Consider the following 144,179-nt stretch of genomic DNA (forward strand, 5'->3'; position numbering starts at 1 on the left):
CACTAGACCAATTACAAATTTAGGATTGTAATTACTGAGTTGTACTCTTGACCTTCATCTTCACTTCAATTTGGCCCTACGTATGCTGACACGTAATTTGAAGGTCAACACACACGCTCTGTCAAGTCATCAGGGAAAAGTCTTCTTAAGAGAGAAGGCTTCAACTATAAGTGTTTTCTTTCCACTTAACTCCAGAGTTACACCTAGGAAATATGCCTCAGTTAGATTTCAGCGGTACCCAAGACTGGCCATATGAGTAGGCGGCAAGATCTAAGAAATGCCAAAAGGCTCCACCTGCCAAATAAATCTTCCCTTAGGGACATTCCTGGAATTCTTATCATTAGAGACAAAACAAAAAGATCTTTTAAAAAAATGCACAGAAGTGTTAGCATATTATGAATTCATTTGATAGTGTGACTAGAACATGATTTAAAATAGCTTTCAGGGCCTCCCCTGGTGGCGCAGTGGTTGAGTGCTGGGCTGTGCCCGCAGCCTCTGCAGCGCTGGTTCGTTCCCCAGCTGCCGGCGAGGGTCCCCCCCAAAAAAAAAAAAAAAAAAAAAAAAAAAAAGCTTTCAAAATGAAAAAGTGACATTTTGGTTCTGGAAAAAAAAAAATGTTTTTCTTAACCTGACAAACATCAATCTGGCTAAATTAGCCTATTTACTTACCTGAAATCAGATAGTAGTACACTATTTTCTATTGTTGTATTACCTAATTACTTACTACCTACTCCTTACATTGCTAGGCGGCCATATTTGGTTTCTACAATAAATTTTTGAGCACTTTCGTCATTTTCCTAGGAAACAATGATGGAGATTGGGGGCTCCTTGTTTTTATCAGTTACAGAAGCATAGAGCACAGATTTTAATCTAAAAATTTGGATACAAATTACAAAGTTATCAAATCAATTGAAAATGAAACATAAAATGTTTTTCTAAAGTCTAATAATATCTAAATTTTTGCACTTTTAAAAAATGGCATTATATCAAATTTCAGGAGAATTAGTATTTTACTGATATGATTATAAAAAGAACTATTTCATTTTTTTCTATTTTTTGGAATAGATATGGAGAGATATTTAAGTTCTTGCCCCAACACACACACAGTATACAGAATACAGTGAACCTTCTATTTTATGTTTCTTAAATTTCTGCATTTATTTAAATAAAAATGTTACCAAGCCAAGTAAAATACCAGTTTGGTAAAGCTGAGTCCAGCAAAAGAACCAGTTCTACCTGCACAAATGAAAGGGGACTGGTAGAGTCTATGCCTTATTTTTCTACTTCTATCTACCAATTAGGAGCAGTGGCAGTAAAACAAAACTTAAAACTCTACAGTGGAAAATTAATTAAAATTTCAACTCTATTCTTCTAGCAATAAATATGCTCAAATCAACTTACTTGGGAATTAACAACCATAAAGGGTCTGATCTGCAGACTGACCCAATTAAATATATTTGCAGATATGGACTTTACACTGTTCACTTAATGGTAATATGTTATAATACTAAATAGAACATAATCTCTCTTTTTAGATTATAATCCATTGGAGGGCAAAGACCTCTTAAACTTGCTGGCACTCACAATCTGCATATACATAATAACCAAAAATGGCAATGAAGGTCTCTTTTTCTTACTAGATGCAGTCATCCTCTAAATGGTCCTTGTACTCAAAATGACCTAATCAAATGTCTAGGGGAAAACTACTCCCTCTTTCCTTCCAAAGAACAATTTGACTAGAGGCTACTCATGTGGCTTTCACATGGGAAAAAAAAAAAAAATCACAATAACAAAGACTATATGCTGTCATAGAGAGACTGAGGATATCATTCTTCCTGTCATCAACAGTTCTACTTTCTCTACACTCATTGTCATGCCCAAAAAGAATAAGAAAGCAATTTGTAAATGCATTGAACATTTAAAAGTATTTTACAATTGTTAATTATCAAGAACAGCAAGACAGAAGGAGAAGTCAGTACAAAAACTAGCACTGATGATCGAAGAGACTTAGGGCCCTTCTAAGTGCAAATTTCACGCGAATATTTTCACCTGAGTTTCTCTCTCTGAACATTTTTATTTTTTAATATATTTTTTACATCATTCTTTATTTTTTTACAATGTATGCTTTATCATCTCAGTTATAGTCCCCATGGAATTCCCACCACCAATTCACCCGTGTACCATCACCATAATCCCTTGTGCTCTTCCCACCCGTTTTGATCCTACTCCCTTCTCCCCTGCCCTGCAAAATGTCTCTGGTTTATAGTTACTTGTTGATGTTGATTTTCACTTTATTATAATAACATTTTTCCCCCCATCCCTTATTTGGATCCTCTATGAATATTTTTAACAGTGTCCAAACCCATTATAGAGTCCCTGCTAATTATATATTTAATATTAACAAATAAATTTATTGTCACTTATGAAATGAAGGCACTGAAACAATGTAAATTCACATTTGTGTTTACATTTACATAGATTTACATCATTTGTTCTTCCCAAAGAAATAAATTTGCCATTATTTGTAGAGAAGCAGTACGATGTCGCATAGTACATGAAAGAACCAATGGACTGGTTAATGGGAGATTTTGGAAGCTGAATTACACTTTCGTTGTAATTCCTACATAGCTTATATTATAGATCTCTTTACATAGTGAAAGTAGAATGTATACTTATGAAAACAAATGCTGGGTTATAACTCCTGTTTCTACCATTCACCAGAATTTCTGTATCTCAGTTCCTTCATAATTTCTGTAAAATTCAGAAAATAATTAGTATAAATTTCATAGATTATGAGAATTAAATGCACACATGCACATACACAATTACATATATATGTGTATATATATATATATACACACACACACATCTAAGTATATACACACACAAGCAAATACACACAGCTGAGCATGTGTATGTATATATCATAAACACACATATATGCATATATTACATAACATACGACACATCATTACTACTAATATATATTAGCAGCTTATATGTATTTATGCCAATGTTTATTTAAAAGTGCATATATATATATGTTCATATTCACTAATACTGTTTTAATACTAATATTTAGTATTTACTAATATTTTGTTTTCAATTTTCATAGGTCTTAAAACGGAGACAAAAATGTTCCATTTTAACTTGTCAAAAAATATGGCTAAATAAAACTTTCCAACTTAAAAAAAATTCCTAAAAAACAAAAACCTCCTTTAATAAAATAGCTTGAGTTCTTAATTTCCCCTAAGAGAGTGGACATGATTATATTTAACAATAAATCTTACATATATATTGCACTTAGGGTTTAAAATATATTCATTATATTATTATATATAATATACATTATTTTATTTGAAGCAAATGCTATTTTACATAGTATTATTTCATTTTTTCATGAGAAGCCAAAATTAACAAACATGAAACTGATTTAAATGACCAATAAAGAAGGTGATAGAGCTAAGAATAAATTGCTACAGGAAGTTCTTATCCAGTGATCTTACAATAGTGGACACTGCTCCTTAACTCAGGTGAGGAAGCACAGCATTTTGTGCACGTTTCATCAGAAACATAACTCTGTTGAACACAAGACCTGTAGGACAGTTAAAATCACAACTGTTTTATCCAATTACTCTTTTAAAATATATTTAATATGCACAATCAATACTACCCTAAATGGAAAATTAGTTAGGTGTCATTACTTTCCAGTTTATTCTTAGGTAATAAGCAGTCCTATTATTTTTCAAGTTCAAAGATACTGTCTCAATTCAAAAATTATAATAGGTATAATCCAGATTATTAATTAATATTTCAATAGCTATTTAAATTAAGACTTATTTTTCCCAAGGTGAAGGCCTATAGTCATCTGTTTTAATAAAATGACAAAAGTTAGTTGATTGTCTTTTGCCGTCTTTCTCACATGCCTCCTTCCTTCCTCACTGGGTAAGAGCTTAATAAAATTATTTCTTCTTGACTGGTTGTGCCATTGTCTTTGTGTCTGACATGTGGTCAAAGTTCATTCACTCTTTTATGAGATGATTTCATGGATTGGATACTTAGGAGATTTCCATAGCTGTGGTATTTCATTCTCTGGGTCGGATAGTCTTCAAGTAGCCCCCAATTTCCCTGGGAAACAACCTCACACAATTGAAGTCCCTTCAACAATCCCCTGAGAGGGTCCTTAAATGGGTTCTGCCCGGCTCTTTCCTGCATGTTCCATATCTACTCTCTCACATCCTTTGCCACAACAAGCTCTAGAACAGGCCAGTCTCAAAACAGCAGCCACACTCTCCTGCCTCTTCCCCAAGAAATTAGTCACCCCCTTTTCTATACCCTAGATATAATAGTTGAGTGTCTAGCTCCAGTTTGTAAGGTCCATTAATAATCTGGAAACACAATAAGCTCTCTGAGTGGTGTTATTGAAACCCACTTTTTCTAAGACCACACTACTCTTTCAAAAAGAGGTTATAAAGTTTATAATACTCTTTTCTTTAAAGAAGTTCTCATCAAAGCATTTACTCTTTTCCATACTCTGACAGTTTTCTGAATTTTCTGAATTTTCTTTGTCTATTCAGCAAAAGGGCAAATAATGTGGTCTGTCTTATATTTATTTCATGGCTATTATTACTTCAGTAAAGAAATTAGATAAGTCCTATCTCAACAATCTGTTTTAAATGTATTAATTTTTTCTCTGTATTACACATATTTGTGCACACATTATATATGATATATGCCCTCTACTAAATTGTATTCTCCTTATAAGCAGGCACTGTGATATACTTATTTGTATAATCTTTATGACATACATATTAGTCCCATAGTTGATTACTGAACTTCACAGAGACTAGCAGGGGAAACTGACCAAGGGCTAGACTTAGGAGTTGATGGGATATTCCAAAGTCTAATTGCCAGGTATAATTCCTATCTGACAATCAATTATACCTCAATAAAAGTGGAAAAACTAAAACATGGGGAAAAGAGAAGCAGACATAGATTTAAATTCACATTCCACCAATTACCAACAAGGACTTGAGGTTTAAACCTGGACTTGAGGTTTAAACATTCTAAGAGTTGGATTCTTTACCTGAAAAATGTAGAAAATAAAGTTATCCTGATAAGAGTGCAGTGAAAAATTACATAAAATCTCAACTACACTATTACTATTGCTTAAATTATTACTACATCTATAATTATCCATATTTCTAGAAGAATAATAGACCTTGGGCCTCCCCGGTGGCGCAGCCGTTGAGCACTAGGTTGCGAAGCTGCCTGTGGCCTCTGCAGCACAGGTTCGATCCCCGGCTGCTCCCCGGCCACAGGAGGAGGGTCCCATATGGCGCTGCAGACCTCTCCTGCCACCCACTGCTCCCCTCAGCAGTGTACTTCGGTCCTTCTGCCTGCTCTGCTCTCCGCTCTGGCTCTGGTGAATTCTCTCACCCTCCCGTGCTTCTGACTGTGCCCAGTGCTTGTATAAATAAATAAATAAATCTTAAAAAAAAAAAAAAAGATCTTGCCCAAACTAGGAATAAACTAGTATTTCTTTCATAAGCTCATAATTAAATAAGACAAATCAGTAATCATCTGGACAACTTGGTTATTGATAAGCAATTTTACTTGCATTATCTGAATTATGAGGTTACTTACTTTATATTTGTTCTTTATACACTTGTGATGAGGGAGGAAGTAAAGGCAGAGAGGAAAGCAGGGAGGGAGAGAGCAAAGTAGGGAAGGGATGAGGAGGGCAGGGATGAGAAAGAATGAAATTGAATGAAGAACACTATGGATCAATATATTTTTACTGACATTATTATATTGCTTTAAGTTGAGAATATAGTAAATTACCTACATGAGGGGACAAGAAGAAGACATTATGGAAGTCATGTTTTCTTTTAACATAATTAATTATGGAAAATGTGATAAAATGTGTACTTCTTTATATATATATATATATATATATATACATATATATATATTCTAGAGCAGTAAGTTGGCCTATGTCCTCCAGGGGTAGTTTCTTACCTCTTAATCCAAGTCACTGGAGGAAGGATTTGTCTATCTTTACTTCTAATTAACACCAGAAATTTTTTAATGAGGTTAATTTAACTTGGCTTTCCATTGATGACAGATAAGTGGATTAAGTAAAAGATATAGGCATTCCCTTCTCTACCTTTGTCTTATGCAAAGATTCTTATAATCTGCAAATCTTGTACCCTTTACCCTTACAAATGGTGCCCTAGGCTTTGTTTTAAAATGTGCCTGTATATAGCCAGTGATTATAGAAGACTGTGAATCATCTGACTTACTAGAGAATTAAAATATTGTTCATTTGCCTCCAATAAATCATAATGCAAGATATTGTCAGCCACATGGGGCAGAAAGTTGGAACCCCTCATCCAACAGAACAAGGTTGGGAGAGTTTAGACTGTTTATGCACAGATATCTACATGTAGCATAATTTGTATTTTCTTGGTGACTTGACAACAAAATTGTAGGTTAACGATATTCCTTACCTAATTCTAATAATTGGTAGCCACATATATTTACCATAAATAACCTACTATATATGCATTAACACACTGGATTAGGTTAGTTTACATCCAAAAATATCAATATACAATAGAAGTTGCTAAAAAAGTAATAATAAAGCTAGGTATTTTTACTCAATAGGGAATCATAGTTGAGAAATAGTCATGAAAATGATGTTTAAAGGATAATGTTCATAATATTATGGATGGCTTACTATTGGTCAGGAGAGGACTATAAAAAAAGATTAATTACATCCTTAGTATCCTTAGTAATGTAGGGATAAAGAGTACAAGATGGATGAAGCATAATGGGTCTATTCTAAGAGCTGTTTTTACTAGTGAGTCCTTGCAAAGTACTTAGAATATCCATTTCTTCTTTTTTCCTTTTTTTTTTTTTTCTTTCCTTTTCCATTGCTCATGCTGAATCAGAAGTACAGGATATTTACTCTAACATCACCAGTCAAAATAGTTCGGATTTAGGTATGGGCGAGACCGTAATTACAGAAGACTTACAAACTTAAGTACCTAAATTGGTCAAATTCACAGCAAACTCCAAAGACATCTTAAGAAATGTGAGCAAGCAGAATCAAGACAGTAGCTAGCAACAAACCATAAAACTTCTAACACTCAGAGTACTACTAGATGACTGGATGTCTTAAGTACAAATGAGGTTGTAGGACAGTGAAGTGAAATAAAGCATTGAAATTAACTTAGGTAAACTGACAGAGATCACAGACCTTGAATACTGCTCTTCCATAACACATGATAAAAATGTTTTAGTTGTTCTTTAGTCTTCTCTTAGGAAAATCTAGAAAAAGATTTGCAATGTGAGTCAACGACAGAACACTGAAATTGATTCATATTTCACACAGATCTGCAGAACCGTGGGTCTAGATTGCAACTCTTAGCCACTAGCTAGCTTTGCCTGTATTTCCATGATAGGCTCTGTCTTCACTTTTTAAAATACTAACAGGCTTCTTGTGGGTGGGATCAAATGACTGCCCCTCTCCCTTCACCTGTGAAATTTCAGAGCCTATCTGAAAAGGGCCATTGTTTCCCAGGAATGCCAGGCCTAGTCCAGGAAAGAAAGTCTTCATTTCAACAGGAATTTGGAGCCTGCCTGAGGAAGGCCAGCCAGTTATTTGGTGAAAACTGGCAATTCATTCAAGTTCTGAACAGTTACTATCCCAGCCTTACTCTCAACTCCTGAGCTTTATGACAAATGTTTTTATTCCTCAAATCATAGGGATGCAGGCATAAGAGTGTGTGTGTGTATCTGTATGTATGTGTGTATGAGAGAGAACATCTGTGTGTGTGTGTGTGTGTGTGTGTGTGTGACAGCAGAAAGAAGGATGTATGTAGTACAGTGTGTACCCAGGCAGCGAGCTGATGAAGGAAACCTCTCTCCTCAAACAGTGTGCTGCAGCCATGAGTATGAGACATAGGTTCCTCTGTTTCAACTTCTGCCCCTACATTTACAGCACTTGAGTGCATTCATGTGAATAAGCTCATATGTTTAACAAGCATTTTGAAATAGGTTCCCAATAAAATATATTTGTACAAGAATACAAAACAAAGATACAGTACGTGCATTCAAGGCTTAGACAGAAAGCTCTTGTCTGAAGCACATTAGAAATAATTTCTAAAGCAAAATGAGGACTAGAGGCCAAAAGAATACATTGCTCTAAAAAGTATTAAAAAAAAAAAAAAACTTTCTTACAGAAGTACAGAGTCAAATCTTTCTTGTTTGAGGATACAGAGATTTACTATAAGTTTTACTATCTAAAGTTCCTACTCTCACATTTTCTATGAAATGTCTCAAAAAATTTCCAACATTTATTCATTCTACAAAGCTATTTAAGTTCACAATATCCTCACTAGGAAAATCTACCTCTGCTTCTCAAAAATTGCAAAATATTACTCAAGCAATCATATGATAAGAAAAATTTTTAAAAATAATAATGTCAATGAACTTGAATGCAAACATTTGCCCTTATGTGTGTTTATTAGCAGAGAAGTAGCAATGCCAATAGACCTTCAGGGAGGCTCTGGAAAGCTTTTTTTTTTTTTTTTTTTTTCAAGATTAGGATAAGCAGCTATGAATATGGATAGATATAATTTGTTTTACTCAATATTTAAATATTTTGGAAAGCTTTGCTTGATACATCACAGATTTCATCTTTCATTTAACAATGAAGGATCATTAATTTATGGTAAAATTACCACACAATTATTTTCCAAAGAAAATACTCTAAAATTAGAAAATAGAGTGAAGCAGGGACTAATCAAGTCAAAAATGACATATTTTCCTTTGCTTCTCCTTCATCAGATGTTTCCTGTGATCTTGTGGAAAACCTGATGTTGTAACATTATTAGTTTCTGGACTTTAGGAAAGATGGTGCACAAAAGGAAGCTTGTCCTTTTGAGACCTGGTTTTGAATCAGTTACAGACAGAAAAATACTCTTTTGTGGCTGCTAAAGTTCAGGAATGAATTCTGGCAGTCTTACCCAATTCCCTAAAGCAGAGTCCACATTACCAACATCTAATTGGCAGGCTTTGCTTGTAACTCCCACTAGGGCCGGGGTAATGAATGGATTTAGTGAAGGTGTCCTGAGTCATCTGTAGGGTGGCTGGTCTGGGCACTGAGGCTCTTCCTTGTAACCTCCCCAGACATGTCACTCAAGAAAAAGAGAGAGGCCTATGTGCTTGTGAAACAGTGACATACTCAGCAGTTGCATTAAATTGTAGTTCCAAAGAAAACTCTTCATTTGATCAAAAAAAGCAAAGGAGTCAGAAAGAAAGTATAACTCTTGTTATACTGGATCACTTTGTTCCTTAATTTTCATTCCAAAATCTTTTTTATTAGATTTAACTATCCAGCTGACAATAACTGAATGGGACTTACTCCAGGTCTATGCCAGACTATTCTATAGGCAGTCAGGGAAGAAAGTTGGCCCATTTCTGCCTAAAAAGCAAAGACTCAAGTATGAACCAAAGTCAGATTCCTACTCTGACAAAGTGAGGTGTTGAGATTAACTTTATGGCCTTTCTTTCTTATCCCTTAGGGTTGCCATATGAGGATTTATTTTCGTTTACTAAGTAGATTTACTCCCTTGTTTGATAGGGACAATTTGTATATCCCATCTAGTTCAGTGTATCTCAATGGCATTAAATATTTAATATTGAGTCACTTTTGTGTTATAATTCCTTAAATAATTTATGACAAATTCATCCAAAATAATTATATCTGCTTCTGGCAAAGTTTTACCACATCTAGCAACTAAGATTAAACACTGACCACATCAGTGCTGACAACACTAAGATAGGTTAATAACAAAAACAAAAAGACAATCATGGCCTCCCCTGGCGTTTGAGCTCAAACAGCGTTTGAGCGCTGGGCTGCGAAGCTGCCCACAGCCTCGGCAGCACCGGTTCAATTCCCGGGCGCCAGTGAAGGTCCCACATGGTGCAGCAGACCGCTCCTGCTGCGCCTGCTGCTCCCCTCAGCAGTGTATTTTGTCAGTCTGCCTGTTCTGTTCCCTGCTCTGGCTCTGGTGAATTCTCTCACTCTCCTGCGCTTCTGACTGTACCCAGTGCTTGTATAAATAAATAAATAAATCTTAAAAAAAAGACAATCATAACAAAATTAATAAATGATTTATTAGTGTTGGAGAACATAATCTCATTTTACACCAAGAAATTTAGGGTAAAATATCATTTATTTTCTTAGTGAACATTTCCAACACTGATTCCTCTTGAACTAATATTAACAAGGCATTGAAATCTGGAAGTCACACAGAATTATGTCATTAGATCATTTTCATTCTTTTTTTATATTTTTAAACCTCTCCCTTGTTTAAAATCAACAATTAACAAGTATATTATACTCTAATTTTTAGAATGACTACAAAGATAGAGTGACGTGTCAATAACAAAACCCACATTGAAAAGTTAGGTACTTTGAACTTTCTCATCACCTTACCAGGGTTTCCGCATCAGCAGTGTAAAAGACAACTCAGCAAAGTCTGAATGGAACCGAAAACAATGGCTCCTTCACAAGTGGGTCTTTAATTGATTACGGCTGTGTTTATAGAAGCAGAAGAGAATTTACACAAAATGACAGATTCCCTTCATTTCAAGATGGTTTTACTGACATTCATGTGGTTTCTCTGCTGACTAGTTCTGTTGTCTTTCCTCGCATTTACCCACCTGATTAGCATGCAAATGCATAAATATTAAAATGATTGCTTCATATCACTTTTTATTAGAATTATCACCTCAGTCTTTTTTAAAATGGGATCAAACTTATACTTTCGAAAACATAGCTCATGTTTAGAGAATCCAAACAAAGTCCGGTTTCTATCTCTCTTTGCCATATTTTCTTCTATTACATATTAGAAAAAACAGATAGAAAAATTTTTAGAACTGAATTTGACAAGGTTTCTCTTCATTCAATTTGTTTAAGAAACTGCAGAGATGGGAAGTTTTAAATCATATAACTTAGCTACCCTACCCAAATTGCAAAATCTACTTTAGTCTTCTAATTATCTAAAAAAATCTGATTTTAAAGTTGTGTTACATTTTTCTTTTTTTTTATTTTTTATTATTATTGTTTTATTAGATAATAAATTTTATTGTTATATTCCCCATACAATTGCAGCCCCCCATTCTGACCCCAATCCCTCCCCTCCCGCCCCCGCCCCCCTAAAAGTGTCTCTGGTTCATAGTTTTTTGCTGATTTTGATTTTCACTTTCTTATAGTTATTCATTTTCCTGGTCCCTTATTTAAGTTTTCTAGATGTGTTACATTTTTCTAATGTCTTAATACAGTAGTGCTGTGGGCCTTCCTGTGATTTTGGGCAGAGAGAATTTAAGACATAACTATGTTAACCTGTTACTCCAAAAGACTTTTAATTTGTCTGCTAATAGTGACCTCTACAGGTCAAATGTAACAACAACATATCAGTAGTATCCTTGGGTAGTTGTTCTGGAGTCAAATTTCATTCAGTGAAATACAGTAGTATAATTCTTACATTAAGTTAAAAAAAATATTAGAATGTCAATGCCGAGTTATACTATAAGAAGTTAAAACCCGTACAAAGCAACTATTTTTGTAAGTATCTGTGGACTCTAATTTAAAAACAAAGTTATACCTGCCAAAGTCTAAGCTTACTTGTTCAAAGAGAATAAATTTTGATAGCTTAGAAGCAGGAAAACTAAAACATATATTAATGTCAATCTTTTTGCTATGGAAAGTTAATAAGAAACATCATATTATGATTTTTTTTCCTAAAAGTTATGTGAACATAAAGACTTATATAAAAGAATTAATCTATGTTAGTTCAAAGCAGAGAACAGTATATTTTTTCTCATTTACCATGTGCTTCTGTTTAAGACAACAGTGAAAATGTAGCTGTGGAACTTTCTTATTTTATGATCAGGTTGTGCACATTGATTTATTAATAATTCATTGTTATAATTCATTGATTTTTAAATGGAAAAATACTCTGTGAGTGCATAAAAGAGAAAATATCCCTGTTTGTAGTATGATAGCCTATACAAATAAACTTTGAAATGTTTCAACATTGCTTAACTTACATTTACCATTTTGAAATTTAAAGGAAAATCTCCCTCCTGACTTCAGTCAGTCAGAAAAAATTAATCAATCCAAAACAGACTTCCTAGTTTTATTTTCCTCCAGCAGAACTAGATGTTCCAATGAGTGCCTGAAAAGTATAAATGAATACAATGCAACTTTCTGACTCCAACATTTAATCCCTCCATCTGCTTCCACTGTTGTTTATCATACTGGGCCCTCAGGCTTACAGACATCTCTTTCTTTTCCTTATCTATGGTCCAATATTTCAAATATTCTCTTGCCAATGTCCTATATCCCATTACACTAATCAATTTTGTATTACAAGGCTAACAGAACCTGACCACCAAATGATGCCTTCCTATCTGCCATCTGTATGCTTATGCTCAAGCAGAAGAGCTGAGCAATTTAAAAACATGCTTAAGATCTATTAAAAAAAAATCCCCAATAAAAGTCAGGAGTTTATCTTTTTTTTTAAGATTTATTTTATTTATTTATACAAGAACTGGGGTACAGGCTGGATCGCGGGAGGGTGAGAAGATTCACCAGAGACAGAGTGGGGAGCAGAACAGGCAGACTGATGAAATACACTGCTGAGGGGAGCAGCAGGCGCTACAGGAGAGGTCTGCTGCACCATGTGGGACCCTCACCAACCGGTTGGGATAGAACCTGTGCTGCAGAGGCTGAGGACAGCTTCACAGTGCAGCGCTCAACCACCTGTGCCACCAGGGGAGGGCCGGGAGTATATCTTTAAAATAACAAAATACGTTCTGTTGACAAAGAACTGTTATTTTTAAATAATAAACTTGTGAAGTTGGGATTAAAAAAGGAATTGTTAAAAAAAATTCACTCCCAGCCAGAGCAATGGTATAATAAAAAGAAATAAAAGGCAAAAAATTAGAAAGGAAGAAGTAAATGAACTCTATCAATGACTTGGTATTATATATATAAAACCCTAAACACCCCACAAAAAGTGTTAGAACTAACAAATTACTTCAGTAAAGTTGCAGGATACAAAATCAACAAACAAAAACAGCAGCATTTGTATACACTAATGATGAATGATCTAAAAGAGAAATTAAGAAAACAACTCATTTACAATTGCATCAAAAGAATAAAGTACCTAGAAATAAATTCAGCCAAGGTGGTAAAATATCCCTACACTTTGAACTCATATGATACTGATGAAAGAGACTGGGACCTCACCGGTGGCGCAGAAGGTTTAGCACAGCGCTCTGAAGCTGTCCACAGCCTCTGCAGTGCAGGTTCGATTCCCGGTTGGCCAGGGAGATTCCCACATAGCACAGCAGACGTCTCCTGTCTCACCTGCTGCTCCCCTCAGTAGTGTTCTCAGTCAGTCTGTTTCTTCTGCTCCCCACTCTGTCTTTGGTGAATCCTCTCACCCTCCTGTGCCTCTGGCCTGTACCCCAGCTATTGTATAAATAAAAAAATAAATATTAAAAAAAAGGAGAGAGACTAAGGAAGATACAAATAAATGGAGAGATACCATGTTCAAGAATTTGAAGAATTAATATTATTAACATATACTTACTAGCCAAAGGAATTTACTGGTTCAATGCAACATCTGCCAAAATTCCAATAGTGCTTTATACAGAAATAGGATAAACAATAATAAAATTAGTATGGAATCTCAAGAATCCAAATAGCAAAAGCAATTTTTTGAAAGAACAGCTGGCAGTACCCTGCTTTATGATTTTAAACTAAATTGTAAAGCTATAGTAGTCAGAACAGTATGATAATGGCATATGTATCTGTGGAACCGAATAGAGAATTCAGAAATCTATGCATAAATGATTGATTAATTTATGACAAAGGAGTCAAGAATATACAATTGGGAAAAGCTAGTTTCATCAATAATTGATGATGAAAAAAATGGACAGCCACATGCAAAAAAATGAAATTAGGCTATCATCCACATCAAAAATTAATCTAAAATGGATTAAAGACTTGGATGTAAGCTATAAAATCAAAATACAATGAAGGAAAAAATACGTAAAAGAATTCTAAAAATTGGCTTCAATGATCTATGGGGGCCCAACTCCAAAAGTAAAGGAAACAAAAGCAAATACCAGCAAATGAGAGTATATCAAATTAAAAAGCTTCTGCAGAGTGACAAACTATCACTGAAATTGTAACAGGGTGGTCCCCAGGAAAGGGGGAGGTTCCAGGTTCCCTGCCCCACCCAAGGAAGGGTGGAGCTGAGCAGGAAGAGGAGAAGCAGCAGAAGAGAAGGAGGAAGGAGCAGGATGGAGCCAGAAGGAGACCTGGAGGAGGCGCATGGAGCCTAGAGACACGTAAAGAAACTGTGCTTGTCTTTTGGTCATGGACTGGGTGACACAGATGTGGGTAAGACCCGTGGGGAAGTGACAATGACAGCTTTTATCTTGATGTTGATTTTGCTCTTTTCCTTCCGGGCTTGTCCGGTTGTTTGTGACCCTTTTCTGTGGGTCCCCACTGGAAGATGCTTTAGACTTGTAGCAGGCCTTGGGGCCTTGTTCTGGGCCGATCCCATATGGATGGACTTTTACCCACGAGGGGACGGGTAACTTTGGGTGCTTCATTTAGAAACTAGACTCTTTGCCTTACCTGTATTGTTTCCTAGTTTTATTAAAGTTCCTTCCCATTAAAGTCTCCTATGTTTTGTGTTGATGCGGCGGATGGCAGAACCCATTTAGAATAGGCAGGTTTGCGGGGTTTGGGCTGCCCCTCTCCCTGTCCTATAACAGATTTGGCGTCCAACGTGATTTAGGACAGAGCCATCCGTGGTTAGTCAGCCCTCTCCCTGTCCTATAACAAAATGACAAGACATCCTACTGCATGGCAGAAAATGTTTTCACATTTATATCCCACAGTAGGCCAGTATCCAAGAACCCAGAACTCATACAACTCAACAAATAGAGAATAAATAACACAATTTTAAAAATGGGCAGGGGAGTTAAATAAACACTTCTTCAAATAACACATACACATGGCCAACAGGCACATGAACCCATAGATTTCATCCTCTCTTCCTTTGCACACCGAACAGGAATATTTTTAACTTGCCCTAAACTTCCTAGTTGAAAATAGAGATAGCCAGCCTCTTGGCATAGTACTACCAAGGGAAACAATGTCTACCAACTAGCTTGTAAATTGCATTTAATCAAAAGTTAACAGATTCTACTACATATTTGTATTCCAACTCTTCATACAATTTGTACCCCTCACTGCAGTGAATGATCCTATGTTCTTGTTGCCTCTCAGCGTGGCAGCATTGGGAGCGACTGGACAGAGGAAAGATAACTCAAAGTCCAAGTAGTGAGAGCGACCTAGAGGGGATCACATTTCTGGAGATGCAATTCCTCCCCCTCCCACCTTCTGCCTCCAGTCTCATATTTATTTTGCATCAGATTAAGGGAAGGTGGGCAAGTATCTGGAACAATGTGTGTGGTGGGGATGTGTATTGAAGTTGCATAATAGTCTGGCACAAGCTAGGGGTGAGTGAATAGGGGCTGTTATTTGGGGGACTCCACTGTAGCTGCTGATCAAAGCATCCTATCTCTAGTCCCTGTTTACACTTAACTTCTTGTCAAGGTGGTCTAGCTGGTTATGCTAATTTGGCCATAATGTCTGCCTGCTGTTTTCAGCAGATATCCTCATACCAAGACTTTTGTCCTGGTGAGAGGCCCCCTGCCTGTCTCTACATATTAGCTTGACCAGCAGCAACTTTGGGTACCAAACAAACACCTGAGAACAAGGGGAGCTGGGGAATCCACATGTTCTGAAGGAATATGATATACCACAACAATGTGCTAGCTCTTTCTAGATCTATAAGGCAAGTTAGTCTCACAGCAGAGTAAAGCTGTGTATGTTGCAAATTTCAAGAACTACCATCATTTTATCATCAATCTGCTAGGGGGAATGGTGGCAAAAAGTGAAAGGGGGGAATTGCTAGGGGGAAAAGGATGTCCTAAAGCTAATTCCATACAGGCTATGTGGACTCTACCCCTACCCCAGGCCAAAGCCAAAGACACTGGGAACTCCAAATCCCATCACCACCAAAGGGAAGGTGGCTGGGACCTGAGGGTGGGGTTAAACAGCCAGGTTGATATAAAGCCAGACACGTGGGCTTGGGGGGGGGGTTCCCCCATTTTGGCTCTCCGCCAGCTAGCAGCTTCCGGCCAGCTCTGAGAGTGACTTTGGGTTTCCAGGTCGGCAGATCGGGTAGGAAGCATTAAAGACTTTATTTCCCTATTTTCTCCCTGAGTTGTACATTTTCTTTATTTCCTTTTCCCTTGTAAATAAACCTTTTATTAACCTTTTGTATGTGTCTGCAGTGGAGTATTCATAAGTCCCTTTTAAGCTCGCGGGTGAGGACCCACAGCCAGGCAACCCGTTCAATATCGGGATTGCCCTATAACAAAACCTTTGTTCTTTTCTGTCTAAGCTCCTGAAAATATCTAGCAATGTTGAATTAGAATTCAATTGGGGGCCGCTCCGGTGATGCAGCGGGTTGAGCACAGCACCGTGAAGCTGTCCACAGCCTCTGTAGAGCCGGTTCAATTCCTAGCTGGCAAGGGAGATTCCCACATGGCTTGGCAGACCTCTCCTAGCCAGCTGCTCCCCTCAGCAGTGTATTTTAGTCCTTCTGCCTGCTCTGCTCCCTGATATGTCTCTGGTGAATTCTCTCACCCTCCTGTGCCTCTGGCCTGTACCCCAGTGCTTGTATAAATAAATAAATAAATCTTTAAAAAAAAATTAAAAAAAGAATTCAATTGGACTCCTTCACCTCCATTGTAAAGGGAATTAACTATACTTTTCTAGAGAAAGACAAGATCTTGAAATTTATCCATTTTACAAAATAGCCCTTTAATTTTTTCCTCCATTTTAAAAAGTTCAACTTTAATACTACATTTTCAAAATAAGCTGCAAAGATACAGTCAAAACACAATATGATTTTTAAAGTATCTAAACAATTTACAAAAAATTGAGGTTAGAGATTAAAAAGCAAAAAGAATGCTCTGTTAAAACTTTTATCTCAAATTGAAATCTTTAACAATTGGCCTTAACAAACTCAGTAATACTGTTATTAATAAACTGAATGAGGAAACATTCTCCAGGACTTTGGTTTACAACTACACTTTAAGTACAACTTGTTTCAGTGATGCTTTGTTTTATCTAATATACTACTTTTCCAAGTATTTTATAAATCAGAAGAAATATGTAGAGCAAACTCCAGTTCATTTATCTATTGACACATTCAAGTATATTTATATGCACAGTATCATGCTATTAGTTATGAGAAAATAAATATATATATTTAAAATATAAAGAAAAGGCAAAAAGATAAAAATTTAAGTCAAATGATACAAAATGTGATTAAGTATCACTTTAAGGACACGGTATGCCTTTAGAATAAAAAGATCTTATCATCTGCATTGCATTTTACTATTTAAACTAGTTGCAATTAGGTTTGACTTAAATATCAGAGATCCAATTTAGGTGACCTAAGGCAAAAGCACTCCATTTTTTAAACATGTGACTTTCAAGGGCATAATAGAAAATGTCTTCATTCCTTTTAACAAGAAGAACAAGAAGCACAGAGGATCACATGTGGGAGGTTTTAATGGGCCCTACCTGGAAGGCGCACAGATAACCTTCATATTCCACTGGTTAAATTCAGTAGCATGAGCACTTTTAACTGCAAAGGAAACTGGAAATGGTTTATTCTCAGTTGAAAAAGAAGAAGATTAGGAAGAATAATGTAAAATATATATAAAAATTAAATTAAATTAAAAAAGAAAAAGAAGAGGGCATGATTTGGGCAAACACTTAGAAGTTTATCACTTTTTCTCAGAGATTTTTTTTGTGGTCATTAAATTTTTTGTGGAATTAAAATATGGGTACTTCAACAAGCCCTGATTCATGGTAAGAGCTCAATAAATTTCTGCTTTAATTTTCAATTATTTCCCCAAATATAAATTATTGCCCTTTAACTAGGTAAAAATCTTATTAAAAGCATCTTAAATAAATAAAAGTAGTATTTATCCTATTTCCTTATGCCTCCCCTGAATATAGTACTCTAATCTATAGTGGCTAATTGAAAAGATCTTGTGATCTAAATATTAATTTAACTTTGCATGAAATTTCTTCACTGCCATTGAATATATTATCATCCAATTATATGATTAACTACTCTAAACATGAAAAATATCTCATATTGCAGTTACATATACATTTTATGATACAATGGGAATAAACAGATTAAACATTGTATTTTTAACAAACACAACAGGAGTATAATTCATTTTCCACTCTCTGATATTTCTATATCAGAATCTAGAATAAGGGGCCTTCATGGTGGCCTAGGATTTAGGTATCAGCCCTATCACCTATGTGGCCTGAGGTTGATCCCCAGCTAGGGAGCTAACCCACATGGCAAAGCAGACCTCTCCTATTTCGCCCACTACTACCCTCAGCAGTGTATTTCAGTAGATCTGCCTGTTCTGCTCTCCTCTCTGTCTCTGGTGAATCCTCTCACCCACCTCTGGCCTATTCCCCAGTTCTTCAATGCAAAAACAAAATATAAAAAAATGTAAAAAAAAAAAAAAGAATCTAGAAAAAAAAAAGCCAGAACTTTTTGAGTGAGACAAGATTGCGCAAAGGGAATCCATGAGAAATTTTTCCCTATTAAACTGAATTTGCAATTGATAATAGCAAACTTAAAAAGCTCCATTTACTTAAATGTTTATCTTGTTAACTATTACTGTCCTTGGAGCTAGTGATTAAACAATTCTTCCAGGCAGCAGTTCAATATGGAAATTAGTGCAACTAACTATAACTTTTTTATCCTAGTAAAAAGTACACGATTATAAAAGTTTTTACATTGTACTCTGAAATCACAAACCATTAACTGTCTCAGCATGCTACTAAGTGGTGCATTCTAATTCAGAATGTGGCTCTCTAATGAGTTCTTAAATGAACTTAAATAAATTGAATGGCATCTAAGGGTATTTGTTTGGTAAACACAATATCTGAGGGATATTATTAAATATAAAAAAACATGTATAGCAATCACTAAATGAAGAAACAAAAAATGATTTTTTTATATTGAAATATAAGTGACATACAACATTATATCAGTTTCAGGCATACAACATAATGATCTGATATATGCATGGAATGTGAAATGGTCACCACAGTAAGTCTAGTTAACAACCATCACCATATAGTCATCTTTTTTTCTTGTGTTGAGGGTGTTTAATATCTCTCTTTTAGTACCTTTCAAATATGCAACCGAGTATTTTTAAATATAGTCACCATGTTATACATTATATATCCAGGACTCAGTTGTTTTAAAACTGGAAGTTTGTACCTTTTGGCCACCTTCACCCATTTTGTTTACACTGATCCCTGCCTTTTTCAACCACTAATGTGCAGAAATGAATTTTCTGAAGCTATGAAAACACAGCAAGAAATTTGAAATTGTAATGTTAAAGAATCAACCATGACATTTTTAAAAAGTAGTCTCACTATTCAACAAAATGGATAACATTTGATGTTGAGTAAAAGTAAAGAAAATCTGATTAAGATGACAATTTTTATCATCTGTCAATGCCTTTCATTCAAAGACCACCAGTAACACCTACAGTTGAACAAGTTAGGTTTGCTACCTGGTTTGATGAGAGAGAATATATACTATAGAGAAAAATAGGACTTTTTAAGCAATGGGATGTTAGAAAAGATTTAATATAGGACTTGGAATTTGGTTGGATGATTTTAGGGAGGTGCCCTGAATTGAGTTCTGTCAGAAGATAATTTATAACTAGCTGAGCTGGGTGTCTCAAGTTTTATTTATAGGAAATAGGATAGGTAGACTATAAAAGTGACAGTCACTCATATTAACTAGAAGGAGGAAAGTGTTTGCTGTCTTGTGGCTTCTGTAAGTGTTCATGTTTTGCTTGTGTTCAGACATGATTATGTGGGCTTATTTAATCACTGGGTACCCTTATCTGATGTTGGTGATTTGTGAAATTATTCTATGCTCAGCAAGATAACAACAACACTTAGCTGTGAGTGTCAGGTCACACTCACATGATATGGGGACACCAAATCCTGGCTGATAGTATCAGGCCTGCTTCCAAATGTTAGGCACTGCCATTCTTCTCAGTATTCACTTATGAGAACAATTAATTGCTTTTAACATAGTAAACATGCACAGGGTACTTGTTTTTCCTGAATTCGGTACGATGTCATTTGTATTGAAACCAATATTTCACAGAATAAACAATATGCCAGGAGTAGACGCAATATTAATTTTACCATGCTTAACGTTTTATTATAACTAATGATGTGATCTTAAAAAAAAGTGTGCATAACAAAAACAAGGCTGAAGTAAGAACGGATTTTTAAAATTTACTTCAGAGAATCAAGGTTTAGATAAAGTAGAAATTAAAAAAGTAAATAGGGTAGAAATAGTGAATGGCTAACAAGTATCAGCTTACTACAAAGTAGTATTAATTAACATTTTGTGTGCTTACAATGGGTCAAGTAATTGACATGGATTAACTCATTAACCTCTTGTAATAACATGAGATGGGGTCCAGAATTGTCCCTAGTTTACTGATGAGGAAAAAGATTGTATAATTTGCACAAGTCATGCAAGCTAATATATAACAGAAACACATCTATGCTATGGATCCATGTTTGTCTGACTTTGGCAAGCTTAGAGAACATTCCTTTTTGTCCCATCAGATTGAAAGCAGTCATTATTAGTCATATCATCATCATCACCATGACCAATACCATCAACATTTCTTATTTTCCTTAGAGTATTGTAAAAGTATCCCTACCCCCTACAAAAAGGAAATCACAAAAAGGTATTTTAGTGAATTAAAAAAAAAAAAAGAAAAAAAAGACACTTGTTTATTTGAGTAGTGTCTTAACCAAACACCTTATCCAAAAATTAGTGCTAGGTCCGAGATATCTTTACACAATTAAGCCTCAGTAATTTGAATTCCCACTTACATAAACACTGGTCAACACAAGGTATGTGCTTGTTCCTTTAGTACTTTAAATTAACATTTTGAACACTTTCAACTTTTTGGGTTCTGTAAAAGCACATTTTAAAGGTATTTTTGGCAGGTGCTTTGACCAGCTTCACTGAATCTATTCATTAGTACAAGGGAGCATTTTTCACTGGTTACAGACCAATCCTAAGGTAAAACTTACCAGGTAAACATTCCTGCTTATTTTTCATGGTACATTATTTGATTTATGGTTGAGTTGGCTTACTATACACAATAGTTTTGTTTGATAGATAAATTAAATAATAAATAAGGGCTATACAGATGGCTAGTAATATTAAGGACAATGTAGCACTGTGAAGTTCTAAATAAAGTGAATTACAAGTTGTACAGCTATATTGCAATTTTCATCACCATCATCATTAATGTCATCATTTTACTTTCATGTGGAATAAGTTTCTCCTAGAAAATGAATATGCACATATTTTATATTTAGTGACTATTTTGATTAGGCCCCTTAATTAGTCGAGGTTCTCCAAAGCAGAAGGAATAGAATGTGAATACATAAAGAGATTGAATTTAATAAATCAGCTTACCTGATTATAGAGGCTGTCAAGTCAAAATCTGTAGGGTGGACCAGCAGACTGGCAACTCAGGAGAGAGTCAATGCTTCATTTCAAGTCCAGAGGCCTTCTGCTGCAGAATTCCCTCTTCTCATGTGAAGGTCAGTCTTTTGATCAAGGCTTCAATTGATAGAATAAGATCCATTAAAGTTATGGTGAGAAATCGTTTTACTCAAGTAAAACCAATTTAAACATTAGTTTCATCCAAATATGCCCTCATAGAAACATCTAGAATAATGTTTCACCACATATCTGTTTGATATGGGTCAACATGGCCCAACCAAATTGACATGTAAAACTAGTCATCACACCCTTTCCTTAATTGTAATCCAGTTTAGTGTAATTTTAAAAATTGGACTGGAAAGACATATATGTGAGAGAAAGTTGGGTACAAGTCACTACCAGGAATGCTCACACCCCCCTCAATCACTCTAGCTATGCTGGATAAATACATTGGGTGCAATATATGCCACCTGCCTGTCTAACTTCCACCCAACCCTACAGCCTCTGTCCCTACTTGGAGGAGCCATCAATAATAGTACATCTTTGAGTATATTTTTAAAATGAAGGCAAACAAGAGTCCCATACTTCTCTCCTCTTCTCATCTTCCTCTCCTTTCTTTTGCTTCTCTCCTTTCCACTCTTCTTGGAGATTCCCCAGTGTGAAGACTACCCTCATTTTTCCTATGTCTTAGTGAGTAATAAACCTTAGAATTACTTGTGATCATAGGCTCTCCTAAGGGAGAGAATGCAGACAGTGGGGGAAGGGCAAAAACCTCTCCAAACTCCTAACATGATCACTTCTAGGCAGGTGAGTTAAAGGGTAAAATTTCTGGTTTCTTACTCAATGCACAAGTGTATTAATTCACATACTTTTGCAATGAAAAAACATTTAAAGATAAGGCTGTCTAATTAAATTTACTCAGATGAATCTAATATACACTGTGCATTTTTATGCCATGTATTTTACATATAGTGTTGCCAATGTCTTAAACAAAACAGATACATATTTTCACAGAACTTAAAAGTCTATGATGGGATGGCAGCTGTGTCATACAAAGTAGTCAGAGAGTCAGTCTCCTTCTATCTTGTGGTTTGTTGACCTTGAGGTCCCTAGAGAGCTCACTATCACTTTCAGAAATTCTAGTTAGTGGTCAAAAGGAAAGAAGGAAGAGGCAAAAGAAAAGGTACAAGTGGCAGAGAATTTTTCTGTTCACATCCCATCATCCAAGATATGAACACTACTATTTTGAAAAGAAACTGGGAGCCATCTTTTATAATCCACACAATGTTGTATCTGGTACTATAAGGAAGAAAATGGATGACACCAATTTAAACTTCAGTGTATTATACAGATATGTATGTGTATAAATGTATGCATACATGTATAATATACACATATTTAGAGGAAAAATTAGATTAGTCTGATTTATAGCTTATTAGTTAAACTTGTAACAATCCATCTGTTATTAGGATGCTATAATTCAACTCTGTCAGTTAGGATTTGCTTTATTATAAGGCATACAAGGTTTGTTGTAATTGATTATGAAAATTTTAAGCACTGGAAAATTTCTCTGATTCATCAAATAAACTGTGTGATTTATTCATTAATTAGTCATATAAAAAATCTCTTCATGGATTAGTATCAGCAATTGGCACAGGTGTGCTTATAACAAACCACACCAGCACTCTGAGGCATAAAACAACAATCATTTATTGCTCACATATCTGTGCTGGCTGGAGGTTGGCTGATTTAGTCAGAAATTGGCTCCAAGTTATGTTAGATTCAAGCCTTGCATGTCTTTCTTGGATCAGTGAGCATGCCTCCTGCCCTGCCTCTGACATTGCTTGCAAAGAGCACTGCCGGCCTAGCCTGGTGTCTCCAAAACAGCTGGTTGCTTTTGGTTTATGCCAATTAAAAAAAAAAAAAAAACAAAAAGGCCAACAACTCACAGAGAACTCTAACACTGGTGTCTCTGATACTACCTCCTGGTGAACCATGGTGAAGGCACCACTGACAAGTGTTAACCATCACTGTTGACAGGTGACCGACATTCTGCGTTTGACCATCATTGAGACCCATCCAGTCCACTGCTTCTAATCATCCAGCACCACTTCCCAGTGCTGTTGCCTCTGTTGCTGCCTGGTCTGATGTCTGGTGCTGTCAGTACAGCCTTCAGACTGTTGTGGGTTGCTGTAGTATCACCTCAGTGGCCCCACCTTTGAGAACCTCCAGCTGTCACTGTGAGTTAGACCCTGGTGCACAGCTAACTGCTGAGCCAGCAGCTACAGGTCCTCACTGACGGGGAAAGCACCTTCTTGCACAAGCGGCCTTTTGGATGGGACTACTGGACACTGTGGATACTATCTGGGGTGAAACAGCCAGCCACTTGTGGCCTTAGAAACTCTTTTTTTTCCCTACTCTCCTGTATATTAAATAAATCCCATTTCTTGTTCCCAGAGCCTGAGTGGTCTTGCAATTGTTAGCCCAGGGGTAAAAACCCACACCTGCCCCCAACCACAGACTTTTGGCACTGTGTTAGGCCTACCATACAATTTTTAAAAATCAACAAAAACCCCATTTTGTACAAATACTGATCTAGCTACATTTATATTATAAAAAAATACATAAAACCCATAGATACATAAAAATATGTGCTTGGTCCATTTCATGTGACAGGCACTATGATGTGGTTATATACATTAATATATGCTATTAATATAAAACACAAATTCCTAAGCATTGGAAGTTTACCAACATTTCTTTAGTATTTAAATATGTGAATAGATGAATTAAACCCTTCATTAAATTCTCAATACCAATTTGGTGGATTCTTTATTTTGTTAAACATAGTCAATATAGGCTTCAGTCTTGTAGACTGGCTTTATTAAAGTTAAGAATAATGATGGTCAACAGTAACTAAAGGATTTATGTATGCATGTTTAAATTCCACAGTAAATTAAGACTTTCCCTTTGTATCATGAGGGAAGTTTGTTAAAGCAGATTCTGAGGTCTTACTCCAAGAGAGAGTCTGGTGTTGTAAGCTCTAAATATTTAATAGAAATAGTATCATTCAATCTATATTATTAAAAAGCAGTTGGATAAAACACATAGTCTTAGGACACACTTCGAGAAACATTGGTTTTGGGTTTAGAAACTCAAGAGAAAGAAATTAAGCAGTAGGAAACAGTGGACAAAATAGTGCATAATTCTTGACTTTATTTTTCTACTAAGTACTTTGAACATAAAATTAAAAATGTACCAAGTGAATATGTTTAAGGCAGATTTGAACCAGGTAATTAAGATGCAGATTATTTTTAATTTCATTAGCATTTGAAGTAATTCTGTGGATATTGAGTAGAATTTTCTAATTGGAAAAGTCATGATATATCCTTTTCATACTTTCCTTGATTTTAACTTAGTAGTAAAAAGAATTGTTTTCTTATTCTTCTATTATTAAGAAGTTTTGAGTCTCAGGACTGATAGTTCTAATGTCAATTCCTTTCTAATAGATTCAATTTGCTACAAAAATTAGTATAGTTGGACAAACCATGAGGACTTTTAGCCCTCTTGCTGTAGAATTCTGTAGTAGTAGCGAGTTGTGAACAAAATTCTGAAATTGAGATAGTTGATGTGAAAATCTGGTAAGTGATTACTTAGTGAAATATGTAAACCCCAATTTGACTGCATAAGCCAGTGTAAAATTTAACTGCACTATGTAAAATGTAAAAGTTATAACAAGGCAGCAATAACCAGAAGATATTAAATTACAGAAAAAGTGAACACTCATTCATAAAATAATGTTAGCTAACAATCACTGAGTTCTTACACTTTACATACATTATTTCATTAAATCCCCACAGAAATTCTTAAGTTTCACATTATAATTATTTCAGAGAGGAGGTTCAGTGAAGTTAAATAATTTCCCAAGATCACATAACTATTAATAAGAGCTTTTCCATACCCATTTATGCATATCTTTAGCTTAATATCTTGAACATAAATCTTCTCTTCCTCAGTTATCAAATATTTTTAAGTAACAATAATTCATACTTTTTTTACTATAATACCCTTAATTTTCTTCAATTATTCACTGGATATTAACTGAACGACTGCAAGATATTAGAAATTATCCTAGGAATTGGATACATAGACATGTTTTAGACTTAATAGATTTAATAAATATGCACAGATTGACTGACTGATAGTACTGAGCCTTCCCATGCTTCCCCTTCGAATTTTTATTTCTCTACTATTTGCTTATAACAGAAAACTGTGGTTCATAGAGTCTTTCATGACTAAAGATATGTCTGAATAAAGGACTAGCAAAAACACCTACAAATAAACTAAATCCAAATTCCTTCAGTTGCAAGTAACAGGAAATGCAACAAAGTTGGATGCCTCAAAAAGGAGGGAAGCTGGCTAACATGAAGGAACAATACCCAGGTCACAAACAAAATTGCACTGTGCTCCATACTCAGGTGCTATTCCATTTATTAAGTACTGATATTAGGCCATGTTCCTCCAATTAAAAAACTGCTTTGCTATTCCCAAGCCATTCATTATTATATCAAGTCGAATGCTGAAGAAGGGATCCACCCTGACATTTACAGCAAAAGTCCTGACATGTACTATGACTGGACTGGCTCTTCTGCTCACCCTTCATACAAGCTCAGTGGTCAGAGCATGACTGTTTCAAGCCAATGAGCCTCAAACCTCATGACTAAGAAATGTTGGGGTGGAGAGCAACTACTCCATGTGTGGCATAAGCTTAAGATTGAGTATATTTTTAACACCTACTTTGAGTGTTAAAAAACTTGTGCAAATATTTTTTTACATAGAATATATCACCTATCTAAGTAAATCTAGATGTTTGTGGCATTACTGAATAATTCTACTGATTAAAATCATTAATTTAGCAAATACTGACTAAATTCTATCCTATTAGTTATGTAACATGGTAAATATTACTCAGAAGACAGTAAGATACTGCTTTTGATCTTAAGAACAAGCAATTTTCTGACGTAAAGCTGTAATAAACAATCTAGCTAGATCTATCTAAATTATCTATCTTAAACAACTAAAGCTTTTTAAAAGTTGATAGAAGCAGAACAAATCTTAAAGCTAGTGTTTCTAGCTCTAAGTGGAGCTAGAAGTGGAGAAAAGCTACTTTAACTTGATTTTTGATGATGAAAAAGATCCTATTGTGGAATGTTCTAAAAGTTTAAAGTTTAAAATGGAGTTAATTGTCATATATAATATTGTAAATGCTTTCTGTACTGTGAGAGGCTCTGCATTAATGTCAATTGTTTCCTTAATGAAAATGGATCTTTGCTAAATTTGGAATAAGACAATTTCTCTGAGAACTATTTTGGGGAGGTGTGATAACTGTCTAGTGTCTGCCTATCTTAATCACAGAGAATAGATCAAAACAGTCAATAAGCAAGAATAAAAATACTGACTTCAAACAGATGGAGAACCCATAGGGACAGGACAACAAATGCCAAGGCCATCCTGGAGAGCTCAGCAGTAACTTCCTCACATGGGATTTTTCTACACTGGGAAATTTGGCAAACTGGAAGCATGATTGTGTCCTGGTAGATGTGCCTTGTTACACATTCCCTCATGGGTGTTTTCTATAACAACACCCACTCATGTTAGTAAAAATCAAGATTTTCCCAAAGTGAGTTGGTCTTCCAACTGTCAGTCATCTTGGAAGGAAGGAGATTCAAATGAATATTAAGGTCTGGAAATTGAGACCTGAGTACCTAGGAAAACTGACTTCTCAAGGGATTCCCTTTAAAATGAGAGCTGATTGCTGTAATTGGAAACTAAACAGAGAGGTGCCCAATAGGTAGGTATCCACCTAGCCCCACTGAGTGCTTAACCATGTAGTCTGGGAGGATTCATCTCTACTTTTGAGATTTAAGTAGCTATTAAAAATATATTGCAACTCTCTTATTATCCAGTCTTAAAAAATGTATAGTTAAATGCTAAGTTAAAGAAGGAGGAGGAGTATTTAAGAAGTTTATAGCCATTTTTAAAGCACTGTTGCCAAAATTGGCAGAGATGAGGAATTTGAAACCAAGGTAGGGGGCGAAGATGTCAATCAGCAATCCAGACAAATCTGTAGGATATATAAGCATTTTGGAGACTAGCACAGTGTCTTAGAATGAAGATTGTTTTGCAGACTAGACTTTCTCAAATTATACAGGAGGTCATATGACTGTTTGAAGAAGTATAAAGCAATAGGTAGATATAATGATACACTTTAACAGGCTTTAAATAGGTAGAATTACATTTTTAGGCATAATTGGGAAGTGAGGTTAATAGATATTCATTTCATTATTTCCAGGTTTTATAATATTCATCTTACATATATTCCTTTAATATCTATTTTAAAATAAAATAAAATAATAAAGGGATTGGTTAAGTCCATGTATTAGAATCCTATAACACATGCTTTAAGAAATAATGTATAATCATGCTAAAAGATATTTGCAATACATTACTAAAATTTATAAAGCAATATGAATATTAATCAATTTTTACAAGCATGTGTGTATAAATAGATAAAGGAGTGGAAGAAATTATACTAAATTGTTAAATGAATTTATCAATACTTGATAGTTTTTTTTCTTTTGTTTGTTAAATGGTACAGAATTTCAACAATAAATATGTATTACTTTTGGAAAACACTAACACATTAATTTCAACTAAGTTATAGTTGTGACTAAATCTGGGATATTTGTGGGGCAGTAATATAGACAAAAATCACTATGAGAATGTCTTTTCACTACAATGGCTCAACTCACGAATCCTCTCCAAGGTATAAAATGAAATAAAAAGTTGATAATGGGGTAGAGGAAATCGAGAGGTGGTAAAGGTAAACATGAGGTCAGAATTTATACTGCAAGTTTTCCCATGATATAAGAAGTCATGTCACTGAATTTCATTTCTACTCTGAATTGTTAACCTGAGAAATACTATCAGTGTGTCTGAATCCCGGCCCACATTGCTGTGGTAGCAAGGTTTGGGTTCACCTAAAAAAAATGATGTTGACAATTAAATAATTTATATGTCTCTCATCATAACCCATTCTTATTAAGTAGTGAATTAAACAATAGATAATCACCTTCTTATACGGCAGGGAGAAGGAAGTAAAAAATATCTTTCCTTTAGCAGTTGAAAGAAAATTAAGCACATCTCTTTCTGTTAGCCAATAATTATTACATCATGGCACAAAGGGAAAAAGAATATAAAGCAGTACCCTATTTTTCTAAGTCACTCTTTCAGTAGTCATTTTTAGAAAATAAGAAAATAATTATACTTTCTAGATGTTATTATGAAAACTGTCATTACTGTCTGAAAATACTATTATTCATTTTTACATGTTTGCATTTTAAATATATTTTGGTAAACTTTAATTTACCAAAGCATACACACACATTTAATTGATTTTTTTTTAAGATTTATGTATTTATGCATACAAGAGCTGGTGTGCAGGCCAGAGGTGCAAGGGGTGACAGGATTCACCAGAAACAGAGTGGGGAGTAAAAAGGTGGATCCCCTGAAATACACTGCTGAGGGGAGTAGCGGGCAAGACAGGAGAGGTCTGCTGTGCCATGTGTGTCAGCTCCCTGGCTGGGGATTGCACTTGTGGCTGCAATGGGTGCTGAGAATTAACCCCTTGTGCCACAAGGGAGACTCCTAATTGATTTTAATAAGAGATATTTACAAGATTAATTCTCAGAATCCAAAAAATTTGATCACTTAGAGATTATTTGTCTAACTTTAGACTCTTCAACACTTAATTTTCTTTCTTTTATCCCAGTTGCCTAACATTTTCTTTTCTCTAAATGTTAAGTATACTGAGTTGGAAGAGAAAATGATATGCTTCATATCAATTTTGAGTGATGAATAATCAGGAAAAAAACTAATTTCTAGCTCAAGAATGAGAAATGGCAAGTATACTTTATAGAAGAATTTACGTCCAGCTAAAATCATAGTGGACTTTGGAATCAGCCGGAATAGGGTTTGAGGATGAAAGAAACAGGAAACTCTTGTTTTTTTTTTTTTTTTTTTTTTTATTTCGTTGAGTCTTTTATTTCCTTTAATAGAGTTTTACAATTTTCAGTGTTCAGGAAACTCTTGTTAACAATGAGGACCATACAAGACCTTTCTAAATATTGTTTGATAGAAATTTATGGTTAAATTAGCAAAGAGTTAGAGGAATGACTGAAATGCTAAAATGGTACTCTCTTCGGCAGTGCATATACTAAAACTGGAGCAATAGAGAGATTAGCATGGCCGCCAATCAAGGAAGACAAGCAAATTCATGAAGTGTTCCTTATTTCTGAACTCTGAGGCAAATTGGGCACTCAAGGGACCAGTATATCCGCACAACAGCACACAGGTCTGCAGCCTGCTGTACACCAATAGCTTATGGCGTTACCAGGTAAAAACACACTCTGACATCAGTGTTCAGAATAGCACTGGAAGCACAAGAAGGACCCCATGATTTTTTTCCAGCCACTTCAGAAAACCTTCACAAATATTCAAGTTCTCTTGTAGATTTCAAAACTTGCTACTCTAAGGGTAGCAAGCCTTTTGGGATTTTAATCACTGGAGCCTTGCCATGAGGACCAAATATGAGTTACTCAGACCAACTATGGTTATAAAACCAGATTGCACTTAAAAAAGAAGAGAGAAAGAAATGCTAAAATGTATCACAAAGCAAAAGAGAGCAAATCAGAAATGTAAAGTGCACAGTAGAATGAGTCAGAATATAGACAACTCTTCTTACTTTCTGATTAAACTTTCATCTTCCTGTCATCTGAATCTAAAGCCAAACAAACAAACAAAACATACGTGTCATTTTCCCTTACCCTGAAACTGCCCCCTTCAGTTTATGGGGGCTTAATCTCTGCAGTATTTGCCTTGCTTTGGACAAAGTTGCCATCTAGTGTCCATATCTGGGAACTACAGACTATGGGAATGTGCTCCGTGAACATAAACACACATTACCTTAAAATTTAAACTATTCCTTTTGTTTTTTCCACAAATATTTATGTTGCTATTATGAGTTGGGATCTGGAGTTGCAAAAGTGGCTAAAAACAAGTTATTCCTAAAAATCTAGTGGGAAAGGTAAGCATCACTGGAATAATTCCCAATTAAAAATAAAAATAACAACCAACACAAGTTCTACAGTATGGACTCTGTGCCATATTAATAAATTTAGTACGCATAAAAAGCATAAGAAAAAGGTATATTACTAGCCTCATTTTCAGATCTGAAAGCTAAGGCAGAGAGCTAAATAACTTCCCTGGTCACACAGCAGAGAAGGAATACAAGCCCAGGCAGTTTTATACCCAAATCTGTGCTTTTAAACACTTCAACGTAGAACAAAAATTTTGATATGTGCAAGTAAAATAAATATATGATTGTATGACATTCATTCATTCAACAAATATTTACTGACCTATATATTTCAGGAACTATTTTTGACCTGTGAATAAAGAAGATAGACAAATACTCTAACTTCACAGAGCTTACATCATAAACACGCATACATGCACACACACGCTCACATATGCATATATAGGAATATATAATTTCTAGGCTGCTGTATGCCAAGAAATTAATAAAGCAAGACAAGTGATTCACGATGGGTAGAAGAGGGGGCACATTATTTTCATTCTTGGTAATTTTCTGGAAGTTGTGAGGAAAGGAGCTCCGAATAGAGACTGAACAAACATGAAAGTTGCAAGCATTTGGAATAAGAATGCTGGAGAGAGGGAGAGAGCAAACACAAATGTCATTGCAGGGGACTCTATTTTTCATTCTGTGGCTCTACACTAGTGCTCCCCACCCCCCGCCACTGCACACAAAGGACTAAAGGGGAGAGCACAAGAAACAGAGACATAGGGTGTGAGATTGCAGAAACATCCAGAAAAACCTTAGCAAATATGAAACTTCAGGCTTTATTCCAATTGTGATGGGAAACCAAGTTAAAGTTTCATAGAAGAAACATTATCAAATTTATATATTTTTAAAGATCACACTAGTTACTGTGAGGAGCATAGACTATGGTATATATTGACAGAATTAATATATTGACAGCAAGGCAACTGATCAGGAGGCAACTGGAACTTTCCAATTAGATAATGATGTAGTCAAATAATCACTTACAAATAACTATAAGGAAATCATTATTAACGGGGTGACATATGCAGCATATGTAAGCATATAGACAAGAATATGTGGATGTCTTCAAGAAAGAGTAAATAGTTCAACTTCATTGCACCAAACGATGAAGGTAGTGGTAAAATCTGAATTAGACTCAAATGATGAGGAACTCAAAGGACTGTAAAATTTAAAAATACCTTTCTTCTTCCTTCCTTCTGTTTTCTTAACCAGCTTCCAGGAGCCCCTGATAACAATTCGGTTACATGTTGGTTTCCATCTGTCAATGTAATTGTGTACGTCCTTTTTAAATATCCCTGATAGTGTTGGGCATGGAAAATATTGTTCAGAATGATTAATAAGTCTGCTAAAAGACAAAAAAAATTGTGATATAGCCATTGTTTGATAGTTACATTTATTAATTTGCTGCAGTACAACAGCAGAACTGTGGTACATTTCACCAAAACAGAGCAACAGCCAATATTAATACTTATTTGGGGGGCAGAGTAGGATTTAAGCAAAATTAAAATAAATAGTTTTTTTACAGGCTGACAGCAAAGCAGGGCTGTGCTAGCATCAGAGCTGGACTGAGAAGTGGGCTTAGGGTGCTGTTTCATTGGAAGCTACAAAGATGAATAAGAATATGGTATCTGAAATTACATTATCATAGATTTCATTATAATTGCTTTGTAGCTGGGTGGGAAATGGAAGCTGCTACTCTTTTTCAAAGTGCCAACTAGCTCAGCTCTCCAGGTAATACTGGAATGTTCCCATCACACTGATCTGATTTCAAAAAGCAGTTTCTTTTAGTCTGTGATAAAAGCCAGAGTTTTTTTTTTTTTCAGTGATATGCAATCCTTCTTACAGTTTTATACTACTATAACTTTAAACATTAGTATTTGATTTATTAAAGTACAATTTTAAAATCTTAATTTTGCCTATAATGTTGAAGTTTACCTTAAGAAAGCTGTGAGTAGGAGCATGCCTGCTCTGGTGATGAACGAAGCAGAGAGCAGAGGAGCTTACAGAGATGAATGGGAACAAACTACTGTAATAGGGTGGTTCCCAGATTTTTTTCTGGGAGATTCCAGGTTCCCTACTCCACCCAAGGGAGGGTGGAGCTGAGCAAGGAGAAGAAAAAGTTGGAGAGGAGATGGAGGAAGGAAGCACATGAAGAGCAATTAGGATACCTGGAGGAGGCACATGGAGCAGGGAGACATGTGAAGAAGCTGCACTTGCTTCTTGGTCCTGGACTGGTTGAAACAGATGTGGGTGAGAGAGCAGTGGGAAGGTTAACAGCAGCTTTTATCTTGATTTTGATTTTGCTGTTTTATTCCCAGACTTGTCTGGCTGTTTCTGACCCCTTTCTATGGGTCCCCTCCCAAAGGTAAGGCTTTAGACTTGTGGCAGATTTTCAAGCCTTGCTTTGGGCCAACAATGTCTGGCTAGACATTTACCCACAAGGGGATGGGTAATCTTGGGTGCTTGATTTGGAAACTATATTCTTTGTTTTTTCTGGTTCATATTTTAATTGAATAAATATTAAGGCTTATTTTTCTATGAAAAAACTTGTGACAAAATTTTGCCCTCGTAGTTTCATCCACATAAGATGTTATGGCTATGTAAAATGTTTTTACCCAAGACTATGCATGGGACCCACACATAATCATCTCTTAATCAGTAACACAGAATAATATTGACTTTTTGTCTTTGACCAGCAGGATGATTTTGCAATAAAATCTTTAGCCTTTTTCTTAAAAATCATTATGCAAATCAATGCTTATGTGTGAGCAGGTTGTACTTTATTTTCTTGGAAGTAACATTAATTTACATGTTTTAATATTTAGTGACTATTAGTATATGATCACTATTAACACTATATTAATGCTTGGAAGATACAGAGATAACTATAGCAGTTCCTGTTTTCAAGGAGATTACCAGTAATAAAGAAATTACAGACACAAGTAATTACCATAAACTCTATATATGATGGTTCCTATTACAAAAAAGTAGATTTAAGACACAAATTCTGCCTTGTGAAAAGGAAAGTCTTCCTTTTGGGGTGGTTTATTACACAGATAAGACAGCCAAAAGACTGAAAAATAATGGTTCCACACAACAGAGAGAATGGAAGAGACAGACCTGGTATGGACTGATGAAGAATAATTTCGTGAGCTGGTAACATTTTAGTGTCTCCAGAAAAAAACTAAAAATACAGATATCTGTGGGAAATCATTTTTGAAAGTTTTAGTAAATGCAATGATATGAACTATGGCTCTGAAAAATTCAAGAACAGGGAAAAGGTCAGGATGTCTACAGCACAGTGTAACATGGTGGGGAAGAGTAGATAAAAGTCAGAAAAGAAATGTAAGAGGGGAACCAGTTCTTACACATCCAAAGCAGGACTTCAGCTTTTAGTCTAAGCGCAAAGAAAAGCCATTAAGAGAAATTTCAGGATTTAAGAAAAATCACTCTGCCTGCTGTGATTAAAAAAACATATTGAAGAACATATGAAAAAGTTTATAAGTGAAAAATAAAATTATATATCTGTCTAAATTGAAGAATATTTATAAAGCGCAAATTGGCTCGTGATTACAGAGGCTAAGAAGTTCCACAATCTGCTGTCTGTGAGCTGGAAGCGCAGGAAAGTTGGCAATATAACTCAGCCCAAGTCCAAACTGGTATAAATTCCAATCCAAGGGCCAGAGACAAAATGCATCAGCTCAAAAAGTAAGGGGAAAAAAAAAAAAAAGAGGGAGGGGGGAGATTCTTTTCTCCTCCACCTTTTGTTCGCTTAAGGTCTTCAATGGACTGTATGCACCTACACTATGAAGAACAAGCTACTTAGTCCACCAATTCAAATACTAATCTCATCCAGAAATATCCTTAGAGACACACCCAAAAATAAAGTTTAATCTGGACACCCATACCACTTAACTTTGAATCATTATAAAGTGTATTTTCAAATCATCATAAAATGGGCTTTGCTAGGGTACAAAAATAAAAAAAAGGAAAGAAATTAACTATATACTATGCATATTTTTGGCATAAGAAGTTTTTCTTATGCAGTTTGGTGAGAGTCAAGCAATTTTGTAGCACAGTTGTCACTGATATGATGAGAAGGTGTCCTCTTCTGTTTACTGCTGCTCTATGATCTCAATATGTGGCCTTCATGATTGCTGTTTGACATTCCTCTTCTGTGCTATAGTTTGGAATTGACACACTCTGCTTTCACTAACAGATCATTAATCAAAATGAAGTTCAGAGCTCCACCTAACAACAAGGGAACTGGAAAACAGAGCAACATATGGAATAATTGTTAGGCTTTGCTTGTCTGCCCAAGCAAACAGAAGACCTGCCATGAGTCTACTGCAATAATCCAAAAAGATCATGGCAGTTTGGACAAGGATAGTACTAACGAGGATGAAGGAAAACGTTCAAATTTCAAACAAATTTTGAAGGTAAAACAAAAAAGATTTGCAAAATGACAAGGCCTGGGGTATGAAAGACAAACTGAGATGGGAAAACTAAAGGAAAAGTTTGGAAGATTATTGAGGATTTGGTTTTTGATATGCTATGTTCGCTTATTATGCAACACGGGGGGAAATAGCAAAGTAAGCAGTAAGACACATGGGCTTAAAGATTTCAGGAAAGAGGTACAGGGTGCAGATATAATTTAAAGCCAGTCAATATAGGGATGGTTTTAACAGTCATGAAACTGGATGAGATAACCTGTAGAATGCAGGTAGTAAAAAAAAAAAAAAAAAAAGGACAACTAAACCCTGGGAAATTAAAACATGTGAATGTCAAGAGATGAGAAACCAGTGACCAGAATTATAGGAGCAAAATATGGCAAATGTGGTAGCCAGGAAGGCAATTAAAGGGAGTTGGTCTGGGGGCTATTTGTTTTTTATTTTGCTTTTTTTACAACAAGGAAGAAACTGTTTAGTGATCCTGGTGGATAATGTAGGACACAATTTGAGAACTGACTACTGAATTTAGCAATGTGAAGGCAACTGTGAATCTCTAAAAGGGCAATTTCAATTTTTTCTAGTTCTTTTTTTTTTTTTTTTTAAATGGTTAAGGTAGTATTGGTACTGGGCAACGTGTCTACAACCGTCACTGGATCAGAACCTCTCTCATTTGCTCTGGGTCTGGCCACCTATCACCACAAATGTAAACAAAAGAGCATTTGGCCCCCAAAAGGATAAAAACAATTTGTGGGGGAGAGAGAGTTGGAGAAGGTCTCGTTACTGATTTATAGTGCAAGATGGAATTGCAGCTACAGGAGCTGGCAGGGTTTCACAAGATCTGCTGCTTCGGGAACTGAGGCCTGCAATACCCCAGAACAAAATCTTATCAAGTCCTGCCATCAGCTGTCTGGTGGGGTAGCTGCCTCCTTGGCACTGCCAACAATAAAGAGCCCACAAAGGTTGCTCCCTTTCAAAGGCTCACAAAATGGCTGCTCAGCTCCACTCCCTCCCAGCACCCCTGTTGCTCATGTCTCATTTTTTTTTTGCTCATTCTCGCATTCTGGAGAGATGCATGAGTTTTCCTGGCACTTGTGGATACTAGCCTCTTCTGGTATATATGATGTGCAAATATTTTCTCCTATTCCGTAGGATGTCTTTTTGCTTTAATGATTTTTTTTTCACTCCATGCAGAGACTTTTTATCTTAATGTAATACCATTTATTTTTGTTTTTGTTTCTTTTATAGCTGGAATTGAGTCCCCAGAGATGTCACTGAAGTTAATGTGGTGAAGCGTTTTGTCTATGTTTTCTCCTATGGGATAATCTAAATATTTGCCAGAAACAGAAATAGTGCTGCCAGACACTTCATAAACTACTGGCTTGATGTATTTCTCAATTTCAAACTTAGATCCTGCTAAATTTGTTTTGAGGATGGCATATCTTTGCAAAACTGGGATTCTGGCTGTTGCTCTGATAAAGAGCAAGTGCCTCTTAAAAACCAAGGTAGACTAGAAAACAAATTGACCCTTGGAATGCTTTGAAATATTGTCATGACAGTAACAGCACCATGAATTGAGAGAGTTTAGGAATATGTGGGCTAAACCAAGAAATCTCTGCAAGAAAGATAAACTCAGAGAAGAACACATCCACCTCTAGTCAAATATAAAGATATAAAAGCAAATTATATCTTTTTTCCATTCCTCAGGTCAAGCCTGATATAAAGGGAGAGCAGACTTAATGGAGCTTGAAGTTGATATTTTAAATCAACGTGGACTGTTAATAACTGAAAGTAATCAAGAAATTATGAAATCTGCCTGAACTATTGTCAAGGGAAGAATTCTCCCTTTGGCAAATTAAATTGAGTATAATTAAAAGCAATTAAGTAGAAAGAAAATAATTCTGTCATGTAACTATTCCACTAAGTTATGATATCTCAATCACAGTACATAAGGACCATTAAACATATTATCAAGTTCTGTGTAGCAATTCTTGGAATGCATTAGAATTCATTCATGCATTGAACAGGTATTTATACAATATTACCCAAGCCAAAATCCCAGAATCTATTCTTAATTATTATTCTTCATCTGTAAATCCATCTTATTTCAAAATATACCTCAATTCCAGCTTTCTTTCTCCATGTCTACTGTTATCAATTTCTAGCAGTGTCTTTTGCTTGCACTATTGCAGTAGTCCTACTGATCTCTTGCTTCTATTTTTTTTCAAGCCACAACCAAGGAGAAATTTTCGTATCTAAAATTTCATCACCATCACACACATATCCCAACTAGAAAAAGAGCTCTTAGTTTCCACTTGTTCTTCAGATTATCCAGACTCCAAATAAACCCTCATAGTCCAGTTCTATATATCTGACATTAGGGCTGGTGGGGTCCCTATGATTTTTCTAGTTTTTATTAATGTTTGTCCTTCCCTTCTCTCCAATTAATGTTCCACAAAAGCAAACCTTTGATGTATTGCCAACTTCATCTAATCAAGCAATAATTTTAAAAAGCTGTAAGAGGCACCTTAGGCCTCAGTAATAGCTCTCCAGAATCCTCGAAGTCCTGTATAGAGCAAGGTAAATATCTCTGCCTCTCTCCATTCAAAAATTAGGTAGAATGGTGAATCAGGAGATTAAGTCTAGTCACAAGAGCCAACTCTGTCATTTACGAGCTGTGTGACAAATTTTATACAGTCAATGTAAAATATACATCAACAATAAAATGGGAAGGACCTAAGTCATAGGGTTGTTGTGAGGATGAAGTATGTTAAACCACATATATAATTATTTATATTTAACAAATTATCTGTCCTTAGAGGCCACCATTCTGTAAAACAAATCACAGCCAGAGTCTACAGGGATGCCCAAATACTCAACAATTCAAAATACGTTTCTCTCCTAACTTACTGTTCCTTTAATTGTTCTCCAGCCCAAGAGGACAATACTGCTCTCAATAGGTCGAGATTTTTAAACTTAACTATCAGGGATAGAATAGGGCTCTCACAGTCCCCCAGGGGGAAAAACTCTGCATTTCTGCCATCCCACAGCTCAGCTGGGGGCTATTGCTGTTTCAAGAACCAGATAATGTCTGGCAGGTCTGAAAGGCCTGGGGAGAATCTTTTAACTAGTTCCCCTTTTGTTATAGAGCAACCCCGATATTAAACGGGTTCCTGGCTGTGGGTCCTCACCCGCGCGCTTTAAAGGGACTTATGAATACTCTACTACAGACACACGCAAAAGGGTTAATAAAAGGTTTATTTACAAGAGAAAAAGAAATAAGGAAAATGTACAACTCAGGGAGAAAATAGGGAAATAAAGTCTTTAATGAGCCCTACCCGATCCAACGACCTGGAAACCCAAAGTCACTCTCAGAGCTAGACGGACGCCGCGAGCTGGCCGAGGGCCCCAAAATGGAGAGAGCCCCAAAGCCCACATGTCTGCCTTTTGTATCCACCTGGCTGCTTAACCCCACCCTCAGGTCCCAGCCACCTTCCCTTGGGTGGTGATGGGATGTAGAGTTCCCAGTGTCTTTGGCTTTGGCCTGGGGTGGGGGTAGAGTCCACAAAGCCTGTATGGAATTTGCTTTGGGGCAGCCTTTTCCCCCTAACACTGGGGTGGGGGTGGAGTCCACAAAGCCTGTATGGAATTAGCTTTGGGACAGCCTTTTTCCCCTAACACTTTCACCCCCACTATCACCCCCTTTCAAAAAGAGGGAGGTAGAGGGAGTTCCAACTGTTATAGGACAGGGAGAGGGGCAGCCCAAACCCCGCAAACCTGCCTATTCTACATGGGTTCTGCCATCCGCCGCATCAACACAAAACATAGGAGACTTTAATGGGAAGGAACTTTAATAAAACTAGGAAACAATACAGGTAAGGCAAAGAGTCTAGTTTCTAAATGAAGCACCCAAAGTTACCCATCCCCTCGTGGGTAAAAGTCCATCCAAATGGGATTGGCCCAGAACAAGGCCCCAAAGCCTGCTAAAAGTCTAAAGCATCTTCCAGTGGGGACCCACAGAAAAGGGTCACAAACAACTGGATAAGCCCGGAAGGAAAAGAGCAAAATCAACATCAAGATAAAAACTGCCATTGTCACCTCCCCATGGGTCTCACCCACATCTGTGTCACCCCGTCCACGACCAAAAGACAAGCGCAGTTTCTTTAATTGTCTCTAGGCTCCATGCGCCTCCTCCAGTTCTCCTGGCTCCATCCTGCTTCCTTCCTTCCTCAGTCTCTTCTGCAGCTTCTCCTCTTCCTGCTCAGCTCCACCCTCCCTTGGGTGGGGCAGGGAACCTCCCCCTTTCCTGGGGACCACCCTGTTACACAACTAGTCAGGAATTAGCAGGAATAAAGGGAGCAAGGTATGGAGAATTAAGAAGGACCCCTCCCCACCTAGAAATGAAACGACCTTAGAACCCAATTGTTCTACAGCTCAGTGCAGCTCCCCAGCTTTCCTGGGACTGCCAATGCCTTTTGCAGCGTTCATGCCTATTGCTTCCTAATGAACTCTGTTGCTAGCTTAATTCTGGTGCTTCATGAAACTTTTTTTTTTAAAGATTTATTTCATTTTTATGCATACAAGAGCTGGGGTACAGACCAGAGGTGCAGTGGAGTGAGAGGATTCACCAGAGTGGGGAACAGAACAGGCATATCGACTGAAATACACTGCTGAGGGGAGCAGCGGGTGAGCCAGGAGAGGTCTGCCGCACCAATTGGGTAGCTCCCTGGCCAGCTGGGGCTCGAACTTGTGCTTCAGAGGCTGCATAGGTTAAGTCTTAACCCCTTGCGCCACCAGGGAGGCCCGCTTCGTGAAACTTTTATCGAAAGATACCAAGGATCCTCGGGTGTTGGGATTCTCAACATAACCCTCCAAAGACCAGACCGTAATCACACAGTCATTCTCACACGACGTCTCAGTCACTACCACTAGGAAGACCTTTCCCAACTGCCCGGATTACAATCCCGGCCTCAGCTGCACGACTGCGCAGGCGCCACGCCCAGACCCGCTCCATGCACATGCGCAGTACCGACACCTTCGGCCCTTGGCTTTATACCCTTTTCCTTCACGCCGCTAAGTTTCTCATTTCTCCTTTGACAACTCTTGCTTTTCAAACTCACGCTTCTCACTAGCGATTTTTGTTTTGAATACCTTCAGCAGCTATGTGAAACTTGAGACACTTTGCTCTCCCGAAGACCCGCCTCCCGAAGAGGGGCCGCGCTTCCGCGTCGCCGGTCTCGCGAGAGGATGACGTTTCACGTTACTTCCTTGTTTCCAGAATCCTTAGCGCGAGGCGGAAAAATACTCTTAGCTCAGCTAGAGGATTCCTGCAGCCCCCGCTGCAGCTGCCCGCAGCTCTCCCTCTGCTGCTTCTAACAGGCAAATGGCGGCCCCCGAGCAGCCGCTGCCAATGGCCAGAGGATGCCAGAGTTCTTCTGCGCTTTCCCCGCCCCGGGGCGATCGAACCCTGCTTGTGAGACACCTGCCAGCCGAGCTCACCACTGAGGAGAAGGAGGATTTGCTCAAGTATTTCGGGGCACAGTCGGTGCGCGTGCTGTCAGATAAGGGGCGACTGGTAAGGCCCTTGGTTGGTGGCCCCGGGAGAGGGAGCTCAGAAGACAGCAGAGTGGGGAAGATGTCCTTGCGTCATGTTGTTCCCCATCTTTCCGCCCTTACAGCGCCATGGCTTCCTTGCCAAGCCGGGTTGTCATTGGCTTGAGCCTGGATGAGTCACAGCCACTCATAGCAGGAATTTAGAAAACCCAAATGAGGGACCAGGAAAAAGACTAATTATAATAAAGTGAAAATCAAAATCAACAGGCAGCTATAAACCAGAGACACACTAGGGGGGTGGGCGGGAGGAGAGGAGGGGTTAGGGTCAAAATAAAATGAAGGGGGTGGGAATTGTATGGGGAATATAACCAAGATGAAAATGCATACATTGTGCAAAAATGAAAAATGATGTAAGGATTATGTAAAATAAAAAAAAAATAATGCAAAAGTTGCAAAACAGCTCAGTGAAAACAAGCTGGCTGTGGCAGTTTGCACCCATTCCTGAGGAAGAAATGGGGACCAGGAGGATGTGGGCAGTGTCATGAGCACATACTGTAACATCTTTAAAGAGATCAAAATGAACAAGCAACTATAAACCATAGACACACTACAGGTGCGGGAGGAGGGCGGAGGATCAAAGCACGGGGGTGGAAATTGTGTGGGGACTATAACCAAGATGAAAATGCATGCATTGTGCAAGAATGAAAAATGATGTAAAAATATGAAATAAATAAATGATTATGAGAGGTCTTAAAAAAAAGAAAAAGGGCAAGTGAGAAAGGCAAAGCAAAATAGTGGGGAAAAGTATAGACATCTTGAGTATCTCAGAACTCCTCTGAGTTTGGGGATATTTTTCTTAGGCTCAGGACTCTCAAAAATAGGTAACAAATGATTTAAAAAAAAAAAAAATCTTAGTTTGTCAAAATAGAGGGGAAACTTCTGTAGGTAGTAATGTGGGTAAACTAGTTAGAAAATCTCCACGGTGTTTTCTTGGCCGTGTTTTACCCATACTTTCAAATAGTTCAAAGACCAAGATTTTTGATTTTTTTTTTTTTGACTGAGTAAAGTTCTTCATAAAAAATATTTTTAGACTTAAAAGTTCTCAAACAGAAAGTTGCACAATTACAGGACTTTATTTTCTTTTATACCTAGAGATGTTTTAGATGGGTTTCTCTCATTAAAATAATAATAGCAATGTTAAGTTTCTGCAAGATGGTCTGGGATGAGGCAGGACATCAATGGTTTTAAAGTCTGGCAGGCAATTCTGTAATAACCATTGAGGGTTGAGAATTACTGAGAAGAAAAATTATTTTTGATCAAAGTGTCACCTATTTCAGCAAATACAAATATTTCATATAGTTCAATGTAAGCACACTTAACTAGGTCATCTTGGATCAGATTATTCAAATTTAGAATGTGTTATATTCTAAATATACAAGCAACTTGTAAATACTTTAATGAGCATTGATAACTTGCTTAGCATAATGATTTATTTGCTTTTGACTTATGTTCTTTATGATGATTTTGACTTATGTTCTTTATTTGTAGCTTATATTTATAAATAGATTCCTCCCATTAAGCCCTTATTTCAAGGATAAAACACAAAGGTCATATGCATACGAGGAGTGATATTTTGTTGATAAACATTTTTAAACTTTTCATTGTATAGAGGAAAGTTAGATGTGTTATAAATAGTAGATATTTTAAATTTTGCTTAGTTTAAGAGTGGCTCTCTCTGGATAGGAGGGTTTTTTTAACTTTTGGTCTTTGAACTATTTAAAAGTGTATGTAAGATATGTGTGTGTGTCTGTGCACGTCTATGAAAAAGACTACATAGCTTTCATCTCAAGTTTGATCCAAAAGAGTCAAAACCATTTTGCTGAAATCAGTACTATCGATTAAACGATCTTGATTTTTCATCCTTTTACATGATTTAATGTGTCAAATTACTGTCAACTGGTAAAGTAATTTGTACTAATTCTCTTTCAGAAACATACAGCTTTTGCTACCTTCCCTAATGAAAAAGCAGCTATAAAGGTATGCCTTTTTCATTACTATTAAAGCAATAATTTTTTATTATCCAGTCTTGGCTCAAAAATGAAATGTTAAATTAGTATTTAAAAATAAATGAGTTTGTATTTCAAGAGTTTGCCTAACAGGGTTCATTTGGCTTATTAATTGGCAGATCTTATCCAATGTTTAGGTATTTGGAAATAATACAGTAGATTAACTGGAAAGTGAATTAAAATTGAATTCCAGTCTTGTAGGTAGTTTAACATAACAAGTTCTGAAGGCTGTACAAATTGTTAACTTTCTCTTTTGCAAGGCAGGATGTTTTAAGCATTAAACTATATATATAATAAAACAATTTTTTGTGTGAATGGGAATGCTTTGAGAGGCAGACCTTTCATAATTAATTGAATTTTGAGAGTAAAAGAAAGGTATATGGACCTTCCTGTTTTGAGTGAACCTATGGGGCATGGAAAATTGTAAGAGCTAAGGCTTAAATGTAAATAGGACTTGGAAAATAGGTTGAGTCTAAAGTTGGGCAAGAATGTGGTCAGCTCTGAAAGATACCTGGTAGATTTCCTATAATAGATTGGATATGGAAAAAGATTACAAGTAGGAAGACCTAGTGAAAAACTAAGACAAGAGAAATGTTATAATTGTCAGGGCGAGAGAAAGGATCTGAATTAGACAGTAAGAAAACAGAAGTAGATACATATGGTGATAGAGGTTGAACTTGTAGGTCTTAGGAGCTCTGTGAATATAAAAGTTGAGCAACATGTAATAATTGTGATTTTTTTTTGCCATGAATTATTGGGTTATTACATTAACTGACATGAGGGGCAGGATCAGAGGGTGTTTGTGAAGGAGAGGATGAATAAAAATGTCGTCCTGTTCTTTTTCCCTTTTTTCCATAGCATTTATTAAAAAAGGAAAAAGAACAACAGAACTAGGAGTGCTGAGTGGGGAAAGTTAAGTTGGAGTTAAGGACATTAGACTCATTATGAGCAACCACTTGAAGGAGGGAATTTAGCTAGTGAGGGGACTATCTGGGAAATGCATTCCAGTTAGAAGAGTAGCTGAAACTGGGGCTCTGGTGCGGAAGCATACCCGCCATGTTTAAGGAAGACAGCGTGACTGACTAAAGCATACAATCTGAGGGGAGAAAATTGGATATGAGATCAGAGAATTATAGAGGCCATATTATGTAAGTATTGTAAGGACCTTAGATTTGACTCTTGAGTATAATGGGGAACCTTGAGAGTATTTTCACCCAAGTAACAACATAATTTGACTGTTGTGTTGAGAAAAGATGGAAGGTGGGGAAGAATAGAAACAGGAAAATCTGTTAGAATGTTACTGAAATTCAGTCCAGAGGTAATGGCTGTTTGCACAACAGTGGTAGCAGCAGAGGTGTAAGAAATACTTAGATTCTGAATGTGCTTTGCAGATAGGAGCAAATAGGATTTCTTGGTGGTGGATAAGCAGTATGAAAAAGATGAATTGAGGATGATTTCAGGATTTTTGGCACAAGTGAAAAAATGGATTTGTTATCCATTAAAATGGGATTAGATCGCCAAGAGAATAGAGAAACTAATAATAGGCTCTGGAGTATGCCAGCATAAAAGTGAGAGAAGACACAGCCAGAGACTGAGTAGTAGAAACCAGTGAGCTAGGAAAAAAACTGTATATAGGAAAGTACGATTCTTGATACCAAGTGAAGAACAGTTTGATGCAGGGCATTTGATCAACTGTGTTTAATGCAGTAAAATGAAAATTAAAACTAGGAGTGACCATTGGCTTGGCATCACAGCTTGTTTTCAATGATAGGCAATGTCAGTGGAATGATTAAGGATAAGCTTTTATTGGAATTAGTACAAGACTGGATAAGAAGAGATAATCTTAGAGGCCTAGATAGCTCTTAAAGAGTTTTTCCTCCAAGAGTAATTAAAAAGGGGAGAACAGTGGTAAATACAATCATATGAAGGGGAAAAAAAAAGATTTAGGATGGGAGAAATAGAGGCATGATTGTATGTTGATGTGACAGAGAATTACCCTTAGAAGTAAGAACACTCCCCCCTTGTTGCCCCCACACACACCCCCAACCCCCACCATTGCCATATAGTTTCCAGAGAATAGAAGAGAGATTCTTGAGAGGATGATTGTGGGTTTTCTATACAAGTCAAGCAACCAGATATAGATAAAAGTGTGGGTAGTTAATACCTGATAACAGAGGAAAGTAGAGTAGTATGGCTGCAGATGCTGGCAGGTGAGGAGTTGTTATGGTGGGAAGCTGAAGTTCTCATCTGGTCACTTCAATTTTCGCAAGTGGAGAAGAAAGGTCATAGTCTAAAAGAATAGAAGAGAAACATTGTGAGGTAAGGAATAAGGAGAAAGTACAAAATACTGTCCTAGAGATAGGTGGGGAAAAAAATAAACTTAGAACATAACGTCATTAAGGGCTACCCACTGGATTTGTGACTGCAGTCATGAATTTAAAGTTTGACCGGTGCAACATGTTGTTTGTTTTTCCAGCCATTTTCAGCTACTTGGGTATAAGCAGAGTTGAATTTAACCAAATTTTACTTCTGCTAAGTGATAGGAAGCTGTCCCTTAAAAAATATTAAAGACATGGCAACCTGAGATTAAAATTGGGTAAGAAATATCCAAGGAAATATTAACAGTATTAACAAAGAACATGTATAAATTACTTTATATATCATCTAACAAATAATTTTTGGTACAATGATTACACTTCTTAACTCTTTTCTTCCAATTGAAGGCACTGACAAGACTCCATCAACTGAAACTTTTAGGTCATACGTTAGTTGTTGAATTTGCAAAAGAGCAAGATCGAGTTCATTCCCCATGTCCTTCTTCAGGAATTGAGAAAAAGAAAAGGTATGTAGATAGATTTTCTTGATATTTTAAAGTGCTTTTTAATCAGCTATATTGATACTGTATTATTTTCAGGCTAGCAAGTAAATAATCAAACAGTAAATGATATCTTACTCTATTGAATTGTATTAAAACAATATGTTTACTTATGTTCCTAATTATGCATAAAGAACCTGAGTATTGCTTTAATATTAGGAATTAATCAATGTGAAGTGGGAAGAGAGTGAGGTATGAAATATTTCAAATGGGAGGGAAAGTAACACTTCCTGTCGATTAGCCATAGTATGGTATTAGGAGTCAGCATGGCCTTTGAAACTAACGACTGGTATTTACTTCCCAGTTGTAACTCTTTGTAGTTCTATAACCTTTACAAATTTGCTATACACTGGTGAGTCTCAAAATTAGTCCTGTATTAGCTTCATTCTCTAGTCTTGTGATTAGAGTATAGGTTCTTGGGCCTCACCCTGCCCTACTGAATCAGAAACTTGGGAAAAGAGTGAGGAGGATAAGGCCTCAGCAGTCTTTTTTGACAAACTCTTTAGGTGATTTTGAGGCACCTTAAAGAAATCTGAGTACCACTATTTTATACCACGTAAACTTTATTTAAATTTGTTTATGTTGTCATTGATAGCAATACCATCTTCTTAGGGTTGTTGTGAAGAGTAACTGAAATGTGGCATATTTTGCATAATATCTGGAATAGAGAAGGTATTCAGTAAAGATTAATTCTGTATACCATCCTTTTCACTGGTGTTTGCTTGAAAGCCACATTTGAAAAGTAAATGTTTTTCTCTATGCAATTATTTACTCTATTTCTAGTAAGATCAAATTTGATTCTATATTCCTAGATCTGAAGACCCTGTGGAAGATGATAAAGAAAAGAAAGAACTTGGTTGTTTAACCATAGAAAATGGAATTGCACCAAACCATGGGTTAGCTTTTTTTGTTTATATTTTGTTATTCTTTAGATTTTATGTATATATATTGTAGGTAAAATAATTTTTAAAGGATATTTTATGTATTATTTATTTTTGATCTTTTCATTAAACATTTTTAGTTACAAGAAGAGTTGTCACTGAATTTGATTTCATTAATATATTTAGAGCTATAAGATAAACTGACATCTCATCTTATTTTTCATAATGCAATCAAAAGTTCCATTGTTATTTGAATGTATTTATTTGGATCTTTTAGGAACAAAGTACATCTAAAAATACCAAGTGGTTTGAGCAACCTTGTTAACAGGTTACCTAAAATTAGTTATTGAAATGAAACTTGTTAAAATAAAAGCATTTTAAATATTTTTTTTAGGCTGACCTTTCCTCTAAATTCATGCCTCAAGTACATGTACCCACCACCTTCAAGCACTATCCTAGCAAACATAGTAAATGCTTTGGCAAGCGTGCCTAAATTCTATGTACAGGTAAGTGGAGTAAAACTTTCCTCAATGTAAATTTTTGTGTAACTTGATATATTATTTCCCATGATAATTCTCATTTTTTCATTAATAGTATTAATCAGACTTTTTCTAACAAGCAGGGATACTGCAATATTTTGAAGGTGTCTATTTCAAACTACTATAGCTAAATACCATTGAATGGTGACTTATAAATAATTGAACTTATTTTCTCACTGCTGAATCTCGAAGTCTAATATAAGAATTGACTCTTCAGCAAATGCTTGAAAGTACTGATAGGAATAAGATACTTCTTTGATATACAAACATAGGTGATGTTTCTTTCCCTTATTGTTGTCCTCTGTAATTTCATAATCATCAAGGTTGAAAACAGCTTTTCAGTAGATTTTGCATTGCAAGAACATGACAGTTTTAATAGTAAGAATAAAACTACCTGTAGAATTAATGAACATTGTATGAAGGTTAATCTTCTGAGATTATCAGTGCCTTGTTTTATTTTTTCTTTGTGATAATAAAGGCAAGAGGTGGACCTTCCTTCGTACTAATCTCATCAATTGCTTTACTACGTAGTTTTTAAATATGTAAAATGTATGGTCAAGTTGCACCATCATTTTACCATGTGATTTGAAATGTTCTTCCACTTTCAGGTGCTTCATCTTATGAATAAAATGAATTTGCCCACACCTTTTGGACCAATTACTGCACGACCTCCCATGGTAAGGAAGGCCTTAGAATTTTCAGGATATGGAATGTCTCTTCCTGAGGTGGGATTATTGAGGCTGAACTTTACATGTATGATATCAGTGACTTCTAATTGAAGATAGGTAACAGATAAAGTTCATGTCACTATAATAGTCAAGTGGAGGAATAAAAGTGGGTAAACACCAAAATGTGAGAAAAATGCTTTTTATAATGGAGACCATCATTTCTGCCACTGTTGTTTAGCTTTGACCCAGAACATTGTACCATCTTATAAGGTAATTACATCTAAACAAAACTATCTAAAATCTCTATTGTCCTGGCACATAGGCAAGAAAGATTGCCTCTTTTTTTTTTTATTAGAATTTACTATGCAATTCTATCAATAACTTAGATGGGGGTAAATGGATAATACTATTGTTCTTTTGCTAGAGTACTCGGTATTTATTTAAATAATAGCAATGAGAAATTATTTTTGAGTTTTAACATTTAAATTGAAAATTTATTTTTCTGTTGTTGACTACTTCTATAATGTGAATATTATTAGCTACATAATTTCCCTTTGTCCTGGCACATAGGCAAGAAAGATTGCCTCTTTTTTTTTTTATTAGAATTTACTATGCAATTCTATCAATAACTTAGATGGGGGTAAATGGATAATACTATTGTTCTTTTGCTAGAGTACTCGGTATTTATTTAAATAATAGCAATGAGAAATTATTTTTGAGTTTTAACATTTAAATTGAAAATTTATTTTTCTGTTGTTGACTACTTCTATAATGTGAATATTATTAGCTACATAATTTCCCTTTGTGACTCCGGTACCTTATGCCTGGCCCATTAGAATATTAAGATTATGCTATTAACAAAGAGAACTTACATTTTAGTTACTTAACACAATATAGGTTATTTCTTGCTTAACATTTCAAAACTGGAATAGAATGATGGTTTGCTCTTCTGAGTCCTTCAAAAAATCCAGGTTGGCCAGGGAGTGACCATGCAGCCTATAGATCAAGAAGGAAGAGAGAATCACATGAAAGGTTTTTTATGCTGTTCCATTGACTAACACTTAGTTACATAGTGAAATCTAGCTGTAGGGAGCTTTGGAAATTCAGTCCATCTAGTTGCCAAAGAAGAAACAAGTTTTTTTTTTTTTTTTTTTTTTTTTTTTTTTTTTTATAGAGGCATGTTTTTCTTTATTTGTTTGTTTGCTTGTTTGTTTGTTTTGTTTATACATGCACTGGGTACAGTCAGAAGTGCGGGAGGGTGAGAGAATTCACCAGAGCCAGAGCGGGGAGCAGAGCAGGCAAAAGGACCAAAGTACACTGCTGAGGGGAGCAGCGGGCGGCAGGAGAGGTCTGCGCGCCATGTGGGACCCTCCTCCGGTGGCCGGGGAGCAGCTGGGGATCGAACCGGCGCTGCAGAGGCCGCGGGCAGCTTCGCAACCCAGCGCTCTACCGCTGCGCCACCGGGGAGGCCCTAGAAGAAACAAGTTTGTACTCACCTAACAGTCTACCACAGCCAGTATTCCCACGATATATATTGAAAGTATAAAAGAATATCTTGAGATGGAGAGAGAGGAGGATATTGTGTCCGAATGGAAATGGTTTCTTTATTCTGTAAACATCAAACATTGCTTTAATATTTCATTTTGTTCTTTCAATTAGTATGAAGATTACATGTCATTGCATGCACCTCTTCCACCTGCATCTCCTCAGCCTCCAGAGGATCCTCCTTTGCCAGAGGAGGATGAGGAATTTTCTAGTCAAGAATCAGAATATGAAAGTAGTGATGAAGAAGACCGGCAAAGGTTTGTAATAGCACATAATATTTGTTTAGATTCCAAGAAAAATAGAATACTGAAAAAAGATTCTCTTGCTTTTTTTAATTTTGCATATAATTCATCATAATTTGAAGTCATTACAATTTGTTCTTTCTCAGTCCCTCAATTATACTGATGCCATACAACCATTTTATTATTTATAAGCCCAATACAAATTTAAACTTAACATTAAGTTTAGTTAATGTTAACATTAGTAAATAGCTATGTTTCTATTGATAAATAAGGAAATCTTTCCTTTGTCCCAATGCAGAATGACCAAACTAATGGAACTAGCAAATCTTCAGCCCAAAAGACCAAAAACAATAAAGCAGCGCCACGTGAGAAAAAAGCAAAAAATAAAGGATATGTTGAATGTACCTTCATCTGCCTCACACAGGTAATTTTGTTTTTGACTTTTGTTTTTGAATTTCTGTATGGTTTGTTTAAGCATAACTCACATAATTCCTCAATCCAGGTTTTAGTTCATGTCTGTGTATGTGGTTTATCAGTGACTTCCCACTTGCTAAGTTCACAAGTGTTCATAATTCTCTCATAGTTGACCAGATATGGATAATACCGACTACCCAGCTGTCAAAATTATATCACTTGATTTTATTACCATTTTCTATCTCCTGCCTTACTGCTCTCATTCTCTTATCCTTCCATACTTCTTTTGTGTTTTTCTTTGTTTCTCATTTCTTTTTGTTTTAAATATTGGGTTCTACTTGTTTGTATCCATGGTTATTTTTCTGTTCATTTCTGTTTTCACCTGTTCGAGCCAATAGTTACCAGATCTCTCTCTAGATTTAGCCTCCTAACACCTGAAAACCTCATTTTCTACTTTGTTTTTGCACCAGAGTATCTTATATGCATTTAAGATACTATCCAAAACAAAATTCTTTTACTTTCCTTCACTGTCTTTTTGCCTCCGGCATTCATAGTTCTGACAGTGGCATCATCATGTGTTTATGTGAAGTTATATTAGTTCCTTCTATCTCCACTACCTGGTATCAGACATTTTTAGACTTCAGAGTATGTGATCACATTGAAAAAATATACAGCTTACAACACAGGACCATTAAACTGCCTTTAGATATTTAATGAATCTATGGTAGGGTTTACTGCTAAATATATATGGCTCGGAGCATAATTCCAAAGCTGAATGCCAGTTGCATTTTCAGTGCATTAATGAGCTAATGAGCAGTAAGCCATGTAGACAGATGATTATTATATTACCAATTTTATTACTAATAAAGAGAAGACATAAAATATGAATGAAAGGATTTTGAGGCCACAGGCAGCTGAGAAATTTGGAAAAGAACTTAAGAAGGAGGAGACATTGGAGTAGGCCTGTAAAGGATGAGAGGTAAAAATTAGGTAGGGAGGAGCTATCCAGTATAAATGAAAAAGTAAAAGGAAGGCTCCCATAGATAATTTGTTAGATAGAAATAGGAGCGGATGGTGAAAGAGAAAGCTGGAAAGACATGGAGAGATCGGCCTTAAATGTTAGGTAGTGGTATTTGAATTTATTGATGGGGCCATTGTTACATCATTGACATTCAAAAAAAAGTTAAGAATTTCTTTCAGACTATGTTGCCCTATAATAATCTATCTAGGTGATAAGCAGATTTAGCGTGAGCATCAGGAGTATAGGTGGGAACGAATTTTATTACATAGAAATTAACTTTCCACATCTTTGCATGTTTGTTGAGTACAAAAATGACCAATAAACTGATACTCATTGCATGTGTATTTTGTTTGAGACTATATTAGCCCTTTTGTTTTTTATTCTGATAGACATTTTGTAATCACATGACGCTGGATTGAAATTATGGCTTAAATTTTACTTGTCTGTTGGCCATAATATTCCATGTATTTTAATAACTTATAAGAATTACCATTAATTACAATTCTAATTTTATTTAGTTTTTCTAAGGTAAATTTCCCTTGAACCTGTAAGTAACTTTGTAAATTGAGAAAGGAATTTATTAAAATTATCTTTCATCCATTTTTAAAGGCGTGGGTCTTTCATTTTTGTGGGTTTTTTTTTTTCTTCACGTTAGGTATAAATATGTTTCCCACTTATGTATGTCTTGACACTCTAGTCTTATGCTTTTAATCTCTATAGCAGCATAGAACAATTAAAAATAAATAATACCAGCCAAACTAAATTTTATAATAGCCACATTTAAAAGAATAAAAGCATGAAATTAATGTTTTATATAAATCAATGTATATTAAGATATCACTTCAGCAAATAATTAATATAAAAAGTTACTGAGATGTTTAATTTTTTTTTGTACAAAGTTGTCAAAGCCTAGTACCTATTTTACATTTACACAATATTTTAATTTGGACAGCAACATTTCAAATGCTTATTACCCTCTTCTGGCTAGTGACTACTCTGTTGGTTATATATAGTTGTATATACAGTACAGTACATAAAAATGTTTATATTAAGAATAGGGTGAACTTTTTTGCATCTTGGTAAATATCCTGAAATTTAAAATCAGTAGGCCTCAAGTCCTGTCTGTCTCTTACTGAGTGATATCATGCAATTTCTTACCATCCATTAATCTCAATCTCCTTACCTCTGTGAACTAGGAATTTACATTACCCATATTAGAACACTTGTTAGAGTTTATAGATGTGTTAAATGTACGTCACTTTGTACAATGTTGTGATAGCTTTGTCAGTATTAGCTTTTTAAATTTAAAGTAAATGGAAAATAATGTTTTGTTCGAGATTTTTTTCACAATTACAAAGTAATGCTGTGATTGTTTATAAACAGCAGTCTACATCCTGTACTGTTACCATCAGATGTGTTTGATCAATCACAACCTGTCAGTAATAAAAAAATTGAATTCCATATATCTACTGACATACCAGCTGCAATTAAGAAAGAGTTAGAAAAGGAACAAAATTGTGATGAACCAAACGGTGGTAAGTATATCTAATTCAATGTACTGTGTGAAATTTCTTCTCAGTGAACTTTTTGTGTTTGAATTTAATTTTATGTATATTTCTGTGTGTTAGTGTTTGTGAACTATATTTAAAATATGCAATCAGTTTTTCAGTGTTGCAGAACACTCTCCATTTTGAACTTTTTATATACCTAAAATTGATATTTAAGGGTGAGGTTGTCACTAGACCTTTTATGTTTCTGATGAACTTTAGGGTGAAATTTAACCTGGTGTTTGCTGATTAAAAACATTATAGTTTAAACATTAAAATCAAAAACATAGAAACCTTTGCTTGTTAGATGTGATTTTTTTTTATAAATGTATTATTGATTAGGAAACGATGTGACTATATTCTGAGTTGTAGTTTTCTTATTTTTTTATTCAAAACATATAGAAGATTATTTATTACCAAGCTGTTCTTACATTTTAAGGTAATATACTGAAAGCAGACTTTTCCCTGCTTATTTTAAACAAATTTCCTGGCATTCTTTTGTTCTTTAAATCTTTTTTAATTTCTTAAAAAGTACAAGCTTATAGAAAATGTAATCAGAGCACCAGTACATAATATAAAATTTTAAGAAGTTAACACCTCAAACCCCGCTGCCCTCTAACCCACAAACACTGTAAATATTTTGTGTATATACTTTTTGATCTTGTCCTATACATGGTAGACTGTAATCAGAGATTACACATGACATCTGATTTTTTGGAGTTTTAAGTCTAGTGGAAGTAGTATACTATATCAGAACACAAAAATATATACTGTCCTTTTTTATAGTTGAATTATACTCCATAGTAGTTTACTTAGTCATGCTCTGATGGAAGTTGAAGTTGTTTCCATTTTTTTCTATTGTAGAAAATACTGGAGTATACATTTTTGTACTTGTATCTTAGAGCACTAGTGTGTGAATATAGGACAGAATTCTTCTAAGTACCTGTAGTTTAGTTAATCTCGGCTGATGGCATTCATTAGCAGAATGCCTTTAATAATTTGTAATTTATTGAGTGAATTACAAATTCCTTCTACACAATTGTTATTTCATAGTGGATAGGTAAACAAAATATTTAATTTTTTGAATAAATTACAGTTTAATTTTACACAATATATCATAGTGGATAGGTTAAATAAAATGAACAAAAAACAGAATGCCTCCCTCTCCCCACAAAACATGCATTCTACCGCTCCACTAAGTATTTTCATCAGATGCCTTCTGGCATTTCAAACTATGTCAGAAATAAACTCATTTCTTCCCACTTTGTAGACCCTCAAATATCACATCATTAGAACAGCCATTTGACTGTTTAGCTATTGTCTGTGGTTGTTTTCATATCACAGTGCCACAGCTGAAAAAGTCATGAGAAACATGGTGTGCAAAATTCTAAAGTATTTATTACTGTTTGAACCTTTGCAGAAAAAGTTTGTGTAACCTGTTCTAAAGCATTTGGAAAAGCACAAGTATTTTAGTGCCAAAAGATCTTAAAAATTAAAAAATGGAAAACAAAACTTATTAGATGGAAGGGATTTTTTAATGGTGCATGTTAATGTCAAATCTTAGATTTATTTGCTACTGAATTTGATGCATCCAATACAGGGTTTGGAAAGATCTTCCCAAAACCTAATTTGAACATCACAGAGGAGAATAAAGAGGATTCCGATGAAATGCCATCAGAATGTATCTCGAGAAGAGAGTTGGAAAAGGGAAGAATTTCCAGAGAGGGTAATTTTCATCAATATTACATTTTGTATCCATTTTCATCCTTCAGAAACAAAACAACAAATCCCTTCATATAATTTATCTTAGTTAAGACTTTAAAATATCTCTTTAGCTACTTGTTTTTAAATACCACTTTAGTTTTCAATTCCCATGATTTATTAGGGGAAAAAAAATCTCTTCAATACAGTGTTTCCTGTATATATTTGTTTAGAAAATCTTTTTCTTTCCAAAAACTTTCATATAACATCCTAAATCAGTATAAGCCACAGTCTCAAGTTATATATTGCAAATACAGTTGATACATCATCACATTACTGTGTCTGAGATGCATGCAAAGCAATTGTGTAGAAGATGCTTTAATTATTAGATGATTATAAGTCTGTGTAAGAATAATATAAAGCCTAAATGGTAGTTTTTACTTTTAAAGAATTTTTCATGCTTTCATACATGTTAGTATCAATGCAGATTTTTGATGAGTATTTTTATCCTATTAGTAACGTTGCTATATTTCTGGTTGTATCATTTTTTTTATTAGGCAAACTTTATCTACTTAATGCATATTTTGTCTACTTAATATTTGAATGTTGCAGATTTTATTTGAAGAATTGATGAAAAATCTTAATTTTATATCCTGTTTTGTTTTTGAATAAGAAATGGAAAAACTTTCGGTTTTCAGAAGTTACGAACCTGGTGAAGCAAACTGTAGAATTTATGTGAAGAATTTAGCTAAACATGTTCAAGAAAAGGTAAATATAAATGTATGAATTGGTTTTATTATTTTACATTTTTTCCTGGACTTACTTATTTGTCTTTTTCTTAATGAAATTCTAGGACCTTAAATATATTTTTGGAAGATATGTTGACTTTTCTTCAGAAACGCAACGGATAATGTAAGTGAGTCATACCCTCAAATTATATTTTGTTTTTATCTATTGCAAATTAACCTTTTGTCATTCTGACATTTTTCCTTTAGAGATAAAAAATATTTTAAAAATTGCTCTTATTTGTGTAACTAATCTCAATGTCTAAAGCAGAAGTCAAAACTTCTGTGTCAGAGGGCAGATAGTAAAAACTTAGTTATATGGTAAAATTGCTTGGTTCTGTCTTGGTAGCATATTCATGACTGAGTTTCAGAAAAGCTTTGCTCATGGACATCATAAGTTCTGGCCTCAATCACTAGCTTTAAAGCAGTAATTCTCAAAGTTTAACCTGCTTAAGAATGAGCTGGAGAGCTTCATAAGATAGTTTCCTGTATCATACCTAGACAATCTGGTTTTCTAGGTTGAAGTAGGGACCATGAATTTATGCTTTTAACAACTCATGGATGCTGATCCAAAGACCACACCTAGGAAACTATTGTTTTAATAACTCACCACAAATAGATAGCAGTCAGAGAAAATTTTTCAGATTCCTATGCTGGCAGCAATTTCTTTTATTTCTTATTTTTTTAAATATATTTTTTACTTTTTATTGAAAAAGAAAAACACCTTACTATTTCACTTCCGTGGTATATAGAGAAAACAAATGGATAAACTTAATAAAATGAGAATAAAACTTTTGTTGAACTCTAAGGCTGTTACCAAAAGAGAAGGGGGAAGCTGGGTGGGTAAACTGGGACAATGGGAACAATTATATGATGAAGGATAGAATTGAATTTTTAGTAGTGAACATTGCATTATAACATTATGTAAGTTTCAATCTGAAACATATTATTATAACATTATAACATAAGTTTCAGATATATTGTAACATATATTTTTATGTTATAACATATATAACATATATTATTATATTATTGTAATATAATTATATTATTATATTTTATTATATATTATATTATTACATATAATGTTATGATATTAATATATTATAACATATTATTATAACATAAACATATTATTATAACATTATAACATAAGTTTCAGATTTAAGAGTTAGAACTTAGAGTTCAAAAGCTTTATTCTCATTTTATTAAGTTTTCCCATTTGTTTTCTCTATATATCAAAGAAGTGAAATAGTAAGGTGTTTTTCTTTCTTAATCTGGCTTTCCTAAGCATAATGTCTTTAGGACCATCCATGTTGTTGCATCTGCCAGGACTTCATAGCTTTTCTTTATAGTGAAATTATATTCCATTGCGTATATAAACCATATCATCTTTATCCATCTGTAAGCTTATGGAATGTTGGTTCTTCCCAATTCTTGGCTATTGTAAATAATGCTACAATCAATATGGGAGGTGCATATATCTTTTCAGATTAGTGTTTTTGTATTTTGGGGGTAAATGCACAAAAGTGGCATAAAAAAACTAGATCATGAAATTCCTAGTTTTAAACTATAAGGAATGTATGTACTGCTTTTCGTAATGGGTCCACTGGTTTACTTTGCCAAAAACAATGTATCATGGTTCCCTTCTCTCTGAGTTCTCTCTTAACATTGTTTTTTTTTTTTTTTTTTTTTTTGAATAATAACCATTCTCAGAGGTATAAAGTAATGTATCCTTGTTTTGATTTGCATTTTCCTAACAATAAAGGATGGTGGACATCTTTTCATGTGCCTGATGATCATATATGTATGTCTTTTTTGGCTAGATATCTATTTAGATGTATTTTTCCCATTTTTTTCAAGTGAATGTTATTTACTTGCTTTATTGTTCAGTTTTATATGTTCTTTGTATATCTTGGCTATTAATCCCTTGTCACATGTAATGTGAGTGACTATCTTCCTCCATTCAGTAGGATATCTTTTCATTTTGATGCCCGTTCCATCCACTTTGCAGAAGCTTTTTAGTTTGATATAGTTCCATATGTTTGTTTTTGATTGTGTTTTACTTGGGATTATAGTCAGTCCCCAAATGCTTTTCTAAGACTGATACCAGAGTATGTTGCCCATGTTCCTTCGATGTATTTTGTAATCTAGGTTCTTATATACAAGTTTTAAACCATTTTGAATTTTTGTATATAGTATTAAGATGGTGGTCTAGTTTCATTCTTTTGCAGGTGGCTCTCCATTTTTCCCAACACCACTTTTTTTTTATATTTTATAGCCTGCTACCTTACTATTTTCATTTATTTTTGCTGGTAACTTTACTGGAGTCTTGGGGTTTTCTTTTTTTTTTCTTTTTAAAGTTTACCGGTAGAGGGGGTTGGAAAAAATTAAAAAAAAAAAAAAAAAATCCACTGGTTCCTTGTTTGCTAACATGCCCCTCTAGTTCTTGTTATTGAGCCCACTGGCTCCTAGTTTGCTAAACTGTTCTTCTGGTTCTTTTTATTTATTAGTCTTGGGATTTTCTGTATTTATTATGATGTTATCTGTAAATAGTGATCATATGGTATAGGCATTTTTACACTGACAGCAGTATTTTAAATTGTTCAACACATTCCCATTCACTTTTATCAAAATTGTTTGACATTCTTTGAATCAAAACCACTCTTTGTTCCTTAACTTCTAGGTTTGATATACGCTTGATGAAAGAAGGTCGAATGAAAGGACAAGCTTTTATTGGACTTCCAAATGAAAAAGCAGCAGCAAAAGCCTTAAAGGAAGCTAATGGATATGTTCTTTTTGGAAAACCTATGGTGGTTGTATCCTTTTAATCAGTTTATTCCAAGATCGTAGTTTTTAGGAGAAAAGGGTATAATTGAAACTAATTTTTGTATTATCCTTTAGAAATGTCAACCACTGACCTTCTAGCTTTACATACTCAGTTATAAACATATTATGGCTGAAGCAGATTATGGTGTTACTTAGATCTTTATGGGAAAATAAAGGACCATAAGATTATTAAAATTCACAGTCTAAGTGTCAACAGTCTAAATTATTATTAACAAAAGTACATACTCATGTTAATCAGAAATAAAGACATAATTAATTGTAATTTTATTATTTTATATTTTATTCTGTTACATTTTCTGTTTGAGAATTTCAGTAACCAGAATGTATCATTAATCTTTCTACTTAATAGTTAATGTAGTTTCCAACTATAAATCAGTAGGACACATACATTAAAAAAAATAGACAAATGATTAGGAGTAAGAAGACAAATATAAGAGATAAATTGAAAAACTGTGGTCCTATATTATGTTAGTTCTTGATGATTATCTTAAAAAGATAACTTTCATGTTTGTGAAGAAAACCTTAATTTTAAAATACAAGCAATTTGCTCGATCTGCTAGACCAAAGCAAGATTCTAAAGAAGGAAAAAGAAAGTGTTAAAAATTATTAAAGGTAAGTGTCGATATAACATGATAAAAGGACAGTATGTTCTTGAGATAAAATTAAGGATAAAATCCTTATAGAGAAGTAATTTGGTTACTAAGGTTTTTAAAGCAGCTATCCATCCATCATTCCCTCCCTACATCCATCCTTCTTTTTATCATTTTATGGAGTTCCATAAAACTTCAAGCTTATAACTATAAACTAAAGCCCATTTGTATGTAAAATTAAGTTTGTAGGAAAAATTTTAAAATGAGAATGTGTCTTTCTTTACTTTGTCTGCCTAAAGCAGTGTTTTTTAAACTTTTACCATGTTGTAATCACCTAGAGGGTATGTTAAAACAAACACAGATTGCTAGAATTTCCCCCACCCAGAGCTTATGATTTACTATATCTGGGATGGGGGCCTTGGGTTATCAGCCATCTCAGTTTTCCTGTGACCTGGTTGGAGCCAGGGTTGTGGGGGTGCTGGTAAGGGGGGTGTTTAAGTTCTAACACTGAAAAGGTGTCCACTACCAAAAGTGTCCACTACCAGGACAAGTTGATCACCCTTGGTAGGACCTATGGATGTGCGTTAAAATTGCTAATTGCACACTCCACAAATACTTGTGTATTTTTTGTGTAATAAAATATTTTGCCTTTCAAAAAAGTAGTTTTAATGCATACTTGAGTAGCGTAATGATTACAAATGGTAGAATTAAAGTGTATGTGACTGATTTAAGAAAGATGAGTGGAAATATATTCCTTTATTTTTATTTTATGTCTTTCTGCCTTTGTAAACTGGAAGAACATGAAATAGCTAGATCAAAATTAGTAGAGTTAAACTGAAAAAATAATATATAAAATTTTGCCTTTTTTTTTTTTTTAATTCCTTTTGTGAGATGTCTTTAATATTTGAAGTTGTAGAATATCTATGCTGGTGCAGTCAGAATTCTTACGAATACCTTAGAGAATAGTTAAACAATTTTGATTGTGTGTTAAAGGAAATCATTTATTTGTAATTCTAACATAACAAGTAAGAAGAAAATTAAAATGCGTTCTGCTGTTCTTCTTTAGAAGCATTCCTGCGTAAATACTGCTGTGTATCCTTTCTTGTCGTATCCTTTTTGGGGGTAGTGTTTTTTGTTTTTCCTAGAAATGTTTTGTCCCTCTCTCATCCATTGATCCAGATTAAACATTTCTTTTTTACAATTTATTCAGATGATATTTCTAAAGTTACTGTGTTGATTGAAGAAATCTTTTATGTTTTTTTTTCTTTTTTTTTTTTTTTTAAGATTTGTTGCTGAATTTTCTATGTGTCCTTTAGATTATGTAATTTTTTCAGGGAAAGTTAGTGAATCAGGTCAACTTATTTGGAGAATGTGTGCATTTGCTTTGACACTGAATTTAGTCTTGTTTATTATATTTAGGTATTTCCTAAACCTAATTCAATAACGTATTACTTTCCATTTTATGATGTATCTGGTTTAGGTGGTCTGTGTAACATGTTGTAAAATTTGATTGCGGAAAGGTTTTTTCAGTATACATATATTGAAAATTAAAGTAAATGGAATTCTGTGTAAGTTCCAAATAAGAGTAGTAGACCTTACTCTGAGGTCTTACTGAAATCTCCTTTAAGATACAGAGGAAGTAGAAGTATCTGTTTTCCTTTTTTTTCTAAACAAACCAACCAAAAGGAATAAGAGTTGACTCAGGGTAGCACAATATGTGAAAAGAAACAATCCTATATGTAAGTATGTAAGAAGAGTAGTTTACAAGGTTGGTGATCAGAAGCAACTGTAACAGAGGTACTCAGTCTTGAACTGTACACTGGAATGACCTAGGAGATTTTTCTTTTTAAATGATGATTTTTATAAAATAAAAACATAACAGCCTGAAAATATATACTGATGTCTAGGTTCTTCTCCTGGAGTTTTGAGTTAATTAGTCAAAGTGCAGCATGGATATTAGAATTTTTCAAACCGCCCAGCTGTAATTCAATATGCAACCAAAGTTGAACAGCACTGAGGACAGATTTTTGTACATAAAGATTCCTGGACTCTATCCTAAAGCTAATAATTTTGAATCTCTGGGAATAGAACCAAGAAACTAATTTGAAAAGGTTCCTGTTAGGTCTAGGTTCTGAAGGACTAATTACATCAAGATACTGTTTTGTTAGATTGAAATGGTTAAGTACCTAGTATCAACTTAGCCCTCTAGTGTTAGAGCCTCTACATTTCTTTTTTTACAAATTATGCTATTAGTGTTATTAAAGACAAAATTCAAAATTGTGTCAATCATTGTCAACCTACGAGGACTAAAAATTAGGGATATTAAAGATGCTATTTTTGATTTCTGTAGGCACAATTAAAATGTTTTATTTAATGTTATAAATGAGTTTCTGTATTTATTTAGATAATTAAGAATTTTTATATTGACATGATTCACTAATTTTCTAAATATGAGTTTTTTAACTTTTAGTTCATTGAAAACTAATGACTGTTTTATAATCATGATTTTTTAATGGACTTTTATGGTGTTTTAGGTTCCTTTTGAATTCCATTATCTTTCAAGTACTTTCCAACTTTGAGAAGAAGAAATCACCATCTGGACTATGGATCTGTGCGTAACAGCTTTTAAAATGTGTTTAAACATTTAATCTATATGCATTTAAATCAGCTTATTGGCAGTACATCGCATGTATTTTAATTATCTTCTTTATATATAATAAATTATTTTCTTTCCAATAAAAATGTGTTCTTAATTTTTCATTGTTTCATACATCTAGGAAAGTATAATTTGATAAGTATACAAATTTAAGGGACTTTTACAAGACTATAAACTTTCTTGATGATTACAAACATTGCCCTTTCTCATTGTTACCTGGATACCAGTGTACTTACACACTTCTTAGTCTTATTTTTTAAGAAGTGGCTTTGTCTGTCTAGCTCTGAGTTGTCTTTGTGTTTTTTTTTTTTTTTTTGCTTGTTTTGTTTAATAATGAAGACTATTTCACAGCTTAGAGAATTTGTATCCTTAAAATTAATTTACTGTTCCATTTTTGTGCCCCTAAATCTATCAAAATATCACTCAAAGGTGTTTCCCATATAAAATTATTTTTTCCTTTAGTGAAATTTGTTTCATCTGTGTAAGTAGGAAAACTTTGGTATATTTGTTCTTTAATTTATTGATACTATCCTGTGAGTAATAACAGCTTTCTCTTAAAATCACAGGTCAGGGCTCTAAGATGTTGTTGAAATATTGTTGCGAATCATAACTCCTTCCCTTTTCCTCATAGCATTATGAAATAGAATAATGAGAATATTAAAGATAGAAATTAAAAGTAGTATGGAGAAATGAACCCTACATTGTACAGATGTTTAGACATCAAAAAAGTAAGAAACAAGGGCCTCCCCCTGATGGCGTAGCGGTTGAGCGCTGGGCTGCAAAGCTGCTCCCCTCAGCAGTGTACTTTGGTCCTTCTGCCTGTTCTGCTCCCCGCTCTGGCTCTGGTGAATTCTCTCACCCTCCCACGCTTCTGACTGTACCCAGTGCTTGTATAAATAAATAAATAAGTCTTTAAAAAAAAAGTAAGAAACAATAAAGAATAAGGAATAACTAGAAGCCCTATGAAGAAAGTATGTCAGAGTAGGAAGTGGTAATCAAATGTGTCAGACATGCTGCTAATGCCAGAAAGATGAGTTCTGAGGGTTTAACATTGGGTTTAGCAACAGTTGTGACCCAGGCAATGGGATCTGATGAATGGAAGAAGTGAGAAGAGAATGGTAGAGAAGAATTTAATATAGTAAGAATTGAAGACAACTCTGCTAAGAAGTCTTGCTTCCAAAGGGAAGCAATAGACTTCCAATAGACTTTCTTCCCTGTTAGTATAGAAGAACATAGAATCAAGAAGGTTTTGTTTTGTAAATATTGAAGGGACTTCCCTGGTGGCGCAGCAGTTGAGTGCTGGGCTGCGAAGCTGCCGGCAGCCTCTGCAGCACCGGTTCGATCCCTGGCCACCAGTGAGGGTCCCACATGGCACGCAGACCTCTCCTGCCACGCCCGCTGCTCCCCTCAGCAGTGTATTTCGTCAGTCTGCCTGTTCTGCTCTCCGCTTTGGCTCTGCTGAATTCTCTCACCTTCCTGCACTTCTGACTGTACCCAGTGCTTGCATAAATAAATAAATAAATCTTAAAAATATATATATATATGAATATTGAAGATAAAGCAGGCTGGTATGTGAATAGGACTTATCTAGTGGGGGATGGGGATGGAAAGCGTGATGCAATTATTGTTGAGCCATAGATAAGGTAAGCCGAAGAAGTGCTAGTTTTAAACAGGTAACAACTCAGTAATAGGAGGAAGAAGAACAAATTGTGTAGGTGTAAATATTTGTAGTTAGGAATATATAGTAGGAACATGGTAAAGGTTTTGTTGTATTTTCTCTTTATTAAAGAAAGTAATAAGGTCATGGAAAAGTGAAATAGAATGCAAAGTCATGATGTAGAGGAAAAAGAATTAGGAGTGTAAAGTGAAGAAAGAAGTTACAATATGGAAAGTGGGAGAGTAGACTTAGGAGAATTGCTAGATAGTACTTAAAGTGCTTACTTAAAGTCTGTGGTTAAATGTTCTTCTCCAGTTACCTTTAGTCTTGGTGCTATCACTGAATAGATACAGTCAAATTTAGCAAGAGTTGAGATTTTCCTAGGGAGAAGGGAGAGAATGTTGATATAGTCAAGAAAATGATTATAAAGGCAGGGCATGGAAAGTAAAGGAGTCTGGGTAAAGAGCAAAGTGAGAAAATGAAGGAGGTAGAAACAGTGGAGACATGATCAACTGTAGTTTGCAGTACGGTTGAAGATGCGTTGCAGTTCCCAGATAGGAACTGGACATTTTAGCAGTGGAAAGAAAGGGTAAGGTGACTGAAATGCATAATATTAGAGTTACAGTAATTCATGACTAAGTTTTAACATGTGGGCATAGTTCTTGAGTGAAAAGGGCGATAAAATAAATAAATCCATGAAATTGAGAGACTAGGTATTGAAATAATCACCTAAATAGAATTTGAATTTTCAAGAATTGTGACAGAAGTAGTTAAGTCATGAACTAGTCAAAATTTTCTGAGAGTGTCTTTCAATGTTGAGAAATGCAAAAAAAAAAAAAAAAAAGTTCTAAAATTTTGAGTTCTCATTCTGCCAGTGATGGGAAATTGCAGCTAAGAAATGGTGTATCACAGTGGATTTATAGAGATAGGTTCTAAACGTAAAATTTTTTCTGTAATTCATTGCTTTATGACCTTGCATAAGTTCTTTATCTTCTATTTAATTTTCCAATGGGGTATTGTAATTTTATCAATAATAGTAAGAAATATTATATAAATAATATCTACCTTAAGGTTATTATAAAGATGAAAATAAAATACTTAAAACTAATCTAGTAAATATATGTCAGGTTTTCCATCAACATTAGTTTGTAGTTGTGGGTGTGGTAGTCTCAACTCACCCAAACCCCTAAGGTGATATAAAAATTTTAAAATCTTAGACAAAACTTCAGTCATTTTTCCACATTGATTATTACTAAGATGCCCAGTACTTCTTCCTTGCCATGCTTGAAACATGAGATGATTTAACAAATTTTCAAATTTAGGGCCTCCCTGGTAGTGCAGTGGTTGAGCGCTGGGTTGCGAAGCTGCCACAGCCTCTGCAGCGCCAGTTCGGTCCCCGGGCACCGGCGAGGGTCCCACATGTGGCGCAGACCTCTCCTGCCTCCCGCTGCTTCCCTCAGCAGTGTACTTTGGTCCTTCTGCCTGTTCTGCTCCGCACTCTGGCTCTGGTGTATTCTCTCACCCTCCTGCACTTCTGACTGTACCCAGTGCTTGTATAAATAAATAAATCTTTAAAAAAAAAATTCCAAATTTAAAATTAAATGTCTAATCATTAACCCTCTTTTTTGGATAATGGTAAACATCCCCAGCCACATGCCGACTTCCTAATTCGAGTATATGACCACATAAGTCCAATTAGAAGGATTTCTAGGATGTGTACAGAAAATTTGTTTTTTTCTTTTATAATGTATAACTATTTTTTTAAAAGATTTGTTTTTTATTTATACAATTGCTGGAGTACAGGCCAGAGGCATGGGAGGGTGAGAGGATTCACCAGAGACAGAACAGGGAGCAGAGCAGGCAGAAATACTGAAGTACACTGCTGAGGGGAGCAGCGGGCGAGATAGGAGAGGTCTGCCGTGCCATATGGGAATCTCCCTGGCCCGGCCTGGAATCAAATCTATGCTGCAGAGACTGTGGACAGCTTCACAGCGCTGCGCTCAACCTGCTGCGCCACCGGGGAGGCCCTGTAATGTGTAACTATTACTGGAACTGCTAATCATTATCCTGACAACTACCTCATTATCATTACCCATGAGTTAAAAATAAGAGTCATCATGGAGATGGGAAGTACTGATAAAGTGAGCCTCTAGAAAAAACCTAAAAGCTAGTCTAACAATGAATTTTATTTTTTTTAAAGATTTATTTATGCATACAAGAACTAGGGTACAGGCCAGAGGTGTGGTAGGTGAGAGGAGTCACCAAAGACAGAGTGGGGAACAGAACAGGCAGATAGACTGAAGTACACTGCTGAGGCGAGCAGCGGGCGAGTCAGGAGAGGTCTGCTGCGCCATGTGGGTTGCTCCCTTGCCGGCCCCTGGGATAGAATTCTTGCTGCAGAGCCTGCGGACAGCTTCACAGCGCTGCGCTTAACCCCTTGTGCCACCAGGGAGGCCTTAACAATGAATTTTAAACATTAAACACTTTCTTTTTTAACTTTTGCTGGAGAGATTTGATATTCTTAACTGGGCAAGGTTGGATCAAATAGGTCACCCCTCTGGTGAGGAATGAAGTTTCATATAAGCCATATGAAATGAGAGTTGGAAAGGCTTATTCTCCAAAAGAAAAGCATAGTAGTATGAAATGCAAAGACATGGGTTATTTGGCTGCCAGTAATAAATATTTCACTACAATGTGTAATGTGTAAAACTTCTTGTTCAGGAGGGGTTGTCTGTTTATGGCATCTGTAAAAACTGGGATGAATGTGAGATGATTAAGGCACCTAAGGGGTAATGTAAGGAGAAATTGAGTAATTCCAGTGCTCCTCACTTCCTGTCATTCTACCTCCTACTGTTGGTAACATGAACCAAGTCAGCACAATTCTGATTAAGTGAATCATCAATCAAAAAACAGTATCATTCAAATTGCTGGTATTAGATGACTCGGACAGTATTTGCTATGGAAATGAGACTCCTTACAATCAATATCAAGGGATATTAAGACTTTGAAAGGAAGTCAAGGAAAGGAATCAATATCTTTTAAGCTCCTAAAATTCAAAAGGCACTGAACTAAGTATTAAGGTAAGTAATTTGATCTCACTTTAAGAAGTGAACACTTCCCTTTGTGATAATGGAGAACTTGTTTAATAAATGTCAACTGTAAGTGAATTAATTAGGCCCTTTGTTAAATTTAATTTCCTTTGCCAATGCACATGAAACAAAAAATAGTAACTGCAGTAGGATTATTCGATAGAGATAGTAGCTAGCCACATTTTTTAGGTATATAAGAGTGAGAACTGATGATTATCAGGAGAGGTAGAGTCCTATGCCCAAGAACTTAAGACATCATATATTCTATTCTGGCATTTCTTGAAAGCAATGTGAACTAGAGAAAGAACATTCACATAAAGCCCACTAGGAGTAGAGATTCCAGTAGGACATCTGAAATAACCAATACTACCAAACACTGGAAAAGTGCCAGGAAAGAGAGACTTTGTATCCAATAAACATAAACTAATGCATGAGGAAAATCTAGGAGAGCAACCAGACTGTAGAACATTTATTATTAGTATACAAACACCTGCAGGAGATTCTATCCAGTTAAAAATATCAACTTAAAAAAGGGGATTAAGCTATGCAAGGAGCAATTTTAAGTTTTTAAATTATGAGATATTACCAGTATACCACTTACATACTACTTATATACCTGAATCTTTGAGAATTTGAGGAGAAAATCTAGACAATAGATTGTTATATAAAATTTTTCAGAACTTGGAAAAAGACACACAAAATACCATTACATGTTACTCATGAAGACAAAGCATTGCTTGCTGTGGAAGAAAGGATGGAAGAAATTGAGGTTTGTAATTCCCCCACCCTCACCCTGTGAAGTAACTTCCAGAGGAATAAAAGAGCTCTTTATTTATTTTTTCCTTTTCCCATTTGGGAAGCAGGCATTAAAGGCTAGACATTCCCAAAAACTGCATAGATGGGAAAATTAGAAACTGATCACAAATGTCTAGGGAAAAGCTCAAAGATTGGAGAAGCCTAGGTTTGAACACACATGATGGGCCCTTGGCACAGAGACAGCCTAACAATTTTTTAAAAAGGCATTAGACTAGAGGAAAGTAAAGAACCTGAATTCTAGAGTTACCATACTGTTAAATTCAAATGTTCAGTTTTCAACAAGAAATCACAAAGCATACAAACAAACTAAAGCATGGCCCCTTCAAAGGAAAATAACATACCAACATACATTTTCCTGAAATCTGATAGCAGATATACTAGAAAAAGATAAGGACTTTGTTTTTCATGTTAGGTTTAGTGAAGTTAAATTGGCTTACATCCTATCTGCTTTGGAGGTTATAGGTTTAAATCTCTACAAATAAATATTTTCATGCCATAAACCCACCACCAGTGCCCTAACAATCAGCATGTTGATTTGGGTCTCTTCTGTTTTAAAGATGCTCAAACTAATCGAAGGTGAAAATGTAAAAATAAATTATGAACAGAACGAAAATAGTAAACAGAAAACCTAGAAAGATGAATATGAAATTCTGGAGTTAAAAAGTATAATAACTGAAATGAAAATTTCACTACAGGGATTCCAAGGAAAATGTGAGTAGTAGGCAGAAGAAAAAATAGCATGATGGAAGACAGGGCAATGGAAATCAAATCTGAGGTACAGAAAAAAAAGATTGAAGATAAGTAATGTGTGTAATCTTAATACATGTGGAAAATCTCTTGTAACAACATTCACAAATTTCAGCAACAAGAGTGCTACATCTTTGGAGAATTATTTTATCAATATAAATTCTGAGCAATTAAATCAATGTTGACAAATTCCAAAAGATCAAAATGCTAAATAATAAATTTATTTTCTGACCAAAATAGAATTAAATTCTATGTAGCAAGGTATTTAGAAGATGTTCCCAACTATATAATTCTAAGTAGCCTATGAATTAAAAGAGAAATCACAAGAGAAATTAGAGAAAAAAAAATTGTAATGAGTGTACAGAATATCAAAATTTAGAACACTTTCCAGATCATTTTCTGAAGTCAGCATGACCCAGATGTCAAATCCTGGCAAAGACTTTAAGAAAACTATATTACAAATACAAACCAATATCCCTCCTGGGGCCTCCCTGGTGGCGCAAGGGGTTAAGCATCATACTATGAAGCAATCCGAAGCCTCTGCAGCAGGAGTTCGATCCCTGGCCCACCAGGGAGCAACCCACATGGCGAAGCAGACCTCTCCTGTCTCGCCCACTGCTCCCCTTAGCAGTGTATTTTGGTTAGTCTGCCTGTTCTGTTCCCCACTCTGTCTCCGGTGAATCCTCTCACCCCCTGCATCTCTGGCCTGTGCCCCAGCTCTTGTATGCATAAATAAATAAATCTTTAAAAAAAAAAAAATCCCTCCTGAACAAAGACAACAGGGGCAAATCAAATTCAGCACTATATAAAATAGGATACTAAATCATATCCCAAATGGAGTTAATTCCAGAAATGTTTTTTAATCATTCAAAAATCAGATGTGATTCACAACTTTGTCTCAAAGGTTACGGAAGAATATTCAACCTGTTCACAATCATGATCAAAAGCAACTATGAAGAAAATACTCTTATCTGATGAAGACACTTGAAAAATTCTTAGAGCTAATATTCTTGATGATAAAAAGATTGGATATTTCTGTATCAGTTTGCTAGAGCTGCCACACAAATATACCACATACTGAGTGACTTATAAAACAGAAATTTATTGTCTCATATTTTTAGGAGCTAGAATTTCAAATTCAAGGCACTAGCAGGGTTGATTCCTTCTGAGAGCTATGAAGGAAGGACCAGTTCCAGGCCTCTCTCCTCGGCATATATATGGATGACCAGTTTCTCCATGTTGTCACATTATCTTCCATTTTTGAGCTTCTCTTTGCCCAAACTTATTTTTTTGTAAAGAATTTTGTCATATTGCATTAGGACACTACTTAGTGACCTCAAGCAAAAATAACATTAAAAAATAACTTCAAAAAACAAAGTAACTAGCAATAAACTTAATAAACTGTAAAATCCATGTACTGAAAGCTTTAAAACACTGCTGGGAGAAAGATGCTCAACCTTATTATTAGGAAAATGAAAATTAAAACCATAATGAAATATCACTTCACTCACAGGAGAATGTCATGACTAAAATTAGAAAAAACAGCAATGCCAAGTATTGTGAAACCCGGGGAGTAACTGGATTACTTTTAATAATTGCTAGTGGAAGTCCAAAGTGGTGTACGCATTTTGGAAATAATGTGGTAACCTTTATAAACTTTGCACTCATTTATAATAAGAACCAGCAATTTTACTTCTAGATATTAACACAAAAGATATGAAAATATATCCATTAACATTTTGTTCATCCTTATTTAGGATGAACTTAAAGCTGCATATGGGTGCAGTTTTTATCATAATAGCCAAAAAATAAAAACACCTATCACCATGTGGTTAGAAAAGCATGTTACATTCATACACACCTAGCAGTAAAACAAACAAACAAACAAGAAAAAAACTACTATAATTAAGGTGCAGACTAGAAGCTGGTTAGTTTTCCTTCTTAGTCTGCTAATTAAGTTTATATTCCAAACCACTTCTTCCCCTAGCCGACCCTCATGCCCCTGGCCCCTGTATACCAGTACTAATAGTCCCAAAACCAGAGACTTTGTTTAATTTCCAGTCATACTTAACTAACTTGGCACTATCACCTTCTAATCTGCCTTTTAGGTTATTTTAGCAAACTTTTGTTTTTTTTGCTATAGATTTATATAAATGGTTCTGTGAGGGGTGGGGAGGTGTAGCTTATTGTGGGAGAGGATATTATAGAAAGAGATGGGAACACAGAAAAAACAAATTTTCTCTGGCAAGTTACAGTATAATCAGAGAGAGCAGGGCAGCCAGTTGAGCAGGAGAGTGGAGACTGGTTTGTTCAGTAAATAGGCGTAATAGTGGCCAACTTGGTGAATTTCTGGAGCCGAGATTAAATTTTTCGTGTAAATTAGATTGGAGAATTTGGATGGGGGCACAATAGCACACATTGAAAAGAAGTTGATGATAGCAAATCTATAAAGTTCCAAGTTCAGCATTTCCCTTTAATTAAAGAGAAAGCAAAACCACAAGTCTGTGTTTTTACCGGAAAAGATTGACCAGTTAATTGGAGAGGTTGCTGATTTCAAGAAGATGATGTGGTAAGTTATTTTAATGTTTTGGGGGGGTATCATATACTCTCCCCCCACACACACACTGTTTTTTTTTTTTTAACCTTGAAGTGGTTTCTGTCATATGATTTGATATAGTTCAGTTTCACAATCTATTTTAGGTTTGTTGACAACTCACTTCAATTTCCCATAGCACAAAATGTACTGTTTATGTTTGAAAGGCTTCTGAGCCTTGGCTCAAAATATTTCCCTCATTTCAGAAATCTCGTAAGCAAACTTGATTATCTTTGCCTTCTTTACGCCAGCCTTCACTTGTGAATTATCCTGAGGTCAGGTTCATTTTTTTGTGTGGAGGGAGTGCTGGGGGCTATGAGGGAGGCTGTTGGGTGATAAGATACTGTTTTGAGAAAACTGTACTAATTCATTGTAAAATTTAGAGAAATCATGAGCTATTTCAGTACAACAAACCACAAATGACCAAGTACTATAGTAACAATACTATCTAGAATGTCGAAAACTGAGAAAATAGAAAAAAATGAAAACACTTAGAGATACACATGTAATAAAATAACAAGTATAGATGTCACATTGGAGGAATTTATATTAAGATGTTAATATTTTAATAAAACTGCTATAAAGATTATGGTGGATCTAGACTAATAGTTACAAATGACAACATAATTTGTCTTTTCTTGGTTAATGGTAATTCATTTACATGCTAAAAAAAATCATAGTATCTGCCAGAGTTATGAGGTTGCTTTGGGTGGACAATAATAACTTTGTAAATAACTGATCCTTATACAGTTAGGTGATATTTACATTGGTAGAAATGAAGCTATAGAAACAGATACAAGTTTCCTGACTTCTTGTTTAATAATTTAATATAGCTCTTTCACTTTATTTACATCATGACTTTGGTGTGATTTAAGTAGACTTTAAGCCAAATGACTAACTTTATGGCTTTCCCTGTGTTAAGAGAAATCCTAAATTTATACTAGAGTTTATGCTCTAAAATGGCATTCATATTGTGGACATACAATTAAATAACAAATGCCTCTTATATAATATTGTTTGAGGAAAAAAAACTTGTGAACATCAGAAACTAACAACTCTGTGGACACCTGAGTTAAAAGTTTTTTCTTCTTAATACGGGATATGCTGGGGCCTCCCTGGTGGTGCAAGGGGTTAAGACGCAACCTATGAAGCTGTCTGCAGCCACTGAAGCACAAGTTTGACCCCCTGACTGGCCAGGGAGCAACCCACATGGTGCAGCAAACCTCACCTGTCTCTACTGCTGCTCCCCTCAGCAGTGTATTTCAGTGTATTTCAGCCTTTTCTGTTCCCCACTCTGTCTCTGGTAAATCCTCTCGCCCCCATACTTCTGGCCTGTACCCCAGCTCTTGTATGCATAAATAAATAAATCTTTAAAAAAATATACTGGATATGTTTTATTCACATTTCAAGCATAAAATCTCCTTACTGAGTATTTCTCTGTGGACCTCCTTGGTGGCCTAGGGATTAAGTCTCAGCACTCTCACTGATTAGGCCTGAGTCCAATCCCCAGCCAGGGAGCTAATCCACATATAGTGCAGCAGACCAATCCTGTCTCACCTGGGGCTCCTTTTAGCAATGTATTTCAGTAAATCCACCTATTAAACACCTCACTCTCTCTCTGGAGAGTCCTCTCACCCTGTGTACCTCTGGCCTACACCCCAGTTCTTCTATGCAAAAAGTAAAAAGGAGTATTTCTTTGTGGTTAGAATATCAAGTATCCTATTTCATATTGTTATGGAATTTCCAAGATGGTCTCATTTCACACATTATGGTATTCACTAGAATTATAGAATAAAAGGAAATTTCCTCTCTATAGACTGATGCAGGAAATATGAAATATGTGCATAATAACACTGATGTTCCTATTAATAAGTGACTAGTTTCTCTGATGAAAACCATTTTAGGATAATTATAATGAGAAGCAGACATAACAACTATTTCAAGTTCTTGTTTTATATTTTTGTCATTATGCCAAAGACATCAAGAATTTGCTTACAAATTTTACTTCACAAGATGTAAATAAATGTTAGTTGTTTGAAAGTGTCTCCTATGGGGTTTATAAGTCTTTATATTGATTGAGATTCTATGAGAAAGCATATAAAAATGTCTGATCTTTGGCAGGAGCTCATTATATTTTTGTATAGCTGCACCTATGCTGGGGTGCTCCCAATTATGCTACAAGTTATCGCTAATTTTAATAACATCCTGAAATGCATTATGAAAAATATTTGCGATCATAAATACAGTTCCAGCTACTGATGAGGCAATGAGAGAAGTATATTCCAAAACCAACACATGATCTACCAGAAGCTCTAAAGAGGTTAAAAGAAAGATAAAATGTGGAAAAAATTGCAGGTGGGAAATATTTCTAGTCCCTCCTTATCACCATCTGTTCCTCTGGAGAATATGAAAATACTTCTGGGAGACAGGAAGTTAGTAAAATTTGGGAAGGGTGGAATGGAAAAACGATGTCTAATTGATAATAAATGAAGGTAAGAAAGAAACATGAGTATTTTGAGAAGTACTAGCGACAAAAACAGTAATAGTTATAAAAACTTTATAGCAATCAAATGTATTGAGCTTTTAATGTATCCATGCATGGGATAGAAGCTTTATCTGTATTAATTCATTTAATCATAAACACAGCTCTATGAGATACATATCACTTTACCTAGTTCATAGATAAATTTAAAGAAATTACTCTGCAGGGTCACATAGGTGATTAAATGCAAGGCCACGTTTTCAGCTACAGTTTCCCTGACACCTAAGGTCATGTTTTCAACAATTACTTTTTCACATTTGGAACCTTGAGTCAAGAATGAAGTTCACCTGATACTACTTTTCTCTAACTCTCAACTCTTTATCAGTCCTTTATCAGCTACTGTCTAATAGCTAGTCTAGTCAATATTTTTGCCTAATTGCTTTATAATACTTATCCAGATCCAGTTAGTCTCTTGTCCTGGCAATTTTTTCTTCTTATTTGTGTTTGAAAATCTTTCTCTGGTAATGAAACTCTTTTCCCGACTTCAAAGGCTCCCTCTTACCTGTCTCGTCTCATAGACTGGTTAGGGGTGGGGCTGGGGGGCTTCCCCATAATCATAACTTGGCATTCCATCTCAGTTCTCAAGGGCCCAGTTGCCCAGGTCTGATAATTCAGCCCGTGTGCACTGCAGGCCTGTACATACTCGTTGGTTGCCAGTGGATGGCATCTGTTCTAACTTTGTGCTCAATCACTCATTAAATATTTTGTGTGATATTGCCAAATCTATCATTGCTCCATTGAAAACTTCCAAATCAAGCTCTCCTGCCTTGTTTTATGCAGGTGTTTCTTTTCACAAACCTTTTTTCCTTTGCAAAAGGAAAAAGCAGCTCACCTGCTCACCTGTGCCTATGCAGGTGTCTCTTTTTCCTTTTCCTAATAAACCTATCCTTTTAAAATGTAAAGAAATAATAAAAAATAAATAAAACCTCCCAAATCTCTTTGCTTCTTTCTTCACATTTAGCATTTTTAGTATTTTTTATACTTCATACTCAGTATAATGCTTATTAATGCTTCAGTTTGTCCTAAACCAAGTCTGCCTCTACATTGTGGATTGTGCTGTGAATAATAGTGACACTGTCATTCTGCCACTCATTTAACTTTGAATTAGAGTCCCCTTTGATTCTTCCTCTTCTCTATCACCCTACATCATAAACTACCATATCCTGTGGATTATTTCTCCCGCAAATATATGTCCCCTCTCTCTATTCAGAGATTATTGCTAGCTTAGTTCTAGCACCATCATTTAATGATAGATTAACTGAGATGAGTGGAATGTCTAGGGACAATAAGATTGATCCATGTGGTCTTTATCCCAGTATCCTCATTGCTTAATGGTCTCTGAGTTTCAAGAAATCAAGTCATCCTGCAAAAGCTAATCAAACGGCTGTTTGTATCTGGCTTGCTAACATTCTACTAGAAAAAAAAACAAATCATAAACTAATTCCACAGTCTATATAGGAAAAGACTTCACAGATATAGCTACTGACTAGTATAATTTTGAATGCCCTTGATTGTAATTGACCATACTCTCCTATTTTTTTTCCTCATTTCTATAATCCTAGTTCAGATTTTTTATCACTACTGTTTACTACTGCACAAATTTGCATTAGTTTCTCAGTTCTCTTTGACATTCAATATATCTGACATACTTCAAAGCTCTAATCACACTTTTCCTTTTTAAAAGCAAATGGGCAAATGAATGAAAATCTTTTGAAGCATCTTACAACTTTCACATGATAGTCCACTTCCTTCTCTACTTTAATTTCTAAGGCTTCCCAATGCCACACTTAATGTTCTACAAAATCATGTTGATTTCTTGCCTTAGCCCATTTCCTACATATGATATTTCATTTTTTCTCTTTACAGGCCATTTCACTTCTCTCCCTTAATTAAATCCCTTCAAATCAATTTTATCTTACCCTATTTCTATCTGCCACAAATAATTTTTCTTATCAATGAAATCCTAAAGTAATTTCCTTATATTTCTCTTAAGATAAAGATCGCACCCTTCATTATATCATTATTAATAGCATTGTATTTGTGAGCAGGTGTATTCCTTTTCTGACATCATGATGCCTGGAATGGTCCTGTTCAATGGAAATATAATGAAAAATACATATATATTTATATTTAAAATGTTAGGTAACCATACTGAAAGAAGTAAAAAGAAATGAAAAATTACTGTTAATAATGCATTTTATTTAGCCTCATATATCACAAAATATTATTTCAACATGTAAGCAACATAAAATTATTAACATTTTGTATTATATCCACACATGACTCTTCCCAATCTGGAGTGTGTTTTACACTTATCATCTTTGTTCAGACTAATTCTATTTCAAGTGCTCAGTCACCAAATTTTGCTGTGGCTACTATAGTGGGGATCATAAGTCTAGAAATCCATGACAAACTTTGGTGTAATATAAAGGATCTGTTTTGTAGAAGTACTTGTATCAAATTGCGGCATTGTTACCTACCATATAAGCCTAGACAATTTATTCAACCTCCCTGAGCCTTAGTTTCTTAATGTGTACAAAGTTTTTGCAAGGACTAAAGAAAATTTTATTACACAACATTTTTATTTTTAAAAATCAGTGAGAATATAACCCAAGTTATGCCAATGTCTTGCATGATTCCAGGAATTTATAGTCTGTATGCTATAACTATCTATCACATAAGCCATTATACCATTTGTTTTTCCTTTGTCCCGAATGATAGGCATATATATAATTATTTACAATATATTTATAATACAAAAGAAATTTAGTTTACTAATGTCATATGAGTTTAAAACCTATAATACTTTATTAACTATGCCTGAGACTATCAGGATAAACTCATAAAGATGTTAATTCAACTACATCTGGAAAGAAGTCACTTTCTATTTTATTATCCTGTTATTTTATACTTGCCCTTATTGCTATCTTAAATTGCTTTGTCAGTATTATTTATTCCATATTTTTCTTTCTCTTCCCTTAGAATGTAAACTCCCTGAGACCAAGCATGTTGTCTGCCTTGTTCAGCATTTTATCCCAAATATCATCCACAAGCTTAGCACAAAAGACACTCAGTTAATACTTGCTGGTTCAACAGTTACGTTTTCATATCTGTTTTATTATTCTCTTACATAGGATTTCACTGACATAAGAAGAAAAGTAATGTGTATTCATAAATTGAGTATTTTATCAGGTACAAGAGATGTTTGGCTACAAGAAGGGGAAAAATCCTATTGCTGGCTATCATAATTACATTGGCCACATAATTTGATGGATGGGTAAAAACAGTCTGTTTCCTCAATTCATGGCTATTCAACTGCCAAATAGTTCCTGAAATCTTAATATAGAAATTTAAATGATTAAAAATTTGGGTTGGGAGCAAACAACAACTGAAATGAATATACTGTTTCTTTTCGAATTGAAACATTACAAATGTTTGCAAATAGATAGTTAAGGCAATATTTTGCTGTGAATTCAGTAGGCTCTGATTGTTATTTTCCTTCTATTAGTGAAGGACTTCAGAAATAAGATCTAATACTAATTAAATAATACATGTTTATATTTATGTACAAACTGCCGGTTGTTTAAAAAAGTTTCCTCAACAAGGAAACAGTAAGTTCTAAGAGGTCATTTGGGACATTTTATGGAAGTTCTTCAGCTGTTAACATTATTATTGATAATCTTTTTCAGATAATGAATGGATGATTTGCGCTCTATTTATTCGTGTTAACATTTACTTTGTAAAATATGCTTCTTGCAGGTCTATAAATACTTGCTGGAAAGAACACTGACGACTTCAAAGCAAAATGAAGTTCTTTTTATTGCTTTTAGTCATTGGGCTCTGCAGGGCCCAGTATGACCCACATACCAAACACGGACGGACATCTATTGTCCATCTGTTTGAGTGGCGCTGGGTTGACATTGCTCGTGAGTGTGAACGATACTTAGCTCCCAGAGGATTTGGAGGGGTTCAGGTGGGTATTGTTCATAGTTAAATCATGGGGTTTCTATGCTTATCTAGTAAATGGTATTATGATCTATATCTGAGAAGCTGGGACATTTTATTTCACATGTGCTATGTTAACTAAAACGATTTCCTGAGGAAGAAAAACCTTAGTATTTTTGGCAAGTTTATGTTTTGCTCCTGATAGAATCTCTCTTTAGCAGGACCTTTCAAATGTGCTGCTGTTTTCAAGTGATTGTAAAGAAATATAGGTACATATAATTCTGAAGTAATTTTAGATTATTGATTCGTATCCAGAGTATCCAGTGATCTGAAGAAAGTCACAATTTGACATGATTGTTTTATTTGTAGATCTCTCCACCCAATGAAAATGTTATCATTAATAACCCTTCAAGACCTTGGTGGGAAAGATACCAACCCATTAGCTACAACTTATGTACAAGATCTGGAAATGAAGAAGAATTCAGAGATATGGTGACCAGATGTAACAACGTTGGTGTAAGTGAACTGAACCTACTTTTAAAATATTCTATAATACAGTCTTTCTCCTCTCTTCTTACTTTTGAGCAGAATGTTTTTTCCTATTTTTTATTTTATTTCATATTTTAGCTTGAATTAGAATACATTGTTGTCTAGGTTCATCTTTTTTATAAATATCTGTGTATATGCATTTATTTATTGAAGAAGATAAAAGTTAAAGTATAAAGCCGAACTGACTTCTAACAAAAAATGGCAACTTTTAATTCTTGTAACTATATACATATCCAGGCAACACATTCTTCCTTAGGAATTGAAAATTCCAGTTTTGAAAAAAAGCTGTCACTTTAAAAAAAAAAAAAAGATTGATTGATGTATGCGTAGAACTGGGGTGTAGGCCAGAGGTATAGGGGGTGAGAGGATTCACCAGAGACAGCGTGGGGAGCAAAACAGGTGGATCTACTGAAATACACTGCTGAGGAAAGCAGTGGGTGAGAAAGGAGAGGTCTGTGGGTTATCACCCCTAACTCAGGCCCTAGGGGTGATAGTGCTGAAACTTAACCCTTAGGCTACCAGGAGGCCCTTTGCTGTCACTTTTTTTTTTTAATTTTATTTTTTTACAATTTTAAATACAGGTTTTTTTTTTTTTTTTTTTTTTTTTAAAGATTTATTTTTATTTATTTATACAAGCACTGGGTACAGTCAGAAGCGCGGGAGGGCGAGAGAATTCACCATACACTGCTGAGGGGAGCAGCGGGCGGCAGGAGAGGTCTGCGCGCCATGTGGGACCCTCCTTGAGCAGCCGGGGATCGAACTGGCGCTGCAGAGGCTGCGGGCAGCTTCGCAACCCAGCGCTCAACCGCTGCGTCTTCCCAATCCCTTCCCCCCATAGTGTGTCTCTGGTTCATAGTTATTTGTTCATTTTGACTTTTTCTTTCTTATAGTTATTCTTTTTCCTGGTCCTTTATTTAGGTTTCCTAGATTCCTGCTATGAGTGCTGTCACTTTTGTGTGACTTGTGTCTTCACACTTAACTCCTGAGTCTTCTTCCTTATAACTTACATTGGTGATAGTTATTTCTCTTTGTTGAGGAGCATAATGAGAGACAATATATTACTTAGTGCATACTACATACTTAGTATATATAAAGTAGAAGCTACTTTTGTCTTAGAATGATCCATAGAAATTTCAAAAATCAAATAGTTTTCCTGAATCAATTAATCTTTACCTACCCCCCAAAATATTTTTTTGCAGGTTCTCATAGTTATGGTAGTTTGGGATTCTCTAAATTTATATATCTAGATATTTGACCAAGTCACTAGAATGCATGTAGGTGTTAAGTTCATATCAATGCCTTTTATACTTGACTTTTGATTTTCAAGGGAGGTAAATTTTAAAATAACAAGTATTTTGGAGTATTATCAACTTGCTATTAACTTTAATTAATTTTACAGGGGCCTCCCTGGTGGCGCTAGGGGTTAAGCATAGCACTATGAAGCTATTGCAGCCTCTGCAGCACAAGTTCCATCCCTGGCCAGCCAGGGAGCAGCCCACATGGTGCAGCAGACCTCTCCTGACTCTCCCGCTGCTCCCCTCAGCAGTGTTTTCACTCAGTCTACCTGTTCTGCTCCACACTCTATCTCTGGTGAATCCTCTCACCCTCCACACCTCTGGCCTGTACCCCAGTTCTTGTATGCATAAATAAATCAGTCTTTAAAAAAACATAATTTTACAAATTTCTACTTTTCTGTAAGTCAAACTGAAATGTAAACTTTTCCTTTCAGGTCCATATCTATGTGGATGCCGTAATCAATCATATGTGTGGAAATGGTGTGACTGCAGGAAGGAGCAGTACTTGTGGAAGTTACTTCAACCCTGGAAGTAGGGATTTTCCAGCAGTCCCATACTCTGGTTGGGATTTTAATGATGGTAAATGTAGAACTGGAAGTGGAGACATTGAAAACTACAATGATGCTTATCAGGTAATCTTTTAAAAAGTCATTCAGCTGAATATGCCTTTAATTATCTACATGTAGCTTATAGATTTCCATTTTATATACTTGCTTAGAATCCGTAGGAAAGCAGGATTCCAAGTATGACTGTTTAAAAACATAAACCCATTCAATAGTTAAAACATTTCCCAGTCAATTAAGAAGCTCTGCCACTTATTTTGTATGTTCTCCATTTTTACACTCAAAAATATTTCAAAGTTATGTCCTTACTAGCATGTCAGTATTCCTGGTATCCGATGCAAACAAGACACTATAGAAATATCTAATAATTAATATATGAATGTATAATGAAATGAATACTCAAATAAAGATGATGTTTTGTGTATAAATCACAACATTTTTACCTCAATAGGTCAGGGATTGTCGACTGGTCGGTCTTCTTGACCTTGCATTGGAGAAAGATTATGTGCGTACCAAGGTTGCTGACTATCTGAACCATCTCATTGATATTGGTGTAGCAGGATTCAGAATTGATGCTTCTAAGCATATGTGGCCTGGAGATATGAAGGCAATTTTGGATAAATTGCATAATCTGAACACAAAATGGTTCCCTGAAGGAAGTAAAGCTTTCGTTTATCAGGAGGTATAGCAATATGTGTGTTTATGTATGTGTGTGCATGTAAAGTAATAGCATTAACTGATTAGAAATTTAATGGCAGATTTAATTTAAATACAATTTCTGAGGATTAATTACTGAATCATTTTCATAAAGTAGGGATGATTTATATAGACACCGTTCTTTACCCTTTGATTTGTGGAGAGCACTTCAAACTCTTTGTCATAAGTGGTTTGAAGGGAGTGCAAAAAATAATTTTATTTTGACTGCAAACATTTCTGTATCTATTATCACTCTCAAGAGATGATAAAAGACAATAATATTGTCCTTGTCTTGAGCCAATCTATGTAAATTTAAATCTAGGCTATAGCATTATTAGCTGTTTTTTATGTAGGCAAATTGATTAGTGTTTTTGTACAATAATTTTTTACAAGAAAGGGGTTAATGACAATGATTATGTCTTTGTTTTCCTATTTTCTTGGAAAATTAAATGTGTTAATATTTATCAAGCAATTGGAAATGTTGTAGGACAGATATTAAGTGCTGCATGTACTTGAGAAAAATTTAAGAATCTAGTTAAGGAAAACTGTTTTGGACTTTTTAAATAATACAAATTGTGTTAGGTCAGTTTCTGTATGTTAATTTATTGATTAAAATCCTTCAAAATGCCTTCAAAACTTTAACTGAAGTGGTATGTTCTCCTGTATTTTTACTAGGTGATTGATCTGGGTGGTGAGGCAATTAAAAGCAGTGAATACTTTGGAAATGGCCGTGTGACAGAATTCAAGTATGGTGCGAAACTGGGCAAAGTGCTTCGCAAGTGGGATGGAGAGAAGATGGCTTACCTAAAGTAAATGAAATATGATTTTTCCTTTGAATTATTTCACAGATCTATGTCTCATCCCAATGTATTACCTTCTTATAACCTTGTTTAAATAAGAGTCAAAGATCCAATTACTAATACTGTGTGATAATTTCCTAAATTCTAAGATACAGGAAATTATCTTTATTATTTAGGTTATCTTTATTATTTATAATGTTAATTACAAGGAAGTATATTTACAACCTCAAAGCATATCCTAGATATTTTAATCCTTGTATTATAAAACTATGCTAGATTTGGCTAATGTTTGCATATAATCTGTGATGGTCAGATTAGTAAGTACCTACAACATGGCCATACTGTGCAATTTGCATATATGATATCAAAATTTAATACTAAAATGTTTATAACAATATTAAAATCTTAACAGAATTTCTATTTTATGTAATATGATAGGAATATTGACCCTTCTGAATACCATCTTAATTTTGATGTGCTGAAATCTTTAAAAGGACATCTTTTATAACAAAAATTATATGCATTTAATATGATTGTAGTACAAGTAATTCATAAATGTATGCATGCATAGATTGCATTTGTAGATATGTACCTATGTGTAGTTGGTATTAAAAATTTGACAGAATGACCATTTAATTAAACAGGAGTTCATTTGAGGATATTATACTAAAAAAGTATATATCTAGGTTATTTGAATGCTATTGTAAGATTACATACTTACATAGGTAAGAATGTACATACTTACATATTTAAGTATGTAATATGTATGTGTACTTACATAATGCATGTGTAATTACATAAGTAAAATTATATATATTTTTTCCTATGTGGTTAAACTAGGAGCTGGGGAGAAGGCTGGGGTTTCATGCCTTCCGACAAAGCCCTTGTATTTGTGGATAACCATGACAACCAGCGAGGACATGGAGCTGGTGGAGCTTCTATTCTTACATTCTGGGACCCTAGGTAGGAGACAAAGTACCACCCCCTTTTTTTTAACCTATCTTTGAATGATACTAAATTTTTTCTTTTCTTACATGGTAATATCATTTTGAACCTTTCAGGCTGTACAAAATGGGAGTTGGATTTATGCTCGCTCATCCTTATGGATTTACACGAGTAATGTCAAGCTTCCGTTGGCCAAGACATTTTGAGAACGGGAGAGTAAGTTGATGTTGTCCAAAGACTCATTCTCCCATCCCTCAAATCAGACAGATGTTTCTCTGATTTCTTCTAGAATCCCTTCAATTTGAGAAGCCTACTACTTTGTACGGCAGCTCATTATATTGTCAGTTTTAATATTTAGAAGATGACCCTTGATCTTGAGTCAACTTCCTATAATTTCCTTTAACCTTATTTCTAATGTTGTGAGTTATGAACTATATCCATTTCTCTTTTTTCCATTGCATTTCCACTTTTCCAAGACTTCTGCATGATAAAAACTCTTAAATGTATCCACTTTTCATCACATGGCATTTTAAAATAGAAACTCTTATCCTTACTAGATATATGTGTGTGTGTGTGTGTGTGTGTGTGTGTGTGTGTATATATATATATATATATGCTATCATTATCTTTTTATTGAGGTAACATTGCTTTACAACACAGTGTATGAATCAAAGGTATAGTATTGCATCTCTTTAAATGTATGTTACCACACCACACCCATCACCAAGGGATACAAGTCCTTCTACATAATCCATTGGGTCGCCTAGCTTTCTCTCTTTCTACCTTTCTCCTACTACTTTCTGGTTGGCTCAATTTTATAGTTAGATTTCTAGGGTTTGCATTTGGTTTGGTTTTGTCTGACCTTTTGTTCTCTATATTCCATGTATGAGTCATGTCATATAATACATGCCCTTCTACTTCTAACTTATTTTGCTTGCATTAATCTATTATTACATTTAAAAGTATCAATTAGAAAAAGACAGTATTACAAATTTGGCCAATGTAGTAAGGAATATTGTGATGTGTTGTTTAGTACATTTACCCAAAAGGGAGAATGAAGGAAGCCAATATTTATTTGACAATTATTTTCAAGGCATTTTCACAGATGTGGTTTAACTTTTGTAGCAATGAAGCAATGTCCTCATTTTACAGAAGAAAATAAGTCACAAAGATGTTTATGTGTAATGACTGTCTCTTAGCTAGTAGTAGTAAGGTACTTTGTTTTAATCCTGTTGCTTCTAACACTAAAACCCTTACCAGTTCAAAGGCATTATACCACATACAGTGCTATTAAGAAGCCAGGGTAATCCCTTGGAAAGAAATGAAATGGTAAAAAAAAAAAAAAATCTTATCTTACCTTTGCTTTAAATATGGCACTAGAGAATGAGGATTTGGGGAAAACATGCTGAGTATTTGGCTATAAAAGTACTGAAGGAGTGAACTCTAAATAAAGTTACTGCAGGGGCTCAAGTTGCAGGACATGCTGGGTTTTCATGTACTGGAGGAAAAGGCAAATAGATGTAATGTTAAAAATCTGAGATTTTTCAATTCATTTTTTTTGTTAATTAAGGACATTAATGATTGGATTGGGCCACCAAATGTTAATGGAGTGATTAAAGAAGTTACTATTAATCCAGACACTACTTGTGGCAATGACTGGGTGTGTGAACACCGATGGCGTCAAATCAGGTGGGAATAATGATCTAGAGATATCCTCTAATAATAGACATTCTACTTCTCATTTTATTCTTTAACTCAATTGTTGTTACTGAGGTAAAGTTGGTTTCAAACATTATATGTGATTTAGGGCTATAGGTTCACATTGTACATCTTATTTTAGATTGTTGAAATATTCATCAACTTTTTATATGGTATTTTGTTTTTAGGAACATGGTTATGTTCCGTAATGTAGTTGATGGTCAACCTTTTACAAACTGGTGGGATAATGGCAGCAACCAAGTAGCTTTTGGAAGAGGAAACAAAGGATTTATTGTCTTTAACAATGATGACTGGTAAGTGGTTATAACAGAAGAAAGCGTATTTTATACTAATATGTTCTTGGTTCCTTCTTTCCCCTTCTAGCTCTGAAACTTTCTGGTGTCTGAAAAGTTCTTTAGTTAGTAGATTAAAATATCATAGAGATAAGAAAAGGATCAGAGACAATTGTGATAATGCTTATTCTTTTGATTTCTTTTCTATAAAGTCTTTCTGTCCTGAGTAGAATTGTGTTTTGTTCACCCTTACATATGATGTGCATATACAAGGCACACAAATGACACAAAACAGTTAATATAAAGGTCTTGAAATCATTAAGGACATGCCATACAAGGTGTATTTTTGTAATAATGGAAATATACTGCCTTAGTACTGAAATACCTTTTTTCTAGATATTTTTCTCAACTACTCTTGTATCTAGTTCTTTGGACACTCTTGTATCTAGTTCTTTTTTTACTTCCCTGTCTCTCTGGAAAAAGTAGCATTTTTTTTTTAAAAAAGATTTATTTATTTATTTATTTATACAAGCACTGGGTATAGTCAGAAGCGCAGGAGGGTGAGAGAATTCACCAGAGCCAGAGCAGGGAGCAGAACAGGCAGACTGATGAAGTACACTGCTGAGGGAGCAGCGGGCGGCAGGAGAGGTCTGCGCGCCATGTGGGACCCTGGCCTGGTGGCTGGGGATCTAACAGGCACTGCAGAGGCTGCAGGCAGCTTCGCAACCCAGTGCTCAACCACTGCGCCACCAGGGGAGGCCCACAAGTAGCATTTTTTAAAGCTTACGTATAAAGATTATTTATCTTAGGGTTAATCATTCACCTCTAGAAATTTTGAGTTTTAGTTCTGAGATTTCTCCTTATAGATTTTCCATTGGTGATAATTATATCTTCTGCCTCTAGTATATTGCTTCCCTCCTGCATAGATCTATGCAAGCTGTTTCAACGTCTCAGTTGAAGGCCAACTTCCACTCCTATGCACCTCATTCTATGCCAGATTATGATTTACTATCAAAAAATAAATCAAATATACCACTTTCCTTACGAAAGAACCCATGGCTTGTTCTTTAAAGTCTGTCTTTTGTGGATGGGAGAACCATAATAAATGTATGAGGCAGCTTTATATTTTAAACCAAATGCTTCTTCACAAAATTGCTAGATTATGTTTATCTCCAGCCCAAATTCATTTTAGCCTTTTGAAAGAAAGGGTTTTTTAAAGAAATAATGAAATTTCAATTATTGAAAGTAATTGATATTTACTTCAGTTTGGATGAGGACAAACTTAAAATATTTGTGTTCATCATAGGAGTACTTTTATCTAAGGGTAACTAACAATCCACTCAAATCTTCACTGATATTCCTTAGCCTCATTTTTTGGTAATATTTATGATTGATAAGGGAATTGCTAAATCTTCTGTAAGATTACTTTTGGTTCTTAGAAAACTATATATCCACTGGAGACATCTTTGTGTTTTGATTTTCTTCACACTGAGCCCATGATTGTTTAACATTCCACAGTACAAAGTTGTTTGTTTTAAGATAGCATGTATGCTTGTTTTTCTTGTTGTTGAATTCAGGTTAATTTTAAATTTTATTTTGCAGGCCTTTGTCTTTAACTTTGCAAACTGGTCTTCCTGCTGGCACATATTGTGATGTCATTTCTGGAGATAAAATCGATGGCCAATGCACAGGATTTAAAATCTATGTTTCTGGTGATGGCAACGCTCACTTTTCTATTAGTAACACTGCTGAAGATCCATTTGTTGCAATTCACATTGAATCTAAATTGTAAAATGTGAATTAAATACATATGCCCAGAGAAATAACCAAATGTACTTCCTCTCTTGTGTATATGTTGGTTCTTACAATGCAATAATTTTTGGTACAAGCTGTAAGTAATCAACTTGAAAATCCCAGAAAAGCATGGAATCATATGTAGTTATACAATAATAACTACAGTCAACATTTGTTTATATTGTAGAAGACTCACATTAGCCTTTTTTGTCAGAGGAACTTCTAAGAGAGCTCAGGGAGTTATATTGGCAAGTGATATTTGTTGCCATTAACACCATTAATCCAGCTGTGTGCTAATTCACATATATATTTCTTCTCTAGTGTATTTCTAACAACTAGTTAGAAATAACTGATTTATTGATAATTCCTAAACAAATTTATAACATTAGAGTAGCATGAAGACATTTTTACTCTTATTAAATTAAAAATTTAAAGCACTCTAAATTTCAGAGTCTACATTTTTCAAGTATACAGTGTTCACAGGAATTGTCTAGTGTCTCTATATTCTTTTCTCTTTTTTTTTTTTTTCTCTAATGGCTTTAACTTGATCTTGTCGAATGGCTTTTTCTTCTATCTCGTAAGTCCCTTTATAGATGGATGTTGACTTAGGGCTTTCATGACATCATAGAGTCTGGATTTTCTACCTTATACGCTATTATTTTTCCTTCACTTTGACTTTATATATGGAATTCAATAAGACTCATCTAGTTCTTCTTATAACTGTCATGTGTTTTTCTTATTCTTGAGTGAAAAAACAGAAGCCCAAATGTGGAAACTTATTTTCCCATACAAATATATCTACAGTTACCCCATCATTTTTTTTACTTTCCCCCTTTCATGACGAAGACAGTCTACCCAATGGCATTCCCTCTGTTTGTGCTAATACCAATCATTCTATTCTCTACCTTGCAGTCAAACTGATCTTTTCAAACCCGAAAATGACTACAATCACCACCTTTCCAAACTCTTATCAATAGACTACCATTAGCGTAAGAGGCTGAAATTCTTAACAGACCTATAACAAGACCTATCTACCTCTAAAGTCCTCACCTCACAAACTTGCTAATATTCTAGTTATTCAGACTCACCAAGCTTCTTTTATGTCCTCAAGTTCAACTCAAGGAACAATCTGTTTTTTCTATTTGAAATGTTCTTTTCTCACCTCAGTGCAAAGGTCACTTCTACAATACATTGGCTTTTATCAGGATTAGGGCAATACTCTTATTGCTATCATGACTTTCTATACTCATCACTCCTCATAATATTAGGGATGACATCTATTTTTCTCACTATTGAATCATTAGCCTCACACAGTGTCTGGCACATTTTATGTAAGAGCTCAAATAACTTATGAAATAAGTGAGATAGTGAAAAGAAGATAAGCAAAGTATATCAATTTTAGAGGAAAAATAGTGTGTGTATATATATATATATATATATATATATATACACACACACACACACACACAAAATAGTATATATATATACTAGAAATACTATACTATTATATATATATATACACTAAAAATAGTATATATGTGTGTATATATATTATATATATTATATATATATTAGCGTATGTGTATATGTGCATATATATATATATATATATATATATATATAGCTTTGGAATAGGGATATTCTTCTTATTCTCTCTATAGTTGTTCCCAAGTTTAACGAGTTCCTGATTAACCCTGATTTATAGCTTGTGTCATAGGATCTGAAATGAAGCAGAAAATATATTTGACAAAATTCAGCAACCTTTCATGATAAAAATCTCTAAAAATTAGGTGTAGAAGGAAAGCACCTCAGCATAGTAAAGGTGATAAGTCCACAGCTGTCACAATCAATAGAGAAAAGCTGAAAACTCATATTTTATTCAGAAACAAGTCAAGGATGCCCACTCTCACTACTGCTACTTAAGTAAGGACTAAAAAATCCTAGCCAGAACAACTAGGCAGCAAATAGAAATAAAATATCCAAATCAGAAAAGAAGAATTAAAATTGTCTGTTAGCTGAAAACAAATCTATTATATAGAAATTCATAAAGGCTTCATGAAATACTATTAGCACTAATAAAAAATCCTGTAAAATTTAAGAATATTAAACCAACATGCAAAAATCAGTAGTTTCTATTCACTAACAATAGCAACAATAACAAAAAGCACTGGGAAGGGAAAAGAAGAAAGCAATCACATTTACAGTAATGTCAAAACAATAGACCACTTAGGAATAAGTTTAACTAAGGAAGTAAAAGACCGGTACACTGAAAACTGTAAGACAATGAAGAAAGAAATTGAAGAAGCCATAAGTTAATGGAAAGATAGCCCGTGCTTTTAGATTGGAAGAATTATTATTTTTAAAATGTTTATACTACTGAAAGTAATATATAGATTCCATGCGGTTCCTATTAGAATTCCAATGGAATTTTTCAATTGTAGATTTCTACAATTATCGCTGAACACAAAAGTCCTCTAATAGCCAAAGTGATCAGAGAAAGACAGAGAAAACTATAGGTATCATACTTCCTGTGCAGTCAACTAATCTTGGATGAGAGTGCCAAAAACACAAAGTAGAAAAGGATAGACTTTTTAATAAATGGCTCTGGGATAACTAGAAATAAACATGCAAAAGAATGAAACTGGACCATTTATCTTACAATACTTGCAAAATTAAATCAAGATGGATTACAGACTTAGCTATGGAACCTAGAACCTTCAGACTCTGAAAAGAAAATATAGGAAAATGCTGCATAAGATTTTTTTTTAAACATTTTTTTTTTTATAGAGGCATGTTTTATTTATTTATTTGTTTGTTTGTTTGTTTTGTTTATACATGCACTGGGTACAGTCAGAACCGCGGGGGGGGGGGTGAGAGAATTCACCAGAGCCAGAGCGGGGAGCAGAACAGGCAGAAGGACCGAAGTACACTGCTGAGGGGAGCAGTGGGCGGCAGGAGAGTTCTGCGCGCCATGTGGGACCCTCCTCTGGTGGCTGGGGTGCAGCCGGGGATCGAACTGGCGCCGCAGAGGCCGCGGGCACCTTCGCAACCCAGCGCTCAACCGCTGCGCCACTGGGGAGGCCCTACATAAGATTTAATGGATGTGATGCCAAAAGCAGGGGAAAAAATTAAAAAGATAAACAAGTAGGACTACAGCAAACTGAATAGCTCCTGCACAGCAAGGAAACAGATATTAAATGTCAAGGCAACCTACAGAATGGTAGAAATTATCTGCAAACTATGTATGTGATAAGGGTTAGAGCAAAAATATAGGGGAACACTTGCAACTCAGTAGCTAAAAACACAAACAACTTAATTAAAAGTGGAAAGTGAAACTGAATAAACATTTTTTCCAAAAAGTCATACAAATTGGCAATAGTTACATAAATAGGTACATTAAAATTTGCTCAAGATCAATTATTATCAAGGGAATATGTAGCAGTGCAAATCAAACCACAATAAATGATCACCTCACATGTATTAGATGTCTATTATCAAAAAGACAAGAGATAACCAATGTTGTCAAGAACGTGGAAAATGGGAGCCATGTACACTATGATGAGAATATAAATTGTTACAGACATTATGGAAAAGAGCAAAGGAGTTCCTAAAAAAAATAAAAAGAAAAATAGAACTATGATATTATCCAGCAATGAATATAGGTATCTTGAATTGATATCTGCATTTCTTCTAGGATTACTTGCATTAATCAAGATGTAGAAATAATCTGACACCTGAAGAATGAATATAGAAAATATGGTACATAAATACAGTGAAATATTATTCAGCCATACATGAGAAGGAAATTCTGCCATTTATAAGAATATGTGTGAACTTGGAGGATGTTAAGTTAAATAATCAAGACAGGAAGGATGAAAAAATAATATATGGTGTCACATAGCATTGAAAAAAAATAATAAAGCTCATAGAAAGAGAAAGTAGAAAATTGATTATCAGAGTGAGCTGAATAGGAAATCGGAATGGGAAATATGACAAAGGTATGCATTTGATAAGATGAATACATTCTGAGGATTTAAAGCATAGAATGGTGATTATCATTAATATGGAAAATGTACATTTGAAATTTGATGAGAATAGATCTTGAAAATTCTAACCAAAAAGAAAAAAAGGGCCTCCACAGTAGCGCAGCAGATTGAACATAGCACTATGAAGCTGTCCGCAGCCTCTGCTGCATGGGCTTGATTCCCAGCCGGCCAGGGAGATATGCACATGGCGTGGCAGACCTCTCCTGTCTTACCCGCTGCTCCCCTCAGCAGTGTATTTCAGTCAGTCTGCCTGTTCTGCTCCCCGCTCTGTCTCTGGTGAATCCTCTCACCCTCCCGTGCCTCTGGCCTGTACCCCAACTTTTGTATAAATAAATAAATAAATCATTTTAAAAAAAGAAAAAAAGGCTTAACTAGATGACATGATGGATGTATTATTTAATTTGATCTTTGTAATCATTTAGCAATATATGTGAATATCAAATCATCACACTGACTTTTTAAATATCTACAGTTTTCTTTGTCAACTATTCTTCAATAAAGCTGGAGGGAAAATCATGTGAAAGTCATGTAGTTTGGCAAAACCCCCTCATGTTTTCAAGATTTTAAGCCCTAAGAGTCATCAATTTTTAGTAAGCTATGCCTCTAATATGTCAAACAACTACTCTTAAGACTGGGAATATGATGCCACACTGGTATGAATACAATAAATTTGACATCCCTATATTTACTATGTTCTTAGAACTTTGTAATACTTTTTCATGTGTAATAACATGTTAACTGTTTCTTCCTGTAAATGTTTCATTTTATATGTAGGAGTAACTTTCTCTGTAAAATAATGTCATTTTTCTTCTCATGGAGTGAAAATAAGTGTTGAAAAGTTATTATTATCATGATAAGAGTTTCACCTGCATGTCAGAACTGAACCAACAAGCATTACCATAGAATACGACTGATCACACGAATGACTTAGACAGTAGCTCAGTAACTACCCAGGGTAATCTCAATATTCGGATTATTATTCTTATTATTATTCCCATTCAGCTTCCAATTAAGTGCACCTAGATGCTGGTCTAATATATGATAAAAACTTCCAAAAAGACATGTATGTTTAATAAAACAACTTTCTAAAGAGAATTGGCAAGAATGTGGTGTTGAAAAATGCAACAGTTTTTAGAAAGAATAGAAAAATCTACTTGTTTAAAACAAAGTTTTTATAACAATTGCATTTTGTTCTTAAGCATATATCAAAGCAAATTCCTTCTTCCCATTTTAAAATGATTGGTAAAAATTTCAGGGTCTTAACTCAGGACTAGTTTAATTGAGTTTTATTTATTTTCCTTTTTTTTTTTCACCCCTTACAATTATCTTACACACACAAAGAGAAAGTAATTATAAAAAAGAAGACAATCTAGATATGTCAAATGTAGAGATGTAACTTACAGTTTGTTGAATAAAATCATAAGATTTTGGAAGAAATCATTTAAAATTTCCAATAAAAACAATACTAAAAAAACAGAAGGGGAAATGATATACTTAAAAAGACCTTTAAAGGTCTTTCACAAGAAATTGAACAGATGGGCAAACACAACAGTTTGTTTGCTCTTTCTGTCCTTGAACATAATTCTGGGGGAAAAAAGAGAAATGTGACTTAGGTAACATGTAGAAATAGGTGTGTTGTAAGAGTTGAGGTATGTAAAGCACTTTCACTGGAGTAAAAGGTGATATTTATTATTTCTCTATAATTATAACTCAGTCAAATCTATTTTCCTTTGCTATTTTTAAGGAATTTTTGGGTCAAGAAGCAATTATATTTTCATATTCAATTCAATAAATGGACATTTTCCAAGTATGTCTCTGAACCTCAGTTTTCTCATCTGTAAAATGAAAAGAATTACTTTTGTTAGTTTGTTGTAGTAAATGAGAACCCATATAATGTACTCACTGCTGTTATGGTTAACTGTATGTTTTTCATCTCAGGAACGACGTGTCACAATGTTGAATGTTGGCAACTGGTAAACCAAAAGAAGAAAAAAAAAAATACAAGAATTGGAGTTCACAGAAAATAATTGTTCTATCCTTATTTGAAATCCTGCCAGGTTCAGCATTGTGGCATTAGATGAAATTTAGTTGACAGTAAATCCCCATTTAAAAACTTAGTGTTTCTAATCCAGTTCTAGGTCATAGGATCTGGATGAATCTTCTATCAGAGACTTCAGCCTCAGCTTTATATATTTTGACTTTAGATGTGGTATAGGGCCACAACCAAAGATTAAGTACATCTGTATATTATAATGAAAATTCACATCAATCAATCCAACATGTATTTATTAAGTACAGGGTACTCTTAAATATTTTGAAATGTTACCTATATTTTAGTACAGAGTATATTTGGGAAAGCAAAATTATATGATACATGAAGGAAAATAAATAATTGTGTGTAATAAAGGAGAGTTGATGGTAGGTTTGATTTCCAAGGAGAAATATTAAAGCATATACTAAAATGCTTCCTCCTTCTAAGGAGGAAGGTAAAGCTTTGAAGATAAAAATCTTGATATTGATAAGAATAGTTTGGAGAAAAGAGGGAGAGGTAACTAGAAGAAAGAGTATGACAAAATAAGGAAAAAAATGAAAGAAACCAGTTGATTAATGGGACTGGAGAGATGAATTTAGGGGATTTAGTACAAAATAGGCTATTAATGGTAGAATCGTACTAAAAATAATATATTTCCTGTCAAGACTCTATTAGGTTTGATGTGTGGATAGAACCAATAGAATTTCTGAATGTAAAGGATATCACTATTTTTTTAAAGATTTATTTATTCATTCATACAAGAACTGGGGTACAGGCCAGATGCATGGGAGGGTGAGAGGATTCACCGAAGACAGAGTAGGGAACAGAACAGGCAGACTGACCAAAGTACACTGCTGAGGGGAGCAGTGGGCAAAACAGGAGAGGTCTGCCGCTCCATGTGGGTATCTCCCTGGCTGACCGGGATCAAACCTGCATTGCAGAGGCTGTGGACAGCTTCACAGAGCTGTGCTTAACCACCTGCGCCATCAGGGGAGGCCCAAGGATATCACTATTTACAGGATATTCAAATTACCACTGGGTAATTCTAGGAATGAGCTATCATTTCTTACAATAATATTAATGCAAATTAGTTTCTTCAGTTTTAGTGTACATACCTATACACTTTGCTTCCCTTCTCCTGCCAGCCCCAACTGTGTAATTTAAATGAAACTGAATTCTATGGCAGTCCACTAGCACAGTGGTCTGTCAGTCTTTGAAATGTTTCTGATTTGCATGAAACAGTATTTGTCAGTTCTCACTCCAGGCTTCTATTGTCATGTATTGAGATAATTGATTTTGAATGACAACCTGCTTCCTGCTTAGTATTTTTATACCATTAGGGATGGAAATAATAGAACTACCCCTTGATTTAACTGTCAGTCAAGTGACACCTCTAGCACACTATAAAAAAAAATCCTAAACCTTCCAGAACTGTTGGTTTTTGTGATATTGCTGACTTTGAAAACAAATCTTGAGATATATCATAATGAGCATCAATATATTTATCATAATGTGTTTTAACATATCAAGTTTATGGTATATTTTTCTATATTATGATTATTAATATATTTTAAAAATATAAAAAGTTATAGCCACAAAATTCCTCTTCATGAGAGTAAACTTTCATTTGAGAAGAAAAACATTATTTGCTATAATTTCAACCTTTTCTTCTAGATACCAAACCAATGAAGAATTTACATTAAGTGGAAACAGCTTTTAAAAGGGAGAAAAATAACAGAACTAATATCTCAGCATACTTTTTATTAAAAAGGGCATGTTTTCTACAAAAATAGTTAAATTTTATAGAAGATTAATTTTTTTAAGATTTATTTGTATTTATACAAGAACTGTGGTACAGGCTAGAGTCCTAGGAGGGTAAGAGGATTCAAGAGAGAGTGGGGATCAGAACAGGTAGAGAGACCGAAGACACTGCTGAGGGTAGCTGCAGGCGAGACAGGAGAGGCCATGGGTATCTCCATGGCCAGCAAGGAATTGAACTCACGCTTCAGAGTTTACAGACAGCTTCAGAGCGCTGGCCTCAACCCACTGTGCCACCAGGGAGTCCCAGAGGATTAATTTTATAGGTATTATATGGAAATATTTTTAGCATGCATGTTCAGAGACTTCTGAGTATATATAATACTTTTCCCCAGATTTTTGGGTCAAACTCATTGTAAAGCAATCAAAGAATAAGGGAGATAGAGACCCAAACACCATCTTTATTAAAAAAAAAAACTGATAAGGAGAATATAGTTTCTATCAATAGACAGGTGGCATCCAGTAGTGAACTTAAAAGTTATAAACATCCCCATACAACATATTGACTTGGGGCAGGGCTCCCCAGTGGCAGAGCCTCCAGAAAAAACAAACAGGATTGCTTTATCACACACAAATCAGTTCCAAGAGAAAGACAAGAAGGAACTGGGTTATGTGTGTTCAATATTTCTTTTTTTTTTTTTTAAGATTTATTTATTTTTATACAAGAATAGGCCTGATGTTACATAACCAACCACCTCAAATCTCAGTAAATTAAAAAAAAAAGTTATTTTTCTTGCTCTAAAGTTTGCAGATTATTTGGGGCAGCTCTGCTTCACAGTCTCCCAAGTTCTCTAAACAATGTGGCAACTGCCAATTTCCTTCTTTATATAATGGCTTCTTTGATGCCTGTTAAGTCACCATGTGGTGACCACCAAGTGGTCACCTTTTGACCACTATAGACCATGCATGCCTTCCCTGCTGATACTAATTATCTTCATAAAAAGGCCATACTATAGTTAAGGCACACTTCTGTGCCTAAGCTGTTAATAGGACACATTTACTTACTGATGGGCAGGAGTTTTTGATGTGACATGGTCTTATTTTGTTTTAGGAAAATCATTTCTCACCCTCCCTGACAAAGATTTGTTGCATAATTGCAAGTCATTGTTGCCTTTTATTCAAATGTATCGCAAAGATTTTCAGTTTATATGCATAGTTTTCTTCTCCAGGCTTTAAAAAGCAACATATAAAAACTTGTCAAAAAACCCATCTGACAGATGGAATTAATAGTTTACTATTCAGAATCATTCCTTTCCCTTAACTCTTTGATCAAGTTTTGCCTTCCTTTATGAATCATTTCCTCTAGTTTTCCTATCTCTTGGGAGAAAAAAAAAAATCTTGCCCTTTGCATTCCTTCTTTATTGATTAAATTCTTTCTATTATTACATCTCTGAGAATGTTGAGAATCCTACCACAAAAACAAAGCAAAACAACAAGACATTTCTGATTGGATGTATTGGACTTATCATTTCTTACAGACATTAAACTTACAGGCTGAACTCTAAAAGATACAACTTCATTATCTCATCTTATTCTTAGATCACCAAAAAGATATATCTCAGCAGATTAAGATCACAAAAAGCCTAACAGTAAAACAGAATGGAGTATACCCTGTAGGAAGCAGAAACATTTCAGGAATCTCAATGGAGCCATTATTTTCTGTCAGAAACTAAAGAGCTATGAGAATCATTTCAGCCATCAATTCTATTCCTTGTTTTCTTATGTGAATGTCGGGGACTGTCACTTTGGACCCACTTTAGCACCTGAACATGCTTCAAATCCTCTATAGTCCAGCATACCCAGATAAATAGTTCTACTGAGAATTGATTATTGTTTCACTTGGTCACCCAAATGTATTTATTATGTTAGCAATACCATTGTTACAAAATTTGAATGCTTATGTCAATGCTTACATATTGAAATATACTTTTTAACTAATGCTATGATCTTTATTAACATTTAATAACTTACCTTATCTGTATTGAGATAATCTGTATCATTACAATTTGGCTTCTTACATTAATGTCTGAAAAGGATTAAAGCTGGTATTCTAAGAACATGCCCTTCACTGGTTGTGTAAATAAAACCGTAGAATGACACTTCAGATGAAGTTAGTGTGATTTTAATTGTCAAAAGCCTTTCACAATGACACTACTTGTGATGGTTAAACCTAGTTTCCAAATTTGGGTTGCTCTAAGATTCAATGAGAGGAAACCAAGTCAGGAAAAATGTTTCTGTAAAACTGTCACTTAGGGGCTTACTCAGATGCTCTGGGATACAATATGGGGATGAATGCATTAAAGAAAGAAGATCTTACATCTGGTCAGGTTGGAACCCTTGGATGGTATCCTAATGGAATAGAAGTCACAGAATTACCTTCTCTATATTTAGATTCTGTTGCAGCTGATGTTCTGTGGTTATATATATTATTAATATCCATTAACCTCAAAATAAAATGTCACATTGAAATTGAAGAGGGATGTTGGGATTTTGCAGAAGATTGCTTTTTCAAATGCAATGAGATATAAAATGGAGACTGTTTCCTAGTAGTACATTTTATGACAACTGGGTGTTATTTTAGGAATCCTGCAGATTTTTATCTTAGGTGCTTATATTCAATCACTGTCAACCATCTCTGTAATTTAATTTGATTAGGATATTTATTTTTCTTTTTTTCTTTGGGACAACTGTTATTCTGTTGAAGATTTGCTATCCCTTTCCAACACAGAACTGTTTGTTTTCTGTTAACTCATTGAACAGAAACCTTAGAACCCTCAGAGGTAAATGAAATGGTACATATGAAAAAACGTGCCAATATTTCAGCTGCCATATACTACTAAGTATATTTTTCTCTTGTTTGACATATTGTTTAAATCATCATTATGGTGCATACACACACTTGAGGAGTGATTACCACCAGCAAAATAAAATTCTGAGTATGAGAGGTAAAAGGATAAACAAGACATGGCCCATGTTTTGGAGGACGTATCATTTGCTGGAAACTGACCAGTAGCTCCCTATATGCTCAGTGAATTTTGCATCCAATTCTCTTGTTAATTAAAATATATAAAAATGAATCAAAAATATAGAGAAACGATGTTTCTTATATAAAGCAATATTTTCCACTGTATCCTTGAAATGAATTAAATTCCTTATGACTGCTGATAAAAGTTGACACTGTATGTAATGATTTAAAACAGCTGAAAATCAATCTAACATTTGTTTTCCTCTCTTAACCTTTATGTTTGCCTGTGCCAATCATATAATTTTAGAATCTGAAATTGTCACAAAATTTGATCATTTGCTTTACAAAAACTTGTTACATATTTTCAAAGTTTATGTAGGCTATTCTTAGTTTTTAGTTCTCCTCTTTTAAAAATAGGTTCTTTCACTGAAAATCAAATACTTGAATTGGAAGCAAACCTGTTATTGTTTTTATAAACTTCAAATAAGACAAATTTTAGTTACAGCAACAGAAAAGCTTTGTAAAATGTTTTAATAACTTATGTTTGATGATAACATATTAAATGTATTTAACCCTCTCCTTAGTGGAAACAAAAAATAATAAGAAAAATGTCTTTTGGAAAAAGTTCCTTTCAGTTCTAATAAAACCATGAAATTCTAACCTAAATAATCAACTATTATATAAAGGTCAACATAGAGAGTGAAGTTTGGGTAATGTTTAGAAGGTATAGCAACTATAGGTTTTGTGTATGATCCAACCCTCTGACTTAAAGATATTATCAAAGATTTCTTTCTTTGAACAATGAGCTACTAGTTGTACAAAGCTTGTCCCATATTTGAGAGCAGGAAAAGTTACAATGAAAGCACACCTTTCTGGAATTTATTAAGATTTGCAAAGAGTAGCGAGAAATGCTTGGTGGTCAGCTTAATAATTATCCATTATTATAGATAATGAATAATTAACCAAATAATTAATAAGTATCCAAAAAGTCCATTTGGGGGTGTGAAGTAGTTAAAACAGTTTACTTCTATTCATTCTCTTTAATACAAGATACCCTGGGAGACAGAACAGAAGGTAGGTGACCTGGTCTAATCTTATCAGTTGGACTTCTGGGGGAAAATGACTACTAATATTTGCTAAGATGATGAAACTTTATCTCTACAATTCTCTTTATAGAGTGACCCTGGCTAAGTATTACCTATAATAAATAGAATCTATGAGCTTGGTGGATTTCTTGTAAATTGTATAACAATCTGAGATATAAAAGAGAGATACTTTATACCTTAAATGTGCTTGTTGAGTGGGATTTCCCTTCTGTAAAGTCTCCATCTATTGGTTGAGCAAGATACTCATATCCTACATAGGAATTGCTATTGACATCTCAGTCTTCTATTTTATCTGAACCTCTTGTCTGATCTCTTGAAATTATTAGTAAAGTTAATTCCAGAATAAGATCTCTGATTCACTTGTGTCTGATTGTGTCTAATCAATTCTGAGTTCATTCGGGGAAGTAAAATACACTCTTTAACACAATTAAGGACACCTATAAATAAGTTGCAATGAATCATACAGATATTCTGGTCACTGAAAAGATATTGAGAAACTGGTGAAAGCACAATAAAGAAAAAGATTATCTTAAAGCAGACACAGAAATTTTCATGAAAATTATTTTGAGACAATAGATACAAAATGAAGTTGTCCCAATTCACATGATCACTTCCACCCCAATGCACACATACAAAGCTTTAGCTAGATTAATTACTCATGATAACAATTAATAATAATCAAAACAGGAAAGCTGGTAGATTAAAGCTTTAAGAGTCACTAATTATTACAACCATTGTGGAATCCACATTTCTTTGTCAAACAATTTAAGAAAGAAATCAAATAATATATTACATATAAATGCAGGAATTCCAAACAAAATTCTGAGTTGTTATATTTCATTGTTTTCCTCTTAAAAATAGAAATATATATTTTTGTCCAAAAACTCAACTTTTCTGAAGCCACTAGCAAAGATGAATTGATTCATTATTTAATTCATGTCAGCCCAAAACCTAGGTAGTCCCGTATTCTCACCAAGATATTAAAATTAAATTTTGGAAAATACTGGGGATCTCCAGTATTAGGGATTTGGAAAATGCTTTGCACACCATTACTAACATGGTGGGCAGAGTTGGGTTTTGCTAAAGAATATTATAAATTTGTACTATGGCACTTTGAAGAAGTAGACAATCCCAGAGAAGGATGATTTGAAATGGACTTAATCTTCAGGAATGAGGTGTGTCGAGGAAGAAACTGTTCTCTTCTTTTTCTTTGGACTTTGGAAAATCAAGTTTTTTTGTCTTGAATTTCTATTTTTCTATTCTTGATTCTAACTTCTCCCAGGTGCCAATAATGATATATATATATATATATATATGTATGTATAGATATGTATAGATATGTAACATAAAAGTTCAGGGCAGTAAAAGGCAAGCACGGTCAGGCTCCAGAATTTCTAGGAAGAATTTTGGAAGGGGACAAGCAGTGACTTGAGTGATGCCTACAACAGAGTTATGGGCAGTGAATTTCTGTATGATCTAGGAATAGATCATATAACACAAATGGTGATGTTGATGGCTTGAAGATATGTTAGAATTGTCCCTGTAGAGATTTTATATTCTCCGTTCCTCCCACATGTCTCAGGTAATACCTGATATCACTTTGTATTTATGTCAAAGGAGATGCATAAGCCAATTTGGAGGCCCAGTGTGGGTCCTAAACCATTCCCCAAATCAAGGGATATTCTCAAATCTCTTGGGAAGTTTAAGCACAGATCAAAGTAGATTGAAGAAGTTGTCTGTTGCTATTGACTATTGACTTTCTATCTTTCATCAAATCAGTTTAGTGACATTAAATTTTCTTTTTTTTTTTTTTTTTAAGAGGCATGTTTATTTATTTATTTGTTTGTTTGTTTTGTTTATACATGCACTGGGTACAGTCAGAAGCGCGGGGGGGTGAGAGAATTCACCAGAGCAAGAGCGGGGAGCAGAACAAGCAGAAGGACCGAGGTACACTGCTGAGGGGAGCAGCGGGCGGCAGGAGAGGTCTGCGCGCCATGTGGGACCCTCCTCTGGTGGCCGGGGAGCAGCTGGGGATCGAACCGGCGCCTCAGAGGCCGCGGGCAGCTTAGCAACCCAGCGCTCAACCGCTGCGCCACTGGGGAGGCCTAGTGACATTAAATTTTCAACAGGTTTATATTATTTAGAAAATCCTTGATAGATTATTAAAGTTAAATATGTATTTTTGTACATGAGCCTTAAGCTCAAAAAATGGAAGCTTTATTTTGAGGGAAAAAAAGATTTATCTGGAAATAATAACTCTTCTTGGAGTTAAATCATGCTTGTTACATGAACGTTTTCCATGCTGCTAGGTCAGGTGTGACCATGCTCTTATGCCACCAAGCCTATCATTACATGTCACTCAGAAAAATGCTGACATATTGCCAATTAGGATGAGTCCTCCTGTCACTGCTGTCTTAGATTTTATTGCTTCAAGATGAATTCTGTGCAAGTGTGTAGCTATGTCAGGGATAGTAAAAACAAAAATCAAAAAGCTAAGAAAACATGTTTAATATAATTGGGAGAGTGAATCCATGTATAGGTCAGGCAAGGCTACACTCTCATTATTCCAGAAGAACTGAAAAGACTTCCAAAGGGGCAAATATCTTAGACAACTTAGAAAAACATTTTCAAAATTTGTTACTTCACTAATGGTGTTTTAAGTTAATAAAAATGTAAAAAGAAAAAAGAAAAAAATGTTAAGAGGAAAAAAAATGTTAAGAGGAAAAACCTTAACAATTATATAAATGCCTACTTATATCTAATGGTACAGTAAATCTTTTACACTTAACATATTGTGTGATACACAAGATTTAAAAAAACATTTGTTGAGTGAATTGATACATGTATATTTGAAAGAAAATGTAGTTACTCATGAATACTAGCATGCAACCTCTGAGAAACAACTCATATTGAAATGAATTTGGAAAGGATAATATTATTAAAAACTAGTAGAAGTGGGTTTTAGTATGAGACAAATTTCAGTTTGAATGCAGTACATGCTGTTTTGTTTTGTGGCTGTGTGCAATTTTTAAGAAGTTTTTGCATCTTCATGTTGTTAAATAATAATAAATAAAACCTAATTCACATAGTAGTTCAAGAAAGGGGTAGTATAAAGGACGCAGTGCCTGCCAGAATTGTATTTGTTGGTCTAATAAAAGCCTTCTTCTCTTGACTAGAAAGAGTAATTAAACAATATATTTGTAGAAGTTAAGGTAGGTACAAGTCAATTTAATTTAATTACATCAATAGATTATCTTCCCTTAAACATCTCCAAAATTTTTTATTTTATAAAATTGAATATATATATATTGAAATAAAAATTAAATATATATAAATTAACTTCAGAGCACTGATTAACTTAGCAATGGTATTACTATATTGCACATTGAACTACAATTTAAAAGAATAATAAATTGTAAATATATGCAATCATTTTCCTTATGCAACTCACAAAAACATCTAGTCTGTAAGTAGTTACTATCAATTTAAATATTCTATGGAAAATATAAGTTTAAATATGTTTTCATATTATTATAAAACTTTATCATTTGATTGAATGGATGAAATTCAGTAAGTTGTCTAAATGTGATTGCATTTATTTGAATATCAATGCAACATGGAGTGATAGAAAGGACACTGGAATAAGACTTCAGAAGGTTAACTTGCAGGGCCTCCCTGGTGATGCAAGGGGTTAAGAGGCAACCTATGAAGCAATCCACAGCCTCTGCAGCACAAGTTCGATCCCCGGCCAGCCAAGGAGCTACCCACATGGCAGAGCAGACCTCTCCTGCCACCCACTGCTCCCCTCAGCAGTGTATTTCGTCAGTCTGCCTGTTCTGTTCCCTGCTCTGGCTCTGGTGAATTCTCTCACCCTCCTGCGCTTCTGACTGTACCCAGTGCTTGTATAAATAAACAAATAAATCTTAAAAAAATAAAAAAAATAAAAAAAGGTTAACTTGCAATAAGACTGAAACTAACAGTGTGACCCTGGGAAAATCATATCCCTCTACCTGTCACAGGATGCTGGACAAGATGATATTTAAGGTACTTGATAGAGCCTGTCTTCCTCAGAACCTATTTTATGAGAAATAAATTCCCAAATAATAGAAGCTGAATAATAGAATAATAAGACAGTTATGAGAAAGAAGTCAAACACATGTGTATTAAAACATTAAGACATTGATGAAAGAATTGAAGGCACAAATAGAAAAAGGCTCCATATTCATGTATTAGAAAAATAATATTGTTAAAATATCCATACCACCTGAAACAATCTAGATTTTCAATGTAATCCTTAACAAAACTCCAAAGGCAGAGATAGAGAAATAATTCTAATTATCCACAGAGATAGAAAAATAATTCTAATTCATATGCAACACATAATTTCTAGAAAGTTTGGGGATTTGCTTAAAGGTGATCCATAACAGATTTGTTTGCTAGGGTAAATCCCCACATGCTCTGTCCATATCATGTTGCTGAAAATTGAAATATTAGGAGAGACCACATGTAACTAGTTTACTGGCGATGTTTGCAAAAATGCCACCAAAATAGTGTAAGAGTAGAATGTTTATGAATAAGGAAAGTAGAGAATGAATATAAAAGATTAGTGGGCCCAGTGTAATGTCACCAGTTACATGACAACTGACTAGGTAGTGTCAGGTGTTTGGCAAAACATGAGCAGGAAGGAGAGAAGATCACCTTGTGTTACTTCCAGAGAGACTTCTCTGAAATTGAGTCTGTTTTCTGATGAATGGTATAGGAGGTAAAGAAAAAGAATGTAAGAATGATCTCTAAATTTCTGATTTAACTTACAAGATAGTTGTTGCTATCATAAAATGGGGACCATAGCAAATATGAGTGGAGAATTGAAGGTGAATAAAGAAGTAATGGTGAAAGAAGTGGGATAAAAATGATACTTAATTCAGATTTGAACACTTAAGCCAGACACTGATGTTCAATGAGCAGCTGGGCATAGAAATTCAGGCTTTATATAAAACAATCTTTGCTGTATATATGTACTTGGGAGTTGTCAACATCAAAGTGGCAATTGGTACCTGAAGGGGAGTTTTAGTTCTATTTATAGAGGAAATAGAAAGGAGAGGAAGGGAGAGAAGGAAAGGAAATGGGAAAGATGGAAATGGAAACAATAGAAGATTGGGAAAAAATTAATACAGGGGATAAAACATAGCTGGAGAAGTCAGAAGTGGGACTTAACCAGTGTAACAAAACAGAGGAGTTAAAAGAAGAAAAAGTTAATAGGAGACACGGAGGCAGAAAGGCTGAATGGGCAATGGATACCTTGCCATTGGTGCTCTTGCAATATCAGTAGAGTTATGGAACTGAAAAAAAAAATTGTATATGAAAATCATATGGGAAAAATAAAACAATTAAAAATGACCCATGTCTAGGGGCCTTCCTGGTGGCACAAGGGGTTAAGCACTGTACTATAAAGCAATCTGCAGCCTCTGCAGCACGAGTTCATCCCTGGCCAGCCAGGGAGCAACCCACATGATGCAGCAGACCTCTTTTGACTCGCCCGCTGCTCCCCTCAGCAGTGTACTTTGGTCAATCTGCCTGTTCTGTTTCCCATTCTAACTCTGGTAAATCCTCTCACCCCCTCGTATCTCTGACCTGTACCCCAGCTCTTGCATGCATAAATATATAATCTTTTAAAAAATTTTTTCAAAAATGACCCATCTAGAAGTCTAAAGCATAAATTCAGTGAGAACATAAGAATAATTTGAAAGCAATCTGCATAATGTGGACATTACAGAACAAAAACAATTTTATAAGAGAAATGTACGTGTTCCAGGAGATTAGTAGATGTTTGAGAAAATGTAACTTTTATAGATTTTAATTTAATTGTACACATTTTTGTTAGTTTCTGGTTTTGTAGCTTGTATTTTCACAGTACTAAAGAAAGCATTTAGATTTTTAAACTTTGCGGAATTGCTAGCTGAATTGAAATAGATAGCTCAGCTTCTCTGATTTCCATTTACATGCTCGACAAACTGCCGAAAGGAAGTAGTTTTGCATGGTTTAAAACAACTTTAAGAGATTTTCAGCTGTCCTATGAATACATCCAATTATACTAAATATGACTTTCAAAATTACTTTTTGCTATTAGCTGGACAAGTTAGTATAGAAAGAAGTGGCTTGTCTAGATATAGGATACTAATATAGACTCGAACATTTGATATATTCAACTAACCCTCTGCACAAGGAAGACAAAATTACAACTATTTATTATAGATAAAACTTAATTGAGAAGAAAGAGTTGAGATTTCAGGGTTGAATTATTTATTTCAGAGCCAGGTATTTTTTTTTTATTAAGTGGCAGACAGGTCAATTAGAGTTCGAAATATTATCTGTTGGATATTTAGATGATTGCATTGTTTAATTTTGGTAAGAAATTGGTTGCACTGAGAGGGGAGACTCTAGAGTCATAGAATATTAGAGCAGAAAGATATATTTGTTATTGTCTTATCAACTCCCAAGTCCTAATTTATAAGTGAAGAAATTATAACTTGAAAAACATAAAAATCCTGTAAATTAGGTCTAAATGGAGTACCACAGTAGAATATTTGGAACAAAGAAATATTGACTTCCCATCACTGGGGAAACATGAGGATGTGAGTTGTGGGTGATGAGCCACAGGGAAAATGAAATATATATTGAGAGGGCCTGCCTGGTGGCTCAAGGGGTTAAGCACCGCACTATGAAACAATTACAGCCTTTGCACCATGAGTTTGATTCCCGGCCAGGCAGCTACCCACATGGTGCAGCAGACCTCTCCTGTCTCTCCCGCTGCTCCCCTCAGCAGTGAATTTCAGTCAGTCTGCCTGTTCTGCACCCCACTCTGTCTCTGGTGAATCCTCTCTCACCCACACCTCTGGTCTGCACCCCGGCTCTCATATGCATAAATAAAATAAATCTTTAAAAAAAAAAGAAAAGAAATATATATTATATATATTGAGAGTAAAGGTAAAGATCAAATTCCATGCAAATCTGTAATGAAGCAATTTACTAGTTACACAGTAACATGTTGGTTACTAGTTTGATGAATGACAGTTCTTATTCTAAAATCATCATATTTTAAATACCTCAAACTATAAAGTTAAAACCAAAGAAACTAGTGCCACCCTTTAATAAAAATAGATGTCAGAGCCATGGTGTTCATTCTCCTATATAAAATTACACCTTAGCTACTTAAACACTGACTGCCAAATTAGTGAAAGACAGAGAGAGAATTATCCATGAATAAATTAGTACAGTTATAAAAATATTGTATTTGTGCTCTTTCTGAAATGATCAATATATTGGTTAAGATAATTGTAAGTACACCAAATTTCAAAGAACTAAACAAAACAGTTTAAATAAAATGAAATACACCTTGTACAGGAACCCTCTATGCACTCATAGATTCAAAGAGTATATAATGACTTTGGAGAAAGATAATTTTATAATAAGTAGGAAACATGATTATAACAGAATATATAAGATACAGAAAACGAAAAATTAAGTGAAAAGTTAAATAACTTTCTATGACTCCATTTGCTAATACAGAAGTGCTCGTCTTTGCTAATTTCATCCCATTCATTGTTGCTGAAGGATAAATGCCCCATGTCACTTTGGCCTGTGGATTATTCCCTGCTGATAATTAGAGGACCTGAAAACTCACAGGAAATTTTACCACTCCCTTAAGTTCCTAGACACATTGGTTGTGAATTAAAAGTGCCTAGAATTATGGCCAAATTGAAGAAAAAGTAAATGAATAAATGAGAAGTTGAAGCAGTGATCTGAAGGGAGATATTGGTGGGCATGTGTGGTGTCCTTCCTGCCATTTATTAACTTAACTACTGAAACAAAGTAAAAGTGGGACTATTTATGTGAGGAAAGATAGTGCCATAAAATGGTTGATGCAGGTTTTTGTCATAATAATATAAATGTGACTATCATGACAATATTGAAGACTTAGGGCAAAAATTATTAATTTCTGAAATTTTAAATTGAATTTGGCTAACTAATACCTACATTTGACAAACCTAATGAAAAGATGCATGGAATTTTTGTTCATGTTGGAAAATACTCATTTTTTAAAAACACATTTCTGGTAGGAGATTTTATTTTTTATTATTTTTTAAATTTTTGCATCGAACTGAGGTGTTGGTCATAGGTGTGTATGGGGGGTGGGAGTAATCACCAGAGACAGAGTGGGGAGCAGAACAGGTGGGTCTACTGAAATACACTGCTAAGGGGAGCAGTTGGTAAGAGAGGCGAGGTTGTCTATGTCCTATGTGGGTTAGCTCCCTGGCTGGGGATTAAACTCAGGCCTTAGAGGTGATAGCACTGAAACTTAAGCCCAGGACAGCAGAGAGGCCTCAAAATACTGATTTTTTGCATAGAGGCTCAATTTTTTCTTCCTTTAGTTTATGAACCCCTTTTTCCACAAGTCATCACTACCTTCAATGAAAGCACTTTGAGGAGGCCTCCCTGGTTGCACAAGGGATTAAGTCTCAGCACTATGAAGCAGACACTGCAGCATGAGTTTGATCCCTGGCCAGGGTGATGACCCACATGATGCAGGAGACCTCTCCTGTCTCACTCGCTGCTCCTCTCAGCAGTGTGTTTCAATAGATCTGCCTGTTCGGCTCCCCACTTTGTCTCTGGTGAATCCTCTCAATCCCCACTCTCTGACCTACACTCCAGCTTTTGTATACATAAAAAGTTCTTTTAAAAAAAGCACTTTGAATAATTTACCTCACCATTTCTCAATGCAAATGATAATATATAGTTTAATATACAAATGCTAAATGCATAGCAATACAAATATATACACATACATTCACACACTTTCACAGGGAATTCTCACATTTTAACTTCGCGTATTAATCATTATTTAACAACATCTACAGTGACTTTCACTTTCTGGCATAGCTATAGTAAGTTTATGAATGACAACTTTAATTACAAAGAGTACTTAATATGCTGCCATGAATCTCGAATTCAACTTCATTAACATATTGTAGAGGTTAAGCTTGTAGTGAATATTTTCCCTTTTTAGCTGCTTAAAGTTACACTGACATTCAGAAAGAACAAGGATTAGAAGATAATATTTTAATTTTATTGTCTTGAAGGATCAAGTTACTTGACAGAGCAGATGGACAGAAAAATATAACAGAGCTCCTAGATTCCAGTATGTATGTAACTCAGACATAGATGAGGCTATCTCATCATTTAAGTCTGCCAATTTCAATACATCCCATTCCTTGTTGCTGAAGGATAAATGCCCCATGCTACTTTGGCCTGTGGATTATCTGCAGCTGATTACTAGTGGACCTGCAAACTCACAGGAAACTTTGCCACTCCCTTAAGTACCTAGAAGAATGAAAATTGGGAGTCTTACCAAAATTAGCTTAGGAATCTTTCCATTGGAGAAACTAATCCATACAACAGGACAGATATCTGGAAAGCACCTGGTTTGTCATAGGAGTTATCCTCTCCTTAGCATGTCCTTCTCCTCGAAGACAAGGGCATCCATCTTCTTCTTTGGCTTGCGATATATACCCCCACTTTGCCTCACTGGCTGCAATCCATGTTGATGTATATTCCCTCTAAGTATATAATATAATTTTTTTTTCCCCTACTAATATGTCTGATGTGAATTTGCTTATCCAACCAGACCCAGAAGAACCCAAAGGGGTTGGAGGGATGTTTCTTCCTTCCCAATGTTACAAAATAATGCATTTGATAGGAAAAATAACTAATAACTAAAACTTTATTTATGCTATAGTCATTATTTACTTTTTTGTATTAATATAAATATAGTATTCATATTAGCATTACAAATATGGCTGGATATACACATGTACAATGTATATATATATAAAACCCAATGATAACTAATACATATATTTGTTTCATGTTTTTAAGTCATCACAGTAAAAAGTGTTCAAATCTAAAACACTATATTGGTCTTATCCAATTTTTTCTTTTATTTTCTGCTTTTCCATTTGATATGATTTTCACCCTGAAAATATATTTAAGTATGCCATGTTGCATGTCTGATGGCTCCTGGCTAAATTTTGAAATAGAAATCAAAAATCTGTTAATTTCAAACTGCTAAATAAATATTTCCCCATTTTATTTCTTAGAACACATTTAAAATAACTTAGTTTATTTTAGCTTTAAATTTTTGGCTTTAGCATTTGAATTTTTAACACTGTAGGGTGCAGGGGAACATTCCCCCACCCATCTCTGTTCTTGGGCTGAATGAGCAAACAAGTCAATGTCAGACAGAATTATAAGAGAAAAAAGAAAATTTAATTACTTATGTACAGACAATTTACATAGCTGTTTATGTTCTAAACTAAATGGGACAAACCAAGGTTTTATATCCTGTGACAGGAGTCAGGTAAGGGTTTGGGGTGTCAAGTTTAGAGGAGGGGGGTCTCACATGATAGAATAACTTTTTATGACAAAACCTTGCCTCCAGTTGTCCCAGTTGTTTGCCCTAACTTATTACAGGTTTCCCTGATAGAGAGACTGTTTTTGGTGATGTTATGAAATCTAGACAGTAATCATTCTTACATTTAAGTCAACTGTTTCTGCAAAGGCTCACGGAGCCTCCATTGACTTTATTTCCACATACCAAGGTAACACACAATGGAAAAAGCCTGTCTGAACATTTCTGGGGAGACCTATCCTGCATCCTTTTACATTTGAATTTTTATGCTGGTAGAAACAGAACTAGAGGGTCTCCCCGGTGACTTAGGGGTTATTCTCAGCAGCCTCACTGCCAGATCATGCCACAGCCTGAATGCCTCAATTTGGTCCCTGGCCAGGGAGCTGACCCACACAGCACAGCAGACCTCTCCTATCTCTCCCCGCTGCTCCCCTCAGCAGTGTATTTCAGTAGATCTGCCTGTTCCGCTCCCCACTGTCTCTGGTGATTCCTTTCACTCCCTGCACCTCTGGCCTATACCCTAGTTCTTCTATACATAAATTAATAAGTCTTTTTTTTTAAAAAAAAGCAATAGAACTAGATATGCAATATAGATATGATGACCAATAAAAACAAACAAATATAAATTAGGAGGTAATCTAAATTGAAATGATAATAACCAGCCTTAATTCTTCACTCTTCAGGTTCATTCTTAAAATTTTCTTAAAACATATATCTTGGTTTTTTTTTTCATTTTTGACTCATAAATGTCAAAAACATTGTCAAGAGGAAAACTGGTTCATCAATGTACAGATTTCCCGAGGAAAATGTCCTATTTTTCTTACAACGTATGTAATGAGGAATTTCTTGTTTAATCTCTCTCCTTTCCACTTAATCTAGCCTAGGGGGAAAACAAACTTCTCTTTAATTTTCTGTGTTAAAATATCAGTGGATTTAGTAAGGTCTTACATTTACCAGTCTTTTGGGGGGAAATGTCCTTTTCGATTATTTTAAAATTATGATTAGCCATGAATTACAAGACAACTCAATGTCTGAAAAATATGTGTTTGCTATAAAAGATATATTTAGAGCATAAGACTCAATTATCTGCATGTCTATGATAGCTAAATTTCCTATTGCTAGTGTATTAAAAAGGCTGGTAGAATTTTGAAGGACCCTGGGATTAGGAGCATTGATAAAGGAACTAAATTTAATGCAATGAATATTTATTATTGTTAAGCCTACACAGAGTCAAAGTGAACAGGATGCATAATTTTTAAAAAACTTAAAATTTAAAGAAAAAGATAGTTTTCTGCCTAATTTTCCTACTGCTTTTACTCTTGTTGATTGCTTTATAATGATGATTTACTTGCCAAATTAGATACCATAGAAGATTAAATTGCAATACTGTTTTCTGCAGTGAGGAAGAGAAGGACTAATCATAGTTTTCATTAGTATTGCACCCCTTTCTTCTTTCTTTAGTGTTCCAAAATGAGGGTTCTGTCATCCAACTAACAGTCTAGCAGTGACATACAGAAATGAGAGTTAGAGAGTTAAAATTTAGGGTAGAGAAACAGGAAATTTCTCTTGCTATTAGCTAGAGTTTTGTCAAAGTAACTTGCACATCAAGAAGGTAAATGTAGGGCCTCCCAGGTGACACAAGGGGATAAGACACAACCTATGAAGCTGTCCACAGCCAATGCACCACGAGTTCAATGCCCCCAGCTAGCCAGGGAGCAACCCACATGGCGCAGCAGACCTCTCCTGACTCACCCGCTGCTCCCCTCAGCAGTGTATTACAGGCAGTCTGCCTGTTCTGCTCCCCACTCTGTCTCTGGTGAGTCCTCTCACCCACCAAACCTCTGGCCTATACCCCAGCTCTCTTATGCATAAATAAATAAATCTTAAAAAAAAAAAGAAGGTAAATGTACTCTTATTCTTTTTTTGTCCAGTAGGCATTCAGCACTATTGTTGATTTGGATTGATTTCTTTGCACTAAATCATGTTGCAGCTTCTAGATCATTATAAATAACTTTGTAGAAAAAACACGATTATTCAGCAGATTCAAAAATCTCTCTCTTAAAATAACTGCATGTTAGGAGAAAAAAAAATACCCAGAAATATTAACAAGTGTTTAAAGTAATCATTTATGTAGGTAGGTCTCCAACATAAAAAGAATCCTATTGTGCTGGTCTTATTGATATTATTTCATTAAAATTTAAATTTCAAAAAAAGTTGTATCTTTCATCTTTGAAATATAAATTGGGAATATGAGGAAAACAAATTTTAAAGGGAATGTCCTTCCTAACTAACCTCTGTTAAAATATTTATTCTATTTTGAGCAAAGAATTGTGCTGAGAGAATAGAAATGTTTTCTCCAGGATATCTTCCTGGTTGAGGGCCTCTGACAGTTACCATTTTCTACTATTAATTTTTTTGCCAAATATTTCTTATTAATGGATTTGTCAGTCTTTCTATTTTATTTTGCATTCCTGAAGAGCAGTAATAACCAATAACATTTTCTTTTACTTGTATTTCTCTAAAGCCTAAAAAAGTGTTTTAAATATAGTGGCTGCTTAAAAATATTAATGGTTAGTCCAGTGGTTAATAAAGCAAATCTGACATTTTTTCTTTAATATGTTTTTTGAAGAGTTCTGAAGAAATTAAAGTACATTATTTTTGTCATCAGATCTTTAAGTCAACTGTGTTGGTTAAAACTAAGTTAATGTGGAGAATTATTTTGAACTATCTTGTCACAAGGTGGCACTGTTGTTTCAAATATGACACTCTAGCTAGTCTTTCTCTCTTTGGGTGATCTTTTAAATGTTTTAGAAATACTTCATACTAACTTAAGGAATCTTAGATATCAGATAAACTTCTAATGGCAAGCATTAGCACTTCCTATTGGTTATTTTTGTAGGGTTTTTTTTTTCCTTTCCCCATCAAGTTCTGTGAAATTCTGTTTCAACCATCCAGTTTTGATTGAATTTAAATATCCTAATCTAATCTAACAACCTTAGGAAAAATACAAGTAAGACAGGCAAATTTTAGACCATAGTATTTCTAGTTTTGACTTTCAATTCTTTATTAACTTGTTCAGAATATCATTGGTTCTGTTTTATTAAACAGCATTAAGGATGTGACAATCAACTTTCGCCCATCACATTAACAATTATTCCTAACAATTATTATTATTAGGAAAAAGAGAAGATTAAAGCTTCCAAATTGGCATTTTGGAAAGACTGCAACACCATAGAACTCTGACCAAAGTAAATTTCACATATACAAAGTCAAAATCAAAACTGAGTTAAAAAAAATGACAGAGGCCTCCCTGGTGGCGCAGGGGTTAAAAAGTCTCAGTGCCCAACTGTCACCAGCCACTTACTGTTGAATGAGTTCAATCCCTGGCCAGGGAGCTGATCCACATGGCATAGCAGACCTTTCCTGTATAGCCCTCTGCTCCCCTCAGCAGCGTATTTCAGTAGGTCTGTCTGCTCTGCTCCCCATTTTGTCTCTGGTGAATCATATCATCCCACCACCTCTTTCCTGTACCTCAGTTCTTGTATACATAAATAAATAAAAGAAATCTTAAAAGAAATCACATGCTCATATTCTCTGTGTGAAATATTCACTTAGTCTTATTTTCACTGTACATATAATCACATATAATCATGGTTTCTATAGCTCTGGTTATAATTATAATGTATCATTTTTAAAAATGAAAACAGTACTCACATAATAAAGTATCTGAGCTACAGAAGCCAAGAGGTGAGAGGTGACACTCATTAAGCAGACTCCAAAGACTAATAAGGCTAAAAATTTGCTAAAGGCAGAGTCACCTTCACAAGTGTAAAGAGAAAAGATAAATACTAAAAACAACCTTTCTGCCCAAAGTTCCTGAAAGTTATAGAATGAATCTAAAAACACAGTTTTAGGAAGATTGAGAAACAGCTTTTCAACTTAGCACATTGTTATGTTCCAGTGCACTGAATATTTCATTTATTTCTTGAAAGAAGTCTGTATAGTCCTAAATGATTTAAAAAAAAAAAATCCTTAAGTTTCAAATTCCTGCACTAAAGTCATGTTCCCAGAGAGCAGGTACAAATAAACTTATACACTGTCTTCCTCACAAGACTATAAGCACTAGGGGAGCAAGATCGTCAGGGTTTCAACCACTTAGCACATAGTAGGCATCTTAAAAAAGGATTAATAAATGAATAAATCTTCAAGCATCATGGTTATAAAGAAGATATTTCTTTTGTAGAAAATAATGATGAAAGGGCCTCTCTGGTGGCCTAGGGGTTAAGTCTTAGCACTACCACCACGAAGGCCTGATTTCCAGGCCCAGCCAGGGAGCTAACTCACATTTGGCACAGCAGACTTCTGTCTCACCCTCTGCTACCCTCAGGAGTATATTTCAGTAGATCTATGTGTTCTGCTCCCCACTATATCTCTGTTGAATCCTCTCACCTTCCCCTCTCCCCTCAACCTCTGGCCTGCACTCCAGTTCTTTTATGCAAAAAAAATAAAATAAAATAAAATCTTTAAAAAATAAAATAATAATGAAAAACTTGTGGTAGATATTTACTAAACATGAATTTGGGGAGCTGTTATTAGACAACATTAGAAATCTAGCTTTATCATAATAGTAATAAATAGAATGTATAAAAATATTCATAGGGGAAATAATATTTTACAGTTTGTTTGATTTTAACAAGAATTTATTGCACCCTATTACTGAACTGGGAGAATATCAGGCTTCTAAAATAACTTTAAAACAGCTGTGAAGTCTTAGATAAGTTGCTTAAACTTCATAGCATTTTGTTAATAGGGGTTCACTGCAATGACATATACTAAACTTGGATAAATCAAAACAAAATTAGAAATTTACTTGAGGGATGCTGGGGTATCTAAGGGAATATATTAGCATTGTGTAGAGGTCCAGAGCCTTGAGTTTTCATCTGTTTCTCTCATGTTGCCAATATGCATTGTGATCAAGTGGGACTTATTCCAGGGGGCAAGGTGGTTCAACATATGCAAATGAATAAAAATTATATATCACATCTACAAAAGGAAGAACAAAAGAAATATAATCATCTCAATAGGTGCAGGAAAAAATTTGACAAGATCCAGCATCTTTTTATGATTTAAAACTCTGAACAAAATGGCAATAGAAAGAATATATCCCTTACACAGTTAACATCACACTCAATGTCAAAAAATTGAAAATGTTTCCTCTAAGATCAGGAACTATTCATGATCTTATTTCCCCATGATAATGTAAGCATTTATCAAGCTACTTTTAAATTTTGTCAATTCAACTACTATTTAATACAGTGTTGGAAGTCCCAGCAAGAGCAATTATACAAGAAAAGGATATAAGAATTATCCAACTAGCAATAAGAAATAAGCTATCTTATTTTAAGATGAAATAAAAATATGCATAGAACCAAAGGCTTCACTAAAAAGGATATTGGAATAATGAATAAACACAGTAAATTTGCAGGGTACTGAGTTATTATACATAAATATGTGGCACTTCTATATACAAGTAGCAAATTGGCAGAAACAAATCACAAAAATATTCCTATTTACAATCACATCAAAAATAATTAAAGACTGTGAAATAAATTTAACCAGAGAAGTGAAAGACCTATACACTGAAAATTCTGACATTTTTGGAAGACATAGAAGATGACACAGAGATGGAAAAACATTCTGTGTTCATGGGTTGGAAGAAAGGAATTTGTCCATTAAAATGGCAGTTATCTAAAGCAACATTCAGATGCAGTGAGCTCATGTCTGCGCACGTGCACACACACACACATACACAACTCAGCAAACTCTAATTAGAATGTGAAAAGACATGTAGAGAAATTTCAACATAGAATGCACTTAGTGCCAATAACCACAGGAAACTATTCAACATCACTAGTCACTAGGGAGATACCTATTAAAGCCACAATCAGGTATCACTACATACCTGTAAAAATGGGTAAAGCAACAATGCTAAATGCTGATGGCGATTCTTCATATATTGCTGAGGAGAATGTAAGATAATATATTCTTGAAAACAGTTTATATTTTTTATAAAAGTAAATATGCAATTATCTGTCACCACTAGAAGCAGCATGAATGAGAGAAAGATTACTCAAAGCACAAGCAGGTTTGGAACAGTGAGAGGCTTAGAGGGGCTTACACCTAAAAGGTTCAATCTCCATAAATAAATATATTTATTTAGTCTTGTATTTATTTAGAATCAAGTACAAAGGTGGAGCAAGTACTTACATAGGGAAGTGTATGTAGGTGGGGGAAGCAGTTATTGGGGATATAAAATAGGGTAGAGTGACCAGGGGCTATTGCCTGGGGGACTCCATTGTTCCTGCTGGTCAAAGCATTATCTCTGTTCTAACACCTGCCTGCTCTTTTCAGCAGATACTGGTTACCTAGTATGTTCCTCATACCAGGGCTTCTGCCCTTGGTGAAAGCCCCCCCCAACTCCCCTGCCATAAGACCCTACACCTAGCTGACAATTAGCAACTCTGGACAACAAGACAATATCCACAAGAACAAGGGGGCCTGGGGGGTCCACAATTATCATATGATCCAGACATTTTATTCCTAGGCATTAATTCTAGAGAAATGAAAACTCATGGTCATAGAAAATCTATGCACAAATGTGTATATCAGCTTTATTCCTAATTACCAAAGCCAGGGAAAATATCAGATTCTCCTTCTGAATAGAGAAAAGGAGAATAGTAAAATGAATTGTATCTGTGTCATGGAATTTATCTTAGTGATCTTAGTGACAGAAAGATGAAACAGAGTGATAGAAGATCACTGAGTGATCTTAGTGATAGAAGGATGAAACTGAGACATTCTTGAAAAGACAAAATTATAAAGAACAGATAAGGGGATGCCAAAGGTTAAGGAATGATGGTAGTGAATGATGTCAAAATTGCAATAAGAGATCATGATGGTGTTCTGTATCTTGACAAGTTAATACTGATACTCTTGTTGTGATATATTATAGTTTTGTTAGATGTTAGTTACTTTTGGGGAAAATTAAAGAGTAGACATAATCTCTGTATTATTCCTATAACTACATATGAAATCCATAATTATCACAAAATAAAAGGCTTAATTTAAAAATCCTGACAGGAGTTTCCACCTTCTGAAAATGAAGCTTGATTTCTTTGATTTACTTTCAAGGAGAAGCTATGTAGAATGGAAACTCTCTTTTCATTCTGTAACATTCATTTGTTCTTGTCATTGATAGGGAAAAATGTCAAAACTGGTTTTGTGTCTACTAAGGAATAACATTAGTACAAAAGAGATCTGGATTTTTGTTTATCCCTGATGAGTAAAGGTGAGAAAAAGGTGACTCAAATGAATTAGAAATGCAGGACCTTTTTCTGTATGTTTATAGTCTTCTGTGCAAGTTTATCATCTTCTGTGCAAGACACAGAACATCACAGAAGCTGAGGTATTTAGTAAATAGGTCACTGGCTATAACTGCAGAATAACTGCATTTATTTCTATGAAATTTCATATGTATAGAATATTACAAAATTCTATTTGAATCACTAATATTAATTAGCTTGATAATTAGTCATTTCTTGAATAACAAAGTTCAGAAAAAAGTCCTTATAAAATCTATTGGGAATTTGGGCCTCCCTGGTGGCGCAGGGGGTAGAGCGCCACACTGTGAAGCTGTCCGCAGCCTCTGCAGCACGGGTTCGAGCCCTGGCCAGCTGGGGAGAAACCCAAATGGCACAGCACTCTTCTCCTGTCTCGCCCACTGCTCCCCTCAACAGTGTATTTCGTCAGTCTGACTATTCTGCTACCCACTCTGTCTCTGGTGAATCCTCTCACCCTCTTGCACATCTGGACTGTACCCCAGTTTTTGTATAAATAAACCTTTTTAAAAATGCTAAAATGTATCTTAAAATGGTCTCTACTTCAAAAAAAATCTATTGGGAATTTATCATTCAAAATATTTCGAAAAATTGTCCGCGTTGGTGGTATAGTGGTGAGCATAGCTGCCTTCCAAAATATTTTGAAAAATTATAAATTAGATCATTGCATTTTCAAGAAGTTTTAAGAATCTACAAATTACATCTAAAGTAGTGAATCAAAACATTAAATCTGTTTCCACTTACTTATTTTATATTTAAGACTAAGAGACCAAATGATTTTCTAGTGTTAGAAGTCTATATAATATCCTGAGACACAGTACTTCTACTACCTAATTTAGAATTATTTCTGGCGCCTCCCTGGTGGCACAAGGGGTTCAGATGCAACCTATGAAGCTCACCACAGCCACTGCAACACAAGCTCGATCCCCAGCCAGGGAGCTACCCACATGGCACAGCAGACTTCTCCTGACTGGCCCACTGCTCCCCTCAGCAGTGTATTTCTGTCAATCTGCCTGTTCTGCTCCCCACTCTGTCTCTGGTGAATCCTCTCACCCCCACATGCCTGAACTGTACCCCAGTTCTTGTATGTATAAAGAAATAAATCTTTAAAAAAAAAGAATTATTTCTGGACTCAGATTTTTTAAATATCTCATTTAGAAACATTTCTAGTTATTTTTGTTTTTTATTAGAATTTAATACACATCTAAGAATTTTCATGTTTCTTCTTTGTTAATATTGAGAATTGAGCAATAATTTGAATTAAATTTTTAATAAAAGAATGAATTGGCCTCTACAAGATTGTCATTGTTTACAGGTAGCAGGAAATTCATAAAAAGCTTAATATGGTTATGTTGATAGCTTTGCTTTGCTTATTAATTTATTTTCAGTTTCCAGCTGATGTTTTATTTTAAGGTAATGGATCCATAACAAAGAAAGATTGTTCTGAAGGTAAAATTAAATAAGTGGGTATTTGGTGCAGAATTTATATATTCTGCCTGAAAGGTTTTTTTTTTTTAAAGGTGAAATAGTTTCAGAAAAGTGTAATCTAAAAATAAGCAAGGAGGAGAGTCTCCCAAGAGTGATTATGAATTCACTCCATCCCCCACAAACCTTTTCTAAAAGATGCAAAAAATGTAGAGACCACAGGTAAAACACAGGTGGCAACACTGAGGAAGTGAGGAGGACTGTGGAGCTGGCTATTTGCCTTGGAAATGATTCCTCTTAGTTGAGCTGACTGAGGCTGATCAAAAAGAAAAGTCAGTAGGATTTCTTTCTCTTTTTTTTTTAGCTGAAGGAAAAGCGTTTTAAAAGCAGCCTTTTCCACTTTTGCATATGATCAGACAAGAGGAGAGCAAAGGGCATAGCAGGAGTTTAAGCAAAGGAAATCACTGACTCAGAATATTTGTATACAATTAAATGGCTCCTATTATTCCAAATATTTCTTCTATCTCAAAGAAGAAACTACCTGTGCTTTCCCAGAGTTTACTTTGGATGCCACTTCAGTGTATTAAAATTTTTTCATTGTGCAATAAATTTAGACTTTTGGATAAAGTGCAAAAATAGAGCAAATAATTCACCTAGTTATAATGTGAAACATTAACATTCTGCCACATGATTTCCACCAATCTGTGTGTGTCTAGTTGTGTGTGTAATGTTTTTTTGAATTAACCAAGTGAGAGTAAAATACCATTTTACTCTTTACTATTGCATGATCCAATATTTCAAACAAGAAGAGGCCACTGATGCCATAACCCACTGATGTATGTAACCACAGTACAATCATTATTTGTGATGGCTCTTGGATTCTTCCCATAGTTTCTCAGTCCTCCCTTGTCTTTCAAGATTTTGAAGCATACAAACCAGTTCTTTTCTAAATTGGTCCTAATTTTGAATTAGCTAACATTTTCTTATGATTAAATTCAAGAAAAAAGCTGTTGAGTCCTGAAGATTTAGTAAGAGTTGAATTGATGACTTGCACATATATTTAAAGAGGCTTAAAGGAGTACTATGTCACACTCTTGAGGGTAACATCCCCACTTTGATGAATTAGATGCAGCTGAACCTCAAAATGTGACTAAAGATAATCAGGAAGTCCAACCTCAGCTCTTATGGGGAAAGACAAATGCAGAAAAAGTGTTAATTGTTGAGCATCTACTCTGAAGCAAATGTTAGTTATTTACTTTATATACATTATTTCTACATCTCTTTTTTGTATATGTGCAATAAAGCTTCAAAAGGGTAAGAAACTTTTCCAAGATTAATGTGCCAGAGCTCTCTTTGACTTCAAAAAATATGATTCTTCTTTTTCTAATGCATACTGCCTCCTTTTTTTTTTCCTATAAAATAAGGTAAATTGCCACACTGAGAGAAAATGATGTCTTCCCCATTGTGGGGTACTTATAAAAACATAAGAGGTTTATGAAACATTCAAACAAGTAACATTTTTTAAACAGTTGCTAAGTTGTTTTATCCAGTTTAATGGTAATAGAATTTTATATCTGAATAACAATGAATTTTGATGACACATAAAATTCTTTCATTTCCATCATCCCATTAACTAGCATAGATAATTACAGACTAGATATTATTCTCAATTTAGAGATAAAAAATGAAAACATGTAAATATATCACAAATTTTAAGCATTCAGATATATACTGAGCAAATCCATGTTTTTGTTCAGATTTAGATCATTGTTTAGATTCACATTTTTCAAGATACCATTTTGCTCAAGCTTAACTATTTCATGATTTTTATTTACATATCATTGACAAAAATTTTGTAACTGGAAGACCAAATCAACTTGAGTTTTTTTGAAAGTAGCAGCATTTAATTGAAGGATTTATTACAATTGCAGGCATAATTGTTTTTTTACTAGGAATTTAAAATACTGTGCTTTTATAAAGACTAACCTGAAATATTAAATATTGAATATAATTTTTCCTTAGGCAATACTTCATTAAAACCATAAAGGCTTACATTTTGAGATATTTATCAAATATTCTCTGAATCTCTATTGTGAATGGTCTCATTAATTTTTAAATTTTTGAAATGAAACATTTAGAAATTTTTCCTGAATTGATATGTTTCTTGGGGCCTCTATTTTTCTGAGATGCACTACTCAATTAGACCAAGATAAACTATAACATTTCAAATAACTCTTTTGTTAAAATTTAATTTATATATGAAATCAATTATCAACTTGATATATAAGATCATATAAAAATATATTTCACTATTTCTGACATCCTTAGAATAAAATGAATGTAAAATTTAAAGCATGCAGTTTCTTTTGCATATTAATATTATTATTTTTTTAAGATTTATTTTTATTTATTTATTTATACAAGCACTGGGTACAGTTAGAAGCGCGGGAGGGTGAGAGAATTCACCAGAGCCAGAGCAGGGAGCAGAGCAGGCAGAAGGACCGAAGTACACTGCTGAGGGGAGCAGCGGGCGGCAGGAGAGGTCTGCGCGCCATGTGGGACCCTCGCCCGGTGGCCGGGCAGCAGCCAGGGATCGAACCGGCGCTGCAGAGGCTGCGGGCAGCTTCACAACCCAGCGCTCAACCGCTGCGCCACCGGGGAGGCCCTGCATATTAATATTATTTTTAATATTATTTTTAAACTGACTTGACCTGTCCCTATCCTGTTTAGTCAAAGCTTATAGTGCTCAGAATATATCAATACCAGATTATAATCTGCTCCATAAGACAAAATTTACAGAGACATATATTTTCCAGACAGATCTCTTCCTACCTTGAAATATGGTTTAGTATGCTTTGAGACAACATCCTTAAAATTCCTAGGAGAAACTGGGGATAAAAAACAATTTTATATTTTAACTCAGCCAGCCTGGGCTGGAAATAATTTCATTAAGCTTTGCTTGAAAGTTAGTTTCTAATTTTATTTATCTCTCACCTGAAAAATCTTATCAGAGGCAACTATAAGAAGCCAAATGTCACTCTCAACATTCTGTATGGGAATTTCTTTAGCCAGCATCATAAAATCACTAGGTACATATTTTATCTTACAAGTTACCAAGGTCATTATTCACTTTAATTTTCTATCAATGTCTACACCAAATCCACCCTTGTTAAGTATCCAAAAGCAATTTTCTCATTGCTCTTATAGCAATCATTAACAATCTCCTTACTATCCTTCAGGCCTTTGCAGCTTAGTCCCAAAGCCAATGCTACATATACAAGGAGATACTGACAAAGGTTTTCCTCCTACATACATTCCTGCAAGTCTCACTGCTAATCACCAAATGTTTGGAGTTTTTTTTTCCCCCACACAAAACAGTTTTCTGCTATATCAACTTTCTTACAATTTAACCCAATTCTAAACTATCCACCTGGAGAGTGTCAGATCTATAGTCCAACATTACAGAACATTCTGCAAGACAGTTCCCATTTCAGATGATAATCACAAGTAGTGGGTCCCAGATTGCCCTCAACTTCGATCCAACTTTGCTATCAATTAGAGGTGCCTATAACCTCCTTCTTATTGGACTCAATTATTTTCTAGAAGGACACCTGAACTCAGGGAACACTTATCATTTACTAGCTTTCTAAAGAATGAAAATAATCAGATAAAGATACGCATAGGATGAGGTCTAGAAGTTCCTGAGTGCTTATGCTGACATTCTCATGGAGCTGGGATGGACACCTTCTGGCATGTGAGTGTTTAATCTCCTGAAGCTCCCCAAACCCATGTGTGTTGAGTCCCTGGACCCAATTTCCAATGTGAATGTATCAAAGCTTCCTCAGGTGAATAATCAATTCTCAAACACCAGCAGGGTATCCAAGATTTCAACTCAATATACCACAATTTTTTTAAAGATTTATTTATTTATACAAGCACCGGGGTACAGGCCAGAGGATTCACCAAAGACAGAGTAGAGAACAGAACAGTGGAGGCAGGACAGAAGTACACTGCTAAGGGGAGCAGTAGGCGAGACTGGAGAGGTCTGCCTCGCCATGTTGGACTCTTCCGGGCTGGCCGGGAATTGAACCAGCATTGTAGAGGCTGAGGACAACTTTACAGCACTGCACTCAACCTGCTGCGCCACTAGGAAGGCCCCTCAATACACCACAACTATGACACTATCTGGCGATGGTACCAGATCCACAGGGTAAGGGCTCAGTCTCCTTCATTGAGACCTTAGAGACCTTTTTTTCTTTTTTTTTTTTTTTTTTAAGATTTATTTATTGGGCCTCCCCTGGTGGTGCAGTAGTTGAGCACTGGGCTGCGGAAGCTGCCTGCGGCCTCTGCAGCACCGGTTCAATCCCCGCACGCCGGCAAGTGTCCCACATGGCATGACAGACCTCTCCTGTCTCGACCCCTTCTCCCCTCAGCAGTGTATTTCATCAGTCTGCCTGTTCTGTTCCCTGCTCTGGCTCTGGTAAATTATCTCACCCTCCCACACTTCTGACTGTACCCAGTGCTTGTATAAATAAATAAATATTTTTTAAAAAAGATTTATTTATTTATGCATACAAGAACTGGGGTACAGGTCATAGGTATGGTGGGTGAGAGGATTCACCAGAGACAGAGTGGGGAACAGAGCAGGCAGATTGACAGAAATACACTGCTGAGGGGAGAGACAGGAGAGGTCTGCTGCATCATGTGGATTGCTCCCTGGTTGCGGATAGAACTCTTGCTGTGCTGTAGTGGACGCAGATAGCTTCATAGTGCTGCGACTTAACCCCTTGGGCCATCAGGGAGGCCCTTCACTCTACTTCTGATGATAATCACAGCAGGTTGTTACCAATATTTCCAATCAACTAGCTATTAATCAGAAGCTCTTAGAACACCTTCCTCAAGTTTGAATAATTGACTAAAATGATTCAAAGAACTCAGAAAACCCATTTACTCACTAGATCACTGACTTATTAAAAAAGACATAACTCAGGATAACCATGTGAAGGAGATATATAGAGCAAGGTATGGGTGCAGAAAACAGAACTTCCATGCTGTTAAACTAGGCTTACAAATGTGGGTTTCTTATATACCTTAAGATTATAGAAGTAAAATTCTGTAGTCAGTAATTCTCAAAACTTTTTGTTTTTGGCATTCACATGGTAGTGGAAGATGCTGAAATCTCCAGAAGCCCATGGCACTCAGGCTCCAAGAAGGCCTGATGATCCCCACCTCACATTCTGTGTAGTTCTCACTGACTTTCTATTAGACTTGGTCAGTATAAGTGATAGGATAGAATACATCAGTGATAGAAAATCACCTTTTTTTCTCTTTTTTATTAATTTTTAAAAATGTTTACATAGTTGTTCATTTTTAACAATATTTGCTTTCCCCCACCCCCTCAGGTGTAGCCCCCATAGAGTTTCCTTCGCCAACGCACACGTGCACCATCACCTCAATCCCCTGTGCTCCTCCCTCCCTCCTTCTGATCCCTCTCCCACCTCCTCCCCTGCAGGATGTCTCTGATTTATAATTGTCCGTTTTTGCTTTGTTGTGGTTTGTACTGTTATTATCTTTTACACTGATTACTTATTTGGTTCCCCTATATTCCTGCTATAAGTGAAACCATCTGATATTTTTCTTTTTCCTTCTGGCTTATTACACTGAGCATAATTCCTTCTAGTTCCATCCATATTGCTGCAAATGGCATGAGTTTATCTTTTTTGATTGCTGAATAATATTCCATTGTGTATATATACCACATCTTCTTGATCCAGTCATCTATTTTTGGGCATTTGGGTTGTTTCCAGGTCTTACCTATTGTAAATAGTGCTGCAATAAACATAGGTGTGCAGGTGTTCTTTTGAATCAATGTTTCTGTGTCCCTTGGTTAGATCCCTGTAGTGGAATTGCCAGGTCGTATGGTAGCTCCATTTTTAGCAGGTTGAGAAATCTCCACACAGCTTTCCACAGTGGTTGGGCCAGTCTGCACTCCCACCAGCAATGCAGGAGAGTTCCTTTTTTATTTACCACATCCTTGCCAACATTTACTGTTGCTTGTTTTTTTGATATGTGCCATTCTTACTAGTGTAAGATGGTATCTCAATGTGGTTTTAATTTGCGCTTCCCTTTTTATAAGGGATGTTGACACTACCTTTCACCATGCACAAAAATCAGCTCAAAAGGGATAAAGGAACTGGACATAAAATATGTAGAAGACGATATAGCTAAAACACTACAAGACATACATCTCAATAATATCTTTAAAGACTCATCACCCAAAGCAAAGAAAGTCAAGGAAAAGATAAACACCTGGGATTACATCAAACTGAAAAGCTTCTGCACAGCAAAAGAGACATTAACCAAAACAGAGAGAAACCTTACTGATTTGGAAAAAAATCTTTGCACTCCAGCCAACTGATAAGGGACTGATCACAAAGATATACAAAGAACCCACACCACTCAAAAAAACAAAATAAAACAAACAATCCAGTCAAGAAATTGGCAGAAGAACTTAAAAGACTTTTCTCCAAAGAGGAAATGCAAATGGCCAACAGGCATATGAAAATCACTTTTGAGATTAGGTTATGAAACCCTATGGCTTTCTTTTTAGGCATTCTCTCTCTCTTTGTCTCTGTCTCTCTCTCTGTCTCTTTCTCTCTCACACACACACAGTCTCACCCACACGTACACATCACACTAAGGTCTGTGTGATAAGTGTGTGTTGGGAAGGAAGTTTCCCATCAAAAAGCATGTGAGTGAACATGGCATTAGATCCTTAACTTAAATCACAGCAGCCCAACACAACAGCTGGACTATTGACTGAGAGACCTGAGACAGAAATACCTAGGTAGTCCCTGAATTAGAACTCCTTTCTGCTGGACATACTTTGAAAAGATGTTGTTTCCTGCCCTAAACTAGAACACATACTTATCCTTTGTTTTATTCTTTATTTGGCATATTCTTTCACTACTAGGTAGGAAACACTCTATGAAAAGGGACAGGGTTTATTCTTTGATTGATTCCTTTATTCATTTATCTATCATGGCCACTCTTTATATTTATGTCTTGCAATTATATAGTACTTGACACAGAGTTGATCTATACATATCCACTTAATTAATGAATTAGTAAAACTGTCATGTCAGATAAATGAGTAAAGTATGAGAGATACTGAAAGAGATATCCTATTAATATTAAAATGATGAATAACATTTATTAAGAACTTATTATGGGGCCTCCCCTGGTGGCGCAGTGGTTGAGCACTGGGCTGCAAAGCTGCCTGCAGCCCCTGCAGCGCTGGTTCGATCCCCGGTCACCGGCGAGGGTCCCACATGATGCGACAGACCTCTCCTGCCACCCTCTGCTACCCTCAGCAGTGTGTTTTGGTCCTTCTGCCTGTTCTGTTCTCTGCTCTGGCTCTGGTGAATTCTCTCACCCTCCCGCACTTCTGACTGTACCCAGTACTTGTATAAATAAATAAATAAATCTTAAAAAAAAAAAATTACCTTCTTTCAAAAAAAAAAGTACTTATTATGTGTCAAGCCCTGTATGTAGCATTTTACATGCATTGATTTTCATTTTGGTTTGCTGGCTTTTATGATTGTTTTCTAACATTCAAACACTCAAAATAGCTAGGTATTAATTATCATTTCCCATTTTATATATAAGGTCACTGAAAATGGGAAAGGTACAATAACTTTCTAAAGTTACACAGAATTGTGGCAGGTTGGATTTAAATTTGGGCATTCTAATTCACTAATTCTTACTTTTTTTAAGATTTATTTATTTATGCATACAAGAGCTGGGTATAGGCCAGAGGTGTGGGGGGTGAGAGGATTCACCAGAGACAGAGTGAGGAGTAGAACAGGCAGATTGACTGAAATACACTGCTGAGGGGAGCAGTAGGTGAGTCAGGAGAGGTCTGCTGCGCCATGTGTGTTGCTCCCTGGCTGGCCGGGGATCGAACTCATGCTGCAGAGGCTGCAGACAGCTTCATAGATTGCATCTTAACCCCTTGTGCCACCAGGGAGGCTCTCACTAATTCTTACTCTTAATACTCTGGACTCACTAATAAAGTTGCACAAACAGATTCATAAAAAAGTTTATGATGCTGCTGGATATATTCCACAGCATATCAGCAGGGTCAGAAGGAGATTATGTTTGAAGGAAGAGGGACCTAGGTACTGAGGGGCAAAGGCTTAACAGAAGTTAGGGATGAACAATACTGTTTTAAGTGGAAAGAATTACACAAATTCAAAGGAACCAATGAGAAAACAAAAAGAGCATTGAAAAGTCCATATATATATAGGGGATATTCTGGATGAGTCTTGGTAAAGAGGGGTGGAAATGGATAAAGAGAAGCAAAGTGGGGTTTATAATTCTTGGTTGTACGTTTCTACAGAATTAAAGCTTTTTATTGAGGGCCATAAGATATTACTGAAGCATTTCAAAATATTTGAGAAGATTTCCATTACAAAGAAATTACTTTGGAGCAATGTGTACATAATAGAATTTATTGAGTGGGGTGAGATTGGAATTTGAAGACTGGAATTAGAAGTAGAATTAATTTTCATTTTGGGGCCTGAGGACTGGCACCTACTAAGACAGCAATTCATATTCACCAAGCTGAATTGAGCCTGAGAAACTTGAAGGTCAGAAAGGTTAATCTACCAGACAGCTCTCTGATAGTAGAATTGGGACAAGAATCTAATCCAGTGTTTTTTTTCTACTCTCCCATTCCTAAATGTCTGTCTTCTAGTGACTAATGAAAAAATTAGTGAACTAGGAAAATCACCACCACAACGATTATATATTAGATGCAGCCATTAAATGTAAGTATGTTTATGCATATGCCTTTTCCTCTTAGAAAGACTAAGAGGTAATTCTTAGGTATGTTTTCTTTTTCTTTCTTTCTCGGTTACTGTTTTACCTTGAAAGACATCTCTCACGAGGTTTAGAGACTGACATTTCTGTGGACTTAATCTATATGTCCAAGGACACTTCAAAGGTTAAGTAAATTCTATTTCTAATACCATGATCACTAAATTGTAAATGCTAGCAGCTTTAGATTTTGACAACTGTGGGTCTTGAATTTTGAATAAAGATTCTACCATCACTATGAAATATCACATGCTATACATTATCAATGTGCTATAAAAATCATTAGTATGAGATTTATCAAAACAAATTTTATGAAAATTTGGCTGGTTCTCAAAGTAGTATTGACCTAAATATACTAAGACATGTGAAAAATAGATATATACATAGTTTTATTTAAAATTTTAATTATAGCATACATTTTAGTCCAATTTTTTGCTTTTAGAGACAGATCTAGAGCAATGCATTTGGAAATGAAATTCTAAAATTTTTACATAAAATATTGAAACATATCATTTATCTCTTTAATCTTCGGGAGGTCAAGTTTTAGTCCTCTGTTTAGTAATCTATGCTTTGCAAACTTGTAATCATTTCACACTTTCTTTCTATTGAGTATTGGAAATGGCAAATCAAAATTAAAATTAAAAAGGTCTAAGATACTTGCTGTGTCTGAGTGTCAGAGAAACAAGTCCAGTGTACAGCTGCACAAGAGAAATGTTCTCTTGCAGTTAACACCTGGGTTTTTCTATTTATAAAAAGATATTACAAGTTAAACACAGAGGAAAATGGCTCACAAATTCAATAAAATTTGGAATGCACAACTACCAGTAATATCAGGGGATTTTCACCCAATATATTTGCCAACAAATCAATATCATGAGTAAATCCTTCTGCATGGAGGGCAATCAGAGGCTCACTAACAGGTACTACTGCCTAAATTAATGTAATTCCAGAAGTGCTCCACCTGTGTCAATGCTAATACCTCTGAGGTTTAAAATTCACATGTGAATAAGCTGGAGGATATTTCTTAATAATGATTTAAATAAAAGGAAATTATGTGAAGATTTTGAACTAAATGTTCCTACACTCAACCGGCTCAGTTTAAACTGCTCTTTTCTCTAGATGACATGATTTCTGCTATCCATATTTCTTTACACTGCACATTCTAAGAACACAGGAGGCATTGAAATATACATATTGTTTCACTAAAACCTGTAATTTAGTTTTGCAACTATTTGCTATAAAGGTTGCATTGGGTTATGGTTCCCTGAAATGGCTAATCTCCCTGCTAGCACTTTGAGACTCACATCAAAAACAGTGTGGGTACACTCCCTAAGGAAATCAGGTTTTTTTCTTTTTTAACTTTGTTTCTAACTACTGTCTTGTAGCATTTATTACATTATTTTGTAACCACTCCTTCTAGCCCTTGTGTGTAAGGTAAGGATCCAGTGCATCTATGACTCAGTAAAAGTAAATGCTTTATCAAGTAGACAATAGAGCATATCAACATTTGCAGTATAGAGTGATGGTATCGTGTTTTTTTTTTTTTTTTTTTTGTGGGACCTTCACTGGTGGCCGGGGATCGAACTGGTGCTGCAGAGGCTGCAGGCAGCCTCGCAACCCAGCGTTCAACCTCTGTGCCACCAGGGGAAGCCCCTGGTATTGGTTTTTTTTTTAATATGATTTTATTTTGACCCACAAAGATTGACATGGAAGACAGACAATGCAAGGAAACCTATGTAATAACTGTTTAAGTTTACACATGCAGAGTTTATCAATGTGCTGGCACTCTGCTCTGCTCATTGTGAAGATTACTATTACAGTTAGAGTAAAGTATTTGATCAGCTTTTACCTACTAGGCACAATATTAGCTACTAGGGTTACAAATGAATAAGGTAGAGTGAGTAACTGACCTATGGAGTCTTGAGCAAGGCAACAAAAGTAGGATTTTGACATTTGTCAAATACACATTTTTTTTAATATCTGTTGCCCTTCAAAGGATGGTAATTAACCATTAATTTTTAAGAGCTAATTATTGTTATAAGTGTTCTAGGACATGTCAGAAATTATACACTTTTTACTGAAAAATTTAAAAACTGAGTAATTACATAATCTATTTTATAGCTCACCCCCTCCAAAAGAATAAAAATACTAAATAGATGAAAGATTATGTAAAAGCTGTGTTTAGTCCTCACCTTCTCAGTGTGTTACCAAATGTCTTGCTCATTAAGACAAATTCACCTGTAGTCAGTATTAAATGAAAGGAAAAAATAAGGATAACCTTTGAAATTGGCAACAATATTTAAAAAGTGGAATGTGAGAAACATGTACTGGTGTTTATCCATTCATATAACAAATTAAAAAGCTTTAACTAAAGTACAGAAAGTTAAAAGAGGTAGAATGAGTAAATATTTGCACACATTTCCTATAGGTACTCTAGTAAGAATCTATAAATTGTGATACTGTTGAGAAAGGTGAGAAAGAAGAGGACCAACATGATGTTAATTTGTTTTGATTAACTGTCTAACTGAATGAATGATAAAGAAATAAAATGAAAAATCCAGGGAAATATTCTAGTTTTATATTTGTTTACTGGAATGGAAGATCATAAAGAAAGCTGCATATTGAAACTTAACTAGCATGTCCATATTATAGAGGGAAAGACATTTAATCAATTACTGAGCAAACACAGGTTGACTCACTAGCAGGACAGTTTGGAAACTCTGAACTTTTGCTTTCCAACCTACCATAAGTTCTATATTACTTCGATCAGTAATAAATGGCAGAGTAGCTGAGACAATTATAAACAAATCACACAGTAGAAACGGAAAAATATTTGCTTAGAATGTGTCTCCAACTCCAAATTCCCTTCTCATTTTGACTTAAAAAGTTATTATGCATCTTCATTCTTGCCTCTCCAAAATCTTGGACACTTCTGAAAAGTAACAAGAAATTAGCTTGCAAAGACTTATACAATTACGTCAATGGATACTTGGGATGGAATGTTGATTATGGTGTTAGAATAACACCAGCCTCATAAAATGAATTGGGAAGAACTCCCTCCTGTTCTGATTTTTTGGGGAAAAGTGGGTAAATATATATATTATATTAAAAGAACAACTCACCACTATAAGAAATAGCCTTGATTAAAAAGGGATTCTGAGTCCTGAAAGTATTTAAGCAGAAATGGATAAATTTACCTAAGTCATACGAGAGAAAATTTTCTTGGAAAACCATTAGATTCCATTTTACTGTACTGGAATAATGTTCTTGAATATACAATCAATATACTATCAATACCAAACTGGAGAAAGTACATATACTATATACATTTTTCCATGTTTATCTTTTTATCTGACATTCTGCAGCAGGTATTATGTTTAAACTCTTACCATTATAAAAAAAATAGATATGATTTAGTTTTCATTACTGTTAATTACAAAAGTATTAAGATTTTAAACAAAAGCAACTATATCAAACAGCTATTTAGTAAATTTTAAAAATCAATTAAAATATCTGTGCATAAAGGAATTATGTAAGGTGAATACTGAATAAAATAGGTTTCAGATAAAAACCTAAACTGTCATCTAGAGAATTTTTTCCTCTATGTTTAGAAATTCATAGAAGCAGAGGTACAGTTATGTCTGTTAGATTTTAGCATTTTGATGTACAAAGTGGGACATTGACTCAATATCAGTAATGCTAATTTTTTCATTGCTATTCATAATCATACTTTGCAAGCTCATTCATTGACAGATACATCTTAAAGTATATCTAAAAGGCTAAATGTTTCCTGTTGTGCTAAGTAGTCTAATTTCCATTACCTTTTACAGCCTTCCTTTTGATAATCACCTGCAGACAACCACCTGTGGAAAGGCAACACTATGTTTATGTATAAATAAAATAGGCTATATATGTACTTTTCCATTTTTCTCTACAAAAAAGTGCTGTTATACCTGCTGTTCAATGCATTTTGAACATGTGCTGTTCTATAAATTTAAAGCAAGGTTAAAAAGAAAATTAAACAAGATTCATCTGGCAGCATTGCAAGTTAGTATCATACACCTGGCACATATTTGCCAAAGCAAAGTGATTCCATGGGAGAGAACTGCTTGATAAGCAGCAGAACTAAAAAAAGATGAGCAAATGACAGTGCATTGAAAAGTAGATAAAAGCTTGTAATGTGATATTGCAGGAAGAAATAGAGAGATAATGACAGGCAAGTGCAAAGGACAAACCAGACAGAATAAGGAGAAAAATATTCTTAAATGTGAGGTCTATTACAGCACCAAATAGCTTCCCAAGAAGTAGTGGGAAGTCTTTCCCTTGAATAATTTCAAAGTAGAGTTAGAAATCAGATGGAAAATACAAAATGGTGACAAAACTTTAATGACTAAGGAAAAAAAGATTATAAAAGAAACAAATCAAAAGAGTTAGATGATTCTGAGCATGATAGTTTAGTTGATTTACTTTCTCGTTAATGTTAATGAAAATTATAATATTTCATTTTATGGAAGATTTTAAAATATTCCTAAAAATCTTAGCCAGTCAAAAGGAGTGTGACTTGGTCTTTGTGGATATGTTGGAAAATTAACACTCACAGTTGAGCCTCTGATGAGACTGCAGCCCCAGCTTATGACTGGATTGAGCTTGGTAAGAGCCTAAGCAGAAGACACAGTTGAGCTCTGTCCCTACTCAACCCAAGGAAACTAGGAGATAAATGATTTTTTTTAAGATTTATTTATTTATTTATACAAGCACTGGATACAGTCAGAAGCGCGGAGGGTGAGAGAATTCACCAGAGCCAGAGCAGAGAGAGGGGAGCAGCAGAGAGAGGTCTGCGGGCCATATGGGACCCGCAGCCGGGGATCGAACCGGTGCTGCAGAGTCTGCAGGCAACTTCGCAACTCAGCACTCAACCGCTGCGTCACCGGGGAGGCCCAAGATAAATGATTTTTTAATGCTGCTAAAATTGCCATAATTTGTTATATAACAATGTAAAACTAATGTCATTAAGACAAAATGCTACTTAAAATCATTAGAATAATTAATTAATATAGTGTTGAGGTAAAATCGTATCCTTTTGCTATCCTCATTTATTAGGCATTTTACAACCTAAGACTTTTCCCAGAGCAGCACATCTTTCATTTCCATCATCATTTGAATTGGAGCTAGAGTTTCTCCCCTCAGTTTTTTGAAAGTCTTGCTTTAGTTCTTAGAAAAAAAATCATTAAAATGGCAAGCTCCATGGTTAGGTTAAAATTTATAGAAGAAACAAAACAAATACATGAATGAAATAAAACAAAAACAAACTTTTAGATTATATATGTGTGTGTATATATGTGTATATATATGTATACATACACATATATAAAAGAATGTATACTTTCCAAGTGAGTCCTGACTCCACAGAGTCCTATTTACTCCCTAGCCAGGGTGGATACATCTTCATCTATCATTGAGCTTTTCAGTTTCTGATAGAAGAGAGGTAATGCTGTGTACTCTTTAAAAAACAGACAAATGAAAGATATACTGAGAGTCACATGTTTCAAGAAAAATAGAAAAAAGCATATTCACAGTTTAATATGCAAGTGAGTTGCTGTATTTCAAGATAATGATGATAGGAAATAAATTCATAGGAGGTTTTCTAAAAGCTGTGCTAACCTAATTTCTTACTTTTTTGCTGCTGCCACTACCAATGTTTCAACTCAGCTTATCACAATGCAGTATCAAAAATTTCCTTGAAATCAGGCACCCAAAATTCTAAGAATGTCACATCCTAGTTCAAATGACTGTGTTATCCTATTTTAGTCCACCTGCCTACTAGAAGCAATGTGTGTTAAATTTTTAGCCTATTCAAGCAAGAGAGAAACTCAGCGTGGTATGTTCTGGGCAAGGTTAAAGTAACAGTCATCTTTACTATCCCTCTTCTGACAGTATTAGTATCAGATAAAGGGGAAAGGTTGCTTTGAGAGCAACCTTTGTACATTGCACCAAATGGAGTATAAAGAAATATTTCACATTGACTCTAATATTATTTACTACCCAAAGAGTTGCATAGTCTTAGGGAGTATATGAAAAAATGCAGTTTCCACTGGAAGCATAAAATCTTTTGATTAGGATAGTAGACATGTTTACTTATTTCTAGAGGTAAAGCTTTTTTTTAAAAAAAAAAGATTTATTTATTTATGAATACAAGAGCTGGGGTACAGGCCAGAGGTGCGGGGGGTGACAGGATTCACCAGAGACAGAGTGGGGAACAGAACAGGCAGACTGACCAAAGTACACTGCTGAGAGGAGCAGTGGACGAGTCAGGAGAGGTCTGCTGTACCATGTGGATTGCTCCCTGGCCGGGGATTGAACTCGTGCCTCAGAGGCTGTGGATAGCTTCATAGGTTGCGTCTTAACCCCTTGTGCCACCAGGGAGGCCCTGTTTTTGCTTTTCCCCTGGTGTTGGATCAGTAATCCCAGATGAATGACTATGGGCAGTGTAGGAATCTATGGGCAGTGAGTGCAAATCTCTTCAAGGGGTATGCTCTGAATGTGACCTTGAACGACCTTGATGAGTCTTTAAATTCATTGGTTCAGTTCAGTTAAACACAACAACAGGACCAATTGTGCTGCCCAGTTTAGGTTCTTTTAATAACCTGTAATCCTACTGACCAAGGTCCACATACCACCCTCCAAAGACAAAAGAAATGCAAAAGCAAATCGAGAAAGCAGATGAGAGTTATAGACCTCTGTGAGTGTGTGCAGCTGAATCCAGAGACGTGAATAAAACTTTGATGATTTGTAAACATGGTTGATTTGGGACATGAACTCTCCAAGTATGAGGAATGATAGAATAGTTCCCAAGTTAAAAAAGAGGGCAAAGCATTCATCAACCCCAGAAATTTCTAAAAATTAAATATAGAAACATATAAGAGCTTCAAACTCACAGTATTAATATGACTTAATAAAGAAGTGTTGCATATTTGTTATTAGTCCCTGTAATGTTGAAAAGAACCAGCCAACTAGAATCTAGGAGTCCACCATTCGATTTCACTTTAAGATCTCTGTAATTTCCAATTAAGAAACCTAATTGTGTTAGCACATTAGGTTCATGCTTTTTAATATGAATTCTGTGTAGTTTTTAAATACTATTTAAGAGAATTCTTGTTTCATTTTATAAATTTATTATATATGTAGAAGCATCTACTAGTTGGAAATGTTAGTCAAGAAGCTAGAAAACATGAAAATTAATTTATAATGTTTAAAATATTTAAATATGTATAACTAGCTTGTAAATGAAACTAGAAATTATTGAAAGGTCTTTAAAATAATCTGAAAATTTTCTAAACCTATAAATAGAATATAGTATGTATACTGAGCTTAAAAATAATTATAAATTTAATTAGTTGAATATTTTTAATGATCAAAGTAAACCTCTGAATATCCATTCTGTAAATAAAATCCACCCCTGAGGGTAAAATTAAAACCAAAACAAAACTCCTTCAATATTAGGAGTTAAGCATGCAATCATGTGGGAGAGAATGTGGGTTTGGATATTACTTTTCAAGACTTAAAGACTTTGGGGATATGCTGTCTTTATATTCCCCCTGTTTACACCAATTTTAGGAATAAAAACATGACAAGAAATATTATTGGCATATATAAGGAGACTCCATGAAGATCTTAAAAATTCCTAAGATGACTTAAATGCCAACAGCATTTGTATGTTTACACCAATGCCCTTATGTTACTTGGTTAAAATTAGCTTTTGACCTGGCTTACTTAAGATTATACTTGGGTGGTGAAGCGTGGAACCCACCTGCCCCTCCTCTCTCTGACTTTGGCTTAAATCAATTCTCCAAAGTAACTATGTATTCTTACATGTGCTTGCTGCCTATCAAACTAACAAAAAATAATTTGAGGTCACTTTGAAAATAAATGGTTAATTTAATTGAAAAATGAGTCATCTGCATTTTTTTTTTTTTTTGGTTTTCAACAACAATCAATGCTTTTAACATTTTAAATATTTTAAATATTTTAAAACTATTTTAAATATTTTTAAAGTATTTAAAATATCTAGGTTCCCTAGGCTTCTGGTAACACATCTTCAGTGGCCCCTGGATTGTAGTCTCTTGTGTGGTTAAGTTCTAAGTGATTTTCATTTACTTTGTATCTTCATATATTTCTCATTTTTCTTCTAAAGATTTATTTATTTATACAAGAGCTGGGGTACAGGCCAGATATGCGGGAGTGTGAGAGGAATCACCAAAGACCGAGTGGGAAACAGAACAGGCATATTGACTGAAATATACTGCTGAGGGGAACAGTGGGCGAGACAGGAGAGGTCTGCTGTGCCGTGTGGGTTTCTCCCCAGCTGGCCGGGATAGAACCTGTGCTGCAGAGGCTGCGGACAGCTTCACAGTGCGGACACCCAACCACCTGTGCCACCAAGGAGGCCCTCATTTTTTCTGTAATGAGCATAACAGAAGGGAGAAAGTTGTTAAAATATAAGATGAAGACAGAAATATGTATTTTACATACATATATTTTAAAGATTTATTTTTTATATATACAATAGCTGGGGTATAGGCCAGAGGTGCGGGAGGGTGAGAGGATTCACCAGAGACAGTGGGGAGCAGAACAGGCAGACAGACTGAAAGCACTGCTGAGGGGAGCAGTAGGCACGACAGGAGAGGTCTGCAGCGCCATGTAGGAATCTCCCTGGCCAGCTGGGAATTGAACACTTGCTGCAGAGGCTGCAGACAGCTTCACAGTGCTGTGCTTTTAACTCTCTGTGCCACTGGGGAGGCCCTAGAAATGTATTTTTTTCTAGAATCTTCTTAAACATATAAAATGAACCCATGAATTGTGTGGTATGACCTTTTCTAGGACTTTACTATTTTAACAATTGAAAGTATCTCATTATTACAGAAGGAAAGATCTCTGCTCCAAACACAATGTGTCTGTCCCATGATGGAGGAGGCTATAGACTGATTAGACTCACAGCATATAACTCCATTTGGTATACCCTGTATTGGTTTCCATTCTTTAGTTTGAACTCGGTATAGGTATTCTTTTGCTGTTAAACTTTTCCTTTTGAAGAAATTACTTTTAATTACAAAATATAAAAAGGGAAACCAAAAAACCTTACTTAGCACTGAGTCATAAAAATCTTCAGCAGGTGGTCATAACCACATGATAGTCAGCCTCATACAGTGTGGCTTTTGCCAAGGACTCTGATTGCGGTCCTGCTGAACTCAACTACAATTCTTGTGTCAGCCCTGTCCTGGAGTGCAAATCAATCATCAGGTATCCTTTGAGCTCTAGTGGACATTTAAGATTCCAAAGCTTGAGTCCCACATACATTTATAGAAGAAGCAGTGAGAGAAGCCACTCCTCAGTCCTGTAGTCAATCCCAGCGTGATATGCAATAATGACCTGTCAGGAAAGAAGGTTGTGTATCTTCACACTGTGAAATATCCTGAGGGACTCTCTTTGTGAATTTGAAAAAAGATTCAGCAGGGCTGTAGGCAAGAACTCATGCACACAATTTCAAAAGTGCATCACAATCCTTTAAATTTTTTTCATTTTGTATCATTATCTTGGTGTGTTTTCAAATGTCTTTAAAAAAAAAATATTAAAATGAAAAAGATAGCCTGAAACAGTTTCCTGGCCACAAAGAATAGCCATCTTTTTTTTTTTTTCAGTTTTATCATTTATCTTTTTAACTTAGCAGGTACTCATTGCCTTTAAACATGCCTTGTTTTAGTTTTGGTTTTGCCCATTCATAATGTGATAGCCATTGAATGGTTGATGTGTACATTAATCATTGTTTAGAATTTGTTAGAATTAATTCAAAGCTAAAGTTAACCACGTTCTGCTTTCTCTAGATAACTGGATGATCTTCAACATGCTAGAACAAATGTGCTTGCATTTTCTGATAGAAAGGCCACTGAAAAACGCCTCCCAGGAAAATTCACATACAGAAATAAAATAACTGTGCATGCAAATTTTGAGAATTCACAGATTCTTTGAAGTCCTGTGTTCTAGATTTGGTTGCAATGGAATCAGCTGACTTTAAGACACTTTAGCACACAGGCAGGGTATCTGATGAGCAGCAACACTTGTGGAAAGGAAAGTGTGAATGAGAGATTGGACAGAGGAATAAAATGTTGAGCTGGGACACAGCGGTGAAGCCTCACTAATCACAATCATACGGTGGCAAGAGCACTCAGAACTAGTGTCCCTGCAGAGCTGTCAGCAGTTGGATCCTTCTGTATACATCAGTCAATGACTATGAGTTCTCCAGAAAGTAGTGGATGTAGGTACCATGGAACTGAGGAAATCTCTGCAGACTGAAGGTAAAAGTTTGTCCGTGACAGCTCTCCCAGGAACTGCAGGCAACACATTCCTCAAAAAATGCTGTCTGGGTGACCTATCACAGAGTGCCCTTCGCACAGATCGTGAGAAACTTGACCCTAGAATCTGCAGTTTCCCTTTCAATTTTAGGCACCGAAGTAATTTTCTGATTTAGTTTCTAAAACCCAATTCAAAAGTCAATTAAAAAGAGTAATTTAAACTAGTCCACTTGTATCATAGCTAATGTCATATATATTAATGATGATAGGTTATAAATTTATAATACTATTGTAATACTATGTATAATTTATAGAGTTACATATTTATAATATTACTTATATAAGGATATACTTATAAATTAATATATAATATATAATATACTTATGCCATATATTTTAGAAGCCTGGTTTACTGAGTGAAGTTGCTTAATTTATACTTGTAAATTCCTTTGAACTTTCTTTAAAAAAATTTTTTTTGACAAGTACATTTTTTTCTAGGGACTAGTTTCATAGAGATATTAAAATAATAAGAAAAGTGTTAGGATTCAGGAAGACCTGACTTCACCACTCCAAACTTGGTGAATTCAAAAGGGAATCACTTTTGTCCTGGTTCCATTTAGTGCAGCTAAATGACTGACAGGCATGGAGCAAAAACAGAAATAAATAGAAATAAAACAGATGGCATCATCGACCTCCTCATTATAAAGAAAATTAACTGAAATAAAAACAAGATGAAAGATAATAGTAACATACTTTTCACTCAAAAAAGTAATTGAAATAATGAAAGTAATCTCTTTATCGTTAGAGATTTTCACCTTTTATAAGCTTAGGTTATCACTGAAATATTTTTATGCCTAAATCTAATTATGCAAGGGGGAGAGTACTATTTTCAGTATGCCATATTTAATTCTCTAAAATGTCTTTGTTCAGTAAGACCCTGAAGGGATGAATGATAGTCTGGCAGGTTTTCAATAAATAATGACAATTTATCAGTAAAGAGGTTTATTTTCAAGAGATGAATAGCTAGATACAGCTGTAGCATTAATTTCTAAATCCCCAAGACAAAATTGCATTGACAGAAATCATAAAATTTGGAGGACAAACTAGTTTGGGTGGGTGCCAGAGGGTATAGGAGCATAACAATGATGCATTTTATTTCAGACATATATTAAGCAGGTAGCTAAAAATACAGGCCTGGAGCTCAGGGGAAAAGGTCAGGCTCAGTTGGGCAGATATGTGTGTATCCACAGGGTGGTGCTCTCCTGACTTAGCAATATGTCTGCCCTGTTTCAGAAAGAGGGGTTCAAGGAGACTGGGTTCCCCTTCCAGAGAGTAAATAGTGTGGTCTGTTGGAGAAAATTATTTCCAGAGCTGTTTCAGTCACTAGCTGTTTGACTTGAATATATCTCAGATCCTCTACTTCACCTGTTATTACAAATAGGAATATCAAAATCTATTAATATTCTCTTATAAATTATTTGGATTAAATAGAATAATAAATGGGAAAGCATTTCAGAATTTAAAGGTGCTATTCAAATATCCATTGTGATTATAATAAAGAATTCAGGGGGGCCTCCCAGGTGGTGCAAGGGGTTAAGATGCAACCTATGAAGCTTCCACAGCCTCTGCAGCATGAGTTCGCTCCCCCAGCCAGCCAGGGAGCAACCTACATGGCGCAGCAGACCTCTCCTGACTCTCCTGCTGCTCCCCTCAGTAGAGTACTTCAGTCAATCTGTCTGCTCTCTTCCCCACTCTGTCTCTGGTGAATACTCTCAGCCCTCACATCTCTGGCCTGTACCCCATTTCTTGTATGCATAAATAAATAAATCTTTAAAAAAAATGCAGGGACTCTGTGGTGGCACAAGTAGTTAAGATGCAACCCATGAAGCTAGCAGCAGCCACTGAAGCATGAATTCAATCCCTGGCCAAGGAGCTAACCCACATAATACAGCAGATCTCTCCTAACTCGCCCTCTGCTCCCCTCAGCAGTGTATTTCTTCAGTCTGCCTGTTCTATTCCCCGCTCTGTATCCAGTGACTCCTCTCACCCTCCTGCACATCTGGCCTGTACCCCGGTTCTTGTATTAAAAAAAATAAATCTTTGAAAAAATAAAAAAGAATGCATATGAACAGTTTGAAATATTGAAACTTGAAAGAGAAAAAGTACATTATTCACTCACTCAATAAACATGTGTTATGTAATTCACTGAATTAGTTGCTGGAGAGAGACAGATAAATAACATGTGGTGTCTTCTGTCTTCTGGCTCACAAGTCCTTTCAAAAAATAACACATGGGCATATGTCAAGTATAAGCAGAGAGAAGAGTGGGCCAGGGATGTAATAAGTGAATTAATGAATAAATGAATAGGTGCACAGAAGGGAAACATCTAACTTGGAATCAAAGTCCCAAAGAATCCAACTTATAAGACTCTTAAATAAAGTGATGGAAAGTAAGAAATTTCAGGTCAAGGGGATGTCAAGAGAAAAGGTTGGAAACAAAATATTTGAGAATTTATAAGAAATGAGGCTAAAGGGCCTTCCTGGTGGCCTAGGGGTTAAGTCTTAGTGCTACCACCTCTAGGGCCTAGGTTTGATCTCCCACTGGGGAGCTACCTACCTACAAATGGTTCAGCAGACCTCTCCTATCTTGCCCTGCTGCTCCCCTCAGCTGTGCATTTCAGTCAATCCACCTGTTCTGCTCCCCCACTCTGTCTCTGGTGAATCCTCTCGCCCCCTGCATCTCTGACCTACACCCCAGTTCCTCTATGCAAAAATTAAAAAAGAAATTAAGAAAAAATAAAACCGAGGAAAAACCAACAGAGCTAATCCACTCCTTCCCACTTTATATGACATCAGTGGAGGTGTTACTTGGTTGCTAGAGTAAAGACAGAACTGGAAAGGGTTAGTGGACTTCTCTGAAATTTGATCTGTGGGTGTTATATCATTTTATGATTATCACAAGGCCTATTTTCTTTCCTACAGAGAAAGTCTTCCATAAATGAGGTATGGTCCACAAATGAAATGAAATATGTGCTCCCTTATAATATTTTTCACATTGCAGCTTGTTATCTTTTGAAAACTTAAACTAGTTTTGTACCTTGCCTGCTTGAAAGTCTTTTATGACTCCCCATTGGACTTACCTTTCATTGCCTCTTATCCTCTTAGAATTTAGTCCTTGCCAGTTTCATTATTCTCATCTTCTTCATCATTCTCCTTTGCTCCATATATGGAATGTTCTTTCAAGACTTAGCTATTTTTTACAGGTTTGTGCTTTTTTCCTTTTATCTAGAAAGTTTGTTCAGTCACATACTGGCTTTTTTCTCATTCTTTAAGTCTTAGTTTAAATGTCAGCTTCCTAAAGTAAGTCTCTAAAAACACCAAAATTCTAATTAGTTTCCCTCTATTTAATCTCTTAGTAGCTTACTCACCTGCCATGGTATTTATTATACTCTGTAGTTATGTGGTTGATTGGTTATTGGCTTTTCTTCTTGTTATATAGTCTTTTATGGTTTAAAAATGATTTTTAGTTTATTATACATATTTTTCACAGAATTATAATCTCCAGAAGAAAGAGACCACATTTCTGTGCTTTTTACTCATATCCAGAGCCTAGCTCAATATATAAAGAAGGAAGAAATAATAATGTTTACTTGCTTAATGGGATTTGTAAGTAATTCATTTATTTCTGGAGAGATAGCCTGAGGAAATGCAGAAAAGATTTTTAAATATGCCACTTTAAAATTATGACATTTAAACACCCAATGAAATTGTCTAATACACTATTTTGGACATGTGAAGAATTATGTTCTGAACATCTTAAACAATTAAGTTGAAAGCATCATTAGAATTTGAGATGTAAAACAAAACAAAAACCACAACAAAAAGCAAAACAAAACAAAAAACAGGGCTATTTTTTTGTAAAACACAAAATTGTGTGTTGGAAATGAAATATGTTTTATTAATTCATCTGAACCTCCTACTTGGCAACTGTCTAGACTCCCAATAGATGTGCAACCAGAAAGTTTCCCATTCTTTAAAGACACACTTGTGAATAATATAGCGCTATACAATTAACAGAGCTTCACTATTTTACTTTGATTCTTAACAAAGTAACCCTCTTTCTATTATAATTTATAGTTCTTAATAATCCCACACTTTCTACTCAGGAACTCTTTCATGGATAGCTATATGGATTGAGAATATTGCAGTGTTGAGAACAGAATACACAGTAGTAGTAGTAGTTTCTGCGCTCCAAGCTCCAAGTATTTATCACCTGTTAAGGGGATTACAAAACAAAAGTGAACTGTTTAAGTGCTCCTTTGTATGATACAGATTAAGTGAAAGATTGCATGTTGTAAATTAGGTGAAAGAATGTGGATTGCAAAGGCCACGGAGGCTGAGTCTTCAAAAAGACAGCTAAGATTGGGTGAATCTGAGAACATGGAAGATGAATGACATTCTGTGATGAAAGAATATTTAGAAGCCTCTGAAGAGAGATTGCCCCTGGAACATATGTGCAAAGTAGGGCTGCTGACTGTAATAGAGCAGAGATGTGCCTATGGCTCTAAAGTAAAATTAAAATAATGTCCTTCCCTCAGGTGAGAAAACACCCTTGTGAATGAATAAATGATAGTAGTCATAGATTTTCTGTTTGCGTAAACTAACAGTGAATTACTCAATAAGCAGTCTGACTATAGAAAAAAATCTGGTTTCTTATTACATACCCTCCATACAGAGATGCAAGCATTTGCATAGAAATGAATTGATTTGAGAAAGGGCAGAAAAAGAGGAGCAATAGAAAATAGATGGAGTTGTAAGAGAGCAGAGGAAAATATCCTTATGGAGTTGATTAATAATAATTTATTTCACTTATGGCATATAGTGCCTTGGGCCATTTAACTCTTGTGCCCACCTCATATCTATGTCATTTTAGATAAGAAAATATAATTTAAAAAGTAGAGTGATGACTATTTTATATTTATAAATCATTTATCACATGAAGCCTTATAGAAAAGATATATACATTGCCATTTGAAAATAAGTAGACTATTTATTTTAAGAAACTTAAAGCAGATTCTACAAATGAAAATTCCTCTTATAGAATCTAAGTGGTTTTTCCTGTGTATATTTCCTATTATTTTTAATTTTTTGAAATTTTCAATAAAAATATTTTATTTTCCTCCAGTAGAGTTATGTAATGTTAGAGAATTACATTTTTTTGGAAAAATAATCTAGGCTTTTCTTTCCCTTCCATTTTGTTCTTAAATACATATATTTGTTATTCTATTTGTAAGAAAATATTACCAAAGAATTTTAATAAATGTTTAAAGATAAAATTGAAAAAGCTAGGATAAACAAAATTAAATGCTTTCTTACTGTAGGATCCTTTGAATTTTTTAAAAAAGGTATGCTAATACGCATCATGAATCTTTGGGAAGTGTTAAATTATAAAAAACATTTTTAAAACTAGGTTTCTGGACTTTTTTGGAGAATATTCTTAAAGTGCTCTATAAAATATAAAACTGAACTTATTTGGAGAATATTTCTTAAAGTGCTCTATAAAATATAATAAATATTTCTGGACTTATTTGGAGAATATTCTTAAAGTGCTCTATAAAATATAAAACTGAATATGTTAAATTAAGGAAAAGCTAGTTAGAAGTTACAACATCTAAATAATGTCAACTATGCAAATAATATCTGTCTTAAGAAAACTCAGGATACAAAATACCCAGGTGGAACTATTAATACTTTTAAACAGAGATTTAATACAGGGTTCTTCTTATAAGTCCTTAGGTAGTATTTTAAAAAGCTTTAAGGTGAGTACTATATACATTGATTCAGAATAAGACTTAGGAGTCAGATATATTTGAATCTCAAGTTTTATTACTAACTAAAGGCATGGTATTGTACTACAGGAATTTATTCCCATGAATCTAAAATGGATGCTCTCCCTCTTTAAATATATATATATATATATGAGATTGACTTACACTGTTATAAAATAATCCTTGTATTCTTATTAACAAGCTAATGATGCCATTGTAATTAATTGTGGAAGATTGCTCTTAATAGGACATAATAAAAATCAAAATTCTTTTATATAAACAAGATAATGGTAATTTGTCTAGGAATTTTGCATCTATATTCATCAGATATATTAGCCTGAAATATATTTTTTTTGTGATACCCTTGTCTGCCTTTGGTATCAGCATAATTTTTGTCTCATAAAACGCATTTGGAAGGTTTCCCTCTTTAGTTTCTGGAAGGATTTGAGAAGGAGAGACCTTAGTTCATCTTTGAGGGTTTGGTAGAACTAGTGAAGTGATCTGGCACTAGACTTTAGGGTTTTTGGGGGGAATTCGGTTTTGGGAGAATTATACATTTCAATTTCCTTACTTGTAATCGATCCATTCAGGTATCCTATTTCATCCTGATTCACTCATGAAATACTGTGTTTCTAATTCTTTTTCCATTTCTTGTAGATTACCCAATTTATTGGCATAAAGATGTTTTCACATCTAATAATTTGATGTTTCTTCACTTTTTTCCATTTCCCCTTCAATTTTCTCAATTGGTCTTTTTGTCTTTTCTTCACATTCTTTTTTCTATCATTGACATGTGCCAAATCTTCTACTCCCCCAAATTATGATATTCTACCAATTTCTTTCATGGTGATTTACAATATGATAATATCTTCATAAATCTATTTACAATATGATAATATCTTCATAAATCTATTATGACTTATCGATTGTTACTATTGAAAAAAAAACTAACTTAGCAGATGTCTGTCCTTTTGTGTTCATCAGGAAGTTATTAAATTTGCCTTTCCTAAACTTCATAATGTTCCCTGCATATTCCCACAAAATGGTACTAATTTCTATTTTACATATGTTAATTCCTAACACCCAGACCTACTCGCGAAACATTTCAGTTTTTTAAAAATCTTCTTCATAAATTTGATTTTTCTAATTTTGTTTCCAAGCTTTAATCAAAAGTGTACAGCACATTGCTTTACTTATTATAGCCAAGAATTAGTAATCAAGAAAATATTTAGCATTTAAACACATCTGTTAAATGTCAATCTAAAACTGACATTTTTGACATTTTTTAACTTCACAAGGAAACAGATTTTATGCTTTTAACTTATTTTTTAGTTCAAAGTTGTTATGGATTGAATTTCCCTTCTTACCCCTCATCCCCAAACCCTGGGGCATATACACGTGGAAGCCCTCACCTCCCACTATGGGTATACTAGTGTCTTGAAAGAGATTAGTTAAATCCAGTCATAAGTCTGGGGCACTAATGCATAGAACTTGTGTGTCCTTATTATACAGCAAAAGTAAATGAACAGAGGGACTCCCTGGTGGCGCAAGGGGTTGAGCGCAGCTCTGCGAAGCTGTCCACAGGCTCTGCAGAACAAGTTCGATCCCCCAGCCAGCCAGGGAGCTATCCAGATGGCGCAGCAGACCCTCCTGACTCGCCTGCTGCTCCCCTTAACAGTATATTTCAGTCACTCTGCCTGTTCTGTTCCCCACTCTGTCTCTGGTGAATCCTCTCAAACCGCCCCCCTGTACCTCTGGACTGTACCCCAGTTCTTGTATGCATAAATAAATATATCTTTAAAAAAAATCAATGAACATAGGAAAGGTCATGTGAAGTTACAGTGAGAAGGCAAACTTATACAAGTGAGAAAGTCTAGTCTCACCAGAAACCAACCTATTGTTACCTTGACATTGCACTTCCAGCCTCCAGAACTATAAGAAATAAATTTCTGCTTATTCAAGCCTTCCAGTCTGTGGTAGTATTTCAGCACTTATGCAGAATTATTAAAATACTGTTATCTTAAATGTACTTAAAAACAGCATTACATGAGGAGATTCCAGCAAGATGGCAGCACACTTAATACACTGGACCTTGCCTTCTACATATATTCAGAACTAAATTACAATAAAGGCAACAACCCCTAAAAGATAAACAATGTTTCAATGTTTCCTTATTATCCATCTATCTTGTTATCTTACTTTTGATATCTGTAAAATAAACTCCCCTCAAGGTTAATATTATTTTGCTAGTTAAGATTTCACAATACAATATTTTTTGGAGAGACAATGAAGATTCACTTCCTGAATCTTATCAAGTCACTGACTTATTCATTCACCAAATACCCAATGAATGCTTACTATGCACCCATCACTGGGGATACAAAGATGAACAAGACACAGTCTGTTTCTCTATGTGGTTATAGTCTATTGAAAAAAGAAAAAAACATAACTTACGTCAAGTGATAGGTATAGCAAAGAAAGTAGAAGT

General features: G+C 35.0%; 2 protein-coding genes, 1 long non-coding RNA gene and 1 other non-coding gene across 6 annotated transcripts; 3 read left to right on the top strand and 1 right to left on the bottom strand.

The window, feature by feature from the left end:
- Nucleotides 1–17,808: 17,808 nt before the first annotated feature.
- LOC129145094 (uncharacterized) lies at nt 17,809–32,316 on the bottom strand. Its single transcript, XR_008550152.1, has 3 exons — nt 32,160–32,316; nt 21,747–21,893; nt 17,809–17,837 (listed from the first exon to the last, which is right to left on the bottom strand). It is a non-coding gene; the product is annotated as an uncharacterized LOC129145094 (long non-coding RNA).
- LOC119237316 (U6 spliceosomal RNA) lies at nt 30,028–30,131 on the top strand. Its single transcript, XR_005123260.1, has one exon. It is a non-coding gene; the product is annotated as a U6 spliceosomal RNA (small nuclear RNA).
- Nucleotides 32,317–40,710: 8,394 nt separating the features above from the next.
- On the top strand, nt 40,711–61,437 carry RNPC3 (RNA binding region (RNP1, RRM) containing 3). 3 transcript variants are annotated; one of them, XM_037498472.2, is made up of 15 exons: nt 40,711–41,004; nt 42,972–43,019; nt 45,772–45,890; nt 46,736–46,819; nt 47,199–47,310; nt 47,952–48,020; nt 49,671–49,813; nt 50,097–50,222; nt 52,617–52,768; nt 54,381–54,506; nt 55,155–55,249; nt 55,335–55,393; nt 57,953–58,085; nt 58,657–58,728; nt 59,773–61,437. In XM_037498472.2, the coding sequence occupies exons 1-14, from the start codon at nt 40,813–40,815 to the stop codon at nt 58,714–58,716; spliced, it is 1,518 nt and encodes a 505-aa protein (XP_037354369.1). In that variant the 5' UTR covers nt 40,711–40,812; the 3' UTR covers nt 58,717–58,728; nt 59,773–61,437. The 3 variants fall into 3 exon arrangements, with proteins under 3 accessions (XP_037354369.1, XP_054546907.1, XP_037354370.1); XM_054690932.1 differs by having other exon boundaries at nt 61,241–61,437; XM_037498473.2 differs by having other exon boundaries at nt 52,620–52,768.
- An 8,529-nt stretch (nt 61,438–69,966) lies between these two features.
- Nucleotides 69,967–85,410, top strand: LOC119235260 (pancreatic alpha-amylase). The gene is made up of 11 exons (XM_037498471.2): nt 69,967–70,240; nt 76,566–76,779; nt 77,121–77,267; nt 79,030–79,227; nt 79,610–79,840; nt 80,530–80,663; nt 81,495–81,617; nt 81,716–81,815; nt 83,170–83,288; nt 83,486–83,611; nt 85,193–85,410. The coding sequence occupies exons 2-11, from the start codon at nt 76,612–76,614 to the stop codon at nt 85,380–85,382; spliced, it is 1,536 nt and encodes a 511-aa protein (XP_037354368.1). The 5' UTR covers nt 69,967–70,240; nt 76,566–76,611; the 3' UTR covers nt 85,383–85,410.
- Nucleotides 85,411–144,179: the final 58,769 nt, after the last annotated feature.

Source organism: Talpa occidentalis, unplaced genomic scaffold (genome assembly GCF_014898055.3).
Source record: "Talpa occidentalis isolate TD23 unplaced genomic scaffold, MPIMG_talOcc4v2.1 talOcc4.9, whole genome shotgun sequence".
NCBI lineage: Eukaryota > Metazoa > Chordata > Mammalia > Eulipotyphla > Talpidae > Talpa > Talpa occidentalis.

Coding starts and splice junctions, on each gene's coding strand:
- RNPC3 (XM_037498472.2), top strand. CDS start 40,813: ATGGCGGCCCCCGAGCAGCCGCTGCCAATGGCCAGAGGATGCCAGAGT. Junction 41,005..42,971: donor TGTCAGATAAGGGGCGACTG/GTAAGGCCCTTG, acceptor ATTCTCTTTCAG/AAACATACAGCTTTTGCTAC. Junction 47,311..47,951: donor TGCCTAAATTCTATGTACAG/GTAAGTGGAGTA, acceptor TTCCACTTTCAG/GTGCTTCATCTTATGAATAA.
- LOC119235260 (XM_037498471.2), top strand. CDS start 76,612: ATGAAGTTCTTTTTATTGCTTTTAGTCATTGGGCTCTGCAGGGCCCAG. Junction 80,664..81,494: donor GAGAAGATGGCTTACCTAAA/GTAAATGAAATA, acceptor TGGTTAAACTAG/GAGCTGGGGAGAAGGCTGGG. Junction 81,618..81,715: donor CTTACATTCTGGGACCCTAG/GTAGGAGACAAA, acceptor TGAACCTTTCAG/GCTGTACAAAATGGGAGTTG.